This window comes from Geotrypetes seraphini, chromosome 1 (assembly GCF_902459505.1).
Source record: "Geotrypetes seraphini chromosome 1, aGeoSer1.1, whole genome shotgun sequence".
In the NCBI taxonomy this organism is placed as follows: Eukaryota; Metazoa; Chordata; class Amphibia; order Gymnophiona; family Dermophiidae; genus Geotrypetes; species Geotrypetes seraphini.
In genome coordinates, this window is record NC_047084.1 from 118,016,623 (window position 1) to 118,149,447 (window position 132,825).

At 42.9% G+C, this 132,825-nt stretch overlaps 1 protein-coding gene across 1 annotated transcript; it reads left to right on the plus strand.

The window, feature by feature from the left end:
• Positions 1–2,218: 2,218 nt before the first annotated feature.
• LOC117356844 (deleted in malignant brain tumors 1 protein-like) lies at positions 2,219–45,201 on the plus strand. Its single transcript, XM_033936610.1, has 6 exons — positions 2,219–2,456; positions 10,602–10,931; positions 24,088–24,414; positions 27,465–27,779; positions 34,894–35,010; positions 45,077–45,201. The coding sequence occupies exons 1-6, from the start codon at positions 2,402–2,404 to the stop codon at positions 45,097–45,099; spliced, it is 1,167 nt and encodes a 388-aa protein (XP_033792501.1). The 5' UTR covers positions 2,219–2,401; the 3' UTR covers positions 45,100–45,201.
• Positions 45,202–132,825: the final 87,624 nt, after the last annotated feature.

Genomic DNA, 132,825 nt, shown 5'->3' on the forward strand with positions numbered 1-132,825 from the left:
GATCCAGCCTGTGCTGCCGACACTGCTGTTGGTTTCCAGGTATTTTGGCTCACGGTTGGGGTTCGCATGGGAGGGAGAGACAGAAGAGTCGGCGGGGGGCTCGCAGGGGGGGGGGAAGCTCTGCTGCCGGCGACTAGGGCTTATTTTCGGGAAAACACGGTAAGTAGATTTTATGGAATTTATATTCTACACCACATAATGTCAGTTTGTATATAGCTGAAGGATAGATTTTGTAAATACAGAACTTAAATTTCTTTACCTCAGTACTGAAGTCAAAAGGAGAAGTAGGTGACTCTCAGAAAGAGACCAAGATGTGACAAATACTAAGCACATTAGCCTGGTATGTAGCACAGGGAGTGTCCAATCTCAGCCCTCGAGAACCTCAATCTATGCAGATGGATCTCCTGCAGGTTCATTGTGGATATCCTGAAAACCTGACTGACTGACTGCTTTAACTAATCTACTGAATCCCCTGCTATAAAGGTACGCCAGTGATCTTCCAGACTCACAATTCCATTTCTATACATCTCTAGCCATTTTTCTTCATCCTACGCTTTTGCTAATCATATTTCCCCTCTTCATTTCTTTGCGTTTTATCCAGCATGCTCCCGAGGTCAGTGTTTCTCAACTTGGTCCTGGAGTCCCCCCTTGCCAGTCAGGTTTTCAGGATATCCACAATGAATATGCATGAAAGAAATTTGCATACACTGCCTCCATTATATGCTAATTTCTTTCATGCATATTCATTGTGGATATCCTGAAAACCTGGCTGGCAAGGGGGGACTCCGGGACCGAGTTGAGAAACACTGACCTAGGTGACTAGCTTTACCTCTTCCCCACCGAACCCCCAGGTGGCTTTCGTCCTCTTTTCCACTCCCTAACTCCTAATTAGCATCTCCACTTTCCTTCACTACCTTCATCCTCTGTCCAGCATCTGCCCCTCCCTTACTCCTCTATTTACTCAGGCTCACGATTAACTGCTGTCAGATTTCCACTCCCCCCTCAAGACACCCCCCCCCCCCACCCCAACAGAGTTCATGTCAGTTAATAAGGCCAAATATGGCATGCACCTGTGTTTAAAGACCCTGAATTGGTACTGAGAGCAAGATTCTCAAAACTTTTAACCCGGTTGCTGAACAATTTTCTGGTGGATTTTAGCGTCGGATTATCAAAACAGATTTTCTCTGTCTTTAGCAAGGTTTCAAGCAGTCTCCGACAAAGGCACGCAAGTGGGCTCTTTAACATTGAAATGAGCCCTCCGGTGGATTCTTAAAAATCACCGAGGCATTTTCGAAAAGCGGCGTCGGCTTTTGGCAACAGAAAGCAGCAACTGGTCTGGGGGGGGGGGGGGGGCATTACACTTGTATTTTGACTGTGGCTAATGAAAAAAAAAGTGTATCCTATATATTTTTAGTGGAGGGTAGTAAAATCACGCTTCTTTTGAGTTTTTGGGAGAGACAGCCATGTTTCATGCGCACTTGTTAACAGTCAACGTTTCTTCTTGAGCGCATGTATGATACCTTTGTGTGTTTCTGGCTGTGGGCCTTGATTAAATTTTACATTAAAAACAAATTAAAAGATTTACCTGAATTATAGTAGTTTTGGGGAGAGAAAGACATGTTTTATGTGCGATTGATAAAAGTCGACATTGCTTTCTCCCCTCCTCTCCCTTCCATTCGTCCAATGGTGCAGCAGGAGAGCGTTTTCTGTATGGCGTTTTTCTGTGCATATGTCCATCAGCGAGATGAGGGGAGAGTGTGGTGCAGTGGTTAAAAGCTCCAGCCTCAGCACCCTGAGGTTGTGGGTTCAAACCCTGTGCTGCTCCTTCTGACCCTGGGCAAGTCACTTAATCCCCCCATTGCTCCAGGTACATTAGGTAGATTGTGAGCCCACAGGGACAGAGAGGAAAAAATGCTTCAGTACTTGAATAAATTCATGTAAAACCGTTCTGAGTTCCTCTGGGAGAACAGTATAGAAAGTTAAATAAATCAGATGCTTCTCTCCTGCCCCTTCCCCCAAATGCCGCCACCTTAGCTACATGCCTTGCTTGCCTAGACATGGCCTGCCCTGACCCTATGATTTTTTAAACTCCTAAGGAAACTCACATGAAGAAAACTTCGTCAAATGCCTTCAGAAAAGTTGCTTCCCATCAGAAAATAAACACACCCCAAACAAAAGCAAAACGCACTTCCCCTTTTCTGTGGTATGGTTAAATGAGGATGTGAGTATTAGAGATGTGTTCACACTGAATAGGACAAGGAATTTCTGAGTCGAAAGAGCAGCAAGCTTTCTGGGGAGGATTAACTAGCAATGACCCACCTGGGACCCTACAGAGCGCAAACCTTTTTCGGGAAGATTAAGAGTCGTTAAAGGATGTTTTGAAGAACAAAGGATTCAAGCAATGAACAGTCTAATGAGGACTTTCCCTGTCTGGAGTCTGGTGATCCTTTGCACAGGTTAGAGTTTGATGAATATATTACATATGGTCAGATGACGTGCCAAATCCACCCTTTGTGGACAAATTTCATGGAACGGAATTCTAGCCTTGTTAAAAATGTATTTGGAGGTTAGAAAGATAAGAATTGAAGAGAGTGCGGGGTCAGACCAAAGACACATCAAGTCCGCATTCTGTCATTAGGAGGCACCTGGCAGATCCCAAAGAGTACACAAGTCTCTTTAGTCTGGTCCCCCGTTATACTTATTGATTTTATTAATATCTTATTATCCAACAAGAAATCGGTGTTCAGCTGACTCTCATCTCCTTGTTATGCCATCTGTCAGAAGAAGGGTAAACAGTGGGGTTCCCCAGGGGTCTCTGCTGGGACCGCTGCTTTTTAACATATATATCAATGATCTAGAGATGGGAATAACTAGTGAGTAATTAAATTTGCTGATGACACAAAGTTGTTAAATCGCAAGAGGATTGTGACAAATTGCAAGAGAACCTAATAACTATTTTTGTTCCAAGGTTATACCATATTATTATATATTATTATTTTATTTATGTAAATCACTCCTTCTCCTGGGGGAAGGTATCAATTTAACCCTCGGTGTGCACGAGTACACAATAAAACTTATTTCAAGAGGGATACCTTTTACTTCAGTCTGAGAAGGAGGGGGTTACATAAAGCAGAGCAGAGAACAGGAGAGGGGAAGAAGGAGCAGGAGAAGGCAGGAGAGCGCAAGGGGCACTGGCGAGAGGTAGCTCCACCCACCCCAACATCAGCCACTGGAGCTCCTCTTTAAAAGGGGAGGGGCCAATGGAGCTCAGCCATTCGGCACGCATAGAAGGCGAGCATTAAAGGCGCTCGCCTTAGCGAGAGCACCTTTGCAAAGGGCCATAAGAAGGGACGAGCAAAGAAGAAACACTAAGGAAGGACACCTACACAGGCAAGTACCACAAGGGCAACAGGACAGACAAGCAGTAGATAAACAAACACAGTAGTAGCAGAGGGCAATCACAGCAGACACAGAGGACACATAAAAGCAACAGGGGTAGCAGGTTTAAAATCAAGAAAATGGACTTCACAGTAACACCGAAGACGCTACACAGATTCCTACACAAGGAGAAGCCACTTCAGACATCAGACCAGCAAGCGGACAGCAATGGAAGCAGCAGACAGAAGCAGGATGTTGAGCTACCCAGTTTTTTGCACCGTTTGCTATATGTATGACTACCTCCCCTCTGGGTGGTGGTCTTATGTATGCACTCAGTGTGAGGAACTGGAGGGCCTGAAGAAGCAAGTCAGACTCCTGGAGGGCAGAATACTGGAACTAGAAGCACTTCGAGAAGTGGAAGAGGAGGACAGAGAGCCAGAAAACTTCATGACAGAGGAAACTGTTGGGGAAGAAGTCAGGGAGTTAGAGAAGTTCATCGAACAGGCATACAGGGAGGCTTGGAAAATCACCAACAACAGTGGAGCTGCCAAGATACACCTACAGTGAGTGAGGACCACCTGGAGGACAACCACAAGGAAGACGAGTCCGGTTCAAGCCAACACCAGGATGAGGGAAGATGGAAGTGCACAGAGGACATGGACATACGGCTGGAGAGATGGTCATATACCAGGGACATGGATCTGCGGCTAGAGAGGCAAGAGAGATAGAGAGGACAGCAATAGTCATGGGGGACTCCATCATAAGACAAGTCGACAGCCACATAGCGGGAGGAACACAGGGCTGGTGACCTGCTTACTGGGTGCCAAGGTAGAATACATAGTGAGCCACATCGACAGGATCATCAACAGCATGGAAGAGGAAGATACGGCGGTGGTGATCCACGTATGGACAAACAATGTGAGCAACAGAAACCACAGCAGGGAAGGACTGAAGGCCCAGTTCCGGATGCTAGGAAGGAAGCTGAAGACCAGAATGCCAAGGGTAGCGTTCTCGGAGATCTTGCCGATACCCAGGGCCGAAGAGAAGAGGCAGATGGAGTTCTAAGCAGTCAACGCATGGATGAGGCACTAGTGTGAGGAAGAAGGATTCCACTTTGTGCGCAACTGGACGAGGTTCTGGGGAAAGAGCAAACTATTCAGGAAGGATGATAACCACCTCAGCAGAGACAGAACGAGGCTACTTGCAAGCAACATCAAGAGAGAAATTGAGATGTTTTTAAACTAGGAAGAAGGGGAAAGCCGACAGTCGACCAAGAGTTGATGGTTCGGGAACCGGTATACCCAGAGGATACCATGCAGGAAGATAGTGGGGAAGACTCACTGGATCATAGGCAAGACAGAAATCCTGACAGATCGAAAGGGACACAAGAGGGAAGGAAATGCAAGAAAGTAACAGGCCACAAACTCAAGTGTATGTACATGAACGCAATAAGCCTAAGAAATAAGATGGGGGAATTGGAAGCTATGGCACAAAAAGATAACCTTGACATCAAGGGCATTACGGAAACATGGTGGAACGAGGAAAACGTCTGGGACACTGTGCTACCGGGATACAAGCTATACCGCAGAGACAGAGTAGGTCAAAAAGGTGGGGTATTACACTATAAGTCAAAGAGGGAATTGAGTCTACCAGAGAAAAGACGCCGGAAATGAAAAATAAGGTAGAGTCAAAATAAGGTAGAGTCAAAATGGGTCAAAATTCCAGAAACAAATGGAACGGAAACAAAGATCAGCATCTTCTACTGACCCCAGGGCAGTCCAAGGAAAGTGATGGAGAAATGACGGACGAGATTAAATGCAACTGCAAGGGAGGCAACACAGTTATCATGGGTGACTTTAATATCCAGGGATAGACAGGAACCTAGGCATCTCCGGCTGCAGTAGGGAGACCATGTTCCTAGATATTGTAGGTGATTGCTTCCTGGAATAACCTGTCAAGGAAAATACGAGAGGAAATGCAACTCTAGACTTAATTCTAAATGGACTACGGGGACCGGCGCAAGGTGTAGAAGTAGAAGGGATGCTGGGAAGCAGTGATCACAATATGATCCGCTTCAACCTGGACACGGGGGCAAAACATCGATCCAGAACAATGGCCACGGCACTGAACATCCAAAAAAGGAATTACGAAGGGTTGAGACTCATGTTGGGGAAGAAGATTAAGAAGAGGATAAGCACTGTAAAAACACTAGAGCAAGCATGGTTCCTTTTTAAGGACACAGTCACCGAGGCACAATATATATACCGCGTATCAAAAAGGGATCCAAGAGGAAAAAGAACAAGGAACCCGCGTGGCTCACTGTAGCGGTGAAGAAAGCGATCAGAGACAAGAAGACTTCATTTAAGGAATGGAAAAAGTAAAAAATGGACAAAAACTGGAAAAAGCACAAACAACATTAAAGCAGGTGCTATAAGGTGGTAAGAGGGGCCAAAAGAGACTACGAGGAAAAAATAGCCAAGGAGGCGAAAAACTCCAAGCCGTTCTTTCGATATATTAAGGGGAAACGACCTGCAAAGGAAGCGGATATACACAACATAGTGGAAGCCGACAGGCTATACGCAGGAAACAAAGATGGGAAACTGACAGAGTTGACGGTCAGTCTAGAAGAGGTATGCAGGCAGATTGATAGGCTTAAAAACGATAAATCCCCGGAATCGAATGTCATCCATCCGAGGGTAATCAAGGAACTGAAAAGGGCCATAGCTGAACTGCTTCAACTAATAGCCAATCTGTCGATCAATTGGGAAGGATTCCGGAAGACTGGAAAGTGGCAAATGTTACGCCGATCATCAAGAAAGGTTTGAGGGGAAATCCTGGGACCTACAGACTGGTGAGTCTGACCTCGGTACCGGGAAAGATGGTAGAGGCACTGATAAAGGACTGCATCATTTACCACCTTGTCAGACACAATCTGATGAGGAACAGCCAGCACAGCTTCAGCAAAGGAAGATCTTGCTTGATGAATTTGCTGCACTTCTTCAAGGGATTAAACAGGCAGATAGACAAGGGTGACCCGGTCGACATTATATATCTGGATTTTCAGAAGGTGTTTGACAAGGTTCTGTATGAATGACAACTTCGAAAAATTGTTAGCCACAGAATCGAGGGTGAAATACTCACGTGGATTAAAAACTGGCTGGCAGATAGGAAACAGAGAGTGGGAATAAATGGACAATACTCAGAATGAAAAAGTGTAACAAGTGGAGTGCCGCAGGGTTCAGTGCTGGGACCCGTGCTCTTCAACATACCGTATTTGCCGGCGTATAAGACGACTGGGCGTATAAGACGACCCCCCAACTTTTACAGTTAAAATATAGAGTTTGTTATATACTCACCGTATAAGACTACCCCTTCTTCCGCACACCTTCTGCACAACAAATAAAACTTAAAAGAACATCAGAATTTATTTCAACAATTTTAATTAATTCACTAAAGCAATAGAATTCTTTTCCTACCTTTGTTGCCTGGTTTCTGCTTTCCTCATGTTCTCATTCAATTCCTTCCATCCACTATCTCTCTTCCTTCTGCATCTTCCATTTGCTCTGTTACTGTGCCTCTCCCTTTCTTCCCCCTTCCAAATTGGTCTGGCACCCATCTTCTTCTCTCTGCTCCCCCCATAGTCTGGCATCTGTCTTCTTCCCTGCCAGCGTCTTCTCCCTACTCTCTCTTCCTCATTTCCTTTGTGTCCTTCTCCCCCCCACCCTTCCCATGGCCTTTCAGCGTCCTTCTCCACCCCTTTGTATTCCCCCATGTGCTTTCAGCCTCCTTCTCCCTCCTCTGTCTTCAAGTGCTTTCAGAGTCCTTCCCCCCCCTCCTGTCTTCACCATGGCCTTTCAGCGTCCTTCTCCCCCCCTCCTTCTCTACCGCCCCGGGTGCAGCACAGCCGGCCAGGTTCCCTTACTTTTGTGGCACTTCCCCGACCGACCGACAACAGCCCCGGTCCGACAAACCTCCCTGCCCTTAACCGCAAATCTAAATTACCTTCTTACAGCTGCTGTAAGAAGGTAATTTAGATTCGCGGCTACAGGGCAGGGAGGATTGTCGGACCCGGGCTGTTATCGGTCGGTCGGGGAAGTGCCACAAAAGTAAGGGAACCTGGCCGGCTGTGCTGCAACCGGGGTGGGGCGGGCCGCCCCTCTCCCTTGGTAGCCACTCGAACCGCGAGGCTACTCTCCTTCTCCTTATCTGCCCTGCCTGCAGCACAGAGCCGAACGGAAGTCTTCCCGACGTCAGCGCTGACGTCGGAGGGAGGGAGGGCTTTGTTTAAGCTTTGTTTAAGCCCTCCCTCCCCTCCGACGTCAGCGCTGACGTCGGGAAGACTTCCGTTTGGCTCTGTGCTGCAAGCAGAGAAGGTAGGGAGAAGAAGAGCCGCGTACATCCAGAAGACTGAGCATCTAGCCCCGCAGGAGCCCCGCGACCCTCGGAGGCGTCCCCATGGGATCCCCGCGACCCTAGGGGGCGTCCCCACGGGATCCCCGCGACCCTAGGGGTGTCCCCGTGCAGCTCTCTAAACAGTACCCGGCGTATAAGACGACCCCCGACTTTGGGGAGGATTTTAAGGTACTGAAAAGTCGTCTTATACGCCGGCAAATACGGTATTTATAAATGACCTGGAAATTGGTACAACGAGTGAGGTGATTAAATTTGCAGATGATACGAAGTTATTCAGAGTAGTGAAGACGTGGGAGGATTGCAAAGACCTGCAACGTGACATAAACACACTCGAGAAATGGGCACTCACCTGGAATACTACATCTAGCACTGGTTGCCGTACATGAAGAAGGACACAGTACTACTCGAAAGGGTCCAGAGAAGAGCGACTAAAATGGTTAAGGGGCTGGAGAAGTTGCCGTACAGTGAGAGATTAGAGAAACTGGGCCTCTTCTCCCTTGAAAAGAGGAGATTGAGAGGGGACATGATCTAAACATTCAAGATAATGAAGGGAATAGACTTAGTAGATAAGGACAGGTTGTTCATCCTCTCCAAGGTAGAGAGAATGAGAGGGCATTCTCTAAAATTGAAAGGGGATAGATTCCGTATGAACATAAGGAAGTTCTTCTTCACCCAGAGAGTGATAGAAAACAGGAACGCTCTTCCAGAGGCTGTTATAGGGGAAAACACCCTCCAGGGATTCAAGACACAGTTAGACAAATTCCTGTTGAACCAGAACGTATGCAGGTAAGGCTAGTCTCAGTTAGGGCACTGGTCTTTGACCTAAGGACCGCCGCGTGAGCAGACTGCTGGGCACGATGGACCACTGGTCTGACTCAGGAGTGGCAACTCTTATGTTCCCTATGCACCCTAGCATCCTTCTAGCTTTTGCTGTCACCTTTTCAACCTGTTTGACCAGTTGAAGATCATCACATAATCACACCCAAGTTCCGCTCTTCCGTCGTGCACATAAGTTCTTCACCCCCTAAACTGTACCATTCCCTCAGATTTTGAAAGGAAACTGGAATGAGGACTGACTTAAAGATCTCAATCTGTATACTTTGGAGTAAAGGTGGGAAAGGGGAGATATGATAGAGACGTTTAAATACCTACGTGATGTAAATGCGCATGAGTCAAGTCTCTTTAATTTGAAAGGAAACTCTGCTATGAGCGGACGTAGGATGAAGTTAAGAGGTGATAGGCTCCGCAGTAATCTGAGGAAATACTTTTTTATGGAAAGTCTCCCGGAAGAGGTGGTGGAAACAGAGATTGTGTCTGAGTTCAAGAGGGCCTGGGATACGCACGTAGGATCTCTCGGAGAGAGAATGGTTACTATGGATGGGCTGACTGGATGGGCCATTTGGTCTTTATCTGCCGTCATGTTTCTATGTTTCTCCAGTAGAAAACAAAAACACTTTTCTTCAGGCTTCCATTTGATCGCTTTGGCTTTGGCTAAAGCCTATTTTGGAACAGACCAGGACTCCAAACTGGTAGGAAGGTATGCCTTGAACACACGGATCTTGGCCACCCACCCAAAGTTAAAGGCAACCACCACTTCTTAGCTGAGCACTCAGGCTTCTTTCATAGGGCCAGATTTTAAAAAAAAATACCCTCCAAACAAAAACACCTTCAGTCCTGAGCATGCAAGACCCACAACAATCTATTTGTGCTCAAAATCCTGAAATATCCCAAAAGGCAAAAATAAAGCTTTTACTGCCATGAGAGGCATGGACTCCTCAGGCAAATCTGGTGGGCTAGAACCCAGCTCCCACTCCATTTCATTCTCCTCACACACTTCCTCCGTGATACTGCTTTCTTCCCTGGATTCAGGCTCACTCATTTCCCAATCCTGGGGCTCTGCTTATGCCTTTTCCTTCTCAGGCATTCAGTGGCGTAGTAAGAGTGAAGAGCCACCAGGGTATTGGTGCCTCTTCCCCGCACCCTGCCATGCGCATATCCCCTTCCCTTTCCTCGTACCCTTTTAATTTCTCTGGCGTGAGCAATATGCCCACGTTGGCTCGCCCTTTGATGCCATTTCCTAAGAGCGGGTCCAGAGAGAGAGTGTTGATGCGTACATGGGCAACAACTTCACACCAGGGAAGTAAAAAAGGTCCGGGGAAGGCATGAGGCTGCACGCACGACAATGAGAGGAGCGGGGGCGGCGGAGAAGAAGATGGTTGCCACACCCTTCGGAAGACTGCACCTGGGGTGGACCGCGCTTCCCACACTACATCACTGTAGGGAGCTCCTCCAAAGGTAAAGACAAACTTCCTTCTGGACTGTGTCCTTACACCTGGCCCTTGCATAGCTGCCCTGATTGCTTCTCAATAGTTGATCGGGCTGCAGGGCTCCTACTCCCTCCTCCCCCCTGGCTGAAACAGCACTATTCTAAAAGGGACCAGCCCTGCTCAAGTGGGGCTAACCTCTGTTACACTTCCTGTGCTTTTTGGGGGGTTATTTCAATTTTAAATCCTGGATCCCTGGATCCTCCAGAGGCTCAGAGCCCTAGCTAGCCTGTTACAATCTCCATTAGCACCCCTCCTATCTATAACTCTTTACTCCCACAAAGAAATGTTTCTTCACGTGTAGGGATGTATGCATACGTTGTGGGAAATGGCCTTCCATGTTAGGACTTGTATGTTGCTTTAACTTTCATACTGTAAACCTCATTGAATGACTTTTCACCAAATGCAGTGGAATAATAATAATGAAATGAAATCTTCTGAATCAGTGTGTCTAATTTATCATTGTTCTGCATGTTCTCTTCATAGGAGGATCTTGGGGACTGTCCGGTCCAAAGGAAGTGAGGGGTCATCCTGGAGGATCACTCTCTCTGCAATGCCAGTATAAGGAGAGATATAAGACCAGCAAGAAATATTGGTGTAAAAGAGAGACTTGGAGTTCCTGTGAGATCCTTATTCAGACAAAATCTAACAGCATAATGACAAAGGACAGACTCTCTATCAGGGACAACAGCACAGCGCTCACATTCACAGTGACCATGGAGAGTCTCACCAAGGCAGACAGTGGGACATACTGGTGTGGGATAGACAAATACTTCAGTGATATTGGGTACCCCGTGATTGTCACTGTTCTTACAGGTGAGTCCAGATCCAGCATTTCTTAGTAATAATGATACTTGGGTGTCAGTGTGGATGGAGATAGGATCCTAAAGATAAACTGCCCAAATCCTCAACCCTCATCCAGTTTATGTAGCTGAGGTGAATAAAGATACTGGACACACGTGGGAGGAAAGATGCTGAGTGGGGGTAGAGCTGGTAGACAGGAAAGAGATGAAGAGATGCTGGACCATGTGAAGAGAAGATAGGAAAAGCTGGACATGGGGAGGGATTGGCACACAAGAAAGATGCTGGCCATGTGTGGAACATAGGGACAGGGACCTAGAGAGGCGATGCTAGAGAGGATGAGGACACAGAGGAGCACTGCTGGACATGGGGAGAATATCAACATAGAAGGGCTGTACTGGACAAGTGGGGATAATATGGTCACATGGGAGAGAGGGATATAGACAGAGGAGTGATGCTGGACATGGAGGAGCACAGGGACATAGAGAGGCGATGCTAGAGAGGATGACACAGAGGAGCACTGCTGAACATGGGGAGAATATCAGCACAGAAGGGCTGCACTGGACAAGTGGGAAAGATATGGTCACACGGGAGAGAGGGATATAGACAGAGGAGTGATGCTGGACATGGAGGAGCATAGGGACAGGGACCTAGAGAAGTGATGCTAGAGAGTATGACACAGAGGAGCACTGCTGGACATGGGGAGAATATCAGCACAGAAGGGCTGCACTGGACAAGTGGGGAAGATATGGTCACATGGGAGAGAGGGATATAGACAGAGGAGTGATGCTGGACATGGAGGAGCATAGGAACAGTGACCTAGAGAGGCGATGCTAGAGAGTATGAGGACACAGAGGAGCACTGCTGGACATGGGGAGAATATCAACACGGAAGGGCTGTACTGGACAAGTGGGGAAGATATGGTCACATGGGAGAGAGGGATATAGACAGAGGGGTGATGCTGGACATGGAGGAACATAGAGACAGGGACCTAGAGAGGCGATGCCACAGAGGATGAGGACACAGAGGAGCACTGCTGGACATGGGGAGAATATCAGCACAGAAAGGCTATAATGGACAAGTGAGGAAGATATGGTCACATGGGAGAGAGGGATAAAGACAGAGGAATGATGCTGGACATGGAGGAGCAGAGGGACAGGGACATAGAGAGGCGATGCTAGAGAAGATGAGGACACAGAGGAGCTCTGCTGAACATGGGGAGAATATCAACACGGAAGGGCTGTACAGGACAAGTGGGGAAAATATGGTCACACAGGAGAGAGGGATATAGACAGAGGAGTGATGCTGGACATGGAGGAGTATAGGGACATAGAGAGGCGATGCTAGAGAGGATGAGGACACAGAGGAGCACTGCTGAACATGGGGAGAATATCAGCACAGATGGGCTGTACTGGACAAGTGGGGAAGATATGGTCCCACGAGAGAGAGAGATTTAGACAGAGGAGTGATGCTGGACATGGAGGATCATAGGGACAGGGACATAGAGAGGCAATGCCACAGAGGATGAGGACACAGACGAGCACTGATGGACATGGAGAGAATATCAACACAGAAGGGCTGTACTGGACAAGTGGGGAAAATATGGTCACACGGAGAGAGGGATATAGACAGAGGAGTGATGCTGGACATGGAGGAGCATAGGGACAGGGACCTAGAGAGACGATGCTAGAGAGGATGAGGACACAGAGGAACACTGCTGGACATGGGGAGAATATCAACATAGAAGGGCTGTACTGGACAAGTGGGGAAAATATGGTCACACGGAGAGAGGGATATAGACAGAGGAGTGATGCTGGACATGGAGGAGTATAGGGACAGGGACCTAGAGAGACGATGCTAGAGAGGATGAGGACACAGAGGAGCACTGCTGGACATGGGGAGAATATCAGCACAGAAGGGCTGCACTGGACAAGTGGGGATAATATGGTCACATGGGAGAGAGGGATATAGACAGAGGAGTGATGCTGGACATGGAGGACATAGGGACAGGGACCTAGAGAGACGATGCTAGAGAGGATGAGGACACAGAGGAACACTGCTGGACATGGGGAGAATATCAACATAGAAGGGCTGTACTGGACAAGTGGGGAAGATATGGTCACACGGGAGAGAGGAATATAGACAGAGGAGTGATGCTGGACATGGAGGAGTATAGGGACATAGAGAGGCGATGCTAGAGAGGATGAGGACACAGAGGAGCACTGCTGAACATGGGGAGAATATCAGCACAGAATGCCTGTACTGGACAAGTGGGGAAGATATGGTCCCACGAGAGAGAGGGATTTAGACAGAGGAGTGATGCTGGACATGGAGGATCATAGGGACAGGGACATAGAGAGGCGATGCCACAGAGGATGAGGACACAGACGAGCACTGATGGACATGGAGAGAATATCAACACAGAAGGGCTGTACTGGACAAGTGGGGAAGATATGGTCACACGGGAGAGAGGAATATAGACAGAGGAGTGATGCTGGACATGGAGGAGCATAGGGACAGGGACATATAGAGGCGATGCTAGAGAAGATGAGGACACAGAGGAACACTGCTGGGTATGGCAATCTTCAAACCTTCACAGGCAGTCTTTTTTTTTTTTTTTTTTGGTTCAATGATTTTATTGAATATTATAGGAATTATAAACAGAAAGCAGTTCAAACATATAGATCATAATAAAAATCATGTATCAAATATTCGTATCTACAATCATTTGAATAAAACTAGATTAATGAGAAGGATCCAGAGTATCTGGAACTGCTTAGAAAAGGAATAGAAGAAGACAGAGAAGCAGGAGGGATAAGAGAAAGAGAGAGAAAGATAAAGGAAGAGAGAGAGAATGAGAAATAGAGAGAGATATAGAGAGAGAAAGAGAGAGGCAGAAGTGTCTATAGAGCAGAACGAACATATGAATCTAAGAATGGCCAAGGTGATTTGTTTCGTGTCAAGTTTGTGGAAGATCGAGAAAACAATTTCTTCTCACAGGCAGTCTTAACAATCTTCAAACCTTCACAGGCAGTCTTAACTAATAATCTTCAAACCGTCACACTATCTTGCAAATAACTAACAAATATCTAAATCACTAGCAAACAACTAACAAATATCTGACAAAAACACCCCTTAAAATGGCAGGCAGAACCAGAAGCAACAAGACTACGATCAAGACAGGCAGTCCAGTCACCGAAAGGATCCAGGAGGTGGCCACGGTCCTTGTGCAGACGGAGAGAGAACCAGGACAGAGGTCTCTGTACAGACCGAGGCCATCCCCACGCAGATGACTAGTCTCCACACAGACAGAAGAGATGGATCAGCTAGATGGAAGCATTCTGCAGGAGCTGAGGAGCCTGAGAGAGGAGGTAAAGCGCTTAAGAAGCATCTGAGACGACGAGGCCTTCATCGACGGAGTCATCCAGGAGCTGTCCCAGATCACCGAACAGGAACCAGAAAAGACCATCCTCATGATGCCAAAAACAACCAATCTTGCAACCTTGATACCAACAATCGGGATACAGGAAGAGGCTGAAAACAACCATACATGAAGCAACCAATCGCTATATAAAATCAGTAAGTAAACAGCAAAGAAACAATAAAACACAGTCGTTCTCTGCGGAGATCTCAGCCCTCATAAAAAAGAAGAAAAGAGCATTCATCTCCTACAAACAATCAGGGAAGCAGAAATCTAGGGAAGACTATGTGGCCAAGTCAAAAGCAGTCAAAACAGCAGTCAGAGAGGCCAAATTTCGAATGGAGGAGAATCTAGTGAAGAACATCAAGAAGGGCGATAAATCCTTCTTCAGGTATATTAGTGACAGAAACAGAAACACAGATGGGATAGTACGCCTTAAGAAACCCGATGGGAACTATGTAGAATCGGACTCCGATAAAGCCAAAATCTTAAATGAATACTTCTGCTCAGTCTTCACTTGCGAGGCGTCGGGATCCGGCCCTCAGCTGCAGACAAGGGAAAGCTCAGAAAACCCGTTTCGAAATTTCAAGTTTACACCCAGCAGTGTCTACTATGAGCTATCAAAACTCAAGGTGAACAAAGCTATGGGACCGGACAAACTACACCCCAGAGTGCTCAGGAAGTTAAGTGACGTTTGGCGGAACCGTTATCCGCGCTCTTCAATCTTTCCCTAAGTACAGGAAGAGTCCCTGATGCAGGACGGAGGCTGATAACTACAGACCGGTGAGTCTCACATCTATAGTGAGCAAACTAATGGAAACTCTAATCAAACGCCAATTGGACACGATCCTGAATGAGGAGAATCTACGAGATCCCCATCAACACGGATTTACAAAGGGAAGGTCCTGCCAATCCAATCTGATCAGCTTCTTTGACTGGGTAACAAGATAGCTGGATATAGGGGAGTCCTTAGACATCATATACTTGGACTTCAGCAAAGCATTTGATAGCGTCCCACACCACAGGTTATTGAACAAGATGAGTTCGATGGGATTAGGCGACACATTAACTGCATGGGTTAAGGACTGGCTTAGTGGTAGACTTCAAAGGGTGGTGGTAAACGGCACCCCCTCCGAAACGACGGAGGTGATCAGCGGAATGCCGCAGGGCTTGGTCCTGGGCCCGATCCTATTCAACATCTTCGTAAGAGACTTGGCTAAGGGGCTTCGAGGTAAAATTACGTTATTCGCCGATGACGTCAAACTATTCGAATGGCCTCCCGGAAGGTCTCAGGACTCAAGATCTCCCGTAAAAGGAACGGCTGGATAAATTGCAGATATACTCACTCGAGGAACGCAGAGAGAGGGGAGACATGATCGAGACGTTCAAATATGTCACGGGCCGTATCGAGGTGGAAGAAGATATCTTTTTCTTAAAGGCTACAAGACGGCTACAAGAGGGCATCCGTTGAAACTCAGGGGTGGGAAATTTCATGGTGACACCAGAAAATATTTCTTCACCGAAAGGGTGGTTGATCGCTGGAATAGTCTTCCACTACAGGTAATTGATGCCAGCAGCGTGCCAGATTTTAAGAAAAAATGGGATTGGCACGTTGGATCTCTTCACGGAGGAAGTTAGGGGGTGGGTCATTAGTGTGGGCAGACTAGATGGGCCATGGCCCTTTTCTGCCGTCAGTTTCTATGTTTCTATGTTTCTAAGAGCTGTACTGGACAAGTGGGGAAGATATGGTCACACGGGAGTGACGGATATAGACAGAGGGGTGATGCTGGACATGGAGGAGCATAGGGACAGGGACCTAGAGAGGCGATGCCACAGAGAATGAAGACACAGAGGAGCACTGCTGGACATGGGGAGAATATAAACACAGAAGGGCTGTACTGGTCAAGTGGGGAAGATATGGTCACACGGGAGAGAGGGATATAGATAGGTGATGCTGGACATGGAGGAGCATAGGGACAGGGCTGCAGGGTTGATGCAGGAAACTGGAGGGGGTTAGACATTGACATAGAGGGATGATGCTGGCATGAGTGACAAGATAAGGATACCGAATAGAGATGCTAGATATGGGAGGAGCCTAGGGACAGGGACAGAAGGATGATGCTGGTCATAGAGGGGCAAGTACTACTACTACTACTAATCATTTCTATAAAGCTATAGACATAGAGGCAGTCCCTGCTCCAAAGAGCTTACCATCTAGTCAATACAGATTTTTGGTCTTTATCTGCCATCATTTTTCTATGTTTCTATGGGGGATAGGCACGTGGGATCATTTTAGAGTACGTGTCAAACACGAGGCCTGCGGGACAAATCCGGTCCGCCTGCCCATTTTATATGGCTCGCGGTAACGGTATGCCTGACTTTGGGGTGGGCAGCCAACATGAAGCCAGCCTCCTGCCATCGTTTTGCCCCAGAAGTGTTCTTTCTGCAGCATCCTGCTTACGCGGGAAAAGGAAATTCTGCAGAAAGAACACTTTCAGGGCAGAATGTTGGCAGGATGCCAAAGATTTTAAATTTCAGCAGCGGGGAGGTAGTAGGTGGAAGAGTTGGGAACAGGTCATAACATAGGATCCAACTGAGAGGAGAGGGCTGGGGTTGGGCATGAAGGAAAAACATGCTGCATGAGCTGCAAGGGGAGGGGTGTTGGGAAAGCAAGACGGAGAGATGCTGTGCGGGCTGGGAGGGTGTTGGGAAGGACAGAGGCTGCACAGGCTGAGGGTTAAGAAGGGAGGGAGAGATGCTGCCGGTGAGTGAGGGAAGAGAAAAAGAAAATTCTTGGACATAGCTGTGTGGAGTAGGAGGGAAATAAAGATGGTATATATGAGGAAGAGGGAGAATTGTCGGATATGATAGTGGTGGAGAGGAGGAAGGAAGAATTATTACACTGGGAGAGAGGAGAGATAACTCAAAGAAGGAAGAGATGTCAGATTCTGGAGAAGGGTAATAGAAGGAAGGAAGAGAAAGATGTCAGGCCACTGGAATAGGAAGGAGAGAGGAGCGATGCCAAACTGCAGGAAGGAGAGCAGAGAGATGCTAGAAGGAGAAAGAGTTAGACCACAGGAAAAGAGAGGGAAGAAGAGAGATATGCCAGACCATGGGGAGGGGGGAAGGGGGAAGACAGAAATGTCTGACGGGATGGAGGGGAAGGGGAAACAGAGGGAGAAGATGGTGCTCAGCAATGGGTGCGACAGGGAAGAGATAAGAAGAAATGCTTCTTATGGATAGATGGGAGTAGGGGAGAAGGAAGAGGGAGGAGATGGTACACATGGATAGATGGGAAGGGAAGGCATGGAAAAGTAGATTTTGAGAAGAAAGCAGAAAAATGGAAGAAAGTTGAATGTTAAAAGTTAATGCTAAAGACGGGTGTATTGCAGCTTTCCCAATGCTTTCTTAAGAGATCAGATTCCACAGGTGACCCTTGAGGGGTGGAATGCTGGCCTAGTGCCTAACCCTCAGTAAGCCTGGTTTTAAGAGAGAGGTTGTAGAGGATCTGTATTAAAGATAGTTTTTACAACAGTTGCTGAAGTGGCAGACGTTGCCTCTATCTCTGGGTGGTCTGTTGCTTTATTTAAAATGCTACTCTTTCCTAAGAGGCTATATACTTTTCAGATGCTTCCTCTGGGGCTCACGAATGGAGTTTGGCAGCTCTGACTAAATTTTGTTGGGCAGGGAAGAGACCAAAATTTTCCTTTGATACGTTGTTGGGATCAGGGACAAGAGGTGAAATGGAAATCCCTGATCTTCGTATTTATGGTAGGGCCTGTTTATTATGAGATATCAGGGACCGGGTTCTTGAAGATGACCTGTTTACTCCACTGTTTTATGAACGGGCCTTTTTTCACCCTTTTCAGTTCTTATATTTGCTTCATGTCCTCAGGTCGCGGCTACCGGTTGATTTGCGGTGTAATTCCCTTTTAAGCCCCCTGAGGTTAGTTTGGGGTCGGTTGCTGAAGCTTTGGACCTACAATCCCCATATCACTGACATTTTGCCTATTCAGGGCAATGGAGATTTTGTCCCTGGTATGACTTCTAGGATTTTTCGTAGCTGGGGGACCCGGGGTGTTCATTGTGTAGCACAGGTTTTAGATGGGGTAGGAAAGATTTGGGGGTTCCTTGACCTCTCTCTCATGGTGGGGGGCAGACCGGGGACTATGTACGGTTATATGCAACTGGCACATTACTTGAGTCATCAATGGTGGTCGGGTCTCTCCTGTGGAGTTCATGACAGGCTTCTTGCTTTTTTCAATCAGTGTGAGGACCTTCCTAGTTCGGTGTCTTTTCTGCATCAGTGGTGGTGGCAACTGCTCCCGCCCTGCACGTATGATGGGCTCCTGCAGAAATGGAGTGTAGAACTGGGGATCCCGATTTCCCTTCCTGATTGTAGTCAAGCACTTCACCATCTGCCTAAAATTTTCACGGGTTCCATGTAGAGCAGGGGTGTCAAAGACCCTCCTCGAGGGCCGCAATCCAGTCTGGTTTTCAGGATTTCCCCAATGAATATGCATAAGATCTATTTACATGCACTGCTTTCATTGAATGCTAATAGATCTCATGCATATTCATTGGGGAAATCCTGACATCTGGACTGGATTGCGGCCCTCGAGGAAGGACTTTGATACCCCTGGTGTAGAGGGAGTGCACATATAGAGTGCTGCATAGGGCCTATTTTACGCAAGTACAAGGAGGTAAAAAACTTCAAGCCGTTCTTTCGATATATTAAGGGGAAACGGCCTGCGAAGGAAGCGGTGGGACCGTTGGATGACCAAGGAATAAAGGGAGTGCTAGAGGAGGACAAAGCAATTGCCGACAGACTGAACACATTTTTTTGCGTCGGTATTTACCGAAGAGGATATAAACAGCATACTGGAACCCATCAGGCTATATGCTGGAAGCGAAAATGGGAAACTGACAGGGTTAACGGTCAGTCTAGAAGAGGTATGCAGGCAAAGAGTGATAAATCCCCGGGACCAGATGGTATCCATCTGAGGGTCATCAAGGAACTGAAAGGGAACATAGCTGAACTGCTTCAGCTAATAGCCAATCTGTCAATCAAATTGGGAAAGAGGAAGGTGGCGAATGTTATGCTGATCTTCAAGAAAGGTTCCAGGGGAGACCCGGGAAACTACAGACCGGTGAGTCTGACATCGGTACCGGAAAAGATGGTAGAGGCGCTGATAAAGGACCGCATCATTGATCACCTTGATGGACACGGTCTGATGAGGACCAGCCAGCACAGTTTCAGCAAAGGCAGATCTTGTTTGATAAACTTGCTGCACTTCTTTGAGGGAGTGAACAAGCAGATAGACAAGGGTGATGTGGTCGACATTGTATATCTGGATTTTCAGAAGGCGTTTGACAAGGTTCCGCATGAACGACTACTTCGGAAAATTGCGAGCCATGGAATCGAGGGTGAAATACTCACGTGGATTAAAAACTGGCTGGAACATAGGAAACAGAGAGTGGGGGTAAATGGACAATACTCAGAATGGAAGAGCGTCACCAGTAGGGTGCCGCAGAGCTCAGTGCTTGGACCCGTGCTCTTCAAAATCTTTATAAATGATCTGGACATAGGCACGACGAGTGAGGTGATTAAATTTGCAGATGATACGAAGTTATTCAGAGTAGTGAAGACGCAGGGGGATTGCGAAGATCTGCAACGTGACATAATCAGGCTCGAGGAATGGGCATCGACATGGCAGATGAGGTTCAACGTGGATAGTGGAAGTAATGCATGTCGGTAAAAAAAAATCTCATGCGTGAATACAGGATGTCCGGGGCGGTACTTGGAGAGACCTCCCAGGAAAGAGACTTGGAAGTTCTGATCGATTAAGCTGTCCACGCAATGTGCGGTGGTGGCGTAAAGGGCGAACAGAATGCTAGGAATGATAAAGAAGGGGATCACGAACAGATTGGAGGTTATCATGCCGCTGTACCGGGCCATGGTGCGCCCTCATCTGGAGTACTGTGTCCAGCACTGGTCACCGTACATGAAAAAGGACACGATACTACTCGAAAGGGTCCAGAGAAGAGTGACTAAGATGGTTAAGGGGCTGGAGGACTTGCCATACAGTGAAAGATTACAGAAACTGGGCCTCTTCTCCCTCGAGCACAGGAGATTGAGAGGGGACATGATTGAAACATTCAAGGTACTGAAGGGAATAGACTTAGTAGATAAGGACAGGTTGTTCACCCTCTCCAAGGTAGGGAGAACGAGAGGGCACTCTCTAAAATTTAAAGGGGATAGATTCCGTATGAACGTAAGGAAGTTCTTCGTAACCCAGAGAGTGGTGGAAAACTGGAACGCTCTTCCAGAGTCTGTCATAGGGGAAAACACCCTCCAGGGATTCAAGACAAAGTTAGACAAGTTCCTGCTGAACTGGAACGTACGCAAGTAGGGCTAGTCTCAGTTAGGGCGCTGATCTTTGACCAGAGGGCCACCACGTGAGCAGACTACTGGGCACGATGGACCACTGGTCTGACCCAGCAGCGGCAATTCTTATGTTCTCCAACCTGTGTTAAGTGTGCTCAGGATCTCAACACGTTCTCCCATGCTTTTTGGCACTTTCCTCTCATTAAGTCTTTCTGGTCTGCCATCCTCTCATATTTGGGCACCTTGTGGGATAGACCAGTGGTGGGATCCCCAAGGTGGGTGATATTTGGTAAGGCAGCTGCCTGCAGGGTCTATGGTCAGGAGTGGTGCCTTTTATTTCAGAAGGCCTGCATGGTGGGTCATAAGTGTATTATGCAATATTGGTTGCAGGCAGAACCTCCCAGTTTTTTGGCATTGGAGGAACCAACTTCATCATGTACTTTTGTTCGAGGTTTGGGAGGTTCATCGATCTCCCAGGCGTACTTGCCTTTTTATGTAAATTTGGGACCCTACCTTCATACACTCTCACCTAGAGCTCAGAGTTTGATTCTCAATGATTTACATTGTACCTTTCTGATGCCTTCACTGTCTCTTATGACCTGGCTCTCTATGACACCCTCCTCCCGGGAGGGGGGGGGGGGGGGAAATAGGGTCTGTTATATTTCAAACTTTGAAGGAATGATAGTGTTTCACAGATTGTGTGGAGTGAAGTCCTCAGAGTTGTGGCTCTACTTAGTGATGATTGTTTCGTTGGTATTGCATACTTTGGTATGTTCTTTTTGATGTATACTTTCTTCCTTCAATAAAAACCGTTTGAACATAAAGATAGTTTTCATAGCAACCTGTGAACTGCATATATAAGTGACTTTGTGGCTTTGGTAGAGAAGGTGAATCAGTCAGGTGCATAGGTGGTATTCTCATCCATCTTCCCTGTCGAGTGTAAAGGCCAGGGCAGAGAAGCTCCCATCCTGGAGATGAATGTGTGGCTACGTGAATGGTGTCGTCGAGAGCATTTTGGCTTCCTAGAACATGGGATGATTTTCCAAGAGTTGCTGATGTTCCGGTGGTAGGTATATATGTTTGTGGAGGGTATATATGTTTGTTGGGGTGTGACAGGGTCTGTGAACACAGGGTATATGTGTGTGTATGTGTCTTTGCTTTGTCCCTGCAGTACTTATCTGGTCACTTTGGATACCTTTTGGGCACTTATACCTTGTTTTAAATTGTCTAACTCATAACGTATAAGTTCCGTCTAGGCAACCAAATCCAACATTCGATTATCCCTGCAGAATGACTAAGTCTAGGTCAGCTCATGTCCCGCCCAAGTCCCACCCTCACTACTCCTCCGATAATGCCCCTTTCAGCTCTGGGTGCAGATTGGGATTATCGATTTTGGCACTTGGACGACCTGTCTTTTTGAACGTCCAAGTGCCGACTTGGGCGGGTTTTTAGACATATTTTTATTTCGATTATGATTCCCATAATTCTTTGTGTGTTTCATCTATATTATGGGGCTCATAATAAAAAAAAGGTCTAAAAAGTGGCCTAAATGGGTACTTTGATGATCAAAAAGCCCGATTGTCCAAGTACCCATAACCAAAGCTGGTTTTAGATGTATCTAAAACTAGCTTAGGCTTTTCCCCTGCCTCTAAATGCATAGGGTGAAAAGAGGCATTTTTAGTGGAGGGGAAAGGGCGGGAGGTTGGCGGGAGGTAGGCTGACCTACACTTAGTCGTACAGCAGGTATAACCAAACCTGTTGACAGTCGGCACTTATACGTTTTGACATAGACCAAGTCAAAACAGGTATAAGTGCCGAAAAAGGGGCCACTGAGCTGATCACGGCTGCTGCGATCAGCTCAGCAGCCTCGGCAACCTGCCTACCACCACCACCACCACCGATCGTGGCAGGAGAGATGGCTCATCTCTCCTGCCCCTTTAGCGATCACCACCCCTGCTGAACTGCAGCACATCGGGATGAGGATCGCAGAAGGACATGGAGATGCCCTGCCACGATCCTCACCCTGAAGTGCCGCGGTTCAGAGGGGTGGGCGATCGCTATCGCGGCAGGATAGGCAATCTCTCCTGCTGCGATCCATCACTCCCCGGGACAAGATCGGGCAGGAGGGATCCGGCACCCCCCCTGACTTTTGATCGGGGCAGGAGAGAGCCCAAGCCCTCCTGCCCCGGCAACCCCCTACGCCCACCCCCACTAAGATATGGGCAGGAGGGATCCCAGACCCTCGTGCCCTGACGCAGCCTCCCATGTCCACCACCTAACCCCCGATCGCCCTCCCATGTCCCCCACTCGCCAACCCGTGAAATCCCCAGCCGACTCCGTGACCCCACTCCCCGGTACCTTTACAAAGTTGGACGGATGGACGGGTCCCAAGTCCGGCCAGCCAGCAAGCCCACCATCTGAAGAATGGTGGTCCTTAGGGCTTGATTGGCCCAGGCACCTCAAACCCCACCCACAAGAGGGGCCTTAGGCACATGGGCTGGGTTTGGGGGGTGGATGTGGGCGGGCTGCGTCAGGGCAGGAGGGCCTGGGATCCCTCCTGCCCGTATCTTAGTGGAGATGGTGGGTAGGGGGGGGCGCCGGGGCAGGAGGGCTTGGGTTCCCTCCTGCCCGATCGAGAGTCAGGGTGGGGAGGTCATTGGGGCAGGAGGGCTTGGGCTCCCTCCTGCCCCAATCGAGAGTCAGGGTGGGGAGGTCATTGGGGCAGGAGGGCTTGGGCTCCCTCCTGCCCCAATCGAGAGTTGGGGGAGGGGGGAGGTGCCGGTCATCAGGGCAGGAGGGGATGAGCTCCCTCCTGCCCGATCTTGTCGGGTGGGGGGGTGATGGATCGCAGCAGGAGAGATTGGCTATCTCTCCTGCCGCAATAGCGACCCGAAGTGCCGTGGTTGACGGCACTTCGGGTTCATTATCGCAGCAAGGGAGATGAGCCATCTCTTCTACCATGATCGTTGCTGGGGTGGGGGGGGGGGGGGGGAAGTGTGTGGATTCTGTAACTAGTGTTGTTTTTGACAGACACCGTTTACAGAAACCAGCTTTTAGGCAAAGGACTGGCTCCTCCTTCGCCTAAAAGCCATTGTTTTGGACGTTTGAGGCTTAGGCTTTTTTTAGGTTGATTATATGGTATAAGTTTAGACGTAGTGGTGTCTGGGCGTTTAAACAGCTGAATGTAGAGGCAGGTCATTATATAAAAAAAACCCTCCTTTTGGATGTTTTTTTTGATAATGGACATTTTCCCTGCTTCTACTTTCAGCGTTTAGGGCCTAGGCCATAAGGGGGACTTAGATGTTTTTTTATATTATGCCCCTCCACGAATATAATAATTTCTCATACTGTCTCTATTTCAGGCTCTATTTCTCAGGTGAGGCTGCTGGGTGGAAGCCATTCTTGCAATGGAACAGTGGAGGTTTATTACAATAACACCTGGGGAACAATCTGTGATCATGAGTGGGACATACATGATGCTGCCGTGGTCTGCAGGCAGGTTGGGTGTGGACCAGCCATAGAAGCCACAGTTGAAGCTAGTAACGGTGCTGATTCAGGACCGGTTTGGCTGGATAATTGTTTTTGTAGGGGTTTGGAGGCGGATCTCTCTCTCTGTGGGTCACACATTTTGCTGCAGAATCATCGATGCAACTCAATTGGAAGGGCAGGAGTGAGATGTTCTTCCTCAGGTAAAAAACAAACTAACTCAAATCTGAATGTAAACCTTCAATTTTAAATACCTAAGAAAATTGTATTGATTTAGGTCAATGGGACTTCCCACTTGATCAGTGGAGCTGTACCAAATATCATAGTTCACTATTTGGCCAAATTTGTATAATTCAGCCAAATACAAATCCCAAATAATGGGCACCGAGCTTTAACTTAACAAATAATAAAAGAAGCAATATGAAATCAGAGATCAAGAGTTTATTTCAGTAGGATTATTCGTATTCAAATTTCAATCAATATTTGACCAAATACAAATAATGTATTTGGGGCCAAATCAAATACAAATATACTGATAATGGGTTACAATACTAGACCCATACAGACATAAGCATAAAACAAAAATATTTCAAAATAATCATCTTCTTCACATCTTCTTTGTTATTTATCAGTCTTGGTGTTGTAAACAGGATACTGGCTAGATGGACTGTTAGTCTGACCCTTTTAATAAGGTTTTAAATAATTGTCCAGATATGATGGAGACTGATTAGATTGTATCTTATATGTTAAACGATGTTTTATCGGTAACTAATGTGCTGACTTCAATAATGGAGTGACATGATCAGATTTCTTTTTTCCTGTAATCAGTTTTATTGAAGTATTTTGAACTAATTGAAGAAGTCCTTTTGTATGATACCATAATATAATGAATTGAAATAATCCAATGTACTAATTACTAAAAAAATGGATGAGCATATTAATAACAGAAGGAAGTAGAAGATGAGAAATTGAATGATTAAGGCATAGTTTATAATCATGATGTTGTATTACAATCGAAATTTGCATTTGGAAAGTTAACTTTGAATCAAAAGTAGCACCTAGAATTTCCAATGGTGTTGAAAGTTGAATTGGAGTATTGGAACGTATCAATGAAGAGGAAAGTGATTGATTATACCTTGTGGTGAAAAGTAAAGCTTTAGATTTTTGAGGGTTCAACGAAAGATGGTTTGTAGCCAACCACGAAGAAATCAGATCAAGTTTTCGATGAATTTCTTTTACTTCCAGAGAATTTGCATTATCAGTTGGATGAAGAAGTTGAATGTGGTCCACATACACAAATATGTTAAAGCAAGTGTACAAAGATATAAAATGTATTTATTTTTTCTTTATTTATTCAATTTTCTATACTGTTCTCCCAAGGGAGCTCAGAACGGTTTATATTAATTTATTCAGGTACTCAAGCAATAATATAGGGGCTAGAATTGATCCTTGTGGTACCCCACATGGTAACGTGAAAGAGTTCTTATAGTGATCTTGTAATTTTAATTTGTAAGATTGATCACTTAAATAGGATTTAAACCATTGCAGAGCTGTATTGGTTATGCCAATATCATGCAAATGACATAGTAGAATATAATGATTAATAGTATCAGATCTAATGAGATCAACAGTACTGGTTTAAGATGATCAGTTTAATTCAGGTTGGAAGTGCTGTTCATGCCTGCGAAGTTAAAGAGATACAGGGGGAAGGGAAGGGGGAGAAGAGGGCAGGGGGGGGCACTATGTCACTGGTACTACTTGTCTGGTTAGCTATGCGAGCACCGTCACTGAATACTGATGGTGAACTTGGACTGCCTACGGTACCACTCCCTGGACTGCCCTTCAACCGGACAATTTTAAGATGGTCAGTTAGAGCTGATAGTCCATGGCATTGTCCAGTTAAGTGGCACTGAACATTGGTGGATGACCAGCTCAGCTTAATCTTTTTGAATATTGGCTATACTTACATTACTTCCATGCCAAATGATTATAAAGCAGAATAAATGAAGAGGCACTGGAGAGGTCAAATCCAAGCTGTGGTTACAAATCCTTTATTTACAGTTTGAAACACAGATTAATAACAAGTCTTTTCCAAAAATTGCTAATCATTTGGGGAAAAGGAAATATAAAAATTGCCGCTGCAGGGTCAGACCTGTGGTCCATTGTGCCCAGCAGTCTGCTCACGTGGCAGCCCTTAGGTCAAAGACCAGTGCTCTAAATGAGTCCTGCCTCACCTGCGTACGTTCCAGTTTAGCAGGAACTTGTCCAACTTTGTCTTGAATCCCTGGAGGGTGTTTTCCCCTATGACAGACTCGGGAAGTACGTTCCAGTTTTCTACCACTATCTGAGTGAAGAAGAACTTTCTTACATTCGTACGGAATCTATTCTCTTTCAATGCCCTCTCGTTCTCCCTAACTTGGAGAGGGTGAACAACCTGTCCTTATCCACTAAGTCTATTCCCTTCACTACCTTGAATGTTTTGATCATATCCCTTCTCAATCTCCTCTGTTCGAGGGAGAAGAGGCCCAGTTTCTCTAATCTCTCGCTGTAAAGACAACTCCTCCAGCCTCTTAACCATCTTAGTCGCTCTTCTCTAGATCCTTTCGAGTAGTACTGTGTTCTTCTTCATGTATGGTGAAGGATTTGTAACCACAGGTTGGATTTGACCTCTCCAGTGCTTCTTTTCGTTTATTCTGCTTTGCCTCGAGGTTTTTCCCCAAATGATTATGAAGCCAACAAATTTCTACATTTTTAAACTCTTGCCCCAGAATTCTATGCGACAATGCCATCCAGACAATCGCGTCCTGGATTTAAACAGTATTTTAAAACGCTCCGAGGGTGTGTGTGTGGGACCCCCCTCAATTTAGTTAGAACTTTTGGCACTCCCGTTGTGGGGGGTATTGAGGGGAACATCCCATTATAGAGGAAACAGCCTTTTCCCCCTTTTTATAGGGAAAAATTTTCCTCAATAATGGGGGGGAAGTCCCCTCTCACCCATCGACCCCCAATGGGAGCGCCAACAGTTCTAAGTAAAGTCGGGGGGTTCCCACACACACACACCCTCAGAGTGCTTTAAAATACTGTTTAAATCCAACGCACAGATGTCCTGCGCACGATCGTCTGGGTGGGATTGTCGGCGCATCTTTGTCTCACACGCAAGTGACCCGTCACCGGAATCTAGAAACTCACTGTAGTTGTAATAAATTTTGAACTGTAGAATCTTAGATATTTTATCTTCTCCTGTTTTTCTTAGGTTTTTCCGGTGTGAGGCTGGTGGATGGAGACGGCTCCTGTGCTGGGAGAGTAGAGGTTAAGTACATTAATACCTGGGGCACCATCTGTGACTACAAATGGGACCTAGCGGATGCCACAGTGGTGTGTAGAGAGCTGGGCTGCGGGTCTGCAGTGAACGCATCTCATGGGACTTATTTCCAGCCTGGTTCTGGTCCAGTTTGGTTGAAGGCAGTTTACTGCAGAGGAAATGAAACTCGTTTTTCTCAGTGTGGATCTGTGATGGCAGAACGCTATCCATGTGACCACAGATGGGAAGCTGGAGTCATCTGCTTAGGTAAGGACATTTTCCTCTCTGCAGAAATTAAAAAATAAATAATTGGAAGGCCCAACTTTGAGCCATAGCAGTCAACAATATGTTAAACACCAATCTTTATTTATTTATTCATTCAATTTTCTATATTCTTGTCCCAGGGGAGCTCAGAATGGTTTACATGAATTTATTCAACTACTCCAGCATGTTTTCTCTATCTGTCTAATATATCTGGGGCAATGGGAGACCAAGTGGCCTGCACAGGCTCACAAGGGACAACGCGGGCTTGAACCCACAACCACTGGGTGCTGAGGCTATAGTTATAACCCCTGCACCACACTCTCAGACCTCGTATGGTGGAAAATAGCAAGGCAATCATTGTCCAATAGAGATGGTAAAACATAAAATGATGAAACACAGATTTTTTTTTTTTTTTAGCCTTTCGAAAAAGTTTGAAAGCTCACTTTTTTCAACTGGCATTTTCAGATTTGGGTATTTTATAGTTTTGTTGTTATGTAGTATATTTATTTGTAGATGTTTTTGAATTGTATACTGAGTGGTGATGTTTTATTTTGATTTGTTTAAGTCTGTCTAGTTGTATTATGCATGCAATCTGCATAGACGTGTGATACGCGGGCTACAAATGTTTTAAATAAATGGTATGGTAGAGTGAGACATAGCATGGTAAGCATAGGATGGCAGAGCATGTCACGTCACACCTAGTGTTACAAGCATGGCTGACAAAGTGAGACATGACTTGGCAAAAATGATAAGGCAAGCGGGCATAACATGGAAGACATGGTACATTAAGCATTGAGCATGGTTGACATAGTGTGGCAAACATATGGTTAATATGGTATATAGTGAAGTATAGTCTACTGCAGTGTATCGCAAACTGTGTGCTTCTTGCGATTTCTGGTGTGCCACAACACACTGGCAAGGAGGAGAGTCATCCACGCCGGCTGCCTGCCTACAGGACATGCCTTTTATGGACGATTCTCCTCCTGGCCGGCATCTCTCCTCTTCTCCCTGCATCTCCTGGATCCCTGTAACGGTGGGGTTGTGGCAAGATGGGCCTCTGCACATATGTAGAGTTTGGGAGAAGCATGGACCATGCGTCTCCCAAACTCTACCCATGCCTATGCCCACAGGCAAAGTATTCTGCCATCAGATGTTTAATATACAGTACTGCATACGTCTGGCACGACTATAGGTCTAAATGCAATTTTATAAGGGTGCATGTAATTGGCAATGCACATGAATGTAAGGGGTGCTCTTGTGGGTGGAGCATGACAGCAGTGTGGGCAGGGCTTCCACATATGCATTCCATATATAGAATGCTACGTGTGTTCTTGATGCATTTTGGCAACTACCGCTATACTCCTGTTCCTCAATATAATGTAATTCTCCTCTTGCCTCAAATATATTCTGACACTCCTAGCAACTTCCCCCAACAAATCCAATTCCCACCCATCCATCAGAAAATGCCCCCTCCAATTCAAGCTCCTCCCTCTCCCCAAGGCCTAACAGGACATTTTTGTTGGGCTACTGATTCTTTGGGACAGGCGCCAACGCCCTTAATGGGGGAACTGCGAGCACACCAATACCAAGTTATACTAATATTCTGTAATAGAAGTTAAATGCTCACTTATAGGGCTGCTTCTTTGATGTCACTTTCTCACCTATTTTTTAAGCAAATAATATAGGAAATGTATTTCACTCAAATGAAAATGGTACACTGGTTGCCGATGGAGGCAAGGGACATCTTCAAGTTTGCCTGCCTCTGCTTCAAAACCATAACAGGTTCATCCCCAATCTACCTTTCTCACCATTTTGTATTTCCAGGCAACACTTGCACATGCAATATCTATCTGTTTGCCTTCCCCTCCCTGAAGGGCTGTATGTGCAAGAGATTCCTTGACAGATCACTGTCATTCCAAGCAGGCAAATGTAATAAATGTCTAACCACCCTCATTTCCAATTCACCCTCCTACCAATTCTTCAGGAAATCAATTGAAACCTATCTCTTTGATAAATTTCTCTGACTCCTTCCGCCTGTTTTTATCTCTGAAATACTTCCGGACATACCTAACTACTCTCGGCTTACTAATGTAATTGAAAGTACTTTATATATAAATATATATATATATATATATATATATATATATATATATATATATATATAATTTATTTATTTATTTATTTTGTAACTTTGCTGTCTGTGTACAGTCTCTTCCTCTGTAAACCGCTCTGAACTGATTGTGGTATTGCGGTATACAAAAATAAAGTTATTATTATTACTACAGCAGAGGTTTGGTGCAGGGGAGGGGAATAAAGGGATAGAGATAACGAGAATAGAGAAAGATGGAGTCAAATCAAGAGACAGAAAAGGCAAGGCAGAGAACTTTTCTTAAAAGATTACATTAAAAACAGTTTGGGGACAAATTAAAATCAAAATCACAGATAAGGTAAAAGTTGTGCCGTGTGGAGAGGAAAGGTCTCAGAAATCCTGCTTCAATCAATAAATAATCATTGAGATAGCCATGCAGGTGGGATTTTCATTCATCGACCAAAACCTCTCACTCATTAATTTCAATCTTTAAACTTTTAAACTTTTTTTTGCTTTTTCAGTAAATAAATACATAAATAAATTGCAGTTATCTTAAATGTTCTTGAAAAGTGCTTTTCTTGCAATGTGCAAAATGCGGTAAAGTGCAATAAAGTGTTGACCCGACGGGGCTCGTTTCACCAATCTTTAATGACTTCCTCGGGGGTATGTTATGGAAACTGCAACAAAAATCAAAATTGTTGATATAGCTCAAACAACTTTTAAATTGTGTAAAACTTTTGCAATGTAGTACTTAGAAACATAGAAACATAGAAAAAAAAGCGGCAGAAAAGGGCTATAGCCCACCAAGTCTGCCCATTCCAGGTATTCCCCCCCCCCTGAATTTACTCCCTTAAAGATCCCCGTGAGTATCCCATTTTCCCTTAAAATCCGTCACGCTGCTGGCCTTTATCACCTGGAGTGGGAGTCTGTTCCAATGATCCACCACTCTTTCGGTGAAGAAGTACTTCCTGGAGTCGCCATGAAACTTCCCTCCCCTGATCTTCAGCGGATGCCCTCTGGTGGTCGAGGGTCCCATGAGCCAGAAGATATCATCTTCTGACTCGATGTGTCCCGTGATGTACTTATATGCTTCAATCATATCTCCCTGTTCTCTTCTTTCCTCAAGTAAGTACAGCCGCAATTATTTTAATCTTTCTTCATACGTGAGATCCTTGAGCCCCAAGACCATCCTGGTGGCCATTCTCTGAACCGACTCGATCCTCAGCACGTCCTTTCGGTAGTGTGGTCTCCAAAACTGAACACAGTACTCTAAGTGAGGCCTCACCATGGCTCTGTACAACGGCATCATAACTTCAGGTCTCCTGCTGACGAAACTTCTGCGGATACACCCCATCATTTGTCTTGCCCTGGAGGAAGCCTTCTTCACTTGAATGGCTACTTTCATGTCCTCGCTAATGATTACTCCTAGATCGCGTTCCTCCTAGATCGCGGTCCTAACCAAGGTCTCACCATTTAGTACATAAGTTCTACACGGGTTTCTCTTGCCCAGGTGCATTATCTTGCATTTTTTTGCATTGAAGCCTAGCTGCCAAGTGTTTGACCATTGTTCCAGTAGCAGTAGGTCGTGTGTCATATTATCATACTTACCGTTAACAGCTCTAACATTAATCTCCACAAAATGGCGCCGGTAAAAACAGGACGCCGAGCATGCGCTTTAAATACCGTCCAACCCGTGTATCTGATTGGATACAGTTTAGATGTCTAATTACCATCACTCTCCATTCACTAACAACCAAATTCAGCTTCACAGTGTCATCAATATATCCTGACTAACCAGTCCTGAAATGCTCTTAAGAACTAGTCTAAAGTTAATATTTAGAAAAATGCTTTCCATCCAAGGGACGGACTGGTTAAAATCTGATATTCTGAACTCAACTGTCCAGGCTAAATGGATAAACAGGACTAACCCAAGGCCATTTAAGCCTATATATTGATTTAACTGGGAATATGCCAGCTGGCTTTAAAAAAAAGTGGAAATTCAATGCCAAAGCTCACAAAGGACCCAATATTCAATTTTTGGCTCATCTTTATCCACATGTTTATCCATACCTTCAGAGAAATGAAGCAAATTGGTGAGGCAGGACTTCCCTTGGCAGAATCCATACTGATTCTGTCCCATTAAACAATGCCTGTTTATGCGTTCCATAATTTTATTCTTTATAATAGTTTCCACTATCTTACCAGGCACTGAAGTCAGGCTTACTGGTCTATAATTTCCCAGATCACCCCTGGAACCCTTCTTAAAAACTGATTTTATACTGGCCATCCTCCAATCTTCAGTTTACAGATCACTAACAGCAGATCAGCAATTTCATGTTTGAGTTCTTTCAGCACCCTGGGGTATATACAGTACCATCCAGTCCAGGTGATTTATCACTCTTTAACTTGTCAATTTGGCTCAGTACATCTTACAGGTTTCCCGAGATTTCTCTCAGTTCCTTTTCATCGTCGCCCTTGAAAACCATTTTCGGTACAGGTAGATCTCTTACATCTTCTTAAAGACTGAAGCAAAGAATTCATTTGGTCTCTCTGCTATGGCCTTATCCTCCCTGATCAGGATAATTGCACACAAGCGTACTTATAGCTATTCTAGGGTTGTAAAATGAAATGACAAAAATAATGATGCAAAATATTTTAATAAAATCCAAAATCTTTTTTTTTATTGGTTATCAATATTAGATCATAAGAATAATCAATTAATTATCAATTGATTATCCTTTGCATCATGAGAATTATTACAGAAGCCAAAAGCTGGCCTTGCTCATAATAAATTCCAACGTTTTACCAGTTACACATCCATATATATCCTAAATGATGGCATTCCTTTGTTACAATCCATCTGCAATCTAATTGTTTCCATATAAGGCTAGCTTCATATAGGCATGTCACAAATTACATTCTTATATCTAAAAAGTTACATTCTCACATTAAGCTTACATATTTTATAAAAAGAAGAAATACATAAACAGATATTGTAATATACTTACAAAACTCCTCAGCTTTTAAATCCTTTCCTGTAAATATCAGTGTCCTTTCTATACTGAGATCTCTGTCTCACTAAGACTGAACAAAGGAAAAAATAGATGGAGCAGTTAGCTCCCCCTCCCATCAATTCTACGAGTAGAAAAAAGTTGCTCAAGGTCAGAGGTCAAACACCAGCTGTAACCTTATCAGGATCTCTTCAGGATTTCAGATATATGAAAATCAAAATAAAATATACAATGATACACATATGGTTTAGATTTGTCTTTCCCACAGAAAAACTCAAGTCATGGCAACCTTAGGGCCCCCTGGTATGTGGATACCAGGTCAAAAGCCAACTCCTGTCTGCGTATATGTCCCTGAGGATTGGCCTAGTTCAGGCTGGTCACTCTTTAACACAAAGAAGCTCTATAAAACTTATAAGCTTTTCCATCTGGGATAAATTTGATATGGTAGTTATCAATCACCGAATGTCTTAGCCTGACTTGTACCCTCAAGCACATGAGACATGTGTCAAATCAATATGTTAACTTAAAATTCCTGTCTTTTACTTTTGTATTTTTGATTATTACATTTCAGCTTATCCAATTTTCATTTATAGCTACTAATCCACATTCTCACCTGCTCTTGGATTAGGCCCTATCTATCAACAGGTTTTTCTAACTAGTAAATCCTGGTGCAATGTGAGAAAGTGTAATAGCTGAATTTTTCATTTTTGCTCACCCGTACCTGTCCGGGTAAACCAAGCTGGCCCTCCTCAGAACTACTTAAGGCATAGGACAAGGTCCTTACTCCCTCAGTGCCCCTTGATAATTTAGCAGTCCCTCAGATTCCCTCGTAGGTTTTCTGCTTCTGATGTACCTAAAAAAGTTGTTACTGTGATTTGTTGCATCTGTGCAAGCTTCTCTTCATATTCTCTTTCATCCTTCTTTAACTTGCCTCTTTATTTTCTTCATACTGATCCTTTTTCCATTCTTTGAAGGATTTTCTTTTAGCTCTTGGTTAGGGCGCTGGACTTTGACCAGAGGGCCGCCGCGTGAGCGGACTCCTGGGCATGATGGACCACTGGTCTGACCCAGCAGCAGCAATTCATATGTACTCTAATAGCTTCTTTCACTTCACCTTTTAACCATGCTGGCTGTTTGCTTTTCTTTTCATCTGTGCTAATATGTGGAATACATCTGGTCTGAGCATCCAAAATGGTGTTTCTAAACAATATCCATGTCTGATTTAAAGCCCTAACCTTTGCAGAAGATCTTTTTTTTTTTTTTTTTTAGCTTTTTAAACAATTTTGAAAATCAAATGCTGCTACAGTAGATTTCCTTAGCGACTTCACTTCATATTTCAACATATTAGGATCACTATTTCCCAGTGGAACCATCGCCATTACCTCTCATACTGTGCTCTGCATTCTACTACCCCAGGGGTGTTAACTTTCTATTTTGGGGTCCAGAAGAGCAAGCAGCGGTACGCAGAGGGGAACATCCCTGCACCTGACTTTTGCTTGCTGCTCCCGCTACAACCATGGTGAAAATAGAAGCAGCAGTGGCATAGAGAAAGTTAACCAGCGGGAGAAGGGGAGGACAGGGAGACAAGACATGGCAATGTAGAATATGGGGGAGGGGGATACAGAGCAATGCTGGATGGTTGCGGGTCAGGGATTGATGATGACGCTGTTAACTGCATTAACATTTTTAACTCACATTAAACATTTAACGCGTTAATAGCACTATTTATGCATTAACCCCCCTTTACAAAACCGCGCAAGAGGTTTTTAGTACCAGCCAGCATGCTGAATGCTCTGTGCTACTCTGAACTCTATGACTGTCAGAGCAGCGCAGAACAGTACACTGGCCGGTGCTAAAAAACCTCTTGCGTGGTTTTGTGGGAAAAAAAAAGGGTGGGGGTGGGGATAAATGTGCAGACCTGCTTTTGGTTTCTGGGTTTAAACAGTGTTGTTGAACTAAAGAGACCCTGACACAGCCTGGGAGGAGGCTCTTAGTGACAAAGTCTCATTGTTTACAGGACAAGAGCGTGTCTGGACTTCTGTGGTTTTCCGTTTCATGAGCTACACTCTTGCATTTGCATCTATCTTCATGGGCTTCTTCCTCTACAGCTACCTGAAAGATAACAAAAAACAAGGTGAGTGAGCTCTTGTTATTCACAGAACATTTCACAAGAGAAACCTGATCGAACCCACAACCTCAGGATGCTGAGGCTGTAGCTTTAACCACTGCACCACACTCTCCCCCCTCCCCCCCCCCCCCCCCCCCCCCCCCCGCTATTATTCCTCAGCCAGCAGTAGCAGAAGCTGTTTGGTCCGCAGTGGCAGATACAGTATGCATTATCTCACAGAAATCCTTTTAAGTAATTTGGGTCTCCAAGGCAAAACTCTTCCCATGCAGCTCAAATGCAGAGCACTATATGTCTTAGCATAAAGGGGCTCTTGCTTACCACAGGTTAAGATGCACTACCACAGGGCATGTTCAAGTGTCTTGCAGTCATTTTTGCATGGAAAAGGAGAGGAAAGAGTTAAAAACACAGAGGACTTTAATAGATGGCTCAAAGCCTGGTGTCATCAAGAAGGCTTCAGGTACATAGGAGGATGGGGAAATACATGGAAGGACAAGAAGCTATATTGCACTGATGGGCTACATATTACTACAGCAGGAAAAAGAAACCTTGCAGAGAAATTTAGACAATATTTTTCTAGGCATTTAAACTAGAAGGTGGGGGTGGTGTATGTACGAAGGACAATTATAGAGAAAAGATGTGATAGTAGTAAAGGCTGCAACATAAGCAATATCAGCAACTCATTTCTTAGTATTGCAACGGAAAGTGAAACGACACAAAAATCCATACGAAAAAGGAGATTATCGCTGAAAAATAGCTGGAAAGCGATGACCACAAATGCTCGCAGTCTAAGCAACAAAGTTCATGATCTGCAAGCCCTGATATTAGAGGCAGATCTAGATATTGTTGCTATCACAGAGACATGGTTCAGTGAATCACATGGATGGGATGGAAACATGCAAAGAACAACAGGAACAAAAAAAATCCAACGAAGTCTGCAGTGAATACACCAAGCCAGGAAAACCAAGCAAAAACTGCAGATAATGTACAAAGATGCAGGCAATATTTATTAGACCAAAATTAAAAACCAGTTTTATAAAACCTTTTTACCAACCAAGGGTCCCTTTTTTTTTTTTTAACCTAAATGCCTATACCCACTGTCTGTACCCCTTTGTTATACCTACATTCTTAGATTTAATCTTATGCAGATTGTCTTGACCTTCTTTACTGTACTTTTTTGCTCTGATTGTACCTTTCTTCGGTTTCTCCATCTTTCGTCGATTGTACCATTTTCCCTGATTGCTCCAATTTTCTCTGATTGTACCATTTTCTCCGGTACCTAGTTTCTCTGATTGTACCAATGTAACATTTCACTGATTGTCCAGTCCTTCTTCATTGTAAACCGTCTCGAACTACTATGGCTTTGTCGGTATATAAGAAATAAATTATTATTATTAATTTTACCTATATTTGCTGATAATTTTTATATTATATCATATGTCACTCTCTCTTTTCCCTTTAATAACATCTGAAACTCTATCCTCATCTCTTATTATGTCTTAGTTTCTGGCTCTTCTATATTATTTGTTAGTCAATGGAGGATGTTTTTCTCCTCAGGTGTCTCTTGCCTAATTGCTTTTCCCCCTTTCTCTCAATCTCTTATTCTCGGCTGAGCTTCCTTTTAGAGGTCTGCACGGGAACGGGGATCGCGGGGATCCCGCGGGTCCCGCGGGGATCCCGCGGGTTCCCCCCCTGGCCCACGGGACTCCCACGGGGACGCCCCCTGGCCCACGGGACTCCCACGGGGATGCCCCCCTGACCCACGGGACTCCCACGGGGACGCCCCCTTGCCCACGGGACTCCCACGGGGATGAAAACAACCTACCTAAATTCTGGCGATGCAAGTCTGGCGTCGCGTCGGGAAATAGCCATGTTGAGCAGTGAGCTCAGCACGTACACAGATGAAAGCCTTGCTTGCTGATTGGTCCGGCGGCCCCGCCCCACCGTGCCGCAGGACCAATCAGCAAGCAAGGCTTTCATCTGTGTACGTGCTGAGCTCACTGCTCAGCATGGCTATTTCCCGACGCGGGCATTAGGCTCTGTTTTTTGTCATTTCGGGTGGGGGATGGCAGCGGCAGCAGCAGCCTGAAAAAGAAATCATCCTGGCCGGGTTCGGTGTCATGCTCCGGAGCTTCTACAGCCTTCCTATCTCCCTCTCCCTTCTACCTGCGGCTCTCTTCGGCAACTTAGCAGCAACGATCGACACAAGCTTCTGGCGTCGGGGCCTACCCTCTGCGAGTCCCGCTTGTTTCAACTTCCTTTTTCCACAAAGGCGGGACTCGTAGAGGGAAGGCCTCGATGTCGGCAGCTTGTCTTGATCACCGCTGCTGACGAGTTGCTTAAGAGAGCCGCGGAGCAGGGGGGTGTTGCCAGGTGCAGGTAGAAGGGAGAGGGCCAGATGCAGGACTCGTGGGTGAGGGAGGAGAAGAGAGAGGGGAGAGAAACAAAAGGAAATATTTCATACTGGGCTGGGCCGGAGTGGAGAGAGGGTGGAAAGATTCTGGCTACAGGGTGCATTAACAAAGGAAAAAGGGGGAAAGCTGAAAATGGAGATAGTGACACAAAGAAGAGAAAGGGTAAGCAGGACCTTCTGAATAAGGATAGAGATACAGAGGGGACATGAAGAGGAGGTGAAATAGAGACATAGAAGTAATGCTGAAAAAGTGTGTATGGGGGGGGGGGGAGATAAAGACATTGAAAGGGCAAATGGTGAATATGGGGTAAAGACAAGGACAGAGACAAATGAAGATTCTGAAAAAGTGGTGAGATAGGGATATAGGTGAGATGGACACAAAGAAGGGTGATGCTGGAAAATAGGTGGAATGGTAATTCTGACAGACACAGAAGGGAAATGCTGGATCAAGGAGAGATGGGGCTCAGGCTGGATGGAATGAGGAGAAATGCCTTGTTGGCCCGGAACTTCCTCTCCTACGTCAGAATTGACGTCAGGGAGCGGAATGCTGGTCAGCGCGACGCTTCTGCAGGGAAAGCTTGGGACAGCGGTGGCTTGGGGACTATTCCCCGATGGCGGTGGCAGCAAACCGAGTGGCTTGGGGGAGGGCACGGAGAAAGAAAGAAAGGGGGCAGACAGAGAGACAGAAAGAAGGGGGAACAGGGAGACAGAAAGAAAAAGTTGGGGGAGAGAATGAGGTCTGGAGGAGAGGAAACATACAGGAGGCTGAAAGAAAGGAAGAAAGATTGGATGCACAGTCAGAAGAAGAAAGTGCAACCAGAGACTCATGAAATCACCAAACAGCAAAGGTAGGAAAAATGATTTTATTTTCAATTTAGTGATCAAAATGTGTCTGTTTTGAGAATTTATATCTGCTGTCTATATTTTGCACTATGGCTCCCTTTTACTAAACCGCAATATTGTTTTTTAGCGCAGGGAGCCTATGAGCATTGAGAGCAGCGCGAGGCATTCAGCGTAACTCCCTGTGCTAAAACCTACTATTGTGGTTTAGTAAAAAGGGAGGGGGTGTATTTGTCTATTTTTGTATTTTGTTACCGAGGTGACATTGCATAGAGTCATCTGCCTTGGGAAATGTATATGGCAGATATCTTTGTTTTGTGTTCAAAAGAAAAGGAAATGCATTTCTGGTTTTATTTCTACAGTGTTGAAGTACTTGTTGGCCCTTGCTGTGACTGGTGGGGATCCCCAAGCACCGCCAGCAGAGGACCTCCTCTAGAGATGGTCAGAACTCCCCTCCACCAAGCGCAGCAGTCGCTGGCAGCATCCATGAGCCACTGAGGTGCCAGCATCTGTGACTCAGGGACGCTACTGCTGCCTGCCAAGCTTGGCAAAAGGGACCCCAGGCCAACTGCAAAGGAAGTCCTCAGCTGACAGTTTGTGGGTTCTCATCAGCTGAGTATTTATATTTTATATTTACATTAGAGGTTCTGGTAGAAACCCATTTACAAAGTATGTATTCTTCCCAATTAATATTTCCAAATTAATAGTCTCTTTGCTTATTTGTAAATGGGTCTCTACCAGAGCCTTTAATTCAGTAGCATAATTAAATAAAATAACTATTTCTGAAGTTTATAGGGAAGGATGGTGACGGAGGGGATTCCTCGCGGGGACGGGTGGGGACGGAGGGGATTCCTCGCGGGGACGGGTGGGGACGGAGGGGATTCCTCGCGGGGACGGGTGGGGACGGAGGGATTCCTCACGGGGACGGGTGGGGACGGAGGGATTCCTCACGGGGACGGGTGGGGATGGGTGGGATTTTGGCGGGGACGGGTGGGGACGGGTGGGATTTCTGTCCCCGCGCAACTCTCTACTTCCTTTTGCTCTCTATGCCTTCACTGTTCTTTTTCCCTCAGAGGCCCTTCTTTTCTATTCTCTCTGCCTTTTGTTCTTCTACAAGGCAATGTCTAAACTAAACTAAACTAAACCTTAAGTTTGTATACCGCATCATCTCCACAGAAGTAGAGCTCGGCACGGTTTACAAGAATTGATATAGAAAGGAACTACAATGAAAAGTAGAAGGACTTAGTAAAGAGAAGTTTAGAGGGACTTAGTATATCGAAGAGGGAGTGATCATTACATTTTAGAGAAAAGCCAAGTTTTCAAATGTTTTCGGAAGAGTTGGAGGGAGATCAGGCTCCGAAGCGGGGCAGTAAAGCTGTTCCAGAGTTCGGTGATCCTGAAGAAGAGTGAAGTCCCTAATTTACTAATATGGCCCCGACTGATATGCTTTCTCAACTTTCATTTGTATCCTGGAATGTTAATGGTTTGAGGCACCCTGTGAAAAGAAAAAAAAATCTTTACCCACATTTAAAAACTCAAGCTTTCCATTGTCTTTCTACAGGAAACCCATATCTTTAATCTCTCTCATTTTATTGGCGCTAATGATTGGTTAACCACTGTTGCTAAAGCCCCGGCACTTGGAAGGAAGCACGGCGTAGTGATCTTATCTCATAAAAATGTTTCCTTTCAGCTCCTGGACACAAAACATGATCCTGAAGGTAGATGGTTAATTGTTAGAGCCAACATTTTCTCACAGGAAGCTCTTCTCATCAATGTTTATGCTCCTAACATAGATTCTCCTGAATTCTTTACCCAGTTGTTTCAAACCATCTCTGAACTTAACGCCCTTCCTCTCATCATGGCCAGTGATTTCAATTTGCCCCTTAATACCTGGCTGGACAGACACTCTTCCAGTCTTATCGCTCCTTCTAAAGCTAAACTTATCTTGCACTCTTTCCTTAGGCACTATGATCTGACTGAACCTTGGAGACTACAACATCCAGATGATAGAGATTATACCTATTTTTCTTCCCCACACAATAGCTATTCTAGGATCGATTATTTCCTTATCTCATCCTCTCTATTACCCAACTTAGTCTCTACTGGTATCAACACTATTGTCATCTCGGATCACGCTCCTATATCCCTTGCACTGAACTGGGCTACGGTGACCACCTCAAGATCTCCTATTTGGAGATTACCTAATCACTTACTCTCCAATGAATCTGTTCGTCAACGGATTGCCAAGTTTATTGATGAATTTTTTCACTTCAACAACACAGATTCTTTGTACACCTTAACCATTTGGGAGGCCTTTAAAGTTTCACTGAGAGGTGAACTTATATCGTGTCAAGCCTATAAATTAAAACAAGATTAGCTAGAACAACAAAATCTGGATCGTCAAATTAAACTCTGTGAGCAGAATTTCTTTCAATCCAATGACAAAACTTTATTACCTGAAATCTATAGGCTAAAATATTCTTATAACAAACTAGCTAGTATGGCTGCACAAGAAGATATTTTCATCACATCCACTAAATATTATATGGAAATGAATAAGAGTAGTAAAATGCTTGCTAATTATCTCAAACGAAAGAGAGCTAAAATACAGATCCCTTCTATTAAAACCCCAAATGGTAAATTCCTTTCTTCACATGCTGACATCTCTAGTGCCTTTCACACATTTTACTCCCAGCTTTACTTATCTGATATTCTACAACAGTCATCTGATGCGGATCAATTTTTGGCTTTATTCCAGTCGCCTAAACTTAAGACCCCCTGACGTTGAGGCACTTCAATGCCCCTTTAATGATAATGAGATTCTATTAGCAATTAAACCTCATACTTCCGGAAAATCTCCAGGGGCTGATGGTATAACGGTAGAATTCTATAAACTCTTCCAAGATAAACTCTCTCACACACTTACCACTTTATTCAACTCTCTAACTCCTCAGAAGGTATGTCAGAGTAATTTTTTAGATGCTGTTATCACAGTTATTCCTAAACCCAGCAAGGACCCTCAACTAATTTCAAATTATCGCCCAATCTCACTACTCAATACAGACTATAAAATATATGCTACCATTCTCTCTACTAGACTCCAGCACTCAATAGGCACACTTATCTCAACTCATCAAGTTGGTTTTATGCCAGGCAGGCTCATAACAGATAATTCCCGCCTCTTCTTTCATCTTGCCTCCCTTGCACACAAAGCCAAAGATCCGTGTATAGCCCTCTCCCTAGATGCTGAAAAAGCATTTGATAGGGTTGAGTGGTCTCACCTGTCCGTACAATGTATTGGTTTGGATTTCCCTCTCAGTTTATAGATTATGTGAAAATCCTATACTCCTCTCCAAAGGCCTCTATAATTACTAATAACACTTTGTCAGCCTCTTTCCTACTTCATAGAGGTACTCGACAAGGCTGTCCCCTTTCTCCTTACCTTTTTAACATAGCTTTGGAACTTCTCCTACTGGCCATTCACTTCAGTGAAAATATCTCAGGTATTATTCATAATGGTTCTGAATACAAATTATCCGCCTATGCAGATGATGTGCTGCTTTATATTACCAACCCTGATTCATCTCTTTCGGCCTTATTTGAATTAATTCACTCCTTTTCCCTCTTTTCTGGATACAAGATCATTCAACACAAAACTGAGGTCCTACCCCTAAATACTCATTCTCACCCAGACCTAGTTCAGCCCTTTAATCTTCTTTGGTCTCCCACGCACATAAGATACCTGGGAATTGACTTATACCCAACTCTTACTGCAACAATTCATCACAATGCAGAAAACCTTACTTACTTTATTAAATCCCTTTTACAATCCTGGCATCCTCTACACCTCTCCTGGTGGGGCAGAATAGAAATTGTCAAAATGGTAATTGCTCCTAAAATTAATTTCGTACTCAGTATGGTTCCACGACTATTCCCAACTTCATTTTATAAGTCGATAGATAAACACATTTCTAACTTCATTTGGATTCGTAAGCCCCCCCCAAATTGCTCTCAAAAAGCTCACAGCCCCGAAAGACAGAACAGGGGTCCTATTACCTGATTTCCTAACCTACCATAAGGCCTTTATACTCCAACAGTCTAGCTGCTGGCTCTCTTCGGCCTCCGACTATTGTCCTCTTTGGCTCTGTCTGGAACTCTCTTTCTGCACCTTCTCCCCTTCACTAATTGCACTGTTGACGTCTCATGCCTTGATTCATAAAAATTATCCTATTATCTCCCAATCAGTGACATGTCTTCTTGAATTGGATAAATTGCTTGATCTCTCTATTGGTACCTCCTCTTTAGTCTCTGTGTGGCACAATCCACACCTCCTCATTGATAAAAAAAAAAACAATTTTTTGGCCTTTATGGGATAAAAAAGGGATTTGGGCTCTAGCCGATATTTGCACTCCAGCCTTACAACTCTTGACTTTTGCTGATTTGAGGGACAAATACAATCTTCTAACTTCAGAGTTTTATCAATGGCTTCAACTTCATAGTGTCATTACAAAATCGAAAATCTTATCTACAATAGTCACTGGAACCCCCTCATTGATCTCTCTCTGCACTAAGCTTCTTTCCAGTGGACATGTAGTGTCATATTTTTACAAATTATTAATCACACGTTTCACAAATGTTGACTCTCCTCTACGTACATCTTGGGAAATGGATATTGGGCATCAAATACATGACAGGCAATGGGAGATTCTCTGGTCTAAAACCCTTAGAACCATTTCATCAGCAAACTCGATTCAATCTATGTTTTTCCTACATCATAAAACTACATGGACACCTCAAAAAGTACATATAGCTGGCCTCCTCCCCTCTAATAAATGTTGGAACTGTAAGTCCTCCCCTGGTACCCTGCTTCACATGATATCCGATTGTCCCCTGCTACAAAAATTTTGGACAGAGGTGTGGTTAATCTTTCGCTTAATCTTTCACTTTCAAGCGGACCTCTCTCCTATTATCATTGTATTGAAATCAGAGGACCCTAACCTTAACATTCCTCCATCCCAACATACATTATTTGATACACTTCTCATCATTGCCTTATGACTTATACTCTCTAACTGGAAATCCTTTGACTCCTTATCAGTACACTTATGGTTCCAATCAGTTCTACTTCAACATAGGCGTAAAATGCTGATCTCCTCGACCACACCTCTGTCTACTAGGACTATTGCTAAATGGGCTGCTTTTAAGGAATATTTGGATTCTCTTTAAATCCTCACTCTCACTGCATTTATTACTTTCTCTCTTTTCTCTATCTATACCTCTTCTCTCTTTCTCCTCTCTCCTTTTCCTCTTCTTCTTCTTGGCCTCTGGGGGATCTTTCTTTCTTTCATATCCCCTCATCATCCTGGATAGCTTGCCCTTCCCCTCCTACTGACCTTTCATGATTCTTCTTTTACTTATTTTCCTTCTCCTCCCTTGTCCTACTGCCCTTTGTTTACTCCCCCGATACTGTTTTGTATTGTAAATTGAACAATGTACCTTTAATTTGTTTTATGTTACTAGAAACGTATTGTCTTTCATCAATTGTTCTACCAAGTATTATCCTACTTGTTCTGTATATATATATTTTCCCCCTTTTTGGATTTTATAAAATTTCAATAAATTTTCATGGGAAAAAAAAAAGGAAGGACAGAGATGGTCAAAAAGGTGGAGGAGTAGCTCTCTATGTAAAGATCAATATCCAAGCGACCGAAATGCAAGGGACCTGGGGAGAGGAAGAAGCGATATGGATTGCTCTGAAAAGAGAAGATGGAACTTCTATCTACGTGGGTGTAGTCTACAGACCTCTGACTCAATCGCAGCAAATTGATAAGGATCTGATTGTGGATATCCAAAAGTTTGGAAGGAAAGAGGAGGTTCTGCTGTTGGGAGATTTCAACCTGCCGGATGCGGACTGGAATGTTCCGTCTGCGGAATCGGAAAGAAGTAGGGAGATTGTGGATGCCTTTCAAGAGGCTCTGCTCAGACAAATGGTGACGGAACCCACAAGGGAAAAAGCGATATTGGATCTGGTCCTCACAAATGGAGAGAGTATCTCTAATGTTCGAGTGGGTGCTCACCTGGGAAGTAGCGATCATCAAACGGTTTGGTTTGATATAACGGCTAAAGTGGAGCGCGGCCGCACGATACTTAAAGTCCTAGATTTCAAACGTACGGACTTTAATGCAATGGGAGAGTACCTGAAGAAAGAGCTGTTAGGATGGGAGGACATAAGAGAAGTGGAAAGACAGTGGTCTAAGCTGAAAGGAGTGATAAAAATGGCTACGGACGTTTATGTGAAGAAAATCAATAAAAATAAGAGAAAAAGGAAGCCGATATGGTTCTCCAACCTAGTGGTGGATAAAATAAAGGCAAAAGAGTTGGCGTTCCTGAAATAGAAGTACAGAAAGGACAAGAGAGAGATACATCTGGTGAAAGCGCAGGCGGAAGAGCAAATGGGCTTCTGCAACATTGCTTACAAAGATGTTAAAAACAACCAAGTCAAGGATGCAGACCGCCACCGGTGCAATAGTGACCCCACTGTTTTTCCACTTGCAAATTATACAGACCCCTCTAATTACTTTTGAGCAGTGAGTATAAACATGACATTAGAGATTTCTATTCCGCCATTACTTTGCGGTTCAAGGCGGATTACAAAAGAGTTATAAATAGTGGGTCATTGGTGAATTCAAGAGAAGTTGAGAAGAACAGGAAGAATCTGTGGAGCGGTGTGAAGGCAGGAGGATGGAAGGTAATTGATGTATTAAGAGTGTTTCAGTGATTTCTTGAAGAGTATCGTTTTTATTTCTTTTCTTTTTTGCACAGATACTCACCCATCTGCCCTCTAGCCCCCCTGTGAATGCATTTTTAAGCTGAAAGAAAAAGCAGACAACTCACCATGATTTAACAGTCTGGAGGAAATAAAAACAATGCTCAAGGTTAATCCTGTCTAAATGTTCATATTTAGTATTGATCTTTGTTACACTCAATTCATCAATGTACCTTAAAACATCTAATACAGAATAAATTGATTTAATGCTTATTAACCTACAAGTCAACATTTGTTTAACATAAGGACATAAGAATAGCCTTACTAGGTCAGACCAATGGTCCATCAAGCCCAGTGGCCCATTCTCATGGTGGCCCATCCAGGTCACTAGTACTTGGCCAAAACCCAAGAAGTAGCAACATTCCATGCTACCGATACAGGGCAAGCAGTAGCTTCCCCATGTCTTTCTTAATAACAGACTATGGACTTTTTCACCAGGAAATTGTCCAAACCTTTCTTAAAACCAGCTACGCTCTCTGCTCTTACCACAAACTCTAGCAATGCGTACCAGAGATTAACTATTCTCTGAGTGAAAAAATATTTCCTCCTATTGATTTTAAAAGTATTTCCCTGTAACTTCATCGAGTGTCCCCCTAGTCTTTGTAATTTTTGATGGAGTGAAAAATCAATCCTCTTGTACCAGTTCTACTCCACTTAGGATTTTGTAGACTTCAATCGTAAGAACATAAGCAGTGCCTCTGCTGGGTCAGACCAGAGGTCCATCGTGCCTAGCAGTCCACTCACGCGGTGGCCCAACAGGTCCAGGACCTGTGTAGTAATCCTCTATCTATACCCCTCTATCCACTTTTCCTTCAGAAAATTGTCCAATGCCTTCTTGAACCCCAATACCATACTCTATCCTATCACGCCCTCTGGAAGCGCATTCCAGGTGTCCACCACCTGTTGGGTGAAGAAAAATTTCCTAGCATTTGTTTTGAAGCTTTCAACTTTTCCGAATGCCCTCTCGTTCTTGTAGATTTTGAAAGTTTGAAGAATCTGTCCCTCTCCACTTTCTCTATGCCCTTCATGATCTTGTAGGTCTCTATCATATCTCCTCTAAGTCTTCTCTTCTCCAGGGAAAAGAGCCCCAGTTTCTCCAATTTCTCAGTGTATGAAAGGTTTTCCTTACCTTTTATCAAACGTGCTGCTCTCCTCTGAACCCTCTCGAGTATCGCCATATCTTTCTTAAGGTACAGCGACCAATATTGGACGCAATACTCCAGATGCAGACGTACCATCGCTCGATACAACGGCAGGATAACTTCATTCGTTCTGGTTGTAATACCCCTCTTGATTATACCTAGCATTCTATTTGCTCTCTTAGTGGCAGTTGCGCACTGTGCCGTCGGCTTCATTGTCTTGTCCACCATTACCCTCAAGTCCCTTTCTTGGGTACTCTCACTCAATAACATCCCTCCCATCGTATAGCTGTACCCTGGGTTTCTGCTTCCTACATGCAAGACTTTACATTTCTCTACATTGAACTTCATCTGCCATCTCATCGTCCACTCCCCTAGTTTGTTCAGGTCCCTTTGTAATTCTTCGCAGTCCTCTTTAGTCCGAGCACCACTAAATAATTTGGTGTCGTCTGCAAATTTTATTATTTTGCACTTCGTACCTATTTCTAGATCATTTATAAATATATTGAATAGCAGCGGTCCGAGCTTTTTTGGTGGCCGCTGCACTTTGGGCGGAAGATTTCATCGTATTGTCTACAGACACTCAGATCCTTTTCTTGGGTGCTAACCCCCAAAGTGGACCCTAGCATCCGGTAACTGTGATTCAGATTATTCTTCCCAATGTGCATCACTTTGCATTTGTCCACATTAAATTTCATCTGCCACTTGGACACCCAGTCTTCCAATTTCCTAAGGTCCGCCTTTAATTTTTCATAATCCGCATGCATTTTAACAACTTTGAACAGTTTAGTGTCATCTGCAAATTTAATCACCTCACTCGTCGTTCCAATTTCCAGATCATTTATAAATAAGTTAAATAGCACCGGTCCCAGTACAGACCCCTGTGGCACTCCACTGTTTACTCTCCTCCATTGAGAATGACCATTTAACCCTACCCTCTGTTTTCTATCCGATAGCCAATTCCTAATCCACAACTGAACTTTGCCACCTATCCCATGACTCTTTAATTTTCTCAGAAGCCTCTCGTGAGGAACTTTATCAAAAGCTTTCTGAAAATCTAGATACACTATATCAACTGGCTTGCCTTTATCCACATGTTTATTCACACCTTCAAAGAAGTCAAGTAAATTTGTGAGGCAAGATTTCCCTCGGCTGAACCCATGCTGCCTCCGTCTCATTAAATCATGTTTGTCTAGGAGTTCCACAATTTTATTTTTTTATAATCGTTTCTACCATTTTGCCCGGCACTGAAGTGAGGCTTACTGGTCTATAATTTCCCAGATATCCCCTGGAGCCCTTTTTAAAAATTGGTGTAACATTGGCCACCCTCTAATCTTTAGGTACTACAGACGATTTTAGCGACAGGTTAAATATCACTAAAAGCAGGTCAGCAATTTCAGACTTTCCGCTATGGCCTTATCCTCCCTGAGTGCCCCATTTGCTCCTTGGTCATCCAACGGTTCCACAGATTCCCTCAAAGCTTTTCTGCTTACTGATGTACCTATAAAAACTGTTATGAGCTTTTGCCTCTTTTGCAAATTTCTCTTCATATTCTTTCTTAGATGCAAAGAATTGATAAAGAAAGCTAACTTGCCAGTGCTTATGTCATAGGTAGGTCATAGGGATAGTCAGGGACCACTGCTCAGGCAATAGGCCTGATGGGCCGCCGCAGGAGCGGACCGCTGGGCGAGATGGACCTCTGGTCTGCCTCAGCGGAGGCAATTTCTTATGTTCTTTGGGATCCTTACATGCTAAAAACTGAGTAAAAGGGACAAACTGACAAACTGATGCCATCTGCATCTCCTTAATATTTAGCCCTCATGTATAATTCCTGAACCTTTCCAGTGTGTAAGTACTTGGAGATAGTTCTCCTATCATGTCCAGCAGGTGTGCGTTAGTTATATTATACTGATTTTTCTATTCTGCCATCACATAGTTAATTCAAGGATGGATAATAAAGAACTGGACCAATTTGTCCAGGAATTCCAAAACTGAAACAAAGGCTTATATTGCAGCAATTAAGCTCAGTAAAAAAAAAAAGGATTATAAAAGTTTCCTAATCTGAAAATAATGTCCACAAACACAATGTCTCAAAGGAAGCTGGTGCCAAATACTAACAAGTTGATATTGAACAGACAAAGAAAATTGATAGATTTCAATTGATAAAGATTTCTCATTTGTTATACAATAAAGATTAATAACTAATTTGGGACATTACCTGTCAAGATCTTGAAAACTGTGACTCAGCTTCTAAAGGTAACAAGTGAAGTTTACTATATACTAAGGTTGTAGACGCTGAAATTTCCATAATATCAATCTTCAAACAGAGCTGCTTTAACTAAGGCACGATACTGCATGCACTAAACACTAACGCCTCCATACAGCTTGTGTTAGTATTTTTCATTCATTGCGTGCTAATCTTTAGCGAGCGCTAAAAACGATATTGCATCTTAGTAAAAGGAGCCCTGAATTTGGAAGGGTTAGATAAATTCCTGAAGGATAAGGGGGATTGAGGGGTACAGATAGAAGTAGAGATAGGTTATAGGAAAAGTCAGGGACCACCTAACAGGTCATGGACCTGATGGGCCGCCGCGGGTGCGGACTGCTGGGCAAGATGGACCTCTGGTCTTATGATTAATAAGAGATTTAGGACAAATAACCAATCCTAAATTGCAATAATCCATTCAGGACAAAATCAAAGATTGCACTAGTATTCAAAAAGGTTTAACTCAAAAAATGTCCTTAGTATCAGGTAACATTGTTTAATTATATTCTGAATAAATTATATTATCTATTTCTGCTCCCAAAATTCATAAATGTAATTCCAAAGGAAAATCATTCCCATCTATTGAAATAGTTGCACCATATGAGGGGGTGCTGAAAAGTTCTCAGCCCAACCAACCAACTTCCTAAATTCTGAGGGGTCCTTTTACTAAGGCGGGCTAAAACCTTCCTCTTTACTAACCCAGAGCCTTAATGTCATTCACCCAGAAATGCCACCCAGTCAACGCACCTACGCCACAGTGTATATGTCTATATTGTAATTTATGTAAATTATGTCATCTCTGTCCTGTCTCGATTATTATGGATCTACTTTGTAACCCGTTCTGGGCTCCTTTGGGAGGACGGGCTAAAAAATTGAATAAATAAATAAAGATTAGCGCACGCTAAATCGGTTAGCGAACCTTAGTAAAAGGACCCCTGAGTGTTTATCTTATTTTGTTAATAAGATTTGCAGAAACCAAATTCTCTGTTTTGACAATGTTTCCGATCATTGATTGAACGATATCCATGTCAAGTTCTCAGCCCAGCCAGAAGAGAATTTCAGCACCCCCTGGTAAACATAGAAAATGACGGCAGAAAAGGGCCACGGCCCATCTAGTCTGCTCACCCTAATGGCCCACCCCCTAACTACCTCCATGAAGAGATCCCACTTGCCAATCCCATCTTTTCTTAAAATCTGGCACGCTGCTGGCCTCAATGACCTGTTGTGGAAGATTATTCCAGCGATCAACCACCCTTTCGGTGAAGAAATATTTTCTGGTGTCGCCATGAAATTTCCCACCCCTGATTTTCAACGGATGCCCTCTTGTTGCCGTTTAAATTAAAAATGGAGCCGATAGTTTTAACCCCTGTTTCGTTGGAAAGAGTAGAGCCTTAGTTTTTGTTATATTTAGAGCTAGTCTGTTTTGTATAAGCCAATTTTTTATTTTTTCTAATTTTTGGTTGATTAGGAGTATTTCATTAGTATTTTCGGGATTGAAGGGGTGAGTTAATTGAATTTCGTCTGCGTAAGCATAAGTAGTAAAGCCTATTGATTGACTTAGACTTAATAAAGGTGAAAGAAAGATATTAAAAAGTAGGGGAGACAAAATAGAGCCCTGAGGAATACCGTAGTTGTGTGAGAAAGGCTTAGAAATTGTATTATTAAAGTGTACCATAGATGACCAATTAGATAGAAAAGAAGTAAACCACTGTAAGGTTAAATCACAGACGCCTATGGTTTTTAATCTGTCTAGGAGTAGAGAATGATCAATAGTGTCGAATGCGGCTGAAAGGTCGAGGGAAAAGAGTATAACGGAGTTATGATGGTCTAAGTTATAAATGATATTAGTGGTAAGGCCTATTAATGAGTCCTCTAAGGAAAAAGAGATCCTCTTCCACCTCGATACGGCCTGTGACATATTTGAACGTCTCGATCATGTCTGCGTTCCTCGAGTGAGTACAGCGGCAACTTGCCCAGTATGTGTGAAGAGTTTCAGTCTCTGGTAACCAGAGCTGATATTAGTGGAATGATGTATTATGACATCACAGTAAGAGCCAACCTCATCAGTGATGTCACAATGGCTTGATTGTCCTATATGAGAGGCTGAAAGGTTCTCAGCCCAACCAACCAACTTTCTAAATTTTGAGCGTTATTTTGCCACTGTAGCTGAAAAGAGTGTTATCTTATTTAATTTAGGGCTCCTTAAATTTCCGCACATGCTAGACACTAACACTGGCATTGAGCTGGCGTTAGTTCTAGCCGTGTAGCATGGGTTTAGTGCACGCGGCAATTCTGCACACGCTAAAAACGTTTTCGCAGCTTAGTAAAAGGAGCCCTCAGTGCCAATTTGTAGAAACGAAGTTCTCTGTTTTGTTTCAGATCATTGATTGAACCTGATCCACATCATTCTCTTCTTGGTTGGGCTTTTCAGCACCCCCTTGTACCTTGGATCCTTCTGAGAACCTAACCACAAACACTTTGTTTTACTAAGTGGTGGTGTGGAAATCCAATTTTCAATAATATTAAAACAAATCTTTATTTTAGAAATAGTATCTGTTAAAAATGGAGATACTGGAAATATCACTGTTATGTCATCTGCATATATGCAATGCTGAAATTCCGCTTGTCCAAAATAATACCTAATAATTGTTTAAGTATATTGGATAATAGTCAATAAAATGCAAAATAGTTAACCACAAGGTTCTGTTGCATCCTTTATTGACCAAGAGAAATAACCCATGGATGATTTTCGGTTGAATCTTCTGCGTAGAGGCTCAGATTTGATTTTCAGTCAAGGTTAACAATGACAATGTGAAATGGTAGATAAAGAAAAGAATTTGGTAGCTGGAAGTTGTGCTGACATATTTTCCGAAGGACTTTCTTACTAAATTTTAATGGAGGTAGTGTCCCATTGGATATCGTCTACAATTGGACACTTGCTATAGAAAATGATGTTAAAGTTTTGAAAATCAATAAAGATTTATAAAAAAAAAACAAAAACCAGATATGAAAATAAAGATTTCTGATCCCACCTGAAACACTCGCCTAGGAGTGTTTTTCTTTCAAATGTGGCCCAACACACACAAGTTGTGAAAATATGAATGTTTGTAGAGAGGTGGTTACTAATGGCTGAATCTTTTCAAAAATGCGGTTATAAATCCCAATAAATGTGCCATTAAGACAATAAAATGGTTTATTTTTTCCTGTATCATGCATTAAACAGCAAGAATATGTCAAGTTACTGTAATACACATTAGTTTAGTTTTCTGTGGGAAACATAATAATGAGATGCATAGAAACCTAATGAGATGCAAATCAACTTCTTATATAAACCAAATAATGCATCATGTGGTGAACAGTACAAAACGAATTATTCCAGGAAAAATAACGTTAGCTTTTTTTCTGCATGGGAGTCTTGACCCATGGCTGCTGTTCCTGGAACTAAACCTTTCTCTACCTCTCCCCCAGATGACCCCTAGGAAAGATGAATAATGCAGCTTGCGAGGTTGATCATATTTTATATAATTTGTATTATTCATGTAATGCAGAAATTGCTAAACCTCTAGTTCTGAGATATCGCAGATTAGTGACCCCTGTAGTAAATAAAGGTCAACTCTGAATGCACCCTGTTAACTACCCAATTTATTCAGCCCTGGATATTCAGATCCAGGGACCACGCAACCTTTTTCCTGGTGTTTAACACCCCCATCCCCCTCCCAGCCACTAGAAAAGTCCCCCCAACTCCCCAAAGACCTATATGATAATCTTGATGGTCCTAGAGAGGGAGGAGGGTTATGTCTAGGGGGCTGGGGAGAAGATGAAGAGAGGCTTTGGGGGGGTGGGAGCATACAAAAAAAATCCCTCAAAACTAGTTATGTGGGTCCTGGCTGCTATTCAGAGCCAAAACCCACATCCCTAACCCAGCCAAGTTAGGACAGCTATTCAAAGGAAATATTTTTTCGCTCAGAGAATAGTTAAGTTCTGGAACACATTGCTAGAGGATGTGGTAAGAGCAGTTAATGTGGCTGGTTTAAAAAAAGGTTTGGACAAGTTCTTGGAGGAAAAGTCCATAATCTGTCATTGAGAAAGACATGGGAGAAGCCATTGCTTGGCCTGGATCGGTGGTATGGAATGTTGCTACTATATGGGTTTTTGCCAGGTATTTGTGACCTGGATTGGCCATCTTGAAGATGGGATACTGGGCTAGACGAGCCATTGGTCTGACCCAGCAAGGCTGAATATCAGCGGTTGGTCGGCTCACAGCTTTATAAGCGTGCTAGAGCCTCTCTGCCTTTCAGAATTGTCTTTAGTATTTTTATTCCCCTGACATTTAAACATTGTGGTCAGAGTTTGATGCTGACTGTGACATTTAGGGGGTAAGTTTTATAGGTGTGTCACCATTAAGATGAGTTATTTTACCAAAAGCCATGCTATTTTAGCAAAGGGTCTCTCTGCATTCGATGGAAACCTGTGCTACAATAACCCATCTTGACAGTAGCCCATGTTGATAACTTCCCCCTTAAATCCATCCCCAGATATATCATGTTGGTCAATCTCTGGATATCCCCAAGAGTGGGGCCAGATAACAGCAACATTAAGAACCAATACCTGGAAGTTAGTCCAGAATCTCCTGTGAACATTGGCATTACTCAGATCACTTCTGTCTCTGTCTCTGAAGTGGCCCAGCACTACCGTAAAGTGACTAGGTGGACGTATAATCCACAGAAAATCCACACATGACTGAGTTAACCACACTTATCTGGTCAGAGTTCTTCATACTTGAATAAGTGCCACTGAACATTGGGATAATTATGCATACAACACTAGTCAACAAGCATTTTGCTCCTGGAGTTCCGTCACCTGTACCTTATCAAGGGCCACATGCTGACTCTAAATCTGAAAACAGCTTTTGTCTATCACATCCCGTTTTTAAGTTATGCGTCAGTTTGTGTTTATACCATTTTTGTCAATATAACTACCGTGATGCGTCAGTATTTTACTGTTTCTGTAACACAATATTGCATTTTAGGACAGCTTATCGATCACATATACCAGTAATTTGAAAGTTTTTGCTAAAAAGTGCTTTTTCTACCTGTTAATTTTTATTTTTTGTTTAAGATATTATAATTATGAACAGACGAGGTTGTGTTAACCATCCTGATAATTTCTGTTGTGTCTGTGGACAATTTACTGCACAATCAGCACCTATAAAGTACGTTTGATTATGAGAAAAGTGAAGCCAAAATCAAAAGGTGTTTTTGTTGGACTCAAAATCCGTGAACTGATCCTTGGTGATGCATTCAAACAGAAGCTGAACCCAGCTGAAAATCAGCAGCATGGGAAGCAATTGTACTGGTTGTTCAGAATTTTCTTGGTAATCACAGATCAGAGAATTATGCTGAGCTTGTGGAGAACATGCTGACAGTAAATCAGTTAATGGGGGCCAGAATGTCATTTCTTAAAATGCACTTCTTACATTCTCACCTTGACTTCTTTCCCACCCAACCTTGGTGATGTCAGTGATGAGCATGGGGAAAGATTTCATCAAGATATCAAGGTGATGGAAAGCAGATATCAGAGAAAGTTCAATCCTAGTCTGATGGGAGACTATTGTTGGTTCTTGCAAAGAGAGACAAGTGCAAGCATAAAATCAAGGGTCTCAAACATTTCTGAACATGCTGACATCACTTTTGTGTGAGTTAAGAGAGGTGTAAATACTGTATATGCTGTAACACGTAGGGAGAATGAGAGGGCACTCTCTAAAGTTGAAAGGGGATAGATTCCATACAAACATACTTGGAGAGACCTCCCAGGAAAAGGACTTGGGAGTTCTGATCGACAAGTCGATGAAGCTGTCCACACAATGTGCAGCAGCAGCGAAAAGGGCAATCAGAATGCTAGGAATGATAAAGAAGGGGATCACGAACAGATCAGAGAAGGTTATCATGCCGCTGTACCGGGCCATGGTGCACCCTCACCTGGAGTACTGCGTCCAGCACTGGTCGCCATATATGAAGAAGGACACGGTACTACTCGAAAGTGTCCAGAGAAGAGCGACTAAGATGGTTAAGGGGTTGGAGGAGCTGCCGTACAGCGAAAGATTAGAGAAACTGTGCCTCTTCTCCCTCGAACAGAGGAGATTGGGAGGGGACATAATCGAAACGTTCAAGGTACTGAAGGGGATAGACTTAGTAGATAAGGACAGGTTGTTCACCCTCTCCAAGGTAGGGAGAACGAGAGGGCACTCTCTAAAGTCGAAAGGGGATACAAACGTAAGGAAGTTCTTCTTCACCCAGAGAGTGGTAGAAAGCTGGAACGCTCTTCCGGAGGCTGTCATAGGGGAAAACACCCTCCAGAGATTCAAGACAAAGTTAGACAAGTTCCTGCTGAACAAGGACACACGCTGTTAGGGCTAGTCTCGGCTATGACGCTGGTCTTAGACCAGAGGGCCGCCGCATGAGCAGACTGCTAGGTATGATGGACCACTAGTCTGACCCAGCAGCGGCAATTCTTATGTTCGTGTTTGTTTTCAGAGTAAACTCCTTAACACAAGTTTGGTGGGACACAGTTCATACTCACAATATTTTGCTGATATGGCAAACTGTCTAAAAATCAGTAACGTGTATCTCAGAAATCTGACGTCCTAGCTGAATTTCAATTACAGATCTGAAATCAGCGCCATTAAATTAACTAAGAACATTTCTTAGGTTCTCAGTAGCAAAGAAAATCTTTTGTTTTTGTTGACCACTCTACAATCATCTAAACTAAGCTAAAACTTAACCTGGTCTTCAACCAAAGGAAACTCGACGCGGTTAACAACTTTGTTCATAAAGTGTATTTTAATACTTCTAATTGAGTTGTGCTTTCATGATTAAATTATCATAGAATATATTGTGTTTGTATATTTTTACAATGTTCTACGAGATAATTCTCCATGTACAAATTTTCCTTAAGTTCTGGTTCTTGTTATGCTGTCTTAGGGCTCCTTTTACTAAGCTACGCTAACGCTTCCATTGAGCTGGCGTTAGTTTTTCAGCGTAGTGCGGGGGTTAGCGCGTGCTTAAAACGCTACCACAGCTTAGTAAAAGAAGGCTTTAGTTTAGATCGTATGCCATCACTTTTCCTTATCAGGCTGCTTCTGTGTGGTCTAACTTGCCAATTCAGATACGATCTACAGTAATGCTTATGAACTTTAAAAAACCACTCAAAACACTTTCTTGTTTCTGAAATTCAGTCTTACTAGTTAATGATGACATCTTGTTCTATATGTACATCCTAGTTAATTAATCTTGTTCTTTGTATGTAATCCACTATTAACTATTTGTTGGAAATAACAGAATATAAATGATTTAACTGCAACTGTTAGTTGTCTATGAGGCTCGTTTTCAAAACACAAAGATGTCTATAAACTGGCACTTGAATATTTTTCTCACCAAAACATTCAAGTGTCAATTTTTGAAACCGACTTGCTGGAAGTTTTGCTAGGCTTCTTGTAGGGACACCATTCTGCCATTCTGAAACAGGGCAAGATCGGCACACTGATTTCACCGCCCCTCTGTAAGAATTATGAATTATTCCCATTCCCTCTTGCCATGTAGCCGGCCATTCTAAAGCAAGGGAAAATGTTAGCACCTTGTGACAGAATGCTGAGGCATTCCCCCTTCCCCTCTTGTCACAAGCCTCCTGTCACTTATTAACTCTTATCTTAAGCTGTCCTTATTTGAAAAGGACATCAGCTGACAGGCATTGCATTGCATACTGCAAACACTCAGCCTCTGTCCACATGTTAATCAGGCCCTTGCCTAAGTGCTAAGTTGGAGGGTGATCACGAGGTAAAGCATGAGGCAAAGGGAAGATGATCACTATGTAAAAGCATGTACCTTTGTATCCACCAATCATTAGATGTGTAAGCAAGGGAGTTATTATGAGGTCATGTCATGTGCATAGAAGCATAATAAAAGGGACTCGGAGCTAGCCATTGGCAGTTCCTCCATCCCGACTCAAATTCTGTGTGTGTGGGTGTTTGCTGTGTTCCATTCCTATAGCTTCTTGTCCACTGAGCATCCAAAGTTCAAGGTGGCATGTTGGAGGCATGTTATGGGCAGGCTTTGGGTGGCCTTAGCACTTGGACATCTTGCAGGGATAATCGAACCTCTCCCAAGATGTCCAAGGTGGGATTTATGGATGAAATTCCTCTAAGGTTAAGAGAATTAGGTTCATTTCAACTTTTTCATAAAAACTTAAAAACATGGTTATTTTCTAAATTGTAAACTCATGTTCTTTTCTATATTTTCTTAATTGATGTAAACCGAGTTGAGCTTTATTACATGAAAATGACTCAGTCTATAAAACTAAGTTTTAGTTTAGTTTAGGATTTAGACATCTGGAGCTAGACTTGTTTTAAAAGCATTTAAGTGCCAAAAAGATTCCCAAGTTGACAAGATGACCACTGGAGGGATTAAATCAAGACCCTCTACATTCCCCTAGTGGTCACTGACCCTCTTCTACCACCAAAAGATCTGAATGAAACAGTACAGAAAGCACCTGTGGCTCAGTGATTAAAGGCACTGTTTCCATCTTCCAAAGGTCATGAGTTCAAATCTCAAGGTTGGTCAGATACTCTAGAACATATTCCAATAACCCAGTGGCTCGTTGGTCTAGGGGTATGATTCTCACTTTGGGTGCAAGAGGTCCTCGGTTCAATTCCCAGACAAGCCTCTCACTTTCTAGGGCAGATTCAAGGTAGCAGAAGAGTATGGTACTAAGAACATAAGAATTGCCGCTGCTGGGTCAAACCAGTGGTCCATCATGCCCAGCAGTCCGCTCACTTGGCGGCCCTTAGGTCAAAGACTAGTGTCCTATTTGAGTATAGCCTTACCTGTGTACGTTCTGGTTCAGCAGGAACTTATCTAACCCTTTCTTGAATCCCTGGAGGGTGCTTTCCCCTATAACAGCCTCTGGAAGAGCGTTCCAGATTTCTACTACTCTCTGGGTGAAGAAGAACTTCCTTACGTTTGTATAGAAACTATCCCCTTTTAACTTTAGAGAGTGCCCTCTCATTCTCTTCACATTGGAAAGGGTGAACAATCTTTCTTTCTCTACTAAATCAATTTCCCTCAGCTGTGCAGAGCAAGGGGAATCAGTCCTAGCACCAACTTTCAAGTCCTGCAGCGTCCATTCTTGACAGGCAAACGGGCTCCACACAGAACAGGGCTTTTTCCAGGGTCCCGGCAGGGTCCTGGCAGGAAAGGGCAAGCTGAGAGCTTCCAAGGACCTAGGTATTTGCCTTTAAAAGAAACAGATGAATTTTTTGAATGCTCTTGAATGCATGTACAATCTTTAGGCTGTGCCATAACGCACATTACGTTCCGTGGACGGGGTGAGTTTGAAAATGCCATCTTTGACCTTTGCGAAGCTATCTGTAACTTGTAAGACTATGCTTTCCATACAGGGTCTGGTTTGCTGGAATGCTCTTCTTCTGGAGTTAAGGCAGGCTCCTACTTTGACTCAGTTCAGGAAAGGTGTGAACTCAGTCTTATTTGCATGTTAATTTATGAGGTTATAAATTTGATTGAGGTGGGTTTTATTGAATACTTTTTTTAGTTGCATGATCTGTTTTTGGTTTTTTTAAGCAGTTTTTATGATGTTTTAAATTTGTTGTTTTGTGTGTGGGTTTTTTTTTTTTAGCTTTTCTCATATACTATAGATTTTTGATTTTTTATGATTTTGTCTTGTTTTGTTTTTTGATTATGTATGTAATTTTACAACCTGCTTAGCATTGTTGTGGGGTATAAATTTTAAAATAAATAAATGGAGGTGAATGAAAGTGAGTTTTCCCCCAGTGATACAGAGTGGGGGATGGTCTGCTCTCCTGAGCCAGAATACTTCCTGCAGGAGGAGGCTATGGAAGTTTAGGGTTATGTAAAATCTGGACCCCTAGACTCGCCCCCAGGTCCGCCCAGTTCCACCCATCCTGTGTGCGATTCTCAAAAGCTGCTTAGGCGTCTTCTGTGACAGGGCGTCCTATACAGAATCCGGCCCTTGGGTTTCAAATGGGTTCATGCAATTTGCTCAAGTAGTTTAAGAGTTAACAGGGTAAATTCCTGGGGCTGAAAACTTCCCTGAACTTAGTAAGTGCACAGGCATCACCCCCTCCCCACTGCTTAACTAGAGATAGGGGTCTCTTGCTGTTTCCTTCTACCAGACTCCTTATGAGAGGACAAATAAGGTTGAGAAACAGAAATACTTGTTGAATTTGCAGCTACGTGTGAATAAAAGTAGACAAAGACTTGATTAGTCATGATTATTCATCCCCTAATATTCCAAGAATTTCCACAAGAGGGAGACTGAAAGCATTGTACAGTAAATAAGAGGGATGAGACACAAACAGGACATTTCTCCACTGGATAAGAGCTGCTAATAGAGATTCAGGAATCAGCGGGGGAAAGATTGCGGGGAGAAGGGGCAAGAGATAAAGAGCTGTTCATCCAAAGCTGGCTCTGGAGAAGCCACCGAATGTCCTGTATTTGTCCTTAGATTCTGCTCCTGTGTTCACACTTTCTTCTCAGTGGATTTTACATCATTAACCAACAGGGCTGCGAGAGCATAATTCTGTCCAGTTTGCAGCCGGTTTCTCACAGATCCAATTACTGGAATAGTGGCAGTTCCGGACATTTAGTCTTTTATTAGTTATTATTGCACAGGAATGTTGAGGATTCATAAAATATGAACTGTGAAACAAAACAGAAGAAAACATTTTTTCAATAGTGACATTTATAAGAGATTAAGATTCCAGTGTCCTCCAACAGATTCTAACAGCTCAATTTTCAGGCATCGTAATCATTTTAAAAGCATTTGACTCATATAAAGAATGTTTAATAAGACTTATACAATATTTGCAAGTGGGGCAGAGTTCTTAGAAAGATGTTGAAGACTTATTTATCGGACCAACGGTTGGCTCGGGGGCCCGTTCAAGCTGGACTTCAGTTTTGACTGTTTTGATTTTATTTTCAATTCTTTTTAGTTTATGATATATTTTTTTATCTCACTTATTGTTTTACCACTTATTTTGTTTTATTTTATCATTCAAATTTCATTTAAATTTCCCCAGAATTCTATTGCTTCAATGGTTCTCCCTCTGCATCTATTCTTATCTCCCCTCTTTTTTCAACCTTTCAAAGTCCTTTAGATCATTGTAGTCTTATTAGTATCTTTATTTTCTTACTTTTCTCCTCTATCTCTATTTCTCTTCTAATTGTCATTTTTCCTGGTACTTTAGTTAGATTGTGAGCCTTCGGGACAGTAAGGGAATTTCTAAGTACCTATTTTACTTATAATTTTAATGCACCCTATTGTCTATTTTTCTGTAAACCGCTTAGAATCCTAACGGAGTTTAGCGGTATATAAGAAATGAATTACATTACATTACATTACATTTATAATCTACTGTGTATGGACAGTTTTCTTAATTATTTGTAAACCACTAAAAACATAAGAACATAAGAAGTTGCCTCCGCTGGGTCAGACCCGAGGTCCATCGTGCCCAGCAGTCCGCTCTCGCGGCGGCCCATCAGGTCCATGACCTGTAAGGGGATCCTTGTCTAAAACCCTTTGGTCCCCTTTATCCTTCTATCTATACCCTTTTATAACCTATCTCTACCTCTATCTGTATCCCTCAATCCCCGTATCCTTCAGGAATTTATCCAATCCTTCTTTGAAACCCCGTAGTGTACTCTGTCCTATCACAACCTCTGGAAGCGCATTCCAAGTGCCCACCACCCTCTGAGTGAAATATAGAGAAGAAGCTCTTTTGGCCAACCATCTGCAAACTCATGAGTTTTATGCATGCTAGTAAGATCCAGGAGAATCCAGAGAAGGTGAAGAGATGAAAATATATACCATTGCCCCTGAGAATGTAAACATGGTTGCCTTGTTAGTCTACTTTAAAGGTAATAAATACAAACACCCAGGACAGGGCAGAGAGGTCTTTCTGGTTTCTGTCACCTGTCTTGCTATTGAAGTACTCTTAGCTATGTAGTGTACTTGCTTTAGCAAAGCACAATTAAGTATATCTGCTGTGACTAAATGGCTAAGGAATAAGGCACCTGAAAATGGTGGAAGTGGATAAATAAATAACAATAAATAAGAGGTGTTGTGGTGTATAAATGGATTTTTTATGTTATGTTATACACACTTGATAAAATGCATGCATACAAACATAAAGAAAGCAATTCTATAACTGTCTGCCTGTATTTAGGAAGCCTTATTCTGTGATCGCATCTGGGATAACCCATAATTTGCCTGCCTAACATTTACAGGTCCCCAGTTGCATCAGCCATAGACCTGGAATAACTGTGGGCTCCAGGGCCGGCGTTAGACATGCTGTGGCCCAGGGTAGAAATTAAAGAGAGGGCCCCCAATTCCTCTTCTCCTTGCCCTCTCCCCTGATTTCCCCACCCACCAAATTCCCTCCCATCCAGCATTCCACCCTCCATTTTAAAATCAGCTGCTCCAGGGGGCCCCATGGGAAGGGATGATACCTTTCCTTCACCCCATCTGGTTCTGAAGCCCCCTCCATGCAAGAAGGTCACTGGAGCAGTGGCAGTTCTCTAGTGCTGCGAGCGGCCTCTTCGACATTGTTCCTCTGCTATAGTCTACTCAAGCAGAAACAGGAAGTGGACCCTGACAAAGGAATAGCGCCAAGGGGGGCTTTGGAACTGGGTAGGAAGAAAAGATATCCCAGTACAATGTGGCACCCTGAAGCTCTGGGGTCCTGGGCTACTGTCCTGTTTGTTCTTCCCCTCAATGGCTGCCCTGGTGGACTCACCTGTGGCAGGTGCTTGTGTAAATAACAGTATTCTCCAGATTCAGTCCCTTCTATTTTGCTGCCCCATCTCTGGCTGTATTCAAATCTAGGCGAAAAGCTCACTCTTTTTGAGACTGTTTGTATGTACCTGCCAATCTGGGTACCTAACATTTTTTTTTTTAATTGGCTTAATCAGTGCTATTAATTGAAAGTGCCATTAAAAACCAATTTAAAAAAAATTAATTAGCTGGTGGGTGCCTAACATGGAAGGCGTATAGAAAACAGAGGATAGGGTAAAATGGCCATTTTTCTCAGTGGAGGAGTGTAAACAATGGAGTACTGCAGTGATATTTAACTTATTTATAAATGATCTGGAAATTGGAAAAATGAATGAGGTGATTAAATTTGCAGATGACACTAAACTGTTCAAAGTTGTTAAAACCCTTGTAGACTGTGAAAAACTGGAGGAAAACCTTCGGAAATTGGAAAACTAGGCGTCCATGTGGCAGATTAAATTTAATATGGACAAATGCTAAGTGATGCACATTGGGAAGACTAACCCAAATCAGAGTTACCAGATGCTGGGGTCCACCTTGGGGGTTAGTGCTCCAGAAAAAGATCTGGGTTTCTTCACTCAGAAGAAAATCCTGGTGAAGGACCGAGATTGTGTGGCAAAGTTACACATGCGAATGGAGTAGATACAGCACTGTTCACAAAAGAAAGTGCTTATGAACAACATGAAAAATTGAAAGTGGACAAAGCAATGGGACCGGACGGGATCCATCTCAGGATATTGAGGGAGTTCAGAGAAGTTCTGGAGGGTCCTATTAAAGATTTGTTGAACAAATCTTTGGAGACAGGAGTGGTCCAATATTAGTCGCTGTACCTAAAGAAGGATATGGCGATACTCGAGAGGGTTCAGAAGAGAGTGACACGCTTGATAAAAGGTATGGAAAACCGTTCATACGCTGAAAGATTGGAGAAACTGGGGCTCTTTTCCCTGGAGAAGTGGAGACTTAGAGGGGATACGACAGAGATCTACAAGATCATGAAGGGCATAAAAAAAGTGGAGAGGGACAGATTCGTCAAACTTTCGAAAACTACAACAATGAGAGGGCATTCGGAAAAATTAAAAGGGGACAGATTCGGAACCAATGCTAGGAAGTTCTTCTTCACCCAGAGAGTGGTGGACACCTGGAATGCGCTTCCAGAGGGCGTGATAGGACAGAGTACAGTTTTGGGGTTCAAGAAGGGATTGGATGATTTCCTGAAGGAAAAGGGGATAGAAGAATATAGATAGAGGATTACTATACAGGTTCTGGACCAATGGGCTGCCACTTATGTTCCTGGAGACTGGAGAAGAGCAGATGTGGTGCCAGTTCATAAAAGTGGTCGTAGAGATAAAGCGGGAAACTACAGGCTGGTAAGTCTCACTTCAGTTATTGGAAAAATAATGGAAGTGTTACTGAAAGAATGGATAGTGAACTTCCTAGAATCTAATAGGTTACAGGATCCGAGGCAACATGGTTTAACTAAAAGTAAATCATGCCAAACAAACTTGATTTAATTTTTTGACTGGATGACCAAAGAATTGATTAGAAATCAGAAGGAGCCGTATATGCTGGGAGGTGCGAAGCTGATAATCACAGATGGGGAGAGGGACTTTAGGATAATAGTGTCTGAAGATCTAAAGGCAAAGAAATAGTGTGATAAGGCAGTGGCTGTTGCCAGAAGGATGTTAGGCTGTATAGAGAGAGGCGTAACCAGTAGAAGAAAGGCCATACTTGGAGTATTATGTTCAGTTTTGGAAGCCGTACCTGGCAAAGGACATAAGAAGACTTGAGGCGGTCCAGAAAAAGGGGACTAAAATGGTAGGAGGTTTGGGCCAAAACACGTATGAGTAACATAGAAACATAGAAACTGACGGTAGAAAAGGGCCATGGCACATCTAGTCTGCTCACACTAATGACCCACCCCTACCTTCCCACATGCCAATCCCATTTTGTCTTAAAATCTGGTACGCTGCTGGCCTCAATTACCTGTAGCGGAAGATTATTCTAGCGATCAACCACCCTTTCGATGAAGAAATATTTTCTGGTGTTACCATGAAATTTCCCACCCCTGAGTTTCAACGGATGCCCTCTTGTTGATGTGGGACCTTTGAGAAAGATGTCCTCTTCCACCTCGATACAGCCCGTGAGATATTTGAACGTCTCGATCATGTCACCCCTCTCTCTGCGTTCCTCGAGTGAGTATAGCTGCAATTTATCCAGCCGTTCCTCATACCGGAGATCCCTGAGACCATCCGGGTGGCCATTCGCTGAACCGACTCAACTCTCAGCACATCTTTGTGGTAATGTGGCCTCCAGAATTGTACAAAGTATTCCAGTTGGGGTCTCACCATGGATCTGTACAAAGGCATTATGACCTCGGGCTTACAGATGACGAAACCTCTACGGATACAACCTATGATTTGTCTAGCCTTGGATGAAGCTTTCTCCACTTGATTGGCAGTCTTCATGTCTTCACTAATGATCACCCCTAAGTCACATTCTGCTACAGTCCTTGCCATTAAGGGTAGAGACTGGAAGGCCTGAATATGTATACCCTAGAGGAAAGGAGGGACAAGGGAGATATAAGAACATAAGCAGTGCCTCTGCTGGATCAGACCATAGGTCCATCGTGCCCAGCAGTCCGCTCACGCGGCGGCCCATCAGGTCCAGGACCTGTATAGTGATTCAGACGTTGAAATACTTAAAAGGTATTAATGTAAAAAAAAAAATTTCATAGAAAGGAAAATGGTAAAACCAGAGGACATAATCTGAGGTTGAGGGATGGTAGACTCAAGAGTAGTTTTAGAAAATTCTTCTTTATGGAGAGGATGGTGGATGCCTGGAATGCGCTCCCAAGGAAAGTTGAAAAATGTGTGGGAGGAACAGAGAGGATCTAGAATCACAAAATAATGGGTATACTTTGAAGGAACTAAGGCCAGGGCAGGCTTGTACCGTCTGTGTCTGTATATTGCCATTCAGTTGAGGATGAGCTGGGATGGTTTAGAAGGGCTAGAGTGAGTTTTGAAGGAGACTCCAGTAGATGGAACCTAGGCAAAGGCAGAACTCTGGGTTCTGGCCCCGAAATAGCTAAGAAAAAGAATCATTAAGGGCTCCTTTTACTAAGCTCTGATAGCGTTTTTAACAGAATTTTAGAGCGCGCTAAACCCGTGCTACGTGGCTAGAACTCATGCCAGCTCAATGCTGGCGTTAGCATCTAGCATGCGCGCACTAAGAGTGTGCTAAAACCGCTATCGCAGCTTAGTAAAAGGAGCCCTAAGTTGTAGAGAGTGTTTGTTTGGGCAGACTAGAGGGACCATTAGGGTATTTATCTGTGTCATCGTAGACAATGAGAAGAAACCTTCTGTTCAACGTGCAGTGGTGGCCAAAAAAGCAAACAAGATGCTAGCAAGTATCAAAAAATAATGATTAAGCAGGATATAACTCTGCTGGAGAGGGTGCAGAGGAGAGCCACGAAATTAGTCAAAGGATTGGGGGATTTGAGCTACAAAGAACGCTTCGAGAAACTGGGACTGTTCACCCTCGAAAAGAGAAGACTGCGAGGGGATATGATAGAGACTTTTAAAATATTAAAAGGATTTGACAAAATAGACCAGGAATCAGCATTACTAACATTTTCAGATGTGACACGGCCAAGAGGTCATAGCCTGAAACTGAGCGGCAGCAGGTTCAGGACTAACGTCGGGAAGTTCTGTTTCGTACAACGAGTGGTGGGCGCTTGGAATGCTCTCCCGGAGGAGGTTGTGATGGAGACTACTGTTCTGGGTTTCAAACCCAAGTTGGATGCATACCTTCTTGCTAATCATATTGAGGGATACGGGAAATCCGGGTCTCCATAAAGGAGTACCTAAATGGGCCTCCGCGTGTGCGGTTCGCCGGACTAGATGGACCTAGGACTGATCCGGAGAAGGCATTTCTTATGTTCTTATGTTTTTAGTGGAGAGAGCCGCACTGAGCGGCCTGTGCTGCTCCCGACGCTCCTAATTGAGTTCCTATGAGTGTCAGAAGTACCGCGTACCATTCAGCGCAGCTCCCTGTGCTAAAAACTGCTAGCGCAGTTTAATAAAAGGGAATAAGAATGTCATAATGCCTTTATATCACCTCAATTTTGGTCTCCTTGTCTCAAGAAAGATATAGCAGAACTAGAAAAGGTTCAAAGAAGAGCGACCAAGATGGTAAAGGGGATGGAACTCCTCTCGTATGAGGAAAGACTAAAATGGTCAGCTTGGAAAAGAGACGGCTGAGGGGAGATTGGATTGAAGTCTACAAAATCCTGAGTGGAGTAGAACATGTACAAGTGGATCGATTTTTCACTCCGTCAAAAATGACAAAGACTAGGGGACACTCAATGAAGTTACAGGGAAAGACTTTTAAAACCAATAGGAGGACATTTTTTTCCACTCATAGAATAGTTAAGCTCTGGAATAGAGAATGACACGGTGACAAAATTCATCCCCGTTCCCGTCCCCGCGGATAACCGCGGGAAATAATCCCATGTCATTTTCTAGTGTTTTTTTCAATCTAAGTCCTTCTACATCAGCATTCTTCAAAGCAAAGCTTGCGTGTCAGTGGTTGTGCCCAATTATACTCTGATTCTTCCCTCTCTCCTTAAAGAATGACATGAAGATGGTTTCCCGCGGTTATCCGCGGGGACGGGAACGGTGATGAATTTTGTCACCGTGTCATTCTCTACTCTGGAACACATTGCCATAGGTTGTGGTAGGAGCGGTTAATATAGCTGGATTTTTAAAAAGGTTTGGTCAAAATTCACATTTGGGTATTCCCAGTATGTACTCTGATCCATTATTTCCTTCTGAAAGTCAGCTGCACAGTGGCTGAGGATCTGAAAATTGTTCCCATAAACTTACCCATCTTCTGTCCCATCCAGCCATATCCATTTTTTATCTAATTTAATCAGACCGACCCAGTACTTGCCACTGTCTGAGATATTCAGAAAGGCCTGGAGATGTAAAAAGAACGACCTAATGACCAACCTTCTCTAAAGTATTGTGTTGTCATTTAAAATAACATCAAAAACATCAATACCAGTCTTTCTTTGATTTTTTTTGTTTTGTTTCTGAAACAAAATGGTAGAACCCCCACCCCCACCCCAACACACACACACCAAATTGACTGGTTTTTTTATATTTTATTTTAGCCATGCATGCTAAACTGAGAAAACAAAATTAAACCCTTAGTTTAGAAAAACATAACAAAATAAAACTAAGCTAAAGTAAGTTTTTGTTATTTTTCCTTATTAATATATGGACAGCTTTAGTTTCTAAATATGTTACAAAACTTGATATTCCTAGACCCAAACTGTGACTGATAGCAAAGCTAGCCGAATTAGTCATTTTTTATAATTACTTTAAATTTGGGGAAAATTTTTCCTTCAAGTGAAGGGGGTAGCTATGGGAGCCACTATGGCCCCACGAAAGCAAGCCTTTCCATGACTGAATACGAAGAACGATGGGTTTATACCTCCAGTTATTTCACCACAGTTCGCTCTTGGAAGATTTACGCGTTAGGGCCTTCGCGCAGGTGTAAAGGGAATTAACACCTGTTAAATGCAAAGCAGCCCAGATTCACTAAAGATAGCGATTCAATCACTGCTGGCCAATTCTCTGGCTAATTTTCAAACAGCGATTGATTCACTATCAAGTTTGCAGTGCCAGAAATATTCATGGACACATAGATATTATTTTCTTACCACTTCTGCTGGATTCTTTAATATAGTCAGGTGAGAATTCCAGGAAATACAATTCTGCATGCTGGAACTCCAGTTTTTCTCATCCTTAGATACAAAATAGCACTTTTTGTTCCAGAGTCTCCATCCATTTGGGCAGCACTCATACTCACCTGAGCATAAACAAGAAGAGAAAGTGATACAAGTAAGGCAAGATCATCACCACACTCACTAAGTCAACAAGGAATTTCTACTCTTTCATTCCTCAAGGGCAATGGCGCAGTTCCGGGTTAGTCCACTCCACTTTAATTAAAAAAGTATCACCTTTATTCCTTTTGTCTTGCGTTTATATATTCCTCAAGGGAAAATCCATCCAGACTATCTCAGTCTGGTCAGGAATTTTAAGCATGAGGAATCCTAAATTTCTCTATCAAGTTGACCAGTTCCAATCCAGGAAATTACAGACTGGTGAGTCTCACATCAGTGCCGGGAAAAAATAGTTGAAACCATTATAAAAAATAAAATTATGGGACACAAAGACAGACATGGTTTAATGGGACAGACTCTGAATGGGTTCAGCCAAGGTCTGGAGACATTCCTGAGGAGGAAAAGTCTAGAGTCTGGTATTGAGACAGACATGGAGAAGCCATTGCTTGCCCTGGGATTAGTAACAAGGAATATTGTTATTTGGGATTTGGTAGGTACTACAGTAGTGAAAATGGGCTACTGACCTAGATGGGGCATTGATCTAACCCAGTAAGGCTATTCATATGTTCTTATGCAATTAAATGCTGGAATTCATTGCTAGGGAATGTGATGAAATCAGTTAGCTTAACAGAGTTTAAAAAAGGTTTGAATAATTTCCTAAAATAATAATAATAATAACTTTATTTTGTATACCGCCATACCCAGAGAGTTCTAGGCGGTTCACAGCAATTAATTAAGATTACAAACGATGAAAACATTGGAATTAACAATTTAGGAATGTACAGGTCATTGAAGTTGATAGGAATATACAATAGTGTACAATAGGAAGGTAAAATTTTATTTACGTGAAATACTGGTCATTGAAGTTAATTGGTTTGGTGGGTACAATAATAGGGGAAGGTGGAGATTCACGTGTATTGATGGGAGTTGAAGAAGTGAGAGGGTGAGTTAGGGGTTCTGTCTGTGGAATAAGTAAGTTTTGAGTTTTTTTCTGAAGTCAAGGTAGAAGAGAAGTCCCTGGGCCATTATTGTGTTGGCTTGGAGAAATCCATTACAGGTTTGGGTTGTAATCAGTGGGGTTAGAATGGTTTGCCATGAAGTGTTCTTTTGGGGGTGTACGAGCAGCTGCAGCTGTATCTTAATTAACAAAATTGCTCAGAAACAAAAATATATTAAACCAGAAGAAACAAAAAAACCTGCATTAACAGCAAACAAAACAAAATGAAACTCTTTTTTAAATCCTGCATACCCCTACTGCTCAGCCCCATGATGATTTACCAATAGAGAGACACTTTAGATAAATAATATGGGATATGAATATCATAGTAGCACCTCTACCTCCCGAGATCTCACAGCTCTGCAGGCTTTTCTTCTCGTCTTGGGTTTTAATTGTTGATGATCGGCCAGCATCTGTAAAATAAAAACAGGAAGGCAGGAAGTGGGTCTAATGGAATGTTGGGAGATCTAATCTAATCTAGTCTTCCATTTGTGAGGCTCAGGGCGACGGATCAAGAAGGAAGGGGGAAGGTAGTAGGAAAGAGGATATGGAGAAATAAGAGAGGGGACCCAGAAGTAGACAGTTAATTGTCAAAGAGGTGAGTCTTCAGGTTTTTTCTGCATGTAGTGTAATTTGTCTCTGTCCTGATGTAGTCTTTGAGAGTGCCCAACTTACAGGAAGTGAGTTTATATTAGAAGCAGGCAGTTTGGTAGACATAGTAAAGAGGTGAATGAAAGAAAAAGCCCAGGTTGTTTGCAGGAAGCAGAGGTTATATGCAGAAATGGCTTCCTTAAATCTGCCTAGATTATATTCAAATAAATATATGTATGTAATACTGTTTCTCACATACTTTTCCCTGAGATGAGCAGAAGTATTCACAGGAGCAGAGAAGTACTCAAGCGAGGTGAACACTTTTTGATTTTCAGACCTATGTGCAATGTTCCATTCTGTTCTTCTCTCTGAAAAGTCTGGACTTTTTGTTTCATGTACCATTTGACTGATAATGGGTTCCAGTTGCCTTCAATTACTCTGAGGTTCTGATGCTTCCTTACTGTATTTGCCAGGCAGAACTCTCAAGGACTACATGTCCCAGCATTCCCATGAGCTCACTACCTTTCAGACCTCTCACATGCTCTCTTCAGTTATCTTCAGCGACCCATTGCTCAGTGTGTCAGTCTTCCTCCCTTCTTAACTCTTAACTATAACTCCAGCCCCTTTGCTATCCCTTTCTCCTGATCTCCAACCCTTCCTCCTGTTCTGAGCACCATAATCATAATGTCCACCCCTATTCCCCTCTTCTCGTAGGTAATATGAACACTCCTAGTTCTGATCTCTTACACGCAGAAATGGAAATGGAAGCTCAGAAGGGATATGGGCATAGGCAGCGGACAGCTTTTTTGTTTGGGAGTCCCAAAAGCTCCAGCCTGGCCCCACCCAAACTCCACCCCTGACCCCACCCCCTTAATAATGATAGTATTAATTGTAACACCATTTTTTTTCCAAATACACACACAGTATAATCTTATTAACGACACATAATGGTTAACCACAAAATTAAATTACACAAAGCACACTGTATGCTTCTCAACATTCATTTCCACCAGAACACCTGGCCTTGGTCACACATGCAGAACACAGATAATAACCCCTATGCAAACACAGGACCACAAACAGATGCATTCTAACACCTGAGAAACAGAAAGAAATTCATTTCTTCCTGAACAGTGCAAAATATAGACAGCAGATATACTGTAAATTCTCAAAACTGACACATTTCAATCAGTAAATTAAAAATATAATCATATTCCCTATCTTTGTTGTCTGGTCATCTAATCATCATTTCCCAGTCTTTGGTTGCATTTCTTTCTGTCTGTGCTCTTAACTGTGTTTCCAGGGCCTTCTTATCCATTTGCTGTTTTTATCTCCTTCTTCACTTTCTGCCCTACATTCATCTTTGTGTACTGTAAACCAAAAACTCACTCCAACATATCAAATCATCCAAAAAAAGACTTAATCAATGATTGGTGATACTTCCATGCGCTCAGAGAAGTGGAGCTCTATTGGGGAATTGCCCCCCTGGTGGAGCTCACCGTCCAGTCATTGCGTATGTTTTTTCACCATCGCTTGAAATAGATCTTTTCTTCTGATGGAAATATTTTATCTTTCATTTCTACTATATGCTCTTCTGTATTAGGCTTATATGTTCTTTTCTTTGGTACATATACATTGTTTTGCAAACATAAGATATCAAGATTACACAAATCTAAGAATGATCTTCACTTAGCTTAGGTGATGTACGGGGGTCTCACCGTTGCCCCGTTTCAGAATCTGCTTCAGGAGACCCGATATAGGAATTCAAAGCTTCTTCTAACCGTGGCTCTGCCAACTAGAAGGTCTGTTGCGACATTGCAATTGATATATAAATTTTCATTCAGTTTTAAGATTATAATCAGTGCTGACACAGCCGTGTCATGGAAGTATCACCAATCATTGATTAAGTCTTTTTTGGATGATTTGATAGGTTGGAGTAAGTTTTTGCTTTACAGGATCTCCACTGTTGGAGTTACAGTATCCTAACTCATTATAGTTGATTGAATCTACATTCATCTTTGGCATTAACTTTTAATATTCAAGTGTCTTACATTTTTATGCTTTCTTCTCAAAATCTACTTTTCTATGTTTTAACTTCCCTTCCCATCTATCCATGTGTATCATCTTCTTTCTCTTTCTTCTCCCCTGTTCCCAACTATACCATAAGAAGCATTTCTTTTATCTCTCTTCCCTTCTATACCCATTGCTATGCACTATCTCCTCTCTTTCTCTCCCACCTTCCCCTCAATCCCTGTGCACCATCTCCTTCCAGTGAAGGGCAGGCTGCTATAAGGTAGATAGGTAGTTTCTAAGGGAGCTGAGTCTTTCGTTGGTCACCAATTTGAATTTTGGTGGGAAAGTCCCACCAAAATTCAAATCGGTGACCAACTGACTTCCCACCAAAATTCTAATTTGTGACTAAAGAACTTTACTGTCTCATTCCCCTCAAGCCCCAACCAATTGGGTTTGAGGACCTACTATATAAAGATAAACTGCAGGCTTCACAGCGTATCCTGAAGAAAGCCATAGCATGATGGCTGAAATGTCAATTCTACCTGACACAAGGCAGCGAGACCCAGAAACCTGGAACAAACATGATGTAAGCTGTGGAAACCCTGAGAGTACTGAAAGAGATATTCCCAGCTCCATCTATGCTGACCTTCTGACAATTACCTAATCTGAAGCAAAAATTTGTGAAAAGCAAACTCCCAACATGATTTCAAATAAAGAGAATGGCACATGTCACTTCAATAAACCAATCTGTGCCGGCACATATCACAGGATCCTACAGTGAAGAGGGTCTTATAATGCTTGTCTTCTAATGTGGTACGAGTATGTTTCATTCAACGTAAATAGTATGAAGAAGGATGCTATGTTTGTGAGACAGATCAGATGCTTAAGGCAAGAGTCAACCTATACAGACACATCAAAGCTAAGTAGGGTGACTCATGGGTCAAGTAGAAGTGGTAAGATATGATTTCCTCTGTCCAGTTCTAACCACAGATGATTAAAAGTGTTAATGAAGTCTCGGTTGTAAGATACCTTCTCCATTCTCTCTGAAAGAAGTTGGTTATAGAAGAGGAAGATGGTGAATTATACTTACAGAGAGCCCCCAGAGTTATTGATAGGATCAGTAGCAGAAAGCAGAGGACGAGCAGGAAAACTGTGGAATGGGACCTCAGGAAGGACACACGTTGCTGTTCTGAAGAGAAGACATAGAGAGACGGTATTAATAAAACCAGATGGGACCTCTCTGTCCATAGCATACTCCCTACAAGTCCAAGGAGACACTAGGGATTCTGCTACTATTAGTCATGTCATGTCTGATCCTTAGATACTCTGTAGGCCAGTCCTCGCCATGCTTCCTTGTTTTCCATGGCTTCTTTCAATTGCTTGTGTCATTCTTGATGGTATCCAGCCAATGGGCCTTTGGTCTCCCTACTTCCTTTTAGCACTGACCACTCTAAGTAGCACCTCCTTTTTTAGTGAATTTGCCCTCATCACTTCTAAAATAGGTTAGTTTTTTTCTGGTAATCTTGCCTTCCAGGGATATATATGGAATTAAAAACGTTTGGTCTAAATTATCTGGCGGCAGTCAGTGGTTTTTTTTTTAATGGCTTATTATCACCAGCTAAATTAGATACAGATGCCTGGGAACTGACTGGCATCTGGGCCTATATGGGCATATTCTGGATTCTGGCACATATGTGAGATTATTCTAATCACCACAATCCCCCAATCAGTTCTTCAAACCCTCCATTTGAATTTCCATGGTTCTGACACCCCCTTTTCAACCACCAAGCATTGATAGAACCCCTGATCTATCCCCCACTTATGACTTCCTTGGACCTCCAGCTAGCCCTGGGATTTACTCAGTTGATTCCTGGAAACTGTCCTTATATGGAAGGCTAACGCTCAATGGTTGTACTGTAAAACAGGTCAGAACTAAACCATAGGCACTACTTAGATGAGATAGGTATAAACAGGCATAGGAAAACTTAGATCATATAGTGGTTAGTACTCTGCGTTGTGGCTGCAGCAACCTCGGTTCGAATCCGAGTCACGGCACTAAACTGTTTGGTTAAAATACCCATCTACTCAGGCTATCTACTATCTGCCTCCTAATACCTCCACATATTCCTCAGTTCTTAATTCTATTTCTGGGGAGTTCAGGAAAGAAATCTCTCACACAAGTGTGGTTAAAAATAGTCAAAGCTTTGAGAAGCATTTCTGCATCCCCAAAATAATAGGACGTCAGAAAGATTTACCCAATACAGGTGACTGGCCATTTTTATTGGAAATAATGACAGGAATTAATTCATTATTAAACATACATAGTTGGTGCATCATCCAATTACAATCCAGTTACAAATTGTGATATTCTATTGGTTACTTCGTTCCTTAGCAACAATGAATTAACTCATCACATGCTATTGTCTCACCTCTGTCCGCCATAGAAGGAAGTAGACTGAGGTCACGCTGACCCTTGCTCTCTATTGCAAATATCTTATTTACAGAAATAATCACATGATTTTCTATAACTACCAGGTCATCAATATTTGCCCTAACTATGTAAGTGGAAGAAAACTATGTTCTCATAAACAGACATGTTATTCTCTTTATCCCGTCTAAACAACTACTGGAAGAGACAATATGTTTTCCAGAAACTCTTTCATTTGCTAAACAATATAATATAATTGAAAAGGATTTGGTCCCAATTACTGCCTCACACACTGCCATTAGTAAGTCAGATGCATCTGGGGACAATATCCTAGAGACAACAGACGCCCATTATCTCCCAAACATGTCCAAATTATTGTCAGTTCTACAACCCTTTTTATATCATTTTACATGGGTCAGTGTCGTCAGCATATGACGTAAATACAAACTAGAGAATGACACGGTGACAAAATTCATCACCGTTCCCGTCCCCGCGGATAACCGCGGGAAATAATCCCATGTCATTTTCTAGTGTCTATTTCAATCTCAGTCCTTCTACACCAGCATTCTTCAAAGCAAAGCTTGCGGGTCAGTGGTTGTGCCCAATTATACTCTGATTCTTCCCTCTCTCCTTAAAGAATGACATGAGGATAGTTTCCCGTGGTTATCTGCGGGGACGGGAACGGTGATGAATTTTGTCACCGTGTCATACTCTAATACAAACCTCTCCTTCCTCACCGACACCAAAGAAGCTGCAGACCCCGCTCCCTGTCGCGCTCTGAGCACTCACGATTGGCTGAAGAATGTCGTGCCAGTGCTGCAGGTACAGAGGGATGCTTTTGTTGGAGAGGTGTGCTGGGGGGTAGACAGCTTTGCTCGGGGGGGGGGAGGGGGAAGACACAAGGGGGTCAGGGAGAGGGAAAGGGGTATGCTGGAAGCAGACAGCTTAGCTCTGGGGGGGGCGGGGGAATGACACAAGGACACAGACACAAAGAATGACACACAGGGGGCCATTGAGACAGACAGAAAGGAAGACATTCAGGCAGCGTCCAAGGAGAGAAAACAAATAAAGATAGACAGACAGACAGTGGCCAAGGGGAGAGAGAGAAAGAAAGAAAGACAGACATACACATCTGTTCTAGCACCCGTTAATGTAACGGGCTTAAAGACTAGTTTAGCTATAATATTAGTGTCTTTTAAAGCCCTAACTAAAAGTGTATCTAATATATATATTGGTTATGGAGACCATATTAGTTATGGGCCCCCTCCCCTTATATATTGCACAATATAATTATCACCATCAAAACTACCACAAGAGGTCAGTGCCAACATTTTGATCCAGCGCCAGATGGGGCAGGGACTGAAGGGGCCCACACTTGCACCATTCATGTATCAGATATCGCCCCACTTAAGTCCTGGTCTAGCTAGGGGTCTGGGGAGGAACAGAGGATAGGAAAGAATTGGATATTCAGTCAATATATGAGAGGATCATCAAGGGGGAGGGGTCAGAAAGGGGGCAGATTGGAATTTGGAACTAGAGGGAATCAAAACAGAGACAGAGAACTTAGTGCTAGGGATCAAAACAGGGGGGTCGGAATGGGTAGGGGGATATCATGGCAATTGGAAAGGGAGGATAGACTGAGTTGGTTTGTTCTAGAAATGAAGATTTAGGGTTTGTATAAGAACATAGGAATAGCCTTACTGGGTCAGACCAATGACCCATCTAGTCCAGTTTCCTGTTTCCTCAGTGGCCAACCCAGGTCCCAATTATCTGGCAGAAATCCAAAGAGGAGCAACATTTCATGCCACTGGTCCCAGGGCAAGTAGTGGCTTCCCCAGTGACATCATAAGGGGGGGAAGAGCGATCCACCCTGGGCAGTCTTGGTAAGGGCGCTGGCATCTGTCCTCCTCTCCACCCCACATGTGCGCCCCTTTCCTTCCCTCATACCTTTTTAATTTTCCCTGCACGAGCAGCATTATGAACTTGCTGCTCATGTTGGTGTCACCTCTCTTTGATGTCATATCCAGGCCCCGGGCCTAGGAAGTGGCATCGGAGGGATAACTGATACCATGCGGGCAGCAAGTTTGTGATGTTGTTCTCACCTGGAAAATTAAAAAGGCATGCAGGAAGGGAAGGGGGGCATACACACAGCAGTGGGGGGTCAGGAAATAATGGGGAGGGGGGCGGAGAAGAGGGTGGGAGCCACTCACCCTCGCTACGCCGCTGGGCTTCCCCATATCTATCTCAATCATGATTTTAATTGCTGAATATTTTTATAATTGTTATTTCATGCTGAACTTACAAAGTATGTTCACTAGAACCGGGCAACAGATTTCCCCTTTAATGCATTATAAATTATGAGATAGAAATTCGAAGAGCTGGGGTGGGTGGGTGGGAGGGAATTAAAGACTAAACAGAGGCTTTCCTCAACTGCTATCTCATCTGTACTCTAAACTGATGTTATCTTATGTTCTGAAATGTAACCTAAAATTAATGTAACCCTGGTCCTGCTCATGCTTAGTCCGGCCAGGTACCCACCACCAGGGCTCACAAAAAGATCATTTATTTGTTGAGGGGCTGGTTTTTTTTTTTATAAAGTCTCTCAAGCTAGATGTAGGCCGGGGTTGAATTTTCTCCAGAAGGCTGAAGAGTCACAATGCTCGAGTACCTGGATGTAAACCACTTAGACTATAAGTAATATATAAATAAATCAAGAAATCCCAGGGCTCAGTCACACTCATTCCTCACACTATCTTTCTTCTCCAAGGAAACAGCTCAAGCCGAGGTACAATTGATAACTGGAACTTTTCATTAACTTGATTGTAGTACCAATGTATAAACTATTTAAAACTCGGTTCAGGGTGAAATGTCAATCTTGGTTTCACAAACTGTTTAAACAAACTCACTTCATGGTCCCCGATCTGTTCGTTCAATTCCTTTACATTCGTAATGAGCCCCTCCCGGGTCGCACCCTCTTTCCTCATCCCGGGACCACTGTATCTTTCCTACCAGGCTGATTCACTCCACACACTCTTTCGTTCTGTTTTCTCCTTGTGACCCCTTTGAAAAGTAAAACCCTGTATGTCCTCTTCCAGTGGAACTCTCCAGGTGCCCCTATCTCTCCTCTCTGTCATCTGCTCTGCTAGCAAACTCTTTTCAGGCTTTTCCCTCCACAGGCAGTCAATACTTCAGGAGTCTCCTTCAGTACTAGGGCTTTGGCGTAGGGTTACCAGACATCCAGATTTCTCCGGACATGTCCTCCTTTTGAGGACATGTCTGGGGATCCAGATGGCTTTACAAAACCCGGCACTTTGTACGGGTTTTGAAAAGCTTGTAACAAATCATTGTTGGGTAGGAACACATCCACGCATGCGGGGATGCCATGCGATGATATAACATGCACACATGCATGCATTTGACATAATCGTATCACATTTGCGCATGCATGGATGCGCTCCTACCCAATGACAGCAGGCGGGGGGGGGGGGCAGAGCTGGGGCAGGATTGGGGGAACTGGGTGGGCCTGGGGGCGGGTCTAGGGGTCAGGATTTCCAAACAGAAAATCTGGTAATCCTACTCTGGCGGGAGATCAGGATAACCAAAATCCTCCATCTCCTCCTCACTCCTAGGTCTCTGGCAGAAGAACAGGACAACCCAAAGCCTAGAACTTACTCCTAACTCCCCTTTTTTACTGTACCCCACCCCTTTCAGGCTAAGGGATGTCCAACTCCTTCCACTGATCTCTGCTATCCACAATCACACATACTCGGTGACCCCCTGAAAATCCAGTGTCTCCTGCTATGTAGCAGAGGAACTTTTCAGGGGGTCAAACTAATCTAGACTAAAACATTTTTTTATATAAACCCCCCCAAAACAAAAACCCCCAAAATCATACACTGTTAACATAAATAGTACTATGTCAACTTCTTGGAAGCCATTATACGGAGTTCCGCAAGGATCACCTTTGTCTCCTATTCTCTTCCACATTTACATGACCACTCCGAAGCTTTTCCATCTTTCTCCATTTGAAACACTGTATACGTATGCAGATGACATCTTTGTTCTCCTTGAAATAGATTCAAACCTCACCAACCTCGTTGGTATTATAATAGAATGTATAACGAAACTCCAGTCATGGGCCCTTACTGTACAAATGAAGTTGAACAAGTCTAAAACAAAACTACTCAGGCTAGGTCCAAAATTAGATCAGCTACCTTTGTTTATTCTACTGCCTTCAGGCTCTTCACTACCGATTGAATTCTCAAGTAAAGTCCTGGGTGCCATTTTAGACTCAACACTTTCTTTCAATGACCATCTTAATTTTCTGGTGAAAAAATGTTTTTTTAGTCTCCATATGTTGACGAAAGTGAGATCCTGCTTCCATCAACAACATTTTTCTGTTCTTGTACAATCAATTATTCTGTTGAGGTTGGATTATTGTCATGCAGTCTTCTTAAGCCTGACTAAGAAAAGTCTTCAAAGACTTCACTTGATCCAGAATAGTGCGGCTAGGCTGATCTTTGCAAAAAGTAAATTTGATCATGTGTCTCCGCTTTTGCTAAAACTTCACTGGCTTCCAATTATTTCTAGAGTCTATTTCAAATGTGCTTGCTTTACATTTAAGATCTTGTATGGCATTTTTCCTTCCTTCCTCTATTTTGGAATTCTACAAGATCTGAGATTACCAGACTTACTCAAAAACTTAAATTATCCTTTCCTATGCTGCAAGGCGTCATCTATACTGGAAAACTAGGGAAGTTTCTTCTTTACAAAATTACTGAGCTCTGGAATAATTTTCCTGTCCAGCTGCGTGATCTGGGCTCTCTCCAATTATTCCGTAAACATCTGAAAACTTGGCTTTTTACACAATTGTGATCTTCGTTTCCTTCTATATTACCCCTATTGTATTTTTTTTCTTTAATTTTCTGTAAACCGTGTCGAGCTCTATTCTTATAGAGAAGATACTTAAGGTTTATTTTAGTTTAAATAAAAAAGTACTTTAGCTCAGAAGTTGTCTTTACAAGTGATGAATTTCAGGCCAATGCCTAAATATGCACTAAATATGAAAAGAAGAGGCAAAGGTCTTTAAGGATTTCATACCTCTAGGACTTGGAAAAGTCAATCTCAGTTGGCTTCTAGGAGAATGTTTCAGCATCTGATCTGTAATATGAATCAAATCATTCATATAAAAAGGAGCCATTCTCTGAATAATCTTAAATATTAGCACAAATCTTAAATATAATTCTAAAGTTAGTCTCGATATAGGACAAGGATACCTGCTATCTGAAGCTTCTTTTGGATTGCTTTTGAACAAACCAAGTACCTAATATTACAGCAGCTCAACTGGATTGAGCCATTACTACTCAGACAAGACCTTCTCAATATCAACCCTTTGGTTCTTTTTCACAATTTTTTTGTACTTCTAGACAATAATTTTATTCCAAGATGTAATTTAAAAAAATAAGATGAAGAGAGATTCTGTTGGACCATTTTAACCACAAAAAGGACACTGCTAGCCATATCAATGGGATGGACATGTTTTGCCCGAAGGCTGTATCAAGAAAAGTCCCCCTTTCTATTTTCAATCTGCAGCATCTCGATCAATGATAGCTTCTGAACATGAGCCTTGAGAGACACGGAGTTTAAAAAATTTAGGGATAATGACTGATCAAAACCTTTCAGGATCGTATTTTTGCAGTAACTAAAAAAGACTTCTTTATTTTAAGACAATTGTGGTGGATGAGACATTTTCCGTAAGAATCTATTTTACACATGTTGCTGCATAACCTTTTATTTTTTTTAATTATATATTTATTCAATTTTCCATAAACATCCAAGCATATTAATCTTGTACAGATAGTGTGGTTAACCAAATTTAAAAAAAGGTCTAGTTTTTAAACAAAGAGCAAGAATACCATACTAAAAAAATAGTATCGTTACATATAATTAATGACACTCAAGTCCACTTTCAGATCCAAGAATTACAGAGTAACAAAATTTCAGGAATACAAATTATAATAAAAAGCTTAAATGTCTGCTGCTAAACCTGGTACCCAAAATTTATTCATGAGTGATTGTTGTCATAGTTCCTTCCTTTTCTGTTCGTTTTTCAGATACAAATGATGTCAAATGGCTCGAATCAAGGGAATCATATTTGAATGAATTATATCTAACTATGCATTTGCAAGGATAACGGAGGAAAAAAATTCCTCCGATCCGAGTCACCCCAGATTTCCTCAATATCACCCAGAGAAATGATAAAACAATATTTTCTTGAGATTCTTCAAATTCCTGAGGAATCTTTGCCCCCGCTCACATGGGCGTGTTACCTGCCAACATTGCAGCAAATCAAGAGACAGAAGCAAATGTACAAAGACAAGCTTCATTAGATATATCTACATTGCTGGAAACTTCTGATCGAGAGTTAGTTAATCCTGTTAGTTAGTTCTCTGGAGAAAGGAATAGAAATGCATGGGACTTTACAAAATCTGGTTTTCATGTTCTTTTTCTTTTCCACAACTTGTTAAATTTGATCCTTTTTTTCTCAAATAAAGGGGGTCTTTTAATAAGGCACGCTAGCCGATTTACCACTTGCTAAATGCTAACGCATCCATAGAATAGCATTTAGCATGCCCTAGTAAAAGACCCCAAATGAGCAATACCATATTCAACTGTTTGAACAACCTTTTGCTCTTATTTACCTTTCTGCTTTCTTCCAGTCCTTCCTAATTCAGGCCTGGTGTTCTTCTCCGATGCGTCTTGCTTTCTCACAACAGTATAGGTGGCCTCTTCTTTCTTGGGCAACACTGAAGAACCTTCCATGGAATTAGACACACTTTAGAAACACGAGCTGTGCCCGAAATAAGAAATCCACCAACATGCAAAGTACCTGATACGGGGGCTTTGGCTCTCTTTCCCTCTTGAAACCTGAGATCTGAGTAAATCACCACCTGAGCCATTGTAGAAACCTCTTACTCTGCGATTTGCCTCTTGGCTAGATAAAGATACACTGCAGAGGAACAGGAAGTCTGATGACTCTTTATAGTGAGACGAAAAGGAGTTTAGAACATCAATAAGGCTGAAGAAAAGAACCTGCATCATTCGGACCTGAGAACTAGGACCAGTTATAGCATTCCATCTGCACTGACTCAGATCTATGGGTTTCTGTTTTTAAATAGCTTTATATCATCTAATGGTATGATTTGACAAAAATAACTGTTTTGTCGTGCCTCTCATTCAACATGACCACATCAAGGACGTATTACCTTCTAAGATGGTTGATCTTGTGAACTGACAGTCTCATGAGGTGTAAAGATCAGGCTGACATCCATAGAAGACTTGCTACTGTAGAGAGCCCCAATCCAGGCAGTGCTTAGCATAGGTTTTGCCTGTAGCAGCTACTTTTCTTTGATTTGAGTCTCTGATACAACCAGCCGCTAGTCCTTAGTTGAATAATAGCTGGGGTCCAGGGAGAAGTACAGTACTACCAAAAATTTTTGAGGAGAAAAACCCAATGACACGCACCAGGGAGTTTTGGATTAGGAGTGAGGCTAGATTCCAGCAGAAATACTACAGGATCAAGACCTAGGATCATGATCTGAACTATCAAAAAGAAGCAATGAAGAGACCAAACATGAGGCAATTCTGTTTGCACTGAATCGGTAGCATGGAATGTTGCCATTATTTGGGTTTTTAGCCAGGTACTAGTGACCTAGATTGGCCACCGTATGGATCGGCTACTGGGGTCGGTAGCATGGGATGTTGCTACATTTTGGGGGTTTGCCAGGCCAGTGACCTGGACTGACTACTGTGAGGACAGGCTACTGAGCTAGATGTGAATTGCTTGTTCACTCTTTCCAAAAATACTAAGACTAGGGGGTATGTGATGAAGCTACTATGTAGTAGATTTAAAACAAACTGGAGAAAATATTTCTTCACACAACCTGTAAATATGGTTAGTGGGGTTTTAAAAAAGGGTTGGATAATTTCCTATAAGAGACATCAATAGGCCATTATTGAGATGGGATCTAGCTAGGTACTTGGGACCTGGACTGGCCACTGTTGGAAACAGGATACTGAGCTTTATGGACCTTCAGTATGACAATTCTTATGTTCTTATGACCATTGATCTGACCCAGTAAGGCTATTCCTATGTTCTTATGAAAATAAATCCCTAATGTTGGCGTTAATAATGGAATGGAAGTGGGGGGGGGGGGGCTCCAGATGCTAGAACGCCTTCTTGATTCACCTATTTTGTAAAACCCTGTGTAGAATTGCCCCCACAGTCTGCATTTCCAAGAAGGAGAAGGAGCCAAGAAAAGATGGCAGTTTAGAGAACAGCAAATCTCTGAGCTCTTTCCATGGACCATTGGTCTGACCCAGCAGCAGCAATTCTTATGTTCTTATATGTTCTTATTCTGTCGTCATCCCCCTCAATAACCATACCTCCTTTGGAATGGAAGCCAATGAACCTTCATTTCATGAATAGATATTCCATTCTCTCTTTACAGATTAACCCACAGTGCTTGGCATCTCATTATTATGTTTCAGGGGGGGGGGGCCTAATGGGCATTTTGTACTAAAGGAGAAATATCGTATGCGCTTACCCACTACATTTCATTACAATGTCATATGTAAAAAAAAAAGCAACAAGATTCATGTTCAGAAATGGCCTAGTGGTTAGGGCTGCAGTCTCAGCATCCTGAGGTTGTGGGTTCAAACCCTTGCTGCGCCTTGTGACCCTGGGCAAGTCACAATCTCCCCATTGCCCCAGGCACATTAGTCAGATTGTGAGCCCACCAGGACAGATAGGGAGAAATACTTTACCTGAATGTAAACTGCTTAGGCTATAAGTGGTATATAAATGCAAAAATAAATAAAATCTCCACTCAAGTGTGAAACTGAAGTAAACTTTGGAAGTAATGTTTATTTTCTGTCAACCTGCAGGGCTGAGCCAGGCACACAAATGGATGAGGTCATCTGACTGCGCCAGGATGGAAGTGTTCAGTCTGCACAAGATTGAATCAGGAACTCAAGTGTGTGATATCATCTGAATGCGCCAGGATGGAACTGCTCAGTCTGCACAAGATTGGAGGAGTGTGTGGCAGATCTACAGCCTCAGCACCCTGGGGTTCTGGGTTCAAACCCCGCACTGCTCCTTGTGACCCTGGGCAAGTCACTTAATCCTCCATAGCCCCAGGTACGTTAGATAGATTGTGAGCCCACCGGGACAGAGAGGGAAAATGCTTGAGTACCTGATTGTAAAAACCGCTTAGATAACCTTGATAGGCGGTATATAAAATCCTAATCAACTTGAACTTGAAACTTGATTGAATCAGGAACTCAAGTGTATGATGTCATTTGACTGCGCCAGGATGGAACTGCTCAGTCTGCACAAGATTGAATCAGGAACTCAAGTGTGTGATGTCATCTGAATGCGCCAGGATGGAAGTGCTCAGTCTGCACAAGATTGAATCAGGAACTCAAGTGTGTGATATCATCTGAATGCGCCAGGATGGAACTGCTCAGTCTGCACAAGATTGAATCAGGAACTCAAGTGTGTGATGTCATCTGAATGCGCCAGGATGGAAGTGCTCAGTCTGCACAAGATTGAATCAGGAACTCAAGTGTGTGATGTCATCTGAATGCGCCAGGATGGAAGTGCTCAGTCTGCACAAGATTGAATCAGGAACTCAAGTGTGTGATGTCATCTGAATGCGCCAGGATGGATCTGCTCAGTCTGCACAAGATTGGAGGAGTGTGTGACGGATCTACAGCCTCAGCACCCTGGGGTTCTGGGTTCAAACCCCGCACTGCTCCTTGTGACCCTGGGCAAGTCACTTAATCCTCCATAGCCCCAGGTACGTTAGATAGATTGTGAGCCCACCGGGACAGAGAGGGAAAATGCTTGAGTACCTGATTGTAAAAACCGCTTAGATAACCTTGATAGGCGGTATATAAAAACTAATAAACTTGAACTTGAAACTTGATTGAATCAGGAACTCAAGTGTGTGATGTCATCTGACTGCGCCAGGATGGAAGTGTTCAGTCTGCACAAGATTGAATCAGGAACTCAAGTGTGTGATATCATCTGAATGCGCCAGGATGGAACTGCTCAGTCTGCACAAGATTGGAGGAGTGTGTGACGGATCTACAGCCTCAGCACCCTGGGGTTGTGGGTTCAAACCTCGCGCTGCTCCTTGTGACCCTGGGCAAGTCACTTAACCCTCCATAGCCCCAGGTACGTTAGATAGATTGTGAGCCCACCGGGACAGAGAGGGAAAATGCTTGAGTACCTGATTGTAAAAACCGCTTAGATAACCTTGATAGGCGGTATATAAAATCCTAATCAACTTGAACTTGAAACTTGATTGAATCAGGAACTCAAGTGTATGATGTCATTTGACTGCGCCAGGATGGAACTGCTCAGTCTGCACAAGATTGAATCAGGAACTCAAGTGTGTGATGTCATCTGAATGCGCCAGGATGGAAGTGCTCAGTCTGCACAAGATTGAATCAGGAACTCAAGTGTGTGATATCATCTGAATGCGCCAGGATGGAACTGCTCAGTCTGCACAAGATTGAATCAGGAACTCAAGTGTGTGATGTCATCTGAATGCGCCAGGATGGAAGTGCTCAGTCTGCACAAGATTGAATCAGGAACTCAAGTGTGTGATGTCATCTGAATGCGCCAGGATGGAAGTGCTCAGTCTGCACAAGATTGAATCAGGAACTCAAGTGTGTGATGTCATCTGAATGCGCCAGGATGGATCTGCTCAGTCTGCACAAGATTGGAGGAGTGTGTGACGGATCTACAGCCTCAGCACCCTGGGGTTCTGGGTTCAAACCCCGCACTGCTCCTTGTGACCCTGGGCAAGTCACTTAATCCTCCATAGCCCCAGGTACGTTAGATAGATTGTGAGCCCACCGGGACAGAGAGGGAAAATGCTTGAGTACCTGATTGTAAAAACCGCTTAGATAACCTTGATAGGCGGTATATAAAAACTAATAAACTTGAACTTGAAACTTGATTGAATCAGGAACTCAAGTGTGTGATGTCATCTGACTGCGCCAGGATGGAAGTGTTCAGTCTGCACAAGATTGAATCAGGAACTCAAGTGTGTGATATCATCTGAATGCGCCAGGATGGAACTGCTCAGTCTGCACAAGATTGAATCAGGAACTCAAGTGTGTGATGTCATCTGAATGCGCCAGGATGGAAGTGCTCAGTCTGCACAAGATTGAATCAGGAACTCAAGTGTGTGATGTCATCTGAATGCGCCAGGATGGAAGTGCTCAGTCTGCACAAGATTGAATCAGGAACTCAAGTGTGTGATGTCATCTGAATGCGCCAGGATGGATCTGCTCAGTCTGCACAAGATTGGAGGAGTGTGTGACGGATCTACAGCCTCAGCACCCTGGGGTTCTGGGTTCAAACCCCGCACTGCTCCTTGTGACCCTGGGCAAGTCACTTAATCCTCCATAGCCCCAGGTACGTTAGATAGATTGTGAGCCCACCGGGACAGAGAGGGAAAATGCTTGAGTACCTGATTGTAAAAACCGCTTAGATAACCTTGATAGGCGGTATATAAAATCCTAATCAACTTGAACTTGAAACTTGATTGAATCAGGAACTCAAGTGTATGATGTCATTTGACTGCGCCAGGATGGAACTGCTCAGTCTGCACAAGATTGAATCAGGAACTCAAGTGTGTGATGTCATCTGAATGCGCCAGGATGGAAGTGCTCAGTCTGCACAAGATTGAATCAGGAACTCAAGTGTGTGATATCATCTGAATGCGCCAGGATGGAACTGCTCAGTCTGCACAAGATTGAATCAGGAACTCAAGTGTGTGATGTCATCTGAATGCGCCAGGATGGAAGTGCTCAGTCTGCACAAGATTGAATCAGGAACTCAAGTGTGTGATGTCATCTGAATGCGCCAGGATGGAAGTGCTCAGTCTGCACAAGATTGAATCAGGAACTCAAGTGTGTGATGTCATCTGAATGCGCCAGGATGGATCTGCTCAGTCTGCACAAGATTGGAGGAGTGTGTGACGGATCTACAGCCTCAGCACCCTGGGGTTCTGGGTTCAAACCCCGCACTGCTCCTTGTGACCCTGGGCAAGTCACTTAATCCTCCATAGCCCCAGGTACGTTAGATAGATTGTGAGCCCACCGGGACAGAGAGGGAAAATGCTTGAGTACCTGATTGTAAAAACCGCTTAGATAACCTTGATAGGCGGTATATAAAAACTAATAAACTTGAACTTGAAACTTGATTGAATCAGGAACTCAAGTGTGTGATGTCATCTGACTGCGCCAGGATGGAAGTGTTCAGTCTGCACAAGATTGAATCAGGAACTCAAGTGTGTGATATCATCTGAATGCGCCAGGATGGAACTGCTCAGTCTGCACAAGATTGAATCAGGAACTCAAGTGTGTGATGTCATCTGAATGCGCCAGGATGGAAGTGCTCAGTCTGCACAAGATTGAATCAGGAACTCAAGTGTGTGATGTCATCTGAATGCGCCAGGATGGAAGTGCTCAGTCTGCACAAGATTGAATCAGGAACTCAAGTGTGTGATGTCATCTGAATGCGCCAGGATGGATCTGCTCAGTCTGCACAAGATTGGAGGAGTGTGTGACGGATCTACAGCCTCAGCACCCTGGGGTTCTGGGTTCAAACCCCGCACTGCTCCTTGTGACCCTGGGCAAGTCACTTAATCCTCCATAGCCCCAGGTACGTTAGATAGATTGTGAGCCCACCGGGACAGAGAGGGAAAATGCTTGAGTACCTGATTGTAAAAACCGCTTAGATAACCTTGATAGGCGGTATATAAAATCCTAATCAACTTGAACTTGAAACTTGATTGAATCAGGAACTCAAGTGTATGATGTCATTTGACTGCGCCAGGATGGAACTGCTCAGTCTGCACAAGATTGAATCAGGAACTCAAGTGTGTGATGTCATCTGAATGCGCCAGGATGGAACTGCTCAGTCTGCACAAGATTGAATCAGGAACTCAAGTGTGTGATATCATCTGAATGCGCCAGGATGGAACTGCTCAGTCTGCACAAGATTGAATCAGGAACTCAAGTGTGTGATGTCATCTGAATGCGCCAGGATGGAAGTGCTCAGTCTGCACAAGATTGAATCAGGAACTCAAGTGTGTGATGTCATCTGAATGCGCCAGGATGGATCTGCTCAGTCTGCACAAGATTGGAGGAGTGTGTGACGGATCTACAGCCTCAGCACCCTGGGGTTCTGGGTTCAAACCCCGCACTGCTCCTTGTGACCCTGGGCAAGTCACTTAATCCTCCATAGCCCCAGGTACGTTAGATAGATTGTGAGCCCACCGGGACAGAGAGGGAAAATGCTTGAGTACCTGATTGTAAAAACCGCTTAGATAACCTTGATAGGCGGTATATAAAATCCTAATCAACTTGAACTTGAAACTTGATTGAATCAGGAACTCAAGTGTATGATGTCATTTGACTGCGCCAGGATGGAACTGCTCAGTCTGCACAAGATTGAATCAGGAACTCAAGTGTGTGATGTCATCTGAATGCGCCAGGATGGAAGTGCTCAGTCTGCACAAGATTGAATCAGGAACTCAAGTGTGTGATATCATCTGAATGCGCCAGGATGGAACTGCTCAGTCTGCACAAGATTGAATCAGGAACTCAAGTGTGTGATGTCATCTGAATGCGCCAGGATGGAACTGCTCAGTCTGCACAAGATTGAATCAGGAACTCAAGTGTGTGATGTCATCTGAATGCGCCAGGATGGAAGTGCTCAGTCTGCACAAGATTGAATCAGGAACTCAAGTGTATGATGTCATTTGACTGTTTAATGAATCATCTTATTTCATGTAACATGTTTACTTTTATAACTTTTTGTAAACCGCATTGAACTTCTGGTTACGCGGTCAATAAGCACAATGTTATGTTATGTTATCTGACTGCGCCAGGATGGAGTTGCTCATTCTCAGGTCAAAGGTTTCTGAGCATGCTCAGCCATTTCTGTGTTACGCAGCCTCCTCATTTCTTCCACTCTATCAAACAGACATATGACAAAGATCAACTTAATTATTTTTATTGTTTTTACTGATTTCTTGAATTTTGTTTTATACCGCCAAACTTCTCCAGCGTTTACTGTTTTCATTTTCTTCAGAAGCTACAATATTATTTTTTCTGGTAAATGTAAACTTTTCTTTTGTCACTTCTCTGTGCTGGAAACTTCTGGCATGGAAGACATTCACCCACTGTTTTGGTTGTATGTTCTATATTTTATTTTCTTACCCCTCCTTTTACAAAACTGCAATTTTTAGTGCAGGCCGGTGCGCTGAATGCTCTGCGCTGCTCCCGACACTCACAGAGTTCCTATGAGCGTCAGGAGCAGCGCAGAGCATTCAGCGCGCTGGCCTATGTTAAAACCCACTATTGCAGTTTTGTAAAGGTGGGGGGGTTATGTGCCACCCCTTTTACAAAACCATAGCCAGCCAGAATTCTATGAGCATCTGAGCTGTTACCGTTGCAGCCAGCGCTAAAAACTGCAGTATCCGCATTATGGTTTTGTAAAAAGGTGTGTATATGTGTGTGTGGGGGGGGTTATTTCCTTATTTACACTGGCGAGAGAGAGGCCGATAGGCTGCAGGGGGAGGGCAGGACCAGTAGCTCGGGAGTTAAGTTCAATCTACGTCAATAGCGGGGTGCTAATTGTCGATTATCGGCGCCAACATCGGCTAGGCACGCCAACGGAGGCACCTAAATTTGTCTGTTAGTGCTTCCGCATTAACTCTGCGTTGTCCAGTTAGCATGTACGCAGCATAACACAGCAGCTGAATAAAACGGTTCCAGGCCCTTCCCAGAAAACGTTCTTTCAAAATTGCTCACATGTGTTTTAGCGTGCAGTAATGGAAATTACTGCAAAATACCCCCCACTTTTTTCAAAACTGTGCAAGAGGTTTTTAGCGCTGGCTGGCGTGCTGAATGCTCCACGCAATTCAGACGCTCATAGGAACTTTATGACCATCGGAGCAGCGCAGAGCATTGAGCACGCTGGCCAGCGTTAAAACCCTTTCCTGCAGGTTTGTAAAAAGGGGAGGGGGGTTAATTTGGTCTCACTGTGCCCTCTTGATGCATGTTAGCCACGTGGTAAGGGCTTATCTCCTTTTGGGCTCCTTAGATAGTTAAGTCATTATAGTTTATTTGCTTATAACTCCCTTTTTCCAAAGCGGAGAACAACCAAACATACATAAAACCATATAACATAAAATAAATGATACAATCAAAGTTCTTTCCATCCATGCACTTCAATAAGGCTGATACACATTTTCTCCTTTAACCTGCACTATTCTTCTGGATACTTCATATGATAAATAAATATCTGACACGTGGACTTTATGGCTTGTCCATATTCCACAATCCCACGATAAGTCCTGTGCCAAACTGTTGCATTACTCTGATGTCCAGCTAAAGAATCTCTCTCACTATAGGCTAGATTTGAACTATGCACGCTGATTAGTGTTGAATAACCGAAGCCAATTTGTAAAAAAATTTTCATTAGATTTCACTTAGCACGTTTATACACTTGAAATAAAGCACCGTTGGAGAGAGTCCAGGGATGTTTACACTATCTAACCCCGTATGGGTATAAAGGCAGGGATCTCAAAGTCCGTCCTTGAGGGCCGCAATCCAGTCGGGTTTTCAGGATTTCTCCAATGAATATGCATGAGATCTATGTGCATGCACTGCTTTCAATGCATATTCATTGGGGAAATCCTGAAAACCCGACTGGATTGCGGCCCTCAAGGAGGGACTTTGAGACCCCTGGTATAAACAGTGATAACTTTCACTTTGATGTTCCAGCCTTTAGTTGTGTTAACTGAGGACTCCTTCATTTCATATTTATTAACACATATTGGTTCCTGCTAGTCCCACTTTATCCAGGAAGGATTTTTTGAATATATATCAACATTTAAAAAAAAAATAACAATATTCTCTTAATTCCGGATATAAGATGGAAGCCTGTTCCATTCTTTAGGCCCTGAGCAAGAAACAAGCTCTGATCTCACGGACTGTAGTCTCAGCTCTTTCCTTGTTGAAACTGACAAATCATTATGAGTGGTCGAGCGTAATTTTGGGAGCGAAGAATAAGGAGAAACACAATTCACAAAATTAACCTTTTGTAATCCGCCTTGAACCACAAGGTAATGGCGGAATAGAAATCCCTAATGTAATGTAATGTAATGTAATATTCAGGCGCCAACCTTTACACACTCAAATAAATCAATAACAGTAGTTCATATTTTATCCTGAATTCCACCTTAAGCCAATAGAGCTTAAGGTAGTATCCAGTGACATGCTCACAGTTTTGTAGCCTAAACAAGGCCCTAATGATTGAATTCTGGGCCACTTGCATTGTGATGAAGGCACTCCGAGAAGTACTATATAACACGGATTGTTAATAGCTCATTAACTGATTAAATTGTGTGCACAACTCAGATTGGTGCCCAAATTTCAGTGCCAAATACAGAATCTGGAGGGGAGGGGGAATGCAAAGAATGGCATAGATAGAAACTGGGCTTCTTAGCATTTAGTGTCCATTAATTCCGTTAGCATGTGCTAAGCTATGGTCAAAGGTCTTCCTTATATTGCTACAGAAAGCTGGGGTTGGGACCTAACTCCATTCTTTTATTTTCTTTCTCCACTGTTTTCCCTAAACCTGTTTTCAGTATAACATCGACTACAAATGCATCGACTACTGGCTGATCTCCACATGCACGTCTATGAATTTTTCATCTTGCCCATACACCTAGTCAATGGCTCTTCTACTCATGCACCCTTCACAATATCATTAACTAAGATCCACTTTGAACTGCCTTGTTGACTTCCTTTTCAGCCAAGTGATTTTCTGTGTCCTCCATGTCTGTCATAATTAGATTGTAAGTTCTTTCAAGCAGGGACCGTTTCTTGCATGTTTAATGTACATCGCTGCGTGCATCTGATATTGCTATAGATAAATATTAGTAGGAGTATTTCTGGTGACTGTGTAGAGTTCCTCTTTACCTTCCATTGTTTGAACATAGTTTTACTGTCTAGAAGAGGACTGAGGCAGTGGCACAGTAAAGAGGGGGAGGGCAGACCACTGCAGGCGGCATCTTGACAGGAGTGCCTCCTCTCTGCCCCCCCACTACCTTTTGAAATCTTGACCAGCAGCAGTGAGCACCATCTCCAACCTACTACTTGTGCTATCTTGGCTCTCCCTCTGATGTCACTTCCTGGTCATGCGAAGTGACATCAGGAAGATTCTGATGTATTAACATTTTCATTGCCCAAACATCTGTTCATGCCGGAATATGGGTCAGCACTAGCAGCCCAATGGGAGAGCAGGCACCCTCCCCTTGGGACTTACCAGTAGAAAGAAAGGGGGGGAGGACTTTTGGAAGGACCAAGGGCCCCAGGAGACTACTGTAAGACTAGGCCTACGAGCCTGGGGGACCAGTTGCCACCCATTCCTGACAGCTTCCATGAATCGGGCGAGAACTTGGGAGCCAGGTAGAGGGAAGAGGGGCTTGGCAGGAAAGAGAAGGGAATTAGGCACATAGCTACATATGTACACACCCTAACCACCGATTCAGTTCACCGGTGGTCTGGGCTTCCGATTTAGTTCGGGCACTAAGTAGGTGTAGCTATGTGCCTAATTCCCTCCTGTTTCCTGCTAAGCCTCCCTTCTTTTTACCCAGCTCCCAAGTTCTCACCCGATCCGTGGTAGGTCCCCAAGGCGGGGCCTGCTCCCCCATTGGTCTAGTGCTGATCCATACCCCCAGAAACCTAGTTTTTCCGCTGGGCTGCTGGTATCAATCTGTACCCCAACATCCTGGGCTATTGGCCCAACTCTTCAGGAGCGCCCCTAGTGGTTTACCTCTGCCAGCACACAGCATACCAGCTCTGAAAAGAGCTCTGTGTGAGCTGGTAACAGTTTCCCATCTAGGAAGTCACAGCTATGACCACAGGCAGTGCAGCTCATAGACCGCAGCTTTTCCTAGCTCTTTTGTTTGAGCAATTCAGCCAGCTTGACTCACCTTGCCACACTTGTTCCTTTCCTTCAGACTCGGGGTGAATGGATTTCCACCTCCCCTATTTTCAATTCAGCTGTTTTTGGTTTATATCCTCCCACTCATCTGAACCCACAAGAACCACTTTTAAACAAGTCACAACGTTCCTCAAAAATGTCAGCGATTTAGTCCTTCAGCACTTCATTTGCATTATTACATAACCTCTCCCCCGCCCTCCCCCCTACCCCACTTTGTCGCATAACCTAGGTGGGCTGGATGCAGTTACCCTGTGTCCCCAACAGGTGGCCGTCACAACTGTTCCCATTCAGTTTCAGTGCAAAACAGATAAACACTGGTTTAAAATCAAACTAAGTGAAAAGACTTTCTCCTTTTCAGTTCTGCCAAAACCCACTGCCATCGGGGGGTTCACAAAGAAGGAGGAAGGGGCTCAATGATCCCTGAGCCAAGGGAACCATGCTTTCACCCATCCCTCTGGAGAGAGTAAAGTCTTTCCTTACATTTTGGAGAGAATGGGTGTCTCTGTCTCCTTTTTGGGAAGAAGGGTCATGGAGGACTTTATTGTGAAGCTGGAGCCCCAGATTGTGCTAATTCCCAGGTCAAAGTGGGAGGGACTAGGTCTGGGACAAAGTTTTCCATAAAGTATTTGAGTAAGCATGTGTGGAGTGTCATTAAAAACTTTCGGAAGTCTTTCCAGCTGTCGTGAGCTCTCCGAGGACAGGGAAGTACCTAGCATACATGAACACAACTGGAAGTGATCAACCTCTGAACCGTGTGAGCTAAACCCAGATAAAATGAAAAATAAATAAATCTAAGTACAGCTTCTGAAGGTGAACCCCTTAACCTCTCCCTATGCAGTTCTTTCCTCCTCTCCCCAAAAACAGAGGGTTATATGTTACATGGTGACATAGTAAATGACGGCAGATAAAGACCCGAATGGTCCATCCAGTTCTTCCCTTTGTTATCAGGTACATGGGTTTTTGTGATATATTCCCTAACAAAGCATTAGCACTTTGAGTCTGTATTTCTCCAATGAAAAGCAGGAGTATCTGTTTTCGGACATCTCCTTCTGGTATGACTGCAAAGGAAAACTGATGGGAGAAATGCATTTCATGTCACAGAGCAGAGTGCAGGGAGCTCACTTAGCTCAGCCGGAGACAGCGACCACCAAAACCACGTTATTAAGAGTCAAAATACAGAATGTCTCATCTTTCCCTTATATGATCATCCCAAAATAGCAGAGGGGGGTGAAGTGAGTGCTACGTGATGGTTTCACATCTCAGTAGCCTTGGCTCAGACACAGAGCAGAGCCTCAGACGGCCTAAAATAGAGCGCGGCATTTCTTAAAAAAGCCATTCGTTTCTGAACACTGTAGTAGATGACGGCAATAAAGACCACTTGGCCTACTGAATCTGCTCTGTTCTTCTGATGTGCTACGCTGCTAAGGATGTATCCCAGCTCTCAATGCTTCTAGGAAATCACTTCCTATCAGAGGCTGTTTTGTTCTCCCTTTTGGTTTGATGAGTATCAAAGTCCTACATTAATTAAACATCCAGTTCCTTTGCCCCTCATATTTTACAAGAAATCTACCAAATAGTTGCCAAAGCAACATGAACATCTAGTTTAGTCTAAAAAACTTACAAGATTCCAGTAAGATAACCCTATCAATAGTAAGTATCAGTGGTGTAGAGGGGGGTAAGAGGCACCTGGGGGGGAGGAGGTGCCCGGGGGGGGAGGAGGCACCTGGTTGGAGGAGGAGATGCCCGGGGGGAGAGGAGGCACCTGGGCGGAGGAGGAGGGTGCCCCTCTCCCTCCCTCTTCACCCAACCACTATCTGCTCCTTCCACGCCCCCTCCCCCCATACCTCTTTTAACGTTCCCGGTGTGAGCAGCAACCCCAACCTGCTGCTCTAACCAGCATAGGCTCTTCCTCTGACATCACTTCCTAGGCGTGGGTCCAGGAAGTGATGTTGGAATTGCTGCTCGCACCGTGAATGATAAAGAGGTACGCATATACCACTCAGTTGTTATTACAGAGAAATGTTTTAAAGGAAGGAAAAAATTTCAGTAAATGCTTTAGCACGGGTAATTCGTTAATACCTCCATGACATCCAGCACATAGTCATTTATTAGAAAAACCTTCCTTCTAGTAATAGTCGTTTCTTTTTGTATTTCTTTATTTATACCCCATCTTTCCCAAGGCGGGTCACAGTAAAGTACATACATAACAAAATCACGCACAATACAGCAAAGCAAACATCAATATAACATAATAGTGATCATGTAAAGCCTCCTAAAATGACAAAGAGGCTACCAGCGCCTCGTATCAAAAAACTATAAATCAAGTGCCAAATTTCATCTTACAGAAGAGGTATTTCTTCAACATTTTCTTAAAACTATTCAAACTTGTTTACTGTTGTAAATATCCAGGAAGCTTATTCCACTTGCAAGGACCCACATTCAAAAATATGTAAGCTCTAGACACGGCTAGCCGCAGCTGTTTCACTGTCGGAATATGTAGGTCATCGAGTGCAACATGCTCTGTGGTTCGTACGGCAGAATGCTATCCATCAAGTGTTTCGGAGCCTTATTGCGTATACAAAGATGCACCATGACCGGTCATTTATAAAGGATTTGATGGTCTAATTTAACCAATACAAAGATATATAGCGTTCTGTCACATGATCATTCTTTCTTTATCGAAACAGAGTTCGAACGATCGCGTTCTGGGCTACCTGCAGCGCACTCAGTACTGACGCAGGTAGACCCAGAAACACCAAATTGCAGTAGTCTAAGGTTGTTTCATGCACCTTGTGCGATTGTAGTTCTAATTTAATCTGTAGTTTACTATTAGATATTTCTTTGTTTCATCCACTAAAATTATCTCCTTTGTGAAAAACTTGGTTCACACTTGGCACCATCTTCATCTCTCTTGGTGGGGCGGAACTGAAACGATTAAAATGATGGTAACCCCTAAGGTTAATTTTATATTAAGTATGATATCGTTTCTGTTTCATGCTAACTTTTATAAATCTTAAGAGAGAGTCCTTTCCATGTTTCTATGGAAAAATAAGCAGCCAAAAATTGCTCTTAAGAAGCTTAAATCTAATAAGGAAAATGCTGGTCTATTTTTTCCAGATTTCTTTTTGTACCATAAGGCATTTATTGCTCAACAAGCTTGCCAATGGATATTTCCTTCAGCCACCTACTGTCCTCTATGGTTATCGTTGGATTTTTCCATCTTCTCTCCCCTCTCTCCTTTTGGAATTTTTTGTTATCCCTATATAATCTGCAGGGTAACAACTCTTTACTTCAAAACTTGTATACTTGCCTTATAGACTTTGATAATTGCTTAGATATCCAATTGTCCTCCTCTTTATATATTCCATTGTGGCATAATTCTAAAATTCAGATTGATAGATCTACTGTGTTCTGGAGACATTGGGCTGAAAGAGGTTTTTTTTTTTTTAAATCAAAAACATGTTCACTGTCTAAAAGGCTTACTGGATCCCTTTCCTTTGGAAGGAGGGGGTTATAAAATATCCAGGAATACTGATTCAACAAACATTGGAAGAGACCATATTTAAGAATGAAAAAAATATATTGGCTATGGTGGGGCAGAATACATATTATCAAGATGATTGCCCCTGTGATTTGTTACCATATGAATATGTTACCAATTTTTTTACAGACTTCTTTCTATAAACAACTTAACGGAATCCTCAGAAATCTCAATCTATGGGAGGATTTAATCTACCTAACTTTCATATGTATCATCAGGCATGCATTTTGCGTCAGGATATGTACTGGGTCTTGCCTGAATTATATGAGGATTTACCTGATTGGCTATTTCTTGAAAGTCAACTAATGGCCCCACTACGTCTTAGTCATATTCTGAGTATTGGCCTTCCAAGAATATACAGTCAAACCTCGGTTTACGAGTACCGTGGCTTTCAAGTGTTTTGTAAGACGAGCAAAACATTTGCAAAATCTGCAACTTGGACATTTGAGCTTGACTCGCTAAACGAGCAAGTCCGCCCCTAAATCTGTGACTTGGAAACCGAGCTTCGCTCGCTAAACGAGCAAATTCGCCCGCGGCATGTACAGTATGCACAACAAAGCACAATATAAAAGCGCAGTGCATGTGTGAAGACTGTGCCAGAATGGGAGAACCGTGAGGGAATCATCCATTGAGCAGAAGCAGAAAAAAGGTGCGAACAACAGTAGCTGAGATTAAAACAAACCATCTTGGGCCACAGTATATCAGCGTGTGCTGTTAAGACATCGGATTAAAAAAAAATACAAACACACCAAGCGGCTTGTGTTGCTAGCCTGTGCCCATCTCATCAGTGCATCCTGAGTGCCCATCTCATAAACTGTGCACCCATCTTAGAAGCGCAACCTGTGTGGAGCTGCGAGAATGGCCCCTACAAAGAAGCAGCATAAAAAGGAAGGCAATAAGAAGGAGATGATCAGGGCCGCCATCAGGGCAGTACTACCAGTCCTGCATTCAGGGTCCAGGAGCTGACAGGGGGCCCGGGCTCCCCCAGGGTCCTAGGCAGTGTTCTAAGGCAGGGGCGCCAGTAGCTCGCCAAGGCAAAGTGAGTCCATCACCCAGGACTCACTTTGTCTTGGCGATCTAATCTATCGGGCCGATCAGTCTTCCTCTCCCCGACGTCAATTCTGCAGTCGGAGAGGAAGTTCGGGCCAGCCAATCGCTGCCTGGCTGGGCGGAACTTCCTCTCCGACGGCAGAACTGACGTCGGGGAGAGGAATGCTGGTCGGCCCGAAGCAGGCAGAGCATGCGTCGGCGTCGGCTTTGGGGCCTGTTATCCATTGGTGGGTCCTGTTCCCCGATGGCAGCGGCAGTGGCTTGGGGAACGGCAGGGAGAAAGAAAGAAAGGGGGCAGGCAGGGAAACAGAAGTAAAGAAGAGAAACAGAAAAAAAGAAAGGGGGCATGAAGAGAGGAAGAAAAAGTTGGGGGAGGGAATGAGGTGTGGAGGAGAGGAAGCATACAGGCTGAAAGAAGGGAAGAAAGATTGGATGCACAGTCAGAAGAAGAAAGTGCAACCAGAGACTCATGAAATCACCAAAGATAGGAAAAATGATTTTATTTTAAATTTAGCAAAGTGGAGGCAGTATTACCACAGTTTTCAAAGGAATTTGCCCAAATAACTTAATAGTTAACTGGGTAAATTCCCAGAGATGAAAACTTCCCTTCACTTACTATGCACAGTTCTGAATTTATATCTGCTGTCTATATTTTACAATATGGTCCCCTTTTACTAAATCGCAATAGTGGTTTTTAGCGCAGGGAGCCTATGAGCATCGAGAGCAGAGCTGGGCATTTAACGCAGTTCCCTGCGCTAAAAACTGCTATTGTGGTTTAATAAAAAGGATGGAGGGTATATTTGTCTATTTTTGTATGGTTGTTACTGAGGTGACAATGCATAGAGTCATCTGCCTTGACCTCTATGAAAAAAAACCAGAATAGGAATGATAATTAACATTTTCTCAGCGTATAGTGTGCTTTGTGTTTTTTAATTTTATTGTTGGTAGATCATTTTGACTTGGTCATTTTAAAGTAGCACGCAAGCCCAAAAAGTTTGGGCACCCCTGAGCTAGAGCGTTGAAGCTGTGTATTTCTATTTTATCCCCCCTTTTACAAAACTGTGGAGCGTTTTTTAGCGCCAGCCGTGGTGGTAGCAGCTCTGATGCTCAGAATTCTGTGGCTAAAATCCACACTACAGTTTTGTAAAAGAGTGAGGGGTTAGTTTGTGATGACATATTCCATACTAGGCGAAGGTGTTTTCTGTGTTCTGTGTGTTCGAAAGACATGGTTTTCTGTTAGGATTGACGGTGTAGGATTGATCTGTGCTGGTCTGGCTTGTTTAGTTTTACAATGGGTGTATTGATGCAATATGTAAGATGCTGCCTTTTCCTAGGTACTCATGTGTGACGTGTGGTTTGTTACTAAAAATCATGTTTTTCTTACAGATGGGGGGGGTGCCAAAAAATGATGGGCCCCGGGTGTTACATATGCTAGGTATGGGAGACAAATGTGGTCATAAGATGTTCTAAATAAAATTATTGCAGAAGCAAAAGAGAAGACAGTATCAAATCTTTATTGCTCTAAAGGAAGGAAACGCCTCAGAAAGGGCCCTCCCACCTCCACAATGGTGGATCTTAAAGGTGGTTAAGCGATAACCTCATAGGCAAAACCTTCTTAATAAAGTGAGCAATTAAATCATAAACTGTGCTTCACATAAATGCTGAAATAGATAGAGGCAAAACAACCACTTATCTTAGAGCTGATCGGCACACCGACGGAGGCCAGCGTTTCACCGACAGGCTACATCAGGGTGTGACCCGACCGATCAGTCTGCAAAAAATAAAAAGAAAAAACACAGGAACTTAGCAGTTTCACAATGAATTAACTTTTTAATATAACAGAGCTAAAACGTACCTAATCAAGAGCGTATGCAACGCTTCAAAAGTCCAAAAAAATGGCTCCCCTGGGGCGGCTCCAAAGTTACGATTTTTAAATCTACACGGTGGGACACGTCACCACCGGAAGTGAATGAAAAGACAGCTGTGAAGAATCTGACGAACACAGATCTCATCTAACAAAAACAAAAACAAAAACAGGAACACGAACCAACCACAAATGGTCTTGTTGATATAAAATGTGTAGTTACAATTATGAATGTAACCACCATATGTTTAAATGTGTTTCTCTCTTTCAGTCTTCTGTTGTTCCTGATTTTATGTTTAATTCGTTTATTTGTTGTTTGTATATGTATATTTTACTCTCTCTTTCTTAGTTTCTAACTAGCAAAACCTGATGAATTTAATATAAATCCTATGTAAATAAATTTCTCGCAAATGCTTGTCGTTTTCTTACATTGAGTTAGGGAAAAGTTATTACAAATTACTCTAATGTTGTTTTAATAAAACGCACTCCAATCTAATCTCTGGTTCAACCCCATAGGTTCTTCACTGTTGAGTAGATGAATCCAAAATTGCTCTGCTCGCAGTAGCTGAGTAGGGCGATTGTTAATTCCTTCTTCTACGTGATCTATAACAAAACAGCGTAGGTCTTCAAAACTGTGATTCTGTTCAAGACAGTGTACCACCAGGGGAGCTTGTAGCTTATTGTTATGTAGGCAGCTCTTATGTTCCGTTATGCGCCTTCTAAAAGTTCGTGTGGTTTGTCCTACATAAACCTTTAAACAGGGGCAGAAAATGATATATACTACAAAAGTTGTAGAGCATGAAGTCAGGTGTTTAAGCTTGTAAATTTTCCTTGTACCTGGATGTACAAAATGTTCTGAAAACTCTGCTGTAATGGCACATGTCAAACATTTCCCACATTTGAAATGTCCTATTGGTTCAGTGCTTGAACCTTTCATTTGAGATGAAACAAAACCAATGGTAGCAGGACTGAGTAATTCTTTCAAATTCTTCTGTCTAGTAAATGCTATGCGAAGATGAGTTCCTATATGTGTGGGATGTGCTGTCAGAAATTCCCAGTGTTTCCTCAGGATCTTAGAAATCCCATTCATACTCGGAGAATATTGTAGAATACATGTAGCTATATTTTCATCTGTTGTTTTATCTCTAGGAAGAAACAGAAGGTCCCTGTTTAAATACTTTGCTCGCTTATAAGCTTTTCTGAGAATATGCTCTGGATAACCCCTAGTTTTTAGCCTCGTGTACAGATGTTTACTTTGTGATTTATAGTCAGATATTTCTGAGCAAAGGCGACGATATCTGAAAAACTGAGATGTAGGGAGGCTGCGTTTAAGCGGCAGAGGATGATTACTCGTAAAATCAAGAAAAGTGTTTCTGTCGGTGGCTTTTCTGAATACTGTGGTATTGATGGTATCCTTGTTCTTGAGAATCGTGACATCCAAAAAAGAAATCTCATGTGGATGGCATGTCATGCTAAATTCTATTCTAGGATGTCTAGAGTTAAGCCACAAATGAAAATGATCAAGTTCTTCTCTTGTCCCTGTCCAGACGACGAAAACGTCATCTATAAAACGCAGCCACATTGTCGTCTTATTGGAAAATGGATTACAAACTATCCAACGATTTTCAAAATCCTGCATAAACAGATTAGCTACAGAGGGAGCCATGGTCGCCATGGTTTTCCTTCCTTTAGAGCAATAAAGATTTGATACTGTCTTCTCTTTTGCTTCTGCAATAATTTTATTTAGAACATCTTATGACCACATTTGTCTCCCATTGGAAGAGTTGCTTACACATACATTGGTTTCCAATACATCTGAGTTGTTAATAGATATATACATATGCTAGGTATGCCACTGTATGTAAAGATACCAGAAAGCAGGCGTAGCAAAAACTTTAAATAAATTGTTATTCTTCTAAGCTTTGAGTATTTAACCCTCCCACAATCTCACGGGCACTCGTTTCAAGTTTATTGAGATTTTGATTTAAACGCAATATCAAATATTTTCAATGCGTATAACAAAAATAAATTTGGGGAAATAAATAAAACCATTTGAACAATAAACATACAAACATATCCATAGATGATTAAAATTACATAAGGAGTACAAGGATAAACTACATTTGTTTAAAAATGCGTTCTCCGCGCCTGCTCATACATTTGTTGACTGGAAGGATCCAGCAATGTGGCCAGATGCCATTCAGGACAAAGACAGAGAAAGAATTGTGCAAGTTGGATTAATGATGGAAGATGATTTAAAGCAAATGGCACAGTCTATGAGTAAAGATCTTGACGGACGTTCTTTTTATGAATATCTCCTCTATGCCAAATCACCCAATGGACGTGAGAAGATTTTAAGGGACTGGCTTAGGTGGAGCATTAGCAGAAAAGTTTTATATTGCATAACATGCTTTGCATTTACCAGTGAGCCGAGATGCCAGAATACAAGTTTTCTCTGCAAAAAGGAAGGCTTTGATCCTACCAAAACCAAGTGGCAAAGGCTGTATGTGTGCTTACCAGAGCATGAGCAATCAATTCAGCACAGAAAACATTACTGGAGTTGGAGAACACTTCAGAAGTCTATAGGTGGACATGGTATTGATGCAGAAATACAAATAACTTTAGCAAGGGAAGCTGAGAAGTTCTCTCTTCTGCTACAAAGACTTCTTGATGTGTCTTTATATTTGGCCTCCAGGAACTTAGCATTTAGAGGAACCACACAAAGAATTGGGGATGTTAAAAATGGAAATTTTCTAGGAACTCTAGAAATCCTGGCTCGGTACAACCCCTTACTATCTGACCATTTACAAAAAGTAAAAGACAGCCAAGAGAAAGGGGAAAAAATGCCAGCGCACTATCTATCTTGGGCCATTCAAAACAAATTTATTGATATTTGTTGAAATCGCATTGTGGAGGCCATAAATACCGAACGAAAAGAAGCTCTATATTTTGCTATCATATGTGATGCTACTCCTGACATTTCACATACAGAGCAGAATGTGATAGTAATACGATATGTTCACCGAGATCAATTTAAAGGAAGTTGGAGTGTGGAGGAAAGGTTCATTGAATTTTTTGATTTTTTTAAGAAAACAGGTGAAGAAATTGCCGATATGATAGTCACAAGATTAAGTTATCATGGACTTGATCTCAGTGATTGCAGAGGTCAGGGATATGATAACGGAGCAAATATGTCTGGCAGAGTTAAAGGAGTGCGAGCAAGAATACAAGAAAAGGACCCTCAAGCTATATTCTGTCCTTGTGCTGCACACACGCGGAATCTTGTAGGTGTACATGCTGCAACATGCTGTCCAGAAGTGAAGACTTTTTTTGGAAGTGTGGACAGATTGTATGTTCTTTGCAGTAGCAGTCCTGAGCGATGGAACATATTGACTGAAGAAATTGGTATTTCTTTGCATGGTCTAAGTGATACCAGTGGAGTGCACGAATTGAAGCTATTCGCCCCATTACTCGAAGACTTCCAAGCATTCCAAGAAAATGATCGCAACAGGAAAACTTACAACAGAGGCACATTCTGATGCACAAGGATCTTATGAATATTTTTCTTCTTTCCAAGCAATTTTTTTGACTACATTTTGGGTGAAAGTCTTGGCAAGTTTTGATGAGAGAAATAAGATCTTGCAATCAAGGTCTGTTTCCATGGATATTGCTGCTGCTAATATCAAGGATCTAACTGCAGAAATGCAGACACTTAGAGAAAATTGGTCTTCAATCCTTTCAGAAGCTACACTGGTAGAAAATATGAAGATTCCTACAGAACTGATGAACACACAACAGCTTCGTCAAACAAGGACACGCCAGGAAAATGCACAGGATAGCTTCAGATCAAGAGTTTTCTACCTGACATTAGATACCATCATTTCTGACCTTCATCAACGGTTTAAATCAATGGAAGATTCCTGCAAGCTGTTTGCTCCCATTTTGAAATTAAGAGGGCTTTCTGAGGAAGATCTCATAACTTCAACAAATGAACTGATTTCTGCTTACCCTAATGACTTTACACAGTCCTTAGTGGAAGAACTGCAGCATCTCCATAAAGTATATGAAGCTACTTTCTCGGGCGATCTGCGTCCCTTGGAATTACTAAATGCCATATATGATCTACAGCTGCAAGGAATATTCGCTGAAGTATGCATTGCCTTGCGAATATTTTCAACACTTCCATTGTCTGTTGCAGAAGGAGAAAGAGCATTTAGTAAGCTGGCCTTCATCAAGAACTATCTGCGCTCAACAATGAGTCAGCAACGTTTAAATAGCCTTGCACTGCTCTCTATTGAACATGAACTTGCTAAAAAACTAGATTTTAAGGACCTAATAAAAGACTTTGCAAACCGTAAAGTGAGAAGGCTGTGGACATGTGCAATGGCAAGGAGACTACCTCTTCAAGTTAGTGGATCCATCCATGTAACTACATTTTCTCCACCCAGTCTGCTGAATAGCAGTGGATGGAGTCTTTATTTAAGTAAGCAGATTAGCTTAGAAGCCCAACTTTGGAAAAAGTTTTCTTGCTCAGGACATTTTTTTATAAGACTTAGGATAGTGTATTTTAGGTTGGAGTTATTTTTTGCAGGCTTTTTACATTGGTCTGCTAAATATGTTATGTAAGATAGGGCTTATGGGTATTTAATGGGATCAAAAATTGATACTGGTAATATTTTTGAAAATTTTTACCCCTCTTTTTACAAAAAAAAAAGTCGAGACAACAATGAATAAATTTTTCCTACAAATTCTTTTTTTGTTTTAATTTTGTGTAAAATACACTACATACATTACGAAAATACTAAAACTAAACAAATTGATTACATTACTATTATATTAATAAGTATGGCTAAACTTGGTTTTTTTTGCTCTAATCTCAGCAATTCATATATATTTCAACTTATTAACTAGTATTTCAGTTTAATTATATTTTTTTACAAGCTTAAATCACATATAACTTCTTCATTAATTAATATTTATTTTTTTATAATTAGCTTTTTCAATTTTATTATTTAAGAACTCAATGATTCCAAATGCAGTAAATAAATATCTATTATGAATATTGTTTATAAATACGTGAAAATGAATGCACAATTTAGTTTATGCAAAAGCGACCAAGTAAAGAAAACAGTTGTAACACTGTGATATTTACAGTAATTCAATGAAGTATTTTAAATCTTGCATCATTAATGACAGTGAATTACAAAGAATGAATAAATTAATTTTGTAAAAAATTTATTACTAATACAACCAGGATATTCAGTCGTACTTATCAAAATCTATTGAGTTTCAAGTTTCTTAATTCTTTTGATTAATCACTTAATCATAGTTCTAAGCGATGAACAATTTAAAATACATTCAAAGGGAAACAATACAATGCAATACAATACAGACTTTGAACAATACAATAAGGTTAAAAATTAACTCATCATATTCATAACATAAGGTAAAAAGGGGTTGTGAAATACAATTTAATATAGAAAAGTAGAACAAAAAAAGGAAAGGTACACGAGGGAAAGAAATAAAAGCATATTAATAGAATAAAATCAATGACCTGGGTATTAAGAGATTAAATATCAAAGGCATCTTTAAAAAGAAATGTTTTTAAATTACTTTTGAATCTTCCCAGATCCTGCTCCTTTCGTAAATAAATTGGAAGAGCGTTCAAAGTCTGTGGTGCGGTTACTGAAAAAATAAACTGAGAGCTAAGAACATATATTGCACAAAATGCAATAGTATAATGCAGTTTATTGATGCCTCTCAGTCATTTTATAGAGATGTAAGTGGAGACTATGCAAACAAAAATGCTTTATTTTCAAAAATTGCATTTTTTACCATTCACACCTGAGCTTGACAAGATTGATTGAGCTAATAATGGTTTTTTCAGAAAAGGTAAGCATATGCCAAGCATTCAGGCTCTTATGCATCAATAGAAAAACAGTGTCCAGATACTTTCAACATTTCCTAAACTATCTTTCACTTTATTCTAAGGTTTCATCTGAAAAATTAGGTGGGCCTGGAATAATAGTAGAAATTGATGAAAGTAAATTTGGAAAACGTGGACATCCTGTTGATGGGGTTTGGGTGTTTGGTGCTATAGAAAGGACTACAGGAAGAAAAATTTTCCTCCAAAAAGTTGCAAGCAGGGATAAAGCAACTCTTCAAGAACTAATTAAAGCCACTATAAAGCCTGGGTCAATTATTTTTTCTGACTGTTGGAAAGGCTATATTGGAATTGATAGATTTGGGTATAGTCATTATACCGTAAATCATAAAGATAATTTTGTTGATCCAATTACTGGCGTCCATACAAATACCATTGAAGGTACCTGGTCGGCTGTCAAGAAAACAATACCTATTAAAAATAGGACATTGAATAATATAGACCCATTCTAAATAGATTTATGTTAGAAAGAAATAACCCAGCTTTAAATATTAAGAATTTGTTATTAAATTTATTTTGTTGAAAATTTTTTTTAAGTTAAAATGTGAGTGATTAAATATTTTTGTATTACTAATATTCAAAAAACAGACTATATAATAACTTTTTTAAAAGCAAATTAACATAGTAAAACAAAATTTATTCATTGCTGTCTCGACCTTTTTTTTGTAAAAAGAGGGGCAAAAATTTTCAAAATTTCACCAGTATCGATTTTTGGTCCCATTAAATACCCATCCTCCGTAAGATAGTTGTAAAAAAAATTTATATTTATTTTTTTTTACTTGCACTTTACCATATTCTACTGAAAACGTTGTAGAGTAGATGTTCAACTTCCTAGTTGCATATGTTGATTTGCGATCCATAAAGGCACTAATTGTTTTACTCTTCTGACCAAAAGATTTAACCAAATGACTCTTAATTATTGAAGAGAGCTGTTATATGGTAGGATTAGAGAGAGAGAAGTAGGCCACGCTGCTACTCAATAGAATAGCAATATCCATTTTTTTTCAGATGTGTAGTTTTTTCTGATATATTTATTAAGCTTACAGTATTTATAAAAACACATTTAATACTTGTTACAAAAAATATTGTGCAATTGTGATCTACTTCTGGCCTACAAAGGTCAAAAGAAATCCTTAACTGAGATTTTACATTCAAAAGTGAATTATAGCTATTAGCACTATTATTTATTAGTTATTTATTATGCAGATGTTTGTTAGTTTGTTATTAGTTTAGTATTAGACATATGTTAGTTTAGAATAGATAGGTATAGATTAGTTTAGTTTAGGTTAGGGCCCTGCTGAAAGAGTCTACCTTGACGTGGTTGCAGGCTTACAAATCTTTTGGTCAAAGAGAGCGGCGACAGAGAAAAGTATGTGTGTATTCGGCTCATGGAAGAAGGGGGGGATCGGGGGGGGGGGGGAAAGGGGTGCGTGGGGGGCCCAATAGGATTGCTCAGTAAGGGGCCCAGAAATTTCTGATGGCGGCCCTGGTGCAGGCACTTGTTCCTCGCCTTACACAGATTTCTAATCAATTAGTTAAAATGGAAGCGCTTTTTTTTTTTTTTTTAGACCTTTCAAGATGAACAGGGGAATTAGAAGTGCGATTAGCAGAGGTTGAAAATTTAACGGAAAAGGAATCTGAGTCTGTTAAGTCTCTGCAGGAACAATTTTGTTGGCAAGAAGAGAAATTAGATGACTTGGAGAATCATTCTCGTAGAGACAATGTAAGGATTGTAGGATTATCTGAATCTATTACAGACTCCAGTCTCTTGGTAACATTGGAGGAATAGTTACGGAAAGAATTGCCACTTCCAGCAGGTTTGGGGCCATTAAAGATTGAAAGAGTTCATTGGTTAGGTTGTAAAGTAGAAAATAGTCAGAGACCCCGGGTGACTATTATAAAAGTTCATAACTACAATTGTAAAGCGGCATTACTCCAACAATACAGGCTAAAATATGACCAGCAAATACAGCTTTTTCAAGATTATTCAATTTCCCTATAGGAAAAGAGGAGAAAATTTATAAATTAAAAAAAACAAAACACACATACTACTTCCATTCAGAATGGGAGGAAGATTTTTTTTCACAATGTCATATTCAAAGTGTGTTTGTCTGATATGCCAATCTACCATCGCTCTTCTGAAGAAAGGAAATGTGGAACGACACTTTCGGACTGTTCATAAAAAGTACGACACTGGCTACCCAATGAAAAGCGAGCTAAGAAAGAGAAAGGTGAGGGAACTGAAATCACATTTGTCCAGACAGCGGTCATTTTTCTCACAGCTAACCTCAAAAGCGAAGTCAGCCACAGAAGCATCGTTCAGGGTGTCATGCCATCTTTAAGCACAAGACATCCTTCCAAGATGGAAAGATGATAAGAGGCATTTGTTGAAGCAGCTGACTCGTTGTTTTGGGACTTCAAAAACAAACCAGAGATATTATCTTCCGTCAAAGCTCTCCAGCTATCAAGAAGCACAGTTGCACGGTATTGTGAAATAATGGCCGAGGATTTGACACAGAAGCTTTGGAAGGACATCACAGACTGTGAGTGTTTCTCATTGCACTTGGATGAGTCTACAGAGTTAAGCGACACAGCACAGTTGTGCATTTTTATTCAGATGGTGTTTACAGATATGAGTGCAAAAGAGGAGCTGTTAATAATACAACACATGAAGGGACACACGCGAGGAGAAGACATTTTTCAATGTTTCAAAAACTTTATGGAGGGGGGAGCGCTGTGGAGCCCGACTAGGATGGTCGTGTGTTAGATCAGCTCCAGCAACCCTTCTTATTATTTTCCTTTTCTGTACTACCTTTTTATTGAATTCATTATCAAATTCAGCAGAATTTACTGGGAAGGGGTAAAACGCGGACCTCGCGAATCTAAACCCGTACCGCCTTAAAAATCTGAGGTCCGTGTCGGTCCGTGTCCATGGCGCTTGTAGTTTCTGTCGCTGACAGACCTTGATGAGATTTTAGCGCTGACGGATCCGTCTCAGCATAGGGAGGGAAAAGTGTTAGGATCCGTCAGCGCTAAAAATCTCTTCGAGGTCTGTCAGAGCCAGAGACTAGTGCTGGAGTTTGGAGACTTCTTTTCCATAACGCACGTCCAAAACCTATGTCCCCGCTCTCTTGGCTTCTGCTCTGCCGCTCCAGCACTAGTCTCTGGCTCTGACAGACCTCTAAGAGATTTTTAGTGCTGACAGATCCTAACACTTTTCCCTCCCTATGCTGAGATGGATCCGTCAGTGCTCAAATCTCATCAAGGTCTGTCAGCGACAGAAACTACAAGGGGCAGGGACACGAACCGACACGGACCTCAGATTTTTAAGGCCATATGGGTTTAGATCCGCGAGGTCCGTGAGGTCCGCGTTTTACCCCTTTCCGAATTTACTCTCTACATCATGACTTCTTCGAAAGTGGGCAAGCGCCACAAACCAGAGCCTCAATCACCTGCAAAGTCCTCCACTGAGAAATCCGACAAACCGGAGGCTCCCTCCATGCTTGATTTATGGGAGGCGATTTGATCTCTACAGGACATTATGACCGATACAAAGGATGCCCTGACCGAAGTTAGAGATGAACTCACCACCATTCATATGGATTTGTCAGCCTTTAAATCCAAAGTTGCCGAATTAGAAATTAAATCGGCCACCGCTGATGCCAACATAAAGGCCCTGCAATCGCAAGTTCCCTGATCATCGAGCGGGAACTTGAGGACGCAAGTAACTGCTCGCGCCAGAATAATGTAAGACTGCTTGGGATCCCAGAGGGACGGGAAGGAAATAACATGCTTGCCTTCTTGGAATCTTTTATTCCCTCCTTACTTAATCTCCAGTTTTCGAAAGATTTTGAAAATCGAGCAGGCGCATCACACACCGTCATCCAGACAGCCACGCGACCAACGACCACGGCCTATTGTTCTCAAAATTCTCCGTTACCAGCAGGTACTGGAGATTATGCAGAAAGCTCGCTCCTTGTCACCTCTTACCTTTGAAAGTAATAAAATCCTGTTCCTGCCTGACCTGCACAAAACACTGTCAGATCCCGACAGCAGCTTCTGGCTCTTCGACCACAATTGAAAAAGATGGGCACCCGCTTCGGAATTTTTTATCCCGCGAGAATGAGTCACCTATCTCAACCAGACCAGAGATTTCACCGACCCAGACCTCCTTGCAACTTTCATCAAAGAAAAATCTCCGACCTCTATTGATGCTGTGTGACTCCCACCGCTCTATTCTCTGTGAATAGACACATGGGATCTATTCATAGAGAAAGGTAGGGGAGGTCATTGGGGTGGGCAGACTAGATGGGCCGTGGCCCTTATCTGCCGTCTATTTCTATGTTTCTATGTTTCTCTAATCTCCAAGACTTGTTCTGTGCCGCTCTTACTGCCTCCATCTTGTCTTCATTGACCTGCCCGGCCTGACACCCACGCCTGCCTTGCTGCTTCTCGACGACTCCACGATGAAGACTGCTGCCTCCCGCTATTTATTTTCTCTTGCTGATTCCGCCCTGACTATCTGTTTGTTTTCTCGGCGCATATACCACTCATTCCTCTTCCTATACTTCTTCTCTCAACCATCTCACTTTTCTCGGCGCATACACCACTCATTCCTCTTCTTCTTCCTATACTTCTTCTCTCTACCATCTCACTCTGTCCTTGTCTCTTGCTGTAATTTCTATGAGTCAGTCTTGCTTCGGCAGTCCTTAACATCATTGCTCGATCTCTTTTATCCTTATCTTACTGCTTCTCTCATTACAGCTAGCTGGCTTTCTGCACTGGGTAAATATTTGTCTCCATTCTCACCTCTGTACTACTCCGATTTCACTGCTTAACTCTGCCTTCACGGCTCATTACACTTCCATTCAGCTTCGCTCTTACCCACACCCTCTCTGTTTACTTGGCTGATTACCCTCTTCAGATCGTTAACCCCTGTGACCTACATTATTCTTTCTCTTTCTCTGCTTGTATTCATTGCATTGTATACTGCCTGTAATCTTTGCATGGCTCATTTCCTCTCAATGAGCCTTACCCTCTTACTTTCTCTCCCTAATTTTTTCTGCTGATTGGTATCTTCTACTGTTTAACATGCATGACTCTTTCTACTGCTCAAGTTCTTATGTCTTTTACAGAAAATGTTTGTTATTATCTTTTGCTTTGGTTGCTGTTTTGCTGCTTGCATTTGACCACCTTGCTTGACTCCCCAGTCCTCCACGGTTTTAAGCCACTGCCCTTGCAGCGCATTATATTAACTCTTGTTTTTTAGTGTATTTGCATCTCTTATTTTCCCAGTAGTTACTAATGCTGCTTGTTATGTATAAGACTATCTTTGCATTACTGACATGTACCTCTACTGTATGTTCCATCACCTTTTTTACACTGATTTCCTGTTGCAGTATGACATTATTATGTGATACTATAATTTTCATTCTCTCATGCCTTTAACTTTTATCTCACTTAATGTCAAAGGTCTTTATAATTGTGTCAAGAAACGTAAAATTATCTCTCATATGCATGATGTTAACCCTGATGTTATTTTCCTGCAAGAAACGCACTTATCTGACTCTGATTCTGTTAAGTTCACCATGAATGGCTACTCTGCTCCCCTCTACTCCCCTGCAATCAATGGGAAAAATGGGGTCCTTACACTTATACGACAAAATCCTTCTATCTCAATAGACTATAGCTCTCATGATATGCATGGGCGCTGGGTCAGTGTTCAGCTTACTATTTCTGGCCATCTGTTCTATGCTCCTAATATAGACCAACCTGACTTCTTCACCAATCTAGCCACTCATATCCTTCAGGATCCGACCACCCCTATTATTATTGGAGGAGGTTTTAATCTCATTCTAGATATCCACAAAGATAGAAAATCCCATGCTCCCTACAAAAAGACATGGTCCTGGTATACTCTTCACAGTATCATTTCACAATTACACCTCATTGATCCTTGGAGATTACACCACCCAGACACAGACCAATTCACATTCTTTTCCACTCCTCATTCTACCTACTCTCACATTGACTACTTTTTGACTAGCTCCTCCCTCATTGATTCTCTTTCCTCTACTACCATCAACGATATCACCATATCTGACCATGCTGCCATCTCCTTGACTTGTAAACATTTCTCTCTTGAACCTTGTGCTCGTCAATGGAGATTCAACTCGTCTCTTCTTGCAGAAACTGATTTCAAATCAACCATAACGGATGCCATCAATGAATTTTTCACCACCAATTTACCCTCACACACCAACTGGCTAAATACATGAGACGCCTTTAAAGCCTTTATTCGTGGGGTAATTATTCAATTTTCATCTCGCCTTCACTCAGTTAGAAAGGGCCACCTTAGTGATCTAGAACGAATTCACATAGCTGAATCTGCACACACATCAGACATATCCAATGTTTCCTCTCAGACCTCCATAAACTTCACCTTGAATATAATTCTTTGCTTAGCTCCTCGTCTGCTCAATCTGTTTATGTACAGGCATCAACCTACTATGCAGAAAATAATAAGACAGGTCATCTCCTAGCTAACTACCTCAAGAAATCTTCGGATAAAACCTCTGTACCGTCTATTAAAGATTCTTCAGGCATCCTTCTTACTGGTTCTTCTGCCGTTTCTTCTCAATTCTTGTCCTTTTATTAATCATTGTATTCTTCAGAATCTACTTTTTCCACCACTCTAGCGGACTCTTTTCTAACATCTCCCCACCCCACGGTCTCCCCGTCTGACCATCTAATCCTGAACAAAACATTTACTGCACAGGAACTAATAGATGCAATTTCTTCTTTAGCCTCCAATAAATGCCCCGGACCAGATAGATTGACCACTGAGTTTTACAAAGCTTTCCTTCCCTTGCTCCTTCCTCATATGCTGTCCTTTTTTCATCATCTCTGTGATACAGGTTGTGCCCATGGTTCATTTACTGAAGCTACTCTAATCGTATTCCCAAAACCCGGTAAGGACCCCCAAGATGTTAGGAATTACCGTCCTATATCCCTGATTAACGTGGACACAAAAATCTATGCCAAAATTCTTGCTACTCGATTACAATCTGTACTTCCTCACCTGATTCATCCTGACCAATCCGGCTTCTTACACAACCGATATTCTTCCAAACACTCGTCTTTTCTCATACATCATACATCATACAGATTCTAATCCCGATAGATTCTTAGTTATGGCACTTGATGCCGAAAAAGCTTTTGACCGTATTGAATGGTCCTTTCTTTTCCACATACTCCAATGGTTTGGTTTTTCTGAGGTCTTCATCCGTATGATCAAAACCCTATACCCTATCCCCAAACCAGAATTATGATTAACGGCCAACTCACTCAATCTTTCTCCCCCTCTAGGGGCACGCAACAGGGGTGCCCTTTCTCACCTCTTCTTTTTAATATTGCCCTGGAACCTCTTCTTATAGCCATTCGAATGGATCCTAACATTGTGGGCTTTCATCATGACTCTTTCTCAGTCAACCTATCTGTTTATGCAGATGATATTCTACTTTATATCACTCCAGAATCTTTACCTCATGTCCTTTCCCAAATTCGTCTTTACTCCGATATTTCTGGATATAAACTGAATATTTCCAAGTCTGAAGTCTTACCCTTGAACTGCATAGATGCACAACCTGATGTTATCAGCCAGGGCTTCATATGGTCCCCCCCAAAAAATCAAGTATCTTGGACTAATGTTTGGACCCTCTATCGACTCGACTATCCAACTTAATGGAGACTATCTTATTTCAACCATACTTACTTGTACGCGTAAATGGTCCCCTGTTAATCTGTCGCGGCTAGGCCGCCTTTCTACTATCCGGATGATTGTCCCTAAAATTAATTATGTTCTCAGCATGCTTCCCATTCTCTTACCTCACTCAGTATATACCCGTATAGAGAAGCTTCTTGTGCACTTCCTTTGGCAAGGGAAGCAACCCAGAATTGCACTTAAAAAACTGAAATGCTCTCGAGCAGATGGAGGGGTTAATTTCCCTTGCTTCAGAAACTATCACATGGCTTTCCTGATGACGCAAGGATCCCTTTGGCTAGATCTTTCTATACACCCCAACTGGTTGTACCTTGAACATACTATAACTGATCCATTTCACCTTAAATTTGATCCTTGTATGACCCTTCCAATGTCTGTGAAGGAAAATCCTATCCTTATGAGTACCTGGACTGCGCTTTGCTATATAGACTCTATTTCTCCTCATAAATGGGCATGTTCCTCTGCAGCTCCTATTTGGAACAATCCGACTATCAAAATAAACAAGGAGGTGGTAACATGGAAAGGTTGGCAACAGCAGGGAATCTGGTTTCTCCACCACCTTCTCCTTAATGATCTCTGGCTCTCCTTTTCTGATCTTATTGCCAAATTCCGAATCCCTCAATCACAGTACTTTCTGTGGATTCAACTCCATCACTGCCTCAAATCTGCCTTTCCCTCTCCTTCCTCTCTTCATAACTCTCCAGACTTACCTACTTTAACTACCTCTTATTCTGCCACTAAGGACAGTCGTCCAAATGGTACAAATACATTCAAGCTCATACCACTACACCTCCTCTCGATACTATAGCTAAATGGGATTCATCGCTGCATACCTCATTCACAGAACAAATATGGCTTCTTATGTGGCACAAATTATTAAAATCGCTTAGATCAGCCTCACATTTACAAACTGCCCTCTTCCTGTACCATAGAGCCTTCTGGACTCCTGCCAAATTGGCCAAACTTAATCGATCGTATGATGGCTGCTGCTGGACTTGTAAATCCACTGATGGCTCCTTATCCCATATGCTCTATGCTTGTCCTTCTGTCTCTTCTTTCTGGTCAGATGTTTGGTCTATTATCACCCGTGTTATTCATATTGAAGACCCTTTCTCCTTGGATATACTGCTCACTGGCACCGTAACACTCACCTCCGCTCTACCCATTCACCATGAACGCCTTTCTGATCATATTGTTATTTGCAGCCCTTTCCTTAATCCTTCAACACTGGAAGGACATTTCCAAACTACATGTCAATCAATGGTGGAACTCAATCTGTCTGTTTCTAACGTATGAACGTAGTATTGCTGAACGACACAATTCCCTGTCTTCTTATACAAAAACTTGGTCTTTATTGTTGAATTATTGCAAATCTGATCTCTGACATTCCTCTCATTACTTATCTTTCTTCTATGATACCTGCTTGATGACTTCAATTGCTCATTTACTTATACTGTGACTTGCCTTATTTTCTTTTATGACTGAATGCCTTATATTTCTATCTCTGATTTGTATAACATGCCTATATCCGTACTTCTTAACCTGTCTCTTTTGTCTTGTTCATACCCACCCTTTCTTACTGCATCTACTGGCTTGAGAATATTATTTCATTGTTGGTGCACTTTACATGTGTTAATGCTCATTGTTATTATGTGCTTCCCCTTTTGGGAGCACACATATTGTTGGTATTATGTTCTTTGCTTTTAAAATCAATAAAACTCTTTGAACAGTAAAAACTTTATGGAGCAAACCCAGCTCCCAGTGTGCAAATAGGTGTCAATCACCACAGACTGTGCTCCCGCATTGGTTAGCTCCTCAAATGGATTTATCCCCGACTTCTTTAATTACCACTGTATAATACACCAACAAACATTACGCGCAAAAATGCTAAACATGAAGGAGATAATGGATGTGGCAACGAAGATCGCCTGTTGTATTCGAGCCAGATCTCTTCAAAGATATCTGTTCCGTGCGCATCTGGAGGAAGCTGACTGCAACCATTCTGAACTGTCACCACACACTGATGTGAGATGACTCAGTAGCACAGATTACTGCTACTTCTTGCGGCTTCTGTCTACATCTTCACCATGTTCTTCTCCACAGTGAGTACTGAGGCATAAACACAAAATAACGTACCCAGGGTCAAAGAGAAAGTGGCAAACAGAACTGAGATTAGTACTGAGGTATAGGGAGATAAAGTTATGCACTCGGGGTCACACAGGGAACCACGGAAAAAGAGGGATTAGTACTGAGGCCCAGGCAGATAAGGTGATCACATTTGATCATGCTTAAATCTAGGAAGCTAAACTTTGAACCCCTAGATTTTGATCTACCACTTTGTAGGGGCTAAATTTAGTGGTGTGGAGTGTATGACCAGTCAGGCACCATGCCTGTCAAGGTCCCAGGCAAGGCTGACGTGAAGATGCATAGAAAACCCAGGAAAGGAATTTACAAAGTTGGTCAGGGATCTGAGCATGATGATTTTCCAGCTAACCACCAAGGGGAGCCGGAAATATCTAAGAAACTGAGAGACAGACAGAATTCAGGTCGCCACCAGAGGAGCCCAAGAGCTACCCAGATTCCTCCTGCTGACTCAGCTAGGTTAGGGCGTGTCTCTATAGTAGAAAAGCCCACAGTAGGGAACAAAGAGGCAGGCAGGTTAGGAAGAAGGTTAAAGCCTTTCTTCCCTACTGACCTCCCTGGACCAAGGAGGAGCAACAGAGGTACACCCATGGAGGTGGAAGAGGCTGGTGAAGCCCTGGAATTATCTGTGCCTGATGTGGAATCACCCATGGAAGTTCAAGAATTGTTGCCAATGGAGGTGATGAGTGTGCCTGAAGCCATGGATGTGAGTTTAACCAGCAGCTACAAGCAGTAGGAAGAAAAACTGTGGGTTTTGTTTTGGAACTGTTTTCTTGAACTTTATATTTTGTTCTTGCTTGATCAAGCTGGAAGTGTCTGTATGGGGAGAGGTTTGCAGTCACCCAGGGAGGGAATTGTGAAGGCTATTGAGAAAGCTATTTCAAGGCAAACCTAAGACACTCTCCTGAGCCCAGCAGTACTACACCTGCTGCTGGAGGCTTCATTTTTGAGAAGGTGTGAATTGTATGCAAGCAACACAGAGGACTATAATTTGTTTGTTTTTGTACAACCTGCTTGAAGTGCAGGCTGTGCTGGCTCTGAGCAGAGTCATTCTTCAAGAACAGTAGTGACTTGAGTTGAAAAGTGTTTGAGTTGGAAAAGAAAGCAAGAGTTTGGATTTTGCCTGAATTATTTTCTTGCTTACCTTTTGAGTTGTGCTTGGAACATTATTGACTTTATGTTTTTGCCAAGTAAAATTGAAACATTTCTTCAATTGAACTTCCCTTTGTGCAAGTTTCATTTTAGTTCCCTTTTTTGTGTCACACGCCAGCACGTTTTCGTGTACGGCCACTGGGAGTGCTTGTGAGCCCCGGTTCAGGGCTACTGTGTGGCTACAAGTGGTGGAATGGAATGGGCAAAGCTGAAGGACTTACTTGTCTTTCAAGAAGTATAAAGATGAGGGGACACAGCACAAAAGTTACTAATTAGCAATTTTACAAACAAACTAGAGAAAATATTTTTCACTCAATCTATAATCTATCTATCTATCCAGCTCTGTCTCCTCACATAGGCTGGAACAGCAGGGCTTCACTTATAACACCGATGCCTGTTCCTAAGGATTCCAGCTGCACTCCACTCTGCTGCTTCCCTCATGAACCTCATGATCATGCCTCTTCTCGCTATAGCCATCCACTGCCACTACCTCCTGGTGGCAACTGTCTACATCTACATGATGGTCTTCTCCACTGTGAATGCTGAGGCACAGAAATAAAACAATCTACCCAGGGTCAATCAGAGAATGATAGGCAGAGTTGGGATTAGAACTGAGGCCCAAGCAGATAAGGTGACCACGTTTGATCATGCTTAAATCTAGGAAGCTAAATATTGAACCCCTAGATTTCGATCTGTCACTCTTCTGAAGGGGCTAAATTTAGTGGTGTGGAGTGGTGGAATGGAATGGGCAGAGTTGAAGGACTTTCAAGAAGAGAGACACCACAAAGTCACTAATTAGCACTTTTACAGCAAACTGGAGAAAATATTTGTTCACTTGATGTATAATTGTGCTCTAGAATTCGTTTCCAGAAGATGTATTAAATGTAGTGAAAAAAAACCTGGCATAAAAAATTTTGGTCAAGTTCCCAGAGGAAAAGTCAATAAACTGTTAATATAGACTTGGAAAAGCCACTGCTTATCCCTAGGGGTATTAGCTTGGAATCTATCTTTTGGGATCCTGCCAAGTACTTGTGACCTGAATTGACCACTGTTGGAAACAGGATACTGGACTTAATGGACCTTTGCTTTGACCCAATATAGAAATATGTTTTATTTGCCCTGGCATCAATGCTAAGCAGCTAAAGCTTCTTCTGCCTTAAGAATGTGCCCAACCAGTGGCGTAGTAATGGAGGGGGGGGGGCGAGGGTGGACCACCATGGGTGCCAGCACTTCTTCTGCACCCACCCCCCTTGTGTACCTCTTGAAATATTCACCGGCATGAGCAGCATCTCAAACTTGCTGCTCGTGCCGGCCTCAGCTCCCTTCTGATCCATGTCTATCCTCACACAGGTTGGTCACATTGGGATAGGTGGGAGGGTGGGAATGTTTCTGATTCTGACCCGGGCTCCCTCCTTGCAAAAGCTGTATGTCTAAGGGTGTGAAAGTTTTGTGGTTCTGATATGGCTGTCATTGCTTACAGAATATTGTATGGATGTGTACCGGTGTGTCATTTCTGTGTCTATGTGAGTGTGTCTCCTCTGGATCTTATCTGGGCTCTCTCTCTTACTGGGTCTTTGTAGGGGTAGGTGTATAGGTATCTGTCTCCTCTGGTTCTGATCCAACTCTTTTCTTGCATGAGCTGTGTATATGAATATGTGAATGGGTTTCTGTATCTGTGTGTGAATCTCCTCAAGTTCTAATCCCAGCTCTGTCTCCTCACACAGGCTGGAACGGCTGGGGCTGCACTGAGGCCTTCTCCTATGATTTTCAGCTGCTTTCCACTCTGCTCCTTCCCTCAGAAGCTTTATGGTTAAGTTTCCTCTCAAAAAAGGTTTCCTCTCGCCATAGCCATCCACTGCCACAACCTCCTTATTGTAAATAATTTATAGACTCTCTAGAATTCTAGGCAGTTAACAAAAAAATATACAAAATATAAATGCACGTAAATATACATTTAAAAAAGATAAACTTGGAGAAACTGTGCAACATAAGAACAATCTAGATAATAACCATCAGTAGAAAATTCCTAAAGAGTTCTGGTACTGAGAAGCCAAGGAAAAAGCTGTGGAAAGCCTTCCTAAACAAGAGGACCTTTAGCTCTTTAAGAAAGGAGGCTGGTCAGAGTTGAGTCGTAACTCAGGAGGCATCAAATTCTATAGAACTGGATCAGCAATGTGAAAGATCGAAGACCTGGATTGTTCCAGTCTGACAGCAAAGCCAACTGTGGTGAATGAAGAGATCTAGAAGGGCAATAAGGTCATAGCAATGACGCAACTGGGAGAGAAGCATCCTCATTTAAAGCCCATGAACAAGTGTAAAAAGAATTTGAAGTGTATGCACCAGGATATGAAGAGACAGTGTAGATTAAACAGTACCAACAAAATGTGTTTAAAAGTGGGTAGCAGTGTTCTACACATCTTGCAGAGCCTTAAAGCAGTACAGTAAACCTAAGTAAATGTAACCAAGGTTTAATTTATAGATATATATTTTTATATTTACCTGGAACCGGATTGTATAGGTTCCGGTGAGCAGGTTTGTTGTACTTTGGTTGTGGTGCCGCGTTTGTTGTGCTCATTGCTGCGGGGTGAAGACGCTGTCTGCAGTGCTGATGCGCGGGAGTCAGCCTGTCTGAAGACATGTTGGCCCGGTAGCGCCAGAGTGAGCAGGAAGCAATCTTGCTTGAAGACACGGCTGCCGGAGAGCCGCAGGATCAGCCAACACTGCTCATTGCCATCGGGGAGTACTCGCGGTGGCGGCGCGCATTGGTGATATCACCTCGTATGCATGGTGATGTCATCAGTGAGCAGCCGCACATGCGCGGTTGCTCTCCAGTGCCGGTTTGGGCCTAAAGGGCCCAAAGAGGATTTTTAGCGGCAGAGACTTGGAGGGACTGAGAAGAGGCTCCGGAGGGCCTCTCATGAAGAATTTGGAGCGCGGTTCTTTGCGGACTGTTTTTTGGTTTTAAATCCGGCGCGTGCCTGTAATTATGCCACTGGCTCGAGAGAAAGCGTCGGGGAAGCCATGGCAACAGATCCTGAGCAGGTTTGTGCTCAGGAGCTCGTGGAGATTGCCATGGCTTAAGAAAAAGGAAGAAAGTTATAGTTTCTGAAGGTTTTGAAGACATCTTCAAGTATGGTTCATTGGATTTTATTTTATTTTGCTATTTGGCTGGTTTAATGCTGTGTTTGCATGAGTGATTTTTGGAATTCCAAACTGCGGATGTCTTCAACAGGTCTGATGACCTCATGTAGAAGTCAGCAGTGCTGGGGAGAATTCAAAAACTGCCAGAGAGAGCAGTTGGGGGGTTAAGTTGGTTTGTTGGCAGAGACAGGTGTCTGTTTTGTGTTGTCTCTGTGGAATTGGTTTTAAGGATAAATTGGATGTTTATTAGATATTGGAAATTGGCTATTGATTGGATATTGGATGTTTATTGATATTTGGATATTTATCAATTATTAATTAAATCTTGGTTTAATAGAAAGTGGGTGGGATTAGTTTTTAGGGGAATTTCAATTATCTTTTGATTTATTTGGGTAGCTGGTGATTAGTTTATTTCTTTTGTAGCCATCAAATAGGGATATAGGGTTTTGCGTCCTTTGGGTTTTTTTTAGTTAGAGAGTAGGTACACCATTTGTTGAAGCTAAATCTCCTGGAAAGAAGAAGCGCTGGTACCCAACGGCCCTGCAGAGAGAAAAAAAAGGAAGAACACCTGGACCCTGTGAGGAAAAAATTTATTACAAAGAACTAAATTCTTTGAGAAAGGTTTTATTTGGAAACTTATTCTAAAGCTGTATCGATACATACATTTTATTAGATGTGTATAAATAATCTAACAAAAACTTTTAAAATCAGTATTTGTTTAAAAGGTTTCACTTATTGTTCACCCGGTATCTTTTATTTAGGGTGTAATATTATATCTTATGCTAACTTTTCCCTCTTTTTAGAAAAATTCTCACTTTGACTTGTAAGGTAACCTGACTACAGAAGGTGAAGTAAATGAGAACTGATAGTCAAAAGGGAGGGGTTACATAAAGATTGTTTACATGGAGGGGGGGGGGCGTTAGCGAGCCTGAGCAAGATGGCTGCTCAATACGTGAGCTCCCTTGAGACTTCAGTAGAATCAGCATTAACATGACTTCAACTTTGTAATAATATAGGATTTTTCACAGCAAAACAGTGTGACTTCAGCTGATTGAAAACATGGTGCATGGAAAAGGCAATAAGCGAGCCAAATCGGATCTGGTATCTCCTGTCAAGTCTGTTAAGCCAGCGGCTTCTAAATTGGATGGAGATCAGTCACAGATTATACTAGAGGAGATTCACCAGGTGGTGAACGGCACCCCCTCCGTAACGACAGCAGTGATCAGCAGAGTGCCACAGGGCTCGGTCTTAGGCACGATCCTTTTCAATATCTTTATAAGGGACTTGGCTGAGGGGCTTCGAGGTAAAATAACGTTAATCGCCGATGACGCCAAACTATGTAATATAATAAGCAAGAGCACAACGGACAATATGAAACACGACCTACTCATATTGGAGCAATGGTCTAGGACCTGGCAACTGAGTTTCAATGCCAAAAAGTGCAAAGTCATGCACCTTGGCAGTCAAAATCCATGCGAGACTTACACCCTAAATGGCGAGATCCTAGCAAGGACTGTTGCAGAACGGGACTTAGGGGTAATCATCAGTGAAGACATGAAGACTGCCAATCAAGTGGAGCGGGCTTCATCTAAGGCTAGGCAGATCATAGGATGTATACGTAGGAGTTTCATCAGCCGTAAGCCTGAAGTCATTATGCCGTTGTATAGATCCATGGTGAGGCCCCATCTGGAATACTGCATACAATTCTGGAGGCCTCATTACCGCAATGATGTTCTGAGGCTTGAATCAGTCCAGCGGATGGCCACCCGGATGGTCTCGGGACTCAAGGATCTCCCGTACGAGGAACGGCTGGATAAATTACGGCTATACTCACTCGAGGAACGCAGAGAGAGGGGAGACATGATCGAGACGTTCAAATACCTCCCGGGCCGTATCGAGGTAGAAGAAGATATCTTCTTTTTCAAAGGTCCGACGGCGACAAGAGGACATCCATGGAAAATCAGGGGCAGGAAATTGCACGGCGACACCAGGAAATACTTTTTCACCGAAATAGTGGTTGATCGCTGGAAGCCCTCGAGGAGGGACTTTGACACCCCTGGTTTATGCGGATGATATTATCCTATACACATCACTGGATTCCTTAGTACATATTCTGCAGGACATACGCTCATACTCTAGTGTCTCAGGATACAAAATAAATTTGTCCAAAATGGAAATCTTACCTCTTAACTGTTCAGAGGTTGGTGTACATGTGACTTCCCTTGGTCTTCAATGGTCGCCTAACAAAATTAAATATTTAGGTCTCCTTTTTGGTGCAACTATGGATGAGACTGTCTCCTATAATACTGAGTATATTATGTCCAATATTAAGCAATTAACATCTGTCTGGTCTCCCCTTAAACTCACCTGGTGGGGCAGACGTGACACAATCAAGATGATGGTCACACCGGTAGTTACGTACATTCTCAGTATGTTACCTTGCCTTTTTCCTCACACCGTAAATAAGCTAATTGAGTCTATGCTATCTACCTTTCTTTGGGTAAATAAGACCCCTAAAATAAGTCTTCATAAATTGAAATGCCCTCAATCTGAATGTGGTGTTGGATTCCCTTGCTTCTTTACCTATCACCTGGCATATATCCTTAGATATGAAGCTCGATGGTTTTCTACCCTCCCAACATCGCCTACCTGGTGTTTATTAGACTCAATACATGCTAATACCTACTTGACACTTCTCCCTTTCATGAACAGAACCCTTCTCTCTTCCATGAATGTTATTCTGGACTCCACTGCTACAGCTGTATTGGCTATAGATAATACTCTGCTCTCAAATAGGATTCAAATTCAGGATAAGTCTATCTCTTGGCTTATCTGGCAACATTGTGGCATCTGGCAAGTGAGTCAACTCTTCAAAGACACTGAATGGAGCCCCTTTCAAGATCTCTGCCGCACATATGGTCTCCCAAGTAACCAATTTTTCAGATGGCTTCAACTCACGCACTGTCTGAGGAAATTGACAAAGTCTGTCCCCCTCTCTTGTAACCTTCCAACTATTCTCTCTGTGATTAACCTTATTACCCACAAAAAGGGAGAGACCTCCAAATGGTACAAGATTTTGTGAAACTACAAATATCATAAGGCTCTGGGCCTTAGATATGTTTGGCACAAGGACATGGATATCCAACTAGAGGAAGACCAATAGTCTAATGTCTGGCTCATTTCACTCAAATCCTTACATTCTTCCTCCATTACTCAGTCAGCTTACTTTTTACTTAATCGTGCCTTCTGGATGCCATATCGACTATCCAAAATGCCTGGCTCCTCCCATGGGATATGTTGGTCGTGCGCTACTGAAACTGGCATGCTTGATCACATACTCTTCTACTGTTCCCAACTTCAACCTACTTGGCAGAAAATTTGGGCATTCATATGTGCGGTTCTCCACTTGTCTGACCCGCTTTCTTAAGCTATTGTCATTTTCGGTGGAATTGTTCTGAAAACTCCCCTCACAGATTCTGCTGCCTCTTTATTGAGGGCTCTCCTACTGGTGGCATTGAAAGTTATCTTGACCTATTGGAAAAACTTTTCAAATGTGAATTACACAGTTTGGTGGCAATCTGTACATATGATTATAAGATATGAACGTGCATTTGCCGTAAAACATGGATCTCTGCGTAAGTTTCATGATGTTTGGGGCCCTCTCTCAATTTTGCTCTATATCTGGTTCCTCTTAAATATTTTACATATACAGTCAAACCTCGGTTTACGAGTGTCGCAGTTTGCGAGTGTTTTGTAAGACGAGCAAAACTTTCACAAAATCGGCGCCTCGGAAACTGAGTATGACTCACTAAACAAGCAAGTGCGGTCCTAATCTGTACCTTGGAAAATGAGCGCTTCACTTGCTACACGAGCAACTTCGACGGCACGCAAAGCATGCGTGGCACGAACGAAGGACAATATAAAAGCGCAGTGCATGCGCAAAGACTGTGCCAGACTAGGAGAACCGCGAGGGGATCATGAGGGAAAAGGCGTGAACTAGCTTGTACTATATTAGCCAGCAAAAAAAATTAAAAATCCATCGTGTGCTATAAGGAGCAGCACAAAAATTAAATCAACTTGTGCTGTTAGCCAACAAAACAACCATCAGTGAGTGCTGTAAGCCAACAGATTAAATACAAACACACCAAGCGGCTTGAGTTGCTAGCCTGTGCCCATCTCATCAGTGCATCCTGAGTGCCCATCTCAGAAACTGTGTACCCATCTTAGAAGCGCAACCTGTGAGGAGCTGCGAGAATGGCCCCTACGAAGAAGCAGCATGAAAAGGAAGGCAATAAGAAGAAGGAGATGATTACAGTGGCAGTTAAGAAGGAAATCATCCAGAAACATGAACGAGGTATGCGAGTTGTCGACATTGCAAGATGTTATAACAAAGCTACATCAACCATTTGCACAATATTAAAAAAGAAAGAAGCATTAAGGAGGCTAGATAAAGCAAAAGGAGTCATGAGAGTATCAAAGCAAAGGTCATGAGTTCTGGAAGATGTAGAAAAGTTGCTTCTCCTATGGATAAATGAGAAGCAACTCGCAGGTAATACTGTGACCGAGAACATTATCTGTGAGAAGACAAAGGCATTGCACACCGACCTTGTAAGTCAACAGAAAATAAAGAAGGCTTCAAGGCGAGCAGGGGATGGTTTGAGAACTTTAAAAGGAGAAGTGGCATACATAGCGAGGCACGGAGAGGCTGCGAGTTCGGATGCTTAGGCAGCTGAGACGTTCGCTGCTGACTTCCAGGAGCTCATAGCTTCCGAGTGTTATCTGCCGCAGCAAGTTTTTAACTGCGATAAAACGGGGCTTTTTTGGAAAAAGATGCCTAGGAGGACCTACATACAGCAGAAGAGAATGCAATGCCCAGTCACAAGCCCATGAAAGACCGTCCCACCCTCTTGTTCTGTGCTAATGCAAGTGGGGATTTCAAAGTCAAGCCCCTACTTGTGTATCATTCTGAGAATCCACGAGCCTTCAAGAAATGCAAGGTGCAGAAAAGCCAGTTAAATGTCCAACCGCAGAGCTTAGGCCACTCTTATCTTGTTTGTTGAGTGGGTCAACGAGGTCTTTGGTCCTACAGGGAAGAAATATGTTTTAGAAAAGAATCTGCTACTCAAAGTCTTGCTAATTATGGATCATGTTCTAGCTCATCCTCCAGGATTTACTGGAGGAATTCCAGTTCATTAAGGTCAAGTTCCTTCCTCCAAACACAACTCCACTAATCCAGCCCATGGACCAGCAGGTCATTTCAAACTTTAAAAAGCTTTACACCAAAGCACTCTTTCAGTGATGCTTTGAGGTAACCGATGGAACATATCTTACCCTCCGAGAGTTATGGAAAAATCATTTCCACATTGTAACTGCCTCAAAATCATCGATAAAGCTTGGGATGGGGTCACCAAGAGAACCCTCAATTCTGCTTGGAGAAAACGCTGGTCTGACTGCGTTCTTGACTATGGCTTGGAGGGGTTTGCTTAAGAACAGGAGCCACCAGTTGTCAATGAAATTGGAGATGAATGAGGATGACATCTAGGAGCTGGTGGAGGAACATGGCCAGGAGCAACACTACAGATTATCCTCCCCCTCACCTCAAGTATGTCAGAAGAAGATATTTTAGGTTACCTTTGAGTACCAAGGCCCTATCATTTGGTAGAGAATGACACGAGAACAAATTTTCCCTCATCCCTGCAGGAACTCAATTTCCCTGTCCTGTCCCCATGAGTTTTTTTTGCTGTTCCTGTCCCTACCCCATTCCTGTAAACTCTGCCTTAAGCACACAGGCCTTAAACACTTATGATTTTAAAATATTTGAGGGTTGTGGGATCTCTCAGAGAGAGAAAGAGATAATGGTTACTGTGGCTGGGCAGACTAGATGAGCCATTTGGCCTTTGTCATCATGTTTCTATGTTGTGCAGATGAGGACGGAGCTTACAGGAATGGGCAGGGACAGGAAAAGAACTTGTGGGGATGGGATGGGAAAATGAGTTCCCGCAGGGACGGGAAAAAATTTGTCTGTGTCATTCTCTATCATTTGGAACAAATTGCCAACATACCTAAGTCAACGCACCGCCTACCTTGAATTCCAGAAGAAACTAAAGACATGCCTCTTCTCTCTATAGCATCGTTCTTATCCTTCACTCCTACCTTCTAAAAACCAACTTTCCTTCAAACAATGTAATTTCCAGAACATGATTTAAATCTTATTGTAAACCGCATAGATTCTTTGCAGAAAATTGTGGAATATAAAACACTGTATCGTATTGTAAAATGAAAGGCTTATAACGGCTATAGAAGAAATAAGTAGAATAACGAAACTCTGAAACAAGTTTGAAGAGAACCAACTCATCAGGGAGAGTGTGTGGCACAGTGGTTAAAGCTACAGCCTCAGCACCCTGAGGTTTTGGGTTCAAACCCACGCTACTCCTTGTGACCCTGGGCAAGTCACTTAATCCTCCCATTGCCCCAGGTACATTAGATAGATTGTGAGCCCGCAGGGACAGACAGACAGGGAAAAAGGCTTGAGCACCTGAATAAATTCATGAAAACCGTTCTGAGCTCCTCTGGGAGAGCGGTATAGAAAAGTGAATAAATAAATCATCAAAATAGTATGGGAGACTCACAGCCACCAAAAGTGAGCAAAATCAGCAGCAAGAGAAACTGACAAGTGAGTATACAGCAGCAAATCAGGCTGAGGGCTCTAAAATGAGTTTCAGTACTCATTGAAGGAGACTAATAGTCAAGAATGTAATGTAATTTATTTCTTATATACCGCTACATCCGTTAGGTTCTAAGCGGTTTACAGAAAATATACATTAAGATTAGAAATAAGAAAGGTACTTGAAAAATTCCCTTACTGTCCCGAAGGCTCACAATCTAACTAAAGTACCTGGAGGGTAATAGAGAAGTGAAAAGTAGAGTTAGAGGAAAAATAAAAATAAAATAAACATTTTAACAAGACAGCATTGATCTAAATACTTTGGAAGGTAGAAGAGAGGAGAGAAAGGAATAGAAGCAGAAGGGGGAGCCGTTGAACAGTAGAATTCTGGAGAAATTTAAATGATAGAAATAGAACAAAACAAAGACAAAAGGCAAAACAATAGATAAGATTAAAGATAAATCATAAGCTGGAAAGAAAAATAAAATAAAACTTTGTCTTCAATCCACATTAATAAAGCTTTGAAAAGAACATTGAAGAGAGCAAGCCTAGCATAGAAGTTCCAAAATACCTGGAAACTGGGCAAAGCCATTTATAGCATCTTGCTCCAACCAGTCCCTCTTTTTCCTTGGCCCATTTACACTACACTATTCCCAATTGGGTTTTTTTTCATTTTTTCCTAATTTTATCTCTCTCCTTCATCCTCTCTGTACTTTTTAATTTTTCTCCTCCTGCCTAGGCATAATTTGATACTTTATATTTGGGGGCTCTTGGCCTGCTCTACTCCCTAAATCTTTTTAACCTGTCTCTCATTTCCCCCTTTCCCAGCAAGGTCCAATGTACTTTTTCCTAATCGCTATTCCATGCAGGTTTGGCTCACCCCATCCCTTTACAGATTCCCTTCTCACTCTCCTCTACAGGTGAGACTTCCAGCTTCAATTTGTGACTTCCCATTAACCACAGGCTTGGATCATTTCCTTGCTCTGCTCTTCCAGGCTCCAGGCACATTCCTGGTTTTTCAGGGACTAGCTCCTCATCCCCCATTTGCACTGCAGGACTACCCCCGGTTCTCACAGATTCCAGACCAATAGCCACCTTTCTGCCATTAGAGTCTTTATCACATGCTCACCCTGAGCTTTGGAAGCCCAGCAAGGATCATGCAGGAGACACTGTTAACCAAGCTCAAGAAACCAGAAAAAAAACCAACAAAAATCCAAATACTGCAATATTTTAAATAAAAATGAAAATAAAATCAATTCCTGGCAGAACTTTAAGTATAAACCTGGCACACCACACCTGATATGCCCACGCTTTGCCTTCAACATGTCCGGTAGTTTGTCTGGAACAGTTTATGGTATCCTACTGCTTTTGACTCCTAACTCCTCTCACCTTGGATTCTGCATCCCCCATCCCTATATTTCATGTCTGTCTGTCCAAGTTAGACTGTAAGCTCTTCCAAATAGGGACCATCTATAAATGTCAGCCCACCTCTTTGAGAGTGCTTTCGACTCCTAACTCCTCTCACCTTGGGTTCTGCATCCCCATCCCTATATTTCATGTCTGTCTGTCCAAGTTAGACTGTAAGCTCTTCCAAATAGGGACCATCTATAAATGTCAGACCACCTCTTTGAGAGTGCTTTCGACTCCTAACTCCTCTCACCTTGGGTTCTGCATCCCCATCCCTATATTTCATGTCTGTCTGTCCAAGTTAGACTGTAAGCTCTTCCAAATAGGGACCATCTATAAATGTCAGCCCACCTCTTTGAGAGTGCTTTCGACTCCTAACTCCTCTCACCTTGGATTCTGCATCCCCCATCCCTATATTTCATGTCTGTCTGTCCAAGTTAGACTGTAAGCTCTTCCAAATAGGGACCATCTATAAATGTCAGCCCACCTCTTTGAGAGTGCTTTCGACTCCTAACTCCTCTCACCTTGGGTTCTGCATCCCCATCCCTATATTTCATGTCTGTCTGTCCAAGTTAGACTGTAAGCTCTTCCAAATAGGGACCATCTATAAATGTCAGACCACCTCTTTGAGAGTGCTTTCGACTCCTAACTCCTCTCACCTTGGGTTCTGCATCCCCAACTCTATATGTCACGTCTATCTGTTCAAGTTAGACTATAAGCTCTTTTGAGCAGGGACCATCTATAAATGTCATCCCACCTCTTCCAGAGTGCTTTCGACTCCTAACTCCTCTCACCTTGGGTTCTGCATCCCCATCCCTATATTTCATGTCTGTCTGTCCAAGTTAGACTGTAAGCTCTTCCAAATAGGGACCATCTATAAATGTCAGACCACCTCTTTGAGAGTGCTTTCGACTCCTAACTCCTCTCACCTTGGGTTCTGCATCCCCAACTCTATATGTCACGTCTATCTGTTCAAGTTAGACTATAAGCTCTTTTGAGCAGGGAGCATCTATAAATGTCAAAATGTACAGTGCTGTGTATGCCTTTCAACGCTATTTAAGTGATAAATAGTAGTAGAGGAATGGACACAATACTCAAAGTATATAAAAAAGCAATATGTGTCCAACTTATACTTATAGATGGCTATTTCAGGATGGAAAATAATTCACATAAATGAAATAAAGGGGCTTCAAAATCCTAAGGGATTATAACTACTGAATGACACAGGGATATATTTTTCCCTATCCCTGTGAGTTCTTTTCTTGTCCCTCGTAATGTCTCATTCCACCAATGCCTAAGCTCCGTCCTCATCTGCACAAGCCTCAAACACTTCAAAATCATAAGCAGCAACATTCTAGAGCTCTGATTGTGATGTCATAATGCCTCATTCCACCAATGCCTAAGCTCCGTCCTCATCTGCACAAGCCTCAAATGCTTTAAAATCATAAGCAGCAACATTCTAGAGCTCAGATTGTGATGTCATAATGCCTCATTCCACCAATGCCTAAGCTCCGTCCTCATCCGCTCAAGCCTCAAATGCTTTAAAATCATAAGCAGCAACATTCTAGAGCTCTGATTGTGATGTCATAATGCCTCATTCCACCAATGCCTAAGCTCCGTCCTCATCTGCACAAGCCTCAAATGCTTTAAAATCATAAGCAGCAACATTCTAGAGCTCAGATTGTGATGTCATAATGCCTCATTCCACCAATGCCTAAGCTCCGTCCTCATCCGCTCAAGCCTCAAATGCTTTAAAATCATAAGCAGCAACATTCTAGAGCTCAGATTGTGATGTCATAATGCCTCATTCCACCAATGCCTAAGCTCCGTCCTCATCCGCTCAAGCCTCAAATGCTTTAAAATCATAAGCAGCAACATTCTAGAGCTCAGATTGTGATGTCATAATGCCTCATTCCACCAATGCCTAAGCTCCGTCCTCATCCGCTCAAGCCTCAAATGCTTTAAAATCATAAGCAGCAACATTCTAGAGCTCTGATTGTGATGTCATAATGCCTCATTCCACCAATGCCTAAGCTCCGTCCTCATCTGCACAAGCCTCAAATGCTTTAAAATCATAAGCAGCAACATTCTAGAGCTCAGATTGTGATGTCATAATGCCTCATTCCACCAATGCCTAAGCTCCGTCCTCATCCGCTCAAGCCTCAAATGCTTTAAAATCATAAGCAGCAACATTCTAGAGCTCAGATTGTGATGTCATAATGCCTCATTCCACCAATGCCTAAGCTCCGTCCTCATCCGCTCAAGCCTCAAATGCTTTAAAATCATAAGCAGCAACATTCTAGAGCTCAGATTGTGATGTCATAATGCCTCATTCCACCAATGCCTAAGCTCCGTTCTCATCCACACAAGTCTCAAACGCTTTAACATCATAAGTGTTCAAGGTTTGTGCACTTAAGGCAGACCTTACAGGAATCAGGCATGGACAGTGACAAAACTCACCGTGTTGAGAAGGGGAAATTGAGATTTTGTGGGAACGGGAAAAATTTGTCCCAGCGTCATTCTAAAAATTATACTCAAATAGGGAAATCTCCTTCTTCCTAGTTACATTTATTCTTATTGGCCCTAAGCTGGGAAAAGTCCTGAGAAAAAAAACCTCCACAAAGAGAAAAAATTCTCCGGCTGAAAAAGCGACAGTTTGACAAAATTCCTTATTGCTCATTAACTACAAATTAAAGCTGAAATTTTCAGATAGTTTTCAAAGAAAAAATCTGGCCCTTAGCTTAACACAATAAGTTTCTTCCCCACAGATCAACTGCTTTGGATTCCAAATTCATTTCAACTGCTCCATATCTCGACAAGAGATCTTGGCCTTTATTTGGGCTAATAGATTCCTAATTTGTAGCTAGTGGGCTATAAGGAATTTTGTCAAACTGCTGAGAACTTTTTCATTCTGGAGTTTTTCTTCTCAGGTCTTTTTCCCGGCTTAGAGACAGTGAAAATAACTAACTTGGAAGAAGGAGATTTTCTCTATTTGTTAAAATCTCTTTGGATTTTGTGCCTCCTTTATTTAATTTATCTGAATTATTTTCAATCCTGAAATAGCCACTATCTGTAAGTATGAATTAGACACATATTGCTTTTTGACACCGTTTATGGTATGGCATAGTATGGGGTATAGTACTAGGCCTATTTTTAAGAGCAACTCTCAAGCAACCAGAAACTATATTTATCTGGCATCCATCAATCCCATGGGTGCCGGTTAACAGAGTCCACTGTAGTTTGTGTGGGAGAACACATTCTAGCAGCCCAGGGCATAGGAGCATGCACTCATACTAAGGGCACAGGAGCATGCACTCATACTAAGGGCATAGGAGCATGCACTCAAACTAAGGGCATAGGAGCATGCACTCATACTAAGGGCACAGGAGCATGCACTCATACTAAGGGCACAGGAGCATGCACTCATACTAAGGGCATGGGAGCATGCACTCATACTAAGGGCATAGGAGCATGCACTCACACTAAGCCACTGTGTTCTGGGCTGCCTGAGGGATACTGCTCTGGTAGCCAAGGAACAAGCCTCCAGCTCAAGGAGCTGAGTTGAGACCTGGGAGGTAGTTGCAGAGTTTTACCAAGAGCAAAGAAGGGATTGAACCATGGAGCCAAACCAGGAAACGCGCAGAGTTTGTGAGAGAGCAGCGTCCCTTCTTCCCCTCCCCCAACACTGCCACTCCTAGTATACAATGAGTGAGAAAATTAAATGATAGTCACAAAATATACAGTAACCTGCATTAAAAATGTGCTATTTCTTTAGGCTGACGTAGCCCGGTGCCCCCACAATTTCTACCTCCTGTGGCATGTAATGGGGGGAGAAATATTTTTCATTTTTGTAAGGAGTGAGAACAGTTCAGTCCTTGACCTTAGCCCTCTCAATATCAGAGCTGCCAAGAGAGAGAGATTTGCAGTTTATTGGATCCCATCCTTCTAATGAAATACCTTATTTACCCCCAATGAGTGCAAGGTTGGAGTTAAAGAGCAGATGCCAAGAGCTACCCCACTTCCCCAGCCCAATTCGGAATCTTCTATCTCCCGCTCAGTTGTGGGGGGAAGGAGGGAGCAGCTGATAGATTTGAGCCCTGAGCACAAATTCAACAAATGATCCTTTTCTTTGCTTTTTTTCTTCCTAGTCGCACCCTTCCTGCCACTTCCATCCCTCCAACCTCAGCCCCCCCCCCCCCCAACTTCCTCTCCCTTTCTCTTTCTTCAGCCCCTGCCCCTCCCCCAGCTTGCATTCATTTCCGCTTTGCTATCCTTTTCACAGTCCAGATCTCTTCCCTGGGCCTGTCAGTGTCTCCTGGGCTCCTCTTTCCTTTTCCTGCTCCTCTGTCAATTCCTGAGTCCTTCCCCATTGCTTCCCTCAGCACTTCTTCCCCCACCCTATACTGTTGCTCTCTTCTGCTCCCTGCTATGAGCCCATTGGTCAGATAGTCCTTAGCTAACCAATAGGTTGCAGGGGGAGGCAGGACCAGTGGCTTAGGAGACACCAATCTTCTGTCCTGCTAGCCCCTGAAGCCTATTGGCTGGCTAAGGACTGTCTGACCAATGGTGTCTCCTAAGGTACTGGTCCTGCCTCCTTTGCAGCTTGATGGCTGACTACGAATGACCAATAGGCTACAGGGGGAGGCGGAACCAGTGGCTTAGGAGACACCAATCTTCTGTCCTGCTAGCCCCTGAAGTCTATTGGCTGGCTAAAACTCTCTGACCAATGATGTCTCCTAAGCCTCCTTTGCAGCTTGATGGCTGACTACGAATGACCAATAGGCTACAGGGGGAGGCGGAACCAGTGGCTTAGGAGACACCAATCTTCTGTCCTGCTAGCCCCTGAAGCCTATTGGCTGGCTAAGGACTGTCTGACCAATGGTGTCTCCTAAGCCTCCTTTGCAGCTTGATGGCTGACTACGAATGACCAATAGGCTACAGGGGGAGGCGGAACCAGTGGCATAGGAGTCACAGCCTTACTTTCTGTTTTCCCCTGCAGCTCTAGTCAGGAACATCTGAGCACTTGGGCAGTGCCGTAATAAGTATTGGGGTGATGTAGCACCCACAGAGCTGGCGCCTATGTAACAGGAGAGACAAAACTTGAACTGGAAACCAGAAAAAGCTCAGACTCTGAATACACTGCAATAGTAAACAAAGAGACCCAGAATTGTGCTTTGCAAAGATGTCAGAGATGCACACTTCCTAAAATAAAAGAGAAAAAGGATCAAAGATTTCCCAGAAATGAATGTGCAGGAGAAGCTCTGTTCAATGCAGGGGCAAAGAGGAGGAATAACCACAGTAGCAAAATATTGAATTCATTCATTTTCTATCCCATTCTCCCCAACCAGCTCAGAACATGTTACAGGCTAAGAGACATAATATACAGTCATGGTTAACATATGTTATATCCTGCTACTGAGCATGAAATGTGACCATGCTAAGAACAATATGAACCCCCATTAGAACCTCAGTTCTGATCATTCCTGGTGTTCGATTGTGAGGAAATCTATATTTTTATCTGTTTGGGGATTTTTTTATTTGTATTTTGCAAATAAACATTTTATTACTAATATCCTGGCCTTCCAGAAACTAGTGTCCCTCCTTGTGCTTTTGGAACTCCAATTTTGTCTGTGAAACACTGGCCCTTTCCCTCGATTTTTCTGCTTGCACATAATGTTTTCAAAACATTTTAGAATACATCTGTGAACAAAGTATGGCCGGGAGGAAGTAGGGCCGAGCCTCAAAAGCTGGTAAAAATAGCAGAGATTGACTAACTCCCTCTTCTTCAAAGCCGCGAGGCAACAGCCCCGAAGCCCTTTAAATCTCTATGGGCTTCGGGGCCGTTACCGCATGGCTTTGTAGAAGAGGGGGGTAAGAATAGTTGCAGTCTTTGGAAGAGTGCTGGATACTCCCTCACAGTGTCAGAGCCATCTGAAGATCATAATCCATCCCAAGGGGGAAGTGACATGAAAGAGGTGGAACCAGGAATAGCTGTACTGGGTCAGACCGGTGGTCCACCTTGCCCAGTATCAGCTAGCATTTTTGTAAGAGATATTGCTGAAGGTTTGCCTCTGTGTGGACAGACGCCCCTGATGGTGAGGATAAAATGAGGAGAGACCTAGGGAAGCATGAAGAATGGCAGAAACCCAAATAGTACCAACATTCCTTGCTACCAGTTTCAGGGCAAGCTCGGCACAACTATTGTAGGTTATGGATACCCAGAAGGAAGGAGCGATGTCCCACTGTATATACCCAAAAACAAAAAAAGGGGATCCAAAAAAGATCTGCAGAAAAAAATCAGCCAAGAGCAAACACCACTTATATTTGAATTGGAACTGCAACTAGAGCCAGGTAGACCAAGTCAGACTGTTACTGTGACCTGGCAGACTGCAAACTATTAATCCTTGTGCTGATAATTCTGGGGTTGCCAGATCACAGTCCTGCAGGAGGAGGCCACAAAAGGCCACTCCTGTATAGAAAGGTTAGGTTTTTTTTTTGTGTTTGTTTCCCCTACCTGATACTTTAAATCAGGGGTGTCCAACCTATTGGCTTCCCTGGGCCGCATTGGCTGAAAAAAAATGTTTCTGGGGCTGCACAAACGCACAAATGCTGCAGCAAGACAGAGGAGGGAGCCAGCAAGACAGTAAACACCCGGGGGCAGCAGAGGAAAACACTACATCGCCCTCGACCGGGGCCGCAGGTTGGACACCCCTGCTTTAAATAGAGCATTATTTTGCTCAGCTTAAACCTGCTG

What these genes read in the sequence shown, in the direction of transcription:
- LOC117356844 (XM_033936610.1), top strand. Translation starts at nt 2,402, where the DNA reads ATGAACAGTCTAATGAGGACTTTCCCTGTCTGGAGTCTGGTGATCCTT. An exon ending in TCTGGTGATCCTTTGCACAG is followed by an intron (nt 2,457 to 10,601) that starts GTTAGAGTTTGA and finishes TTCTCTTCATAG; the next exon opens with GAGGATCTTGGGGACTGTCC. An exon ending in AGCTGGAGTCATCTGCTTAG is followed by an intron (nt 27,780 to 34,893) that starts GTAAGGACATTT and finishes CATTGTTTACAG; the next exon opens with GACAAGAGCGTGTCTGGACT.